The sequence below is a fragment of the Rhinoraja longicauda genome, chromosome 4 (assembly GCF_053455715.1).
Source record: "Rhinoraja longicauda isolate Sanriku21f chromosome 4, sRhiLon1.1, whole genome shotgun sequence".
Classification (NCBI taxonomy): Eukaryota; Metazoa; Chordata; class Chondrichthyes; order Rajiformes; family Arhynchobatidae; genus Rhinoraja; species Rhinoraja longicauda.
The window spans coordinates 57127830-57272008 of NC_135956.1; the positions used below are offsets into that span (position 1 = coordinate 57127830).

The window sequence follows — 144179 nt, forward strand, 5'->3', positions numbered from 1 at the left end:
CACTTCCCAAAAACATGCAGGTTGTTGGGTAAATTGGCCACTCTGATGTGCCCTAGTTGGTTGGTGGGGGGTGGTAGAAACTTGTGGGAGCTGATGGGAATGTGGGGAGAATTAAATGGGTTCGGTGTAGGATTACTGCAGATTCTAGTGCAAAAGAAATGTTGTACGATCAGATATTATTTCGAACAGATCCCATCGTAGTAATTGAAGAACATTATTTGGATATTATTGTAAAGCACTGATCAATATTTATCCCTCAACACTTGCCTGAAGATAGAATCTGTTTTATTGCGGTTTGTGAGAACTCGCTGTGCACAAATTGGCCATCATGTTTCTTCCATTATAACAGTGTCTGCATTTCAAAAGGCATTCCTTAGCCATAAATAATTTTGAAAGAAATAGAAAAGATAGACTTGTATTTACATGGCATCTTTCTGCTGTTTGGATATTCCAAAGTGCTCTGCAGCCAATCAACAACTTTTGAATGTAGTCAGTGATGGAAAATTTTGCATTTCTGTCCATTGACACTCAGTGATGAATTGGGTAAGATATCGCTCGAGTCTCTCCTTGTTTTTGAAGTGATATTGTGAAATATTGTCCTTCATCTGAGAGAGCAGACGGGTTTTGATTCATTATCTCAACTGAGATGGCAGCACCAGTACTGTTCCCCTATCTTAGTATAATCTAAATCCTAGTTTTTTGTTCACAATTCTTTGGAGTCAGGCTTTAATCTAAAAGCCCTTGTGACATTCTAAGGCCATTCAAGAATCAATAAGTTGTCCTGTTTAATTTTAGATAATTACAAATGTTTTACCTATACAAGGCCCACTTTCAAATAGAAATGACTACTTTAGACTTTAGGGATACAGCATGTAAACAGGCCCTCCGGCCTACCAAGGCCACATCGACCAGCGATCATCCCGTGCACTAACACTATCCTACACACTAACGACAATTTGTTTACAACTTACCAAAGCCAATTAACCTACAAACCTGTACAACTTTGGAGTGTGGGAGAAATCCGGAGCACATGGAGAAAACCCATGCGGTCGCAGGGAGAACGTCCAAGCTCCAACCAGACAGCAGCTGTAGTCAGGATCAAGCCCAGATCTCTGTCACTGTAATGCAGCAACTCTACCACTTGTTCTATCAATTGTGCTACTTTTCAATTTTTATAAGCTACCTGAACATTATTTTTTTGAGATTTATCTTCACATTATTAACAAACATAATTAGCATTAAAATCCTTTGGACTTTTTCCGGTTGGCTGCCAGTGGCTAGTGGTGTTCTGCAAAGGTTGGTGCTGGGGCCGTTACTCTTCACATTGTATATCAATGATTTGGATGAGGGAATTGATGGCTTTGTAGCCAAGTTTGCAGACGATTCGAAGATAGGTGAAGGAGCAGATAGTGTAGAGAAAGCAGTGACTCAGAAGACATAGAAAAATAGATGCAGTAGGCCATTCAGCCCTTCAGGCCAGCACTGCCATTCAATATGATCATGGCTGATCATCTAAAATCAGTACCCCGTTCCTGCTTTTTCCCCCAATCCCTTGATTCATTTAGCCCTAAGAGCTAAATCTAACTTCTTGATGGACATGAACAGATTTTGGGAGTGGGCAGATAAGTGGCAGATGGAATACAGCTAAGCAAAGTGGAGTCATGAATTTTGGGAGTAGGAATAAAGGCGTAGACTATTTTCTAAATGGGGAGAGAATTCAGAAATCGGAGGTGCAAAGGAACTTGGGAGTGCTGGTGCAGGATTCCCAGAAAGTTTATTTGCAAGTTAAATTGGAAGTAAGGAAGACGAATGCATTTACTTCAAGAGCACTAGAATACAAAAACAGTGATGTTATGCTCAGGCTTTATAAGGCACTGGTCAGACTGCATCTGGAGTATTGTGAGCAGGTTTGGGTCCCATATCTGAGAAAGACTGCTGGTGTTGGAGAAGTTGCAAAGGAGGTTTATGGGAATGATCCCAGGGATAACTGGGTTAACATATGATGAGCATTTGATGGCACTGAACCTGTATTCGTTAGTGTTTAGAAGGATGTGGGGGGACCTCATTGAAACTTACCGAATAGTGAAAGGCCTTGATAGAGTGGATGTGGAGAGGATGTTTCCATTAGTGGGAGAGTCTAAGACTACAGGCCAGAGCCTCCGAATAAAAGGGCATACCTTTAGGAATTAGATGAGAAGTAATTTCTTGAGTCAGAGGGTGGTGAATCAGCGGAATTCATTGTCATAGAAGGTTGTGGAGATAAAGTCAATGGATATTTTTAAGGTGGAGATTGATAAGTTTGTAGTGAGTCCAAAACGAGCGTTATTATCCAAAGGTCTTTATTCATAGCAAAAACCGTAACAAGCTGCGCACTTACTTTGGACACCACTACTTAACTGCTTACATAATCTAATCTAATCTTTTGAGTTTGGCGCCAGACACAACTGTACCTCGCGCTCCCGCATCCCGTGACTTGTTAGCCCAACCGAGGGTTCGAGACCCCCCCCGCTAATCCGTATGTCCCTACATGACCCCCCCCCAGAACCCTCAAAACCATACCTCACGGGTGCCTGGACCTCCCTCCCGGAACGCGTACGGAGGGGGGAAACCGATACCGCCAATGTGACGGGAGGCGGGGAGGCCGCCGGAGGCGATGGAGGGGCCACGGAAGCGGAGGGCGTAGGCGACGGAGAGCGCTTGATCGGGAACGGGGGCCCGGGCCCAACCATAGGCGGCGGGGGGGCTGAGAGGTGGCAAACAAGGCACCGCTGGCGGCACCAGGGGGGCGGCCATTGGCCGGCCCCTGCGCGGCGGCTGGGCCACCGACACAGGGAGGTCCTGGTCCAAATGGGCCGGCTTGAGCCGGGATACTGAAACGAGCTCCTGGCGATTACCCACCTGTAAGGTAAAAGTGACAGCCTCTCTCTTAAGTACCTGAAACGGGCCCTGATAAACCGGCTGAAAAGGGGGGCGGTGGGAATCTTTCCGCAGGAACACGAAATCACAGTCCCGCAAGTCCGATGGGACGTGGACCGCCGTGCTTCCGTGCCAAGAGGTCGGGACTGGAGCCAGAGAACCCACCCGTGCCCGGAGGGAACCCAACACCGACGTAACGGGCGGCGGCAAGGCGGGGGCGGAAGGGAGGATGTCACCTGGTACCCGCAGGGGTGAACCGTAGACGAGCTCGGCCGAGGACGTGCCTAGCTCGGCCTTTGGGGCCGTACGAATGCCGAGGAGGACCCAAGGCAGCTGGTCAGCCCAATCGTGGCCGGTCAGTCGGGCACAGAGGGACGCCTTCAGCTGCCGATGGAAGCGCTCAACCATCCCGTTGGATTGGGGATGGTAGGCGGTGGTCTGCTGTAAGCGAGACCCATACAACTGCCAGCGCGGCCCAGAGGGAGGAGGTGAACTGGGCTCCCCGATCTGTGGTGATGATAGCCGGTACGCCGAAACGGGCCACCCAATGCAACGCCAGGGCCCGTGAACAGGACGCCGCCGAGGTGTCCGACAATAGGAGCGCCTCCGGCCAACGTGTAAACCGATCCACCACCATCAGGAGATGAGTATAACCCCTGGAATAAGGCAATGGACCCACCAAATCCACGTGGATGTGGAAAAAACGGACTGGAGGAACCTCGAATCTCTGGTATGGGGGCTGGACATGGCGATGAACTTTGGAGGTTTGGCACGGAATACAGGCCCGTGCCCAGGCCGCCACCTGCTTCTGCAGGCCGTGCCAGACAAACCAGGCGGCCACCATGGCCGAAGTCGCCCTGATGGACGGATGTGCCAGGCCGTGAATGGCCTCAAAAACCTTACGCCGCAGGGCGGCAGGCACCACCGGGCGAGGGCTTGAAAGGGAAACGTCACACCACAACTTGGTACCTGTGAGGCCATACGTCACCTGCTCCAAACGCAGTCCCGAGGCTGTGGAGGCGTACACCTCGGCCGTTTTTTCCAGGCGCTGAGCCTCCGCTAGCTCCTGGAAATCCACCTGTCCGCCTACCACGGCAACGGAGGGAATGGCCGGCCGGGACAGGGCATCAGCAACCGTATTAAGCCTACCCGCAATATGACGGACATCGGTGATAAACTCTGAAATTAGGGTGAGGTGCCGCTGCTGGCGAGCTGACCACGGATCAGAAACCTTAGCAAAAGCGAATGTCAGAGGTTTGTGATCCGTGTAGGCCACGAAAGAACGGCCTTCCAAAAAAATAGCGGAAGTGGCGGACTGCTAAATAGAGGGCCAGGAGCTCCCTATCAAACGCACTATATTTGAGCTCGGCTCGCGAGAGCTGCCGGCTGAAAAACGCCAGGGGCTATTGACCTTCGACCTGCTGCACCAAAACCCCACCCACCGCCACGTCTGAGGCGTGCGCCGTGGGGGCGGAGGAGCGCGGGTGCACCAGCATGGTGGCGTTGGCGAGGGCCTGTTTGACCGCGACAAAAGCCGTCTCTGCAGATGCGGACCATACCAACTCGGCGGGGTTACCCGCGAGGCATAGAAAAAGGGGGCGCATGACCCGAGCTGCTGCAGGCACGAACCGGTGATAAAAGTTCACCATGCCCACAAATTCCTGCAATCCCTTGATGGTAGTAGGACGTGGAAAAGAGCGGACCGCCTCCACCATAGCTGGCAAAGGGGTGGCTCCGGCCGATGTAACCCGGTGACCCAAAAAATCTACCACCGACAGGCCGAATTGGCATTTGTCCGGGTACAGAATCAGGCCGTGGTCCTGCAGCCTCTGGAATATAGTGCGGAGGTGGACTAAGTGCTCCTGGACCGAACGGATGGCAATCAAAATGTCATCGAGGTAAATGAACACGAACGGCAAACCTCGACCCACACGGTCCATGAGACGCTGAAATGCCTGAGCTGCGTTTTTAAGGCCGAAAGGCATGCGCAACCACTCAAACAACCCGAACGGAGTAATGGTAGCCGTCTTTGGGATGTCCAGCGAATGGACCGGGATCTGATGATATCCCCGCACCAGATCGATCTTCGAAAAAATTGTAGCCCCCTCTAGGCTAGCTGAGAAGTCCTGTATGTGCGGAATCGGGTAGCGGTCCGGCCGTGTTGCCGCGTTAAGTCGTCGGAAATCCCCACATGGTCTCCACCCCCCAGATGCCTTGGAAACCATATGCAAGGGGGAGGCCCACGGACTACTTGAAGGCCGCACAATTCCCAGCCTCTCCAAGTTCAAGAACTCCTCTCGAGCCATGGCCAGCTTTTCGGGTGGGAGACGCCGTGCCCGGGCAAAAACCGGCGGCCCCTCGGTCGGAATGAAATGCACCACCCCACGCTTCTCGGAAGGTGCATCGAACCGCTGAACAAGGAGCTCCGGGAAATCCGCTAGGACCGCATCGAACTGACCGGGGGCCGTGATGGCCTGGATCGCTGAACTGGGTGGGGCGGCGCTTGGAGGGGCCGCAGGCCCCGTACTTCGGGGCCGTTCGTCGGCCGAGGGCTGCAGGCCGCTACCGTGGACGTCTACTACCAACGAAAACGCCCATAGGAAGTCCGCACCCAAAATGGCCTGGCCCACATCCGCCACGATGAAATTCCAACGGTAGGTCCTAGATCCAAAGGACAGGGACATAGTCCTCTTACCGTAAGTGCGGATGGCGCTACCGTTCACTGCAATAAGGGGCGGCCCCTTCCCCCCCGCTTGAACTTCACAGCCGTAGGGGGGTACAATACTCACCACCGCTCCCGTATCCAGCGCTCTCCGTCGCCTACGCCCTCCGCTTCCGTGGCCCCTCCATCGCCTCCGATATTGACTGACCCTCGCAGCCACCTCCGCCTGCAGACAGCTCACCAGGTGGTGGTACTTCTCCTGTTCGCTCTCCACCTTTTTTATATGGAACTGCGACTCCGCCTGTACAAACCACAGGTGCGGCTGATGGGCCCAGAACGGCGGTAGGTGAACCTCGCCCGCGCTCGCTCCCACTTGCGACATTCTGCGTGTTCTTACTTTCGGGTCACCAATGTAGTGAGTCCAAAACGAGCGTTATTATCCAAAGGTCTTTATTCATAGCAAAAACCGTAACAAGCTGCGCACTTACTTTGGACACCACTACTTAACTGCTTACATAATCTAATCTAATCTTTTGAGTTTGGCGCCAGACACAACTGTACCTCGCGCTCCCGCATCCCGTGACTCATTAGCCCAACCGAGGGTTCGAGACCCCCCCGCTAATCCGTATGTCCCTACATGTTCTTGATTAGTAAGGGTGTCAAGGTTATGGAGAGAAGGCAGAAGAATTGGGTTGAGACAGAAAGATAGATCAGTCATGATTGAATACCGGGACAGACTTGAGTCCCAGTATAATTACTCAGACACACTGAGAATGTGGCATGGTCTGAATAAGATAACTGGCTGTAAAGCACGGTCAGGCAACATCATTGGTGATCGTCTGACCCTACCCGATGAACTGAATGCTTTTTATGCTTGCTTTGTGTAGAAGGCCAACAAGGCGGTGACACCTGCCCCTTCAGACTCCAATGTGCCTCTCCCCAGGGTAATTGTAGCAGAGGTTAGATCAGCCTTCTTGAGGGTAAACCCATGAAAAGCAACTGGACCAGACGGAATTCCTGGCGGTGTCCTTAGTAGCGGCGCGGACCAATTAGCAGAAGTATTTGTGGTTATACTTACTCTCTCTACTCCGTTCTGAAGTACCCACCTGCTTCAGGAAGACCACCATCATCCCAGTGCCGAAGAAAAGCAAGGCGTCATGCCTAAATGCCTACCGTCCAGTGGCCTTGACATCCACCATCATTAAATGTTTTGAGAAGCTAGTTATGAAACGCATTAAATCCAGTCTACCCAGCGGCCTTGACCCACTGCAGTTCGCCTACTGCCACAACAGGTCCACGGACGATGCCATCGCCCTAGCCCTACACTCATCCCTGAAACACCTGGAGAAGAGAGATACCTACGTCCTATTCATAGACTACAGTTCTGCCTTTAATACTATTATACCATCCAAGCTTATCACCAAACTCGCAGGACTTTGGGTCAGCACTCATCTCTGTAACTGGATCCTCGACTTCCTGACCAACAGACCCCAATCAGTGAGGATTTGAGACAAATCATCCTCCATGATAATCCTCAACACGGGGGCTCTGCAAGGATGCGTTCATAGCCCCATTCTTTACTCCTTGTACACCCATGACTGTGCAGCTATGTACAAATCTAATTCAATTTTCGGATTTGCAGATGACACCGCCATTGTGGGCCGGGTATCAAATAATGATGAGACGGAGTACAGGAAGGAGACTGAGACCCTTGTGTCCTGGTGTCGAAACAACAACCTTTCTCTCAATGTCAGCAAGACAAAGGAGATAGTGATCGACTTCAGGAAGCAAAGCAGTACACATACCCCAGTTTGCATTGATGGTGCCAAAGTAGAGATGGTCGAAAACTTCAAATTCCTCTGATTCAATATCACCAACAACTTCTCTTGGACCACCCATATTGAAGCAATGACGAAGAAGGCACACCAACGCTTCCACTTCTTTAGAAAGCTTAGGAAGTTTGGCTTACCCCTATAATTCTCACCAACTTCTACAGGTGCACCATAGAAAGCATTTTATCAGGATGCATCACAGCTTGGTTTGGGAACAGCTCCATTCAGGACCGTAAAAAGTTACAGTGAATTGTGGACGCAGCCCAGGCCATCACACAAACTAACCTCCCTTCTATCGATTCCATTTATACCTCACGCTGTCTCGGCAAGGCCAGCAGCATAATCAAGGACGTCTCACCCTGGCCACTCCCTCTTCTCCTCTTCCATCAAGCAAAAGGTATAGAAGTGTGAAAACACACACCACCAGATCCAGGGACAGTTTCTTCTTCCCAGCTTATATCAGGCAACTGAATCATCCTACCACAACCAGAGAGCAATGCTGAACTACTATCTACCTCTGATGTCCCTCAGACTATCCTTCACCGGACTTTGCTGGCTTTACCTTGCACCAAACGTTATTCCCTTATCATGTATCTATACACTGTAAATGATTGAATGTAATCACGTATTGTCTTTCTGCTGACTGGGTAGCATGCAAAAGCTTTTCACTGTACGTCAGTACACGTGACAATAAACTGAACTGAACTGAATTCTGCTCCGACAACTTATGATCTTATGAAAAGCCCCCATTTCTATGTCCTCATAACCCAAACCATAAATATTTTGATCCAACTGATCTTTTTTTTGCACTGTCTTCAGCAAAACAGCCCAAAATAGCCAAGATTTTGATGATGGACTGTAAATCCAGGTGATGGGCATTGGAAGAGGCTGTGATGTGATTAGATTGGTTAGATATGGCAGCCTCACTAACAGTCCGTTTTGTCCTTTTCTTTTGTTGTTTTTAGTTTGTTTTAATGTTTCTTTAGTTTTGTATTATATAGGGGGTGAGGGAAACTTTTAAAAATCTCTTACCTCGACGGAGATTCGACTTTCCGTGTCGTATCTCCGTGCGCGCTGCGGCCTAACATCGAGGAGCAGGTGGCCTCTTGCTGAGGATCAACTTTGGGAGCTCCAACTGCGGGAGCGTGTGGACTTAACATCGTGAGTTGGTGGTCCTTGTTGGGGATTGACCTCAGGAGCTCCAACCGCGGGAGCCTGCGGACTTAACATTGTGGAGCTCGTGGTCCCTTGGTTAGGGACCAACTTCGGGAGGTTCAAGCCACAGGAGCTTCGACCGCCTCGATCGCAGGAGCTTCGACCGCCCCGATCGCAGGAGCTTCGATCGCCGGCTGTGGGAGCTTCGATCGCCCTGACTGCGGATGGTTCGATTGTCCCGTCCGTGGGAGAAAAGAAGAACATAAGACTTTATTGCCTTCCATCACAGTGCGCTGTGGTAGATGTTTATGTTAATTTTTATGTAGCTGTGTGTCTTGCAGCTTTTTTGGTTTGACTATGGCAAATCAAATTCCATGTATGTTCTTACATAGTTGGCTAATAAATTCTTTGTATCTTGTATATCCTGCTCCAGGTGCGGACCCATTGGTGTATCACTATTTTTCACAGAATTGGTGGAATACAAATATGAAAATAAGCCAGTATAATGTAACATAGACACATAGAAAATTGGCGCAGGAGTAGGCCATTCGGCCCTTCGATTCAATATGATCATGGCTGATCATTTCACTTCTCTGCACTCCTTATTTGACACTCTGATGTCTCCTTTTCACCTCTAGCCTTTGTCACTTACACCACCAATCTGCCAATCTTTACTCTCAACTGTAACCACCTATCACTAGTCCCCATCTCTCCTTTCCAGCTTTCTCCCCTCCTCTCCCCATTTACAATCAGTCTAAAGAAGGGTCCTGCTCCCTCGACAGATGTTGTTTTAATCTGTGAATCTGCATTCACTCTACCCAGGTCTTTCACTATTCAGTAAGTTTCAATGAGGTCCCCCTTCATCCTTAACTCCAGCGAGTACAGGCCCAATGCCTTCAAACACTCATCATATTTTAACTCAATCATTCCTGGGTTCATTCTCGTAAACCTCCGCTGGATCCTCTACAATGTCAGCATGCCTTCTAAAGCCTCAGCATTACATGCCTGTTTTTGCATTGTAGCCCTCTCAAAAATAAATGCTAGCATTGCATTTGCCTTCCATACGACTGATTCAACTTGCGAATTAACCTTTTGGGAATCTTGCACCAGCACTCCCAAGTCCCTTTGCATCTCTGTTTTCTGAATTCTCCTCATTTAGAAAATAGTCTACACCCTTTTTATTCCGACATCCAAAATGCATGACTCCACACTTTGCTACACTGTATTCCATCTGCCACTTCTCAGCCTACTCTCACAACCTGTCCAAGTCCTTCTGCAGAGTCTCTGCTTTCTCCACACTACCTGCCCCTCCACCTATCTTCGTATCATCTGCAAACTTGGCCACAAAGTTTTTAATTCACTCATCCAAATTATTTTTATACACTGTGAAGAGTAGCGGCCCCAGCATCGATCCCTGCTGAACACCGCTGGTCACCTGCAACCAACCAGAAAAAGCTCCCTTTATTGCTGCTCTTTGCTTTCTGCCATCCAGCCTGCTTTCCATGTTAGTCTCTTCCCTGTGATACCATGGGCTCTCATCTTCTTTAACAGCCTCACTTGCGACACCTTATCAAAGACTAGGGATACTGGAGTGCGGAGAATGAAAAGGGAGGGTGGGAACCACTGTGTTGGTGAGTGGAAGGGACTGCAGTAACGGGGGCACCTGTCACTGGGAGGTAGCATGGAAACTCCAGGCCGACCCCTGCAACACCGACCCAGTGACACCAACAGGACATCTTCATGGCCAAGTTAAGACTCTAACATTTTTAACAGCTTTGAACATGACAGGCAAACCACAGCAGCACAATGGGTCACTTGGTAGAGCTGTTGCCTCATAGCGTCAGAGATCCGGGTCCGATCCTGAACACAGGCGCTTGTCTGTGTGTGGAGTTTGCACAATCTCCCTGTGATTGCATGGGTTTCCTCTGGGTACTCCGATTTCCTCCTTCCATGTGGGAGGAAGACGTGTGGGTTTGTAAGTTATTTGGCTTCTGTAAAAGTGCCCCGAATGTGAAAGGAGAGGATGAGAAAGTTGAATAACACGGAACTAGTGTGAACAAGCGATCGAGGGTCAGCGTGGTCTCGGTGGGCTAAAGGTCCAGTTTCCATGCTGCATCTCGAAGGAGAAACAAAGTGCTGGTTTACAAATAAAAACTTAATATCTCTAGAACTAAGACTAAGAAGGCACCGGAAAAATGGCGACTCTTGCGTAATCTATTCTTACATGTATTTGAGTATGATTGTACTTGTATAGTAAGATTTTTACTGAGCTGTATGCAAAAGAGAAATTTACCGTGCCTAGGTACATGTGACAATAAAGTACCATTGAACCTGTGTCTTTGTCAGATGCTGAACCATCGTGACTTCTGAAGGAACAATAGACAATAGATAATAGTCAATAGACAATAGGTGCAGGAGGAGGCCATTTGGCCCATCGAGCCAGAACCGCCATTCACTGTGATCATGGCTGATCATCCACAATCAGTACCCCGTTCCTGCCTTCTCCCCATATCCCTTGACTCCGCTATCATTAAGACGTCTATCTAACTCTCTTGAAAGCATCCTGGGAATTGGCCTCCACTGCCTTCTGAGGCAGAGAGTTCCACAGCTTCACAATTCTCTGAGTGAAAAAGTTTTTCCTCATCTCCATTCTAAATGGCCTACCCCTTCTTCTTAAACTGTGGCCCCTGGTTTGGGGCTCCCCCAACATCGGGAACATGTTTCCTGCCGCTTGCGTGTCCAATCCCTTAATAATCTTATATGTTTCGATAAGATTCCCTCTCATCCTTCTAAATTCCAGAGTATACCAGCCCAGTTGCTCCAGGCTTTCAACATACGACAGTTCCCCCCATTCCGGAAATTAACCTCTTGAACCTATGCTGCACACCCTCAATAGTAAGAATGTCCTTCCTCAAATTTGGAGACCTAAACTGCACATAATACTCCAGGTGTGGTCTCACTAGGGCCCTGTACAACTGCAGAAGGACCTCTTTACTCCTATACTCAACTCCTCTTGTTATAAAGGCCAACATTCCATTAGCTTTCTTCACTGCCTGCTGTACCTGCATGCTTACTTTCAGTGACTGATGAACTAGGACACCCTGATCTCGTTGTACTTCCCCTTTTCCTAATTTAACACCGTTCAGATAATAATCTGCCTTCCTGTTCTTACCACCAAACTGGATAACCTCACATTTATCCACATTAAACTGCATCTGCCATGCATCTGCCTACTCACACAACCTGTCCAAGTCACCCTGCATCCTCATAGCATCCTCCTCACACTGCCACTCAGCTTTGTGTCATCTGCAAATCTGCTAATGTTACTTTTAATCCCTTCATCTAAGTCATTAATTCCACTACCAGTGAAAGAAAAACAAACCCCAACCTCTCTTCATAAACCATTCCCTCATCCCAAGAATGAATTTAGTGTACATTTTCTGCCTCCAATGCAAGCATATCCTTCCTTAAACATAGGGACCAAAATTGAATGCAAGACTCCAGATGTAATTTTACCCAGTAAAGTTGCATTAACAAATATTGGATAATATTTCATATTAATTATATAAATTAATTGTTCTACCTGCATGCAAAACTTTTGTGAGGTTTCATTCTTTAGGGCCTCAGATCCCTTCGTAATGCAACATTTGTGGTCTCACTCATGTAAATAATTTGAACTTATATTGCACATTGTCCGCTGGATACCAGACAGGAATGAGGATATTTTTTTCTTTTCTACTTCTCTCGGAGTAATGGGGCAACGATGGGGCAATGACGCCTTTGACATCACCTGGTAAGGAAGCACCTAGGATGTCCTTATGCCAGCTAGTCTGCATTATAATCTTACCGAAAACCACCCAAGAGGGCTACTGGGTATTCCACAGATTTCATATTTTAGGAGTTCACGCACTTCATCATTTTGGTGACAACCTACGGTGCTCTTGGATTGAGCAGACCTCTCACGTTGGATGTCCGACATCAAGTTGTGAGAGGAAATCTAGTCAGGAAGCCCTCGTCCCACCTCGTGCTTCAGTTTGCATTGCCCTGGAGCGAGTTGTGGCCAGGAACAATTCTCCACTCTCCCCTCTCCTCCCTCCTTTCTTTCTTTCTTTCCTCCTTCCTTTCTTTCCTCCTTCCCTCCCTCCCTCCTTCCCTCCCTCTTCTCCTCTCTCCTTGGTTTTAAACAGTGACAAGAAATAGACCCCAGGGCGAGGGCGAGGGCTATAGGTGATAGGGAAGCTTGTGCCGTGCGTTGTAAAACGTACAAGTGTTCTTTGCTGGGGCGCAAGAGGAAGTCCCCGTGTGGGAGGTGAGGAAGCCTAGGTATTTGATGAAGCCGTGGTATTTGCAACGGTGAATTACAACGTCCCAGAAATCTCCGCTCCCGACACCGCCCTTGGAGCCGTGCTGGATAAGCGTGCGCTGCACTCACTGAGTAGCTGTTGTCCGTCCCGTGTGCGGCTGGACGGAGAGATGCACCTCACCATTGGGGCCACCGAGAAAGGCTGCGACTCTTTGGGGGCGCGCTATGTGGTAAAGGACGCCTTCTATTGCCCGGAACGACACACGGGACACTTATTGCTTCACTTACTCTGTTAAAATATGTTTGTTTCCCCCCCGATTTGTGTCAGGTGTACGGTGTTCATCTGGAGGGGTTTCCTTTCTGCAAAGTGAGGTACAGCCAACTGCACAGATGGAATGAAAAGGTATGTACAGAGGGGGGTTGTTGGGGGGTCGCGGTGGGGCAGTGGGTGGGAGTTTGTTATACATGCTCACAAACCAAAGCACATGGGAGATATGGGTTAGGCGTGGTATAGTGGAGAAATTGTATTGAAAGAGGTTTAAATTTGTTCTTGAAAACTTTAATGTTTCCAGCTGATGATTTTTATCGTCTGTGACCTAACTGCAGCTGACCCGAAAGGCTAAAGGTGGCTTATTTTGTTTGGCAGCTTCAAATCTTAAGGAAAGCTGTGTAACAAAAACCACTACAAAAATACTGCAGCAGCCCCGATTTTCTTCTCTTGTCCATTCACTCCCCGTGGCGTGGTGTCAGAAAACAGTAGTTCTGAATTCTTGACCTGTTTCTTTCTTCTCCAGTGCAGCTTGACCGGCTGAGTATTTCCAGCACGTTTTAAGTTTTTGCATCTATTTATCTCCATAGTTATGAAACTGGAAAATGCAAACTTTGCCTTTTGGCAAGTTGGAGAGGTTGCTTTGTTGCACTTTATTTATTTTCATTGGACAGTAGCTCAAATTAACAATTATAAATTTGTTGACAGAGATTTTCCAGTAGTTGTTCTATCTGGAGCACTAAATATTATTTTAATTAAACTTTAATAATATACTTTAGGAATCTAAGTGTATTCTGTTTTTGCAGAGTTCTGAATTATAGATTAGTATGCTTGATGACCGTAATGGACTTGGTGGGCTGAAAGACTTGTCCCCATGCTGTGTGCCTGTTTTATGCTCAATTGGAGCTGTGTTAAATAAAAGAAACTGAGTGAGGTGAGGGATATCCAAACCGCAACCCAAATGATCTTCTAACATCCAAATGCAAAGGTAGATTTGGGAGAAGGTCAAATAAAGTTAGGCATTCATCCTGACCCTAAAGGGACCCAATTATGTCTGAAGAAGGGTCTTGACCCGAAACATCACCCACTCCTTCTCTCCGGAGATGCCGCCTGTCCCGCTGAGTTACTCCAGCATTTTGTGTCTATCTTGGACCCAATTATGTATCGGGTTCAAGTTGGCTATCCAATAAATTAGTTCTTCGGTTTGGATTGGGTTTAGATTAGCCCTTATTGGAATTGAGTAGGATTTAATTCCATAGGAAAGCATATCCCTGGGTTGTTATCCAACATTTAGGCTAAATATTAATCTCAGCTTGGTTGCTTGCATTCATATGCTGAATCAGACAATTATGGATTCAGTTCTATTGTGAAAATGCCCTACAGTGGCAGGTGCAGTATTTGGATGTGTTGCATTGTTGCCGATGCTGCCCCCTAAAATGGAAGTAGAACGATGTAGTGGAAGAGATGCAGGGAACTTCTCTGCTATACCCATCAATATTTATGCCCTATGAAAATTTAGAATCATAGATAGAATGACATAGTAAAGAACCCTGTGTAGGAAAATAACTGCAGATGCTGGTACAAATCGAAGGTATCACAAAATACCGGAGTAACTCAGCAGGTCAGGCAGCATCTCTGGAGAGAAGGAATGGGTGACGTTTCGGGTCGAGACCCTTCTTCAGACTGAAGAAGTCACCCATTCCTTCTCTCCAGAGATGCTGCCTGACCTGTTGAGTTACTCCAGCATTTTGTGATGCCTAGTAAAGAGGAACCTTGTTACTTGACATTGAATCTGCACATTTTAAGACGTATCTATCCTTTTCTGCTACCCTTTTCCCAAAGTCTTCCAGTTTTTTTTCAGCCTTTGTCTAATTCCCAATTGAAAGCCTGCTGAGTTCATCCAGCAGTTTGCTTTTTGTTTACTTTTAAAAAAAATACTGCTTCTACAATGCTTTCAGCCTCTGTATTCCAAATTAAAATGTATTGCATTGTTATAAAAAAGTTCTCCACATCTGGACATGTTTGCTGATTACGTTCTCTGAAGTTATGTTCTCTGGCTTCTGACCACTGGAAAGCACTTCACTTTATTTGTTCTCAAAATAAATATTGACAGTCCTATTAGATCTCTCATGAATCTTGTTTGCTTTAATTATCGATGAAGTGCTTTGGGTGTCTGTATTGAATGGTTAAAATGCAGGTTACATTTAAAACATTCTCTATGCATGAATAACTAATGATGAATAGCATTGACAACCGAACTGTTAAACACCCGTTCATATTTCACCCATTAATAATAAAGGGTGTTTACCTCAGCAGAGTTTCGGTCAGCGATTGCTCAATCTGTATTTGATGTGTGTAATTTGAAGGACGATTTGGTGATGATCACAGAATTTATAATTTCTGTAGGGCCAATATAGTTATAGGTTCCATGACTCTAAAGGGCTTGATTTATCATGGCATTTTCATGGAATACGTTTAATATTTTACTGTGGAAATAAGAACTTGGTTACAGTACAATGTTGTATAATCTTGCAATGATACAATCTTTTGTAATTGCAGTCTTCTGTATTGTTCTTGTATTGTTCTGAAATTGAAATTTCCAGTGCAAACAAATTGTAAGTACCCCAGTAAATCAAGAGTTGTAAAATATGAAATCGGGTCCTGTAGGCCAATTTGTTCATGCCAACCAAGCTAGTCCCATTTGTCTGTACTTGCCACGATTGGAGGGTAGCTAATGTTATCCCACTTGTTAAGAAAGGAGGGAGAGAGAAAACGGGAAATTATAGACCAATTAGTCTGACATCAGCGGTGGGGAAGATGCTGGAGTCAATTATAAAAGAGGTAATTGCGGAGCATTTGGATAGCAGTAACAGGATCGTTCCGAGTCAGCATTGATTTACGAAGGGGAAATCATGCTTGACTAATTGACATGGGAGAGCCGGTGGATGTGGTGTACCTGGACTTTCAGAAAGCCTTCGACAAGGTCCCACATAGGAGATTAGTGGGCAAAATTAGAGCACATGGTATTGGGGGTAGGGCACTGACATGGATAGAAAATTGGTTGACAGACAGAAAGCAAAGAGTGGGGATAAATGGGTCCTTTTAGAATGGCAGGCAGTGACTAGTGGGGTACCGCAAGGCTCGGTGCTGGGACCACAGCTATTTACAATATATATTAATGACTTGGATGAAGGGATTAACCATTAGCAAATTTGCAGATGATACAAAGCTGGGTGGTAGTGTGAACTGTGAGGAAGATGCTATGAGGTTGCAGGGTTACTTGGACAGGTTGTGTGAGTGGGCGGATGCATGGCAGATGCAGTTTAATGATGCAGATAAGTGTGAGGTTATCCACTTTGGTGGTAAGAATGGGAAGGCAGATTATTATCTGAATGGTGTCAAGTGCAACGAGATCTGGGTGTCCTAGTGTATCAGTCACTGAAAGGAAGCATGCAGGTACAGCAGGCAGTGAAGAAAGCTAATGGAATGGTGGCCTTCATAACAAGAGGAGTTGAGTATAGGAGCAAAGAGGTCCTTCTGCAGTTGTACAGGGCACTAGTGAGACTGCACCTGGAGTACTGTGTGCAGTTTTGGTCTCCAAATTTGAGGAAGGATATTCTTGCTATTGAGGGCGTGCAGCGTAGGTTTACTAGGTTAATTCCCGGAATGACGTGACTGTCGTATGTTGAAAGACTGGAGCGACTAGGCTTGTATACACTGGAATTTAGAAGGATGAGAGGAGATCTTATCGAAACACGAGCACGACGACGCCCAGTAACAATGAAAATCTTGATTGCAGCAGCATCCTGGGTACATAGATTGGAATTTAGAAGGATGAGAGGGGATCTTATTGAAAGGTATAAGATTATTAAGGGGTTGGACACGTTAGAGGCAGGAAACATGTTCCCAATGTTGGGGGAGTCCAGAACAAGGGGCCACAGTTTTAGAATAAGGGGTAGGCCATTTAGAACGGAGATGAGGAAAAACTTTTTCAGTCAGAGTTGTAAATCTGTGGAATTCTCTGCCTCAGAAGGCAGTGGAGGCCAATTCTTTGAATGCATTCAAGAGAGAGCTAGATAGAGCTCTTAAGGATAGCGGAGTCAGGGGGTATGGGGAGAAGGCAGGAACGGGGTACTGATTGAGAATGATCAGCCATGATCACATTGAATGGTGGTGCTGGCTCAAATGGCCTCCTCCTGCACCTATTGTCTACATGTACCTGTTTCAATGTATATTGTATCTGCCTTTATCTCTTCCCGTCAGCTCGTTCCATACACCCGTCACCCTCTGTGGAAAAACCTGCCTCTTTAAATATTTTCTAAATCTTTTCCCATTCACTTTGAACCAATACCCTTGGGTTTTTGACTCTGTTTTTTTTTTAAAACCCGACAATCTATCTTTTCTATGCCTTTCATGATTTTATAAACTCTGAGGTAACCTCTCGGCATCCTTTGGTCCAAGGAAAACAATCCCAGCCTATTCAGTCTCTTCACATAACTAAGCAAGCAAGGGTCCTGGCAACATCCTTGTTAATATTTTTCTTCATCCGCCCTAGATTCAACTACAGTTTTATTTCAATAGTTGCCCGTTAATTTTTGAATGTGAGCATTCACATTTCACTAACTAAATGTATGTGTGTTCAACTGTGTGACAATAAAATGCTTGCATTTTACAGTAAACTAACTCAAAGAGCTTGGAATGTTGTGGGCATGTTTGCTACAACTAATTGCCAAATAATCATCACTTTTTTAAAAAGAGATCAACTACTTATTTCAGGGTCAGGAAATTGTCCCATTGCAGCGACCATTCTGAAATCATGTCATTCATTGTCATATGTGCAAATATGGTGAGGTACAGGCACAATGTAAATCTTACTTACAGCAGCATCTCAGGCACATAGATAACACATGAAAATATAATATATACAAATTACACAAATTCTACAAGATAGTGAAAAAAACGACTGCAAAAAACAAGACATTTGTGCAAAACACATTTAGAAAATAATTCCACAGTAGTGCAAGAACTGGTCCATGGTGTTCTGTTACTTAAATAGGATTAGGGTTGTGCAGATTGTTTCAAGATCCTGATGATTTTTGGAAAGTAGCTGTTCCTGAGTCTGGTGGTGTGAGACTTCAGACTCTGGTGCCTCCTACCCAACGGCAGCAGTAAGGAGAGACCTTGGCCTGGATGGTGGGGATCCTTTATGATAAATCAATGGTTCTTTATTATCAGTCTGTCAGTCTGACGAAGGGTCTCCACTCGCAACGTCACCCATTCCTTCTCTCCAGAGATGCTGCCTGTCCCGCTAAGTTACTCCAGTATTTTGTGTCTATGTTCTTTATTATCACATGTGTTGTGTTCGATAAATCATCGGATTCAGACAACAGAGTTTGATTCACTAGGTATTTTATTACACTACTAAATAAGGCACATTCACTCGCGTATCCCCATACACACTCACAAACCCCGAGTGCACAGTTTGTAATCACCTGGCACTATTCGTGACACGGTCCAAGGCTGGGGCTCTGTACTTGAAAGGGCGCCCGACACCAGTCTTTATGGCATTTCATCAGAGCAGACCGTGCCACTGCTCCCGCCCGAGCCAATCATAAACCCCCCCCTTGTCTGCAACGTTTCTGCACTACTAGAGGCAGGGGGTGCGGATGATCTACCCAACTGTTGCTGTTGTGTTTTACTCACTAAAACTATGCTTTCCCATAGAATTGTATGAGAAGCTATGCTCCCAGGCATCATTCTGTACCAAGTTACAGTGAAATTCTTTTTTTGCATGCAGATCAGTAAGATTATTGCCAATCCCCGATATTACTATCCCCGATTATGTATTAAAATGCATAGAAACGGCCACTGAGTTGATAATGCCTTCTTGAAGGAGTTCCTCATGCAGATGCTTTCGATGGTGGGGAGGATCGTGCCGTGGTGGACAGGGCTAAGTCCACCTCTCTCTGCAGCCTCTTGCATTCCTGTGCTTTGAAATTGCCATACCACTCCACAATGAACCATGCCAGGATACTTTCCACAGTGCATCTGTAGAAGTTTGTTAGCAGGTTCGGTGACATGCCAAATCTCTTTAAACATAAGAAAGTAGAGTGCTGTGGATTCTCGTGTTCCTGATGCAGTTTCCGATTGCATGTTTACTGATGCTTTCTGTTCTTCAAGAAGAAGAGTTGGGAAAATGCAATTTAAATGAAACAATTTATTGAATTCAATGTTTCTCAAGCAGAAAAACGAACGCTAAAGTACCAATCATCCTGCAAAGTTGAATAGATGAAATTTTGTTTTCAAATTCTGCCAAGATCTATCTATCTATTTTTGTGACTTTCTCCAGCTGTATACTTTTCAATTTGGGTCCCTTGCAAAACCCATATTATTTGTTGCACCTTTGGCAGCTGCCTTAATCGTCAAGGCTCAAAACTATGGTATTCTCACCTCAACTTTTCGAAGTTCCCTTTTTTGGGCACTCCTTTTAATACAGCCTGTATAACTGAGCATTTGTTTAATGGGTGTGATGACTCATGTGAGCCTCATTCTGAAGTTTTGTTTAATAGCAAAAGAGCCTTGGGACCCTTTGTTGCAAAAAAGGCACAATATAAATGGAATTTGTTGTCGCAGTGGAACAGTGAAGATTGATTTGATGCAGGCAGGGGAAAGTGTGTTACATTTATTTTTCCTTTTAAGCTATTTTGAGCTATTTCAGTGTCCATGCTGGATTTTCTGTGCTTCACCTGTGTGGCAATGTATTATTTGAAGGAAGAAAATTACACCTTAAAATAATGCAAATGTTAGCAAATTAGTCTTGCTGAGGTACTGAAGTAGATAACAGCAGAAAATGCTGGAAATGCTGAACAGGTCCAGTGGCATCTAACATTTTCTGTTTTTATCTCGAGTTTCTGACATCTGCAGATTTTTGATTTTTCTGAAAGAGGTGAAGAATGTGGCAGCGCAAATATTGATTGGCTTGATTGATTATGGGCAGTATTTTACTGAAAGGCTTATTTTTGAACAATGGTTTGTTTAAAGAGACATGAAGACATACTTGTGTGTTTCATCTGAGCCTCAGAAATGAATAATATTCCAATTCATTTCCACTTCCTTTAGGTATATCTGAGGTTTATTTTTAATTCATCTGATGACTGCATTTAGCTGGTACACGGGAATTAACCTTGTTAACCTGCGCTGCACTCCCTCAATAGCAAGAATGTCTTTCCTCAAATTAGGAGACCAAAACAGTACACAATACTCCAGGTGTGGCCTCACCAGGGCCTTGCAAAACTGCAGAAGGACATCTTTGCTCCAATACTCAATTCCTGTCGTTATGAAGGCCAACATGCCATTAGCTTTCTTCACTGCCTGTTGAACCTGCATGCTTACTTTCAGTGACTGATGTACAAGGATACCCAGGTCTCGTTGTACTCCCCTTTTCCTAACCTGACACCATTCAGATAATAATCTGCCTTCCCGTTCTTGCCACCAAAATGGATAACCTCACATTTATCCACATTATACCTCATCTGTCATGCATCTGCCCACTCACCCAACCTGTCCAAATCACCCTGCATCCTCATAGCATCCTCTTCACAGTTCACACTGCCACCCAGCTTTATGTCATCTGCAAATTTGCTAATGTTACTTTCAATTCCATCATCTAAATCATTAATGTATATTGTAAATAACTGCGGTCCCAGCACCGAACCTTGCGGCACCCCACTAGTCACTGCATGCCATCCTGAAAGGGACCCTTTAATCCCTACTCTTTGTTTCCTGTCTGCTAACCAATTTTCTATCCATGTCAATACTCTACCCCCAATACCGTGTGCTCTAATTTTGCCCACTAATCTCCTGTGTAGGACCTTATCAAAGGCTTTCTGAAGGTCCAGGTACACCACATCCACTGGCTCTCCCTTGTCCATTTTACTTGTTACATCCTCAAAATATTCCAGTAGATTTGTTAAGCATGATTTCCCCTTCGTAAATCCTTGCTTACTTGGATGTAGGTATTTTTTTAAATCCGGATTCTTTCTGGATTGCAGAGGATGCCACATCAGGAGCACTAAATGCAACAGAGGAGGTTGGAGGAAGTGCATGTGAATCTTTGCCTCACCTGGAAGGACTGTTTGGGTCCCTGGCGAGTGATGTGGGAGAAGGTGTAATAACAAAAGTTGCATCTCCTTCCATTGCAGGGGAAAGTGCCAGATGTCAGAAAGGGATGAATGGGGAGGGAATCACGGACATAGTGTTTCCTGCAGAAGGTGGAAAGAGACGGGGAGTGGAAGATTGCAGGTTGTGGAATGGACACCGCATCGCATGATGGAGATGCAGACTAGTAGTGTGAAAGATAAGGAATAGGAAACTTCACTCTGTTTTGTTTGGAATGAGGGGTGGCTGTGAGCAGATGTTTAGGAAATGGAGGAAACGCGAGAGAAAGCTCCTTCAACCACAATAGATGGAGACATAAATCTGGAAAAGGGTTGAGAAGTGTCAGAAATAGTCCGTGAATTTGAGTGTGGGCTCGAAGATAGTCAGAAGGTGATAGAATGAATGTGTTCCCAATGGGAGTTATCATTGTAAAAATGTTGGAAGGTTTGCAAGATGTCCTGGACATAGGTGGGTAGTGATTGGTTGATAGGAGACAGGACAGAGTCAAAGGATGAAGAGGTGGGTTCAGTGGGGAAGAGGAGGCAGAAACAATAAGTCTCTCAGGACAGTCCAGTTTGTGGATCTTGGGTAAGAGATAGATGTGGGAAGTGCAGGATTGGGGCACTTAATTTTATTGTGAAATATAAGTATTACTAGCTCCAATTTATTTCCACATTAAGAGTTGAACCAAATCAGGCCCACCAATTCTCTGTGGGCCATCAAACACCCAATTTTACATTAGTTCTACTTTAACCTGCTTTATTAGTTGCATTAAGCAAAGTGCTGGAGGAATTAAACAGTTCAGGCAGCATTTGTAAAGGAAAGTAGGCAGCCAATGGTTTGGGTTGGGACCTTTAATCAATCTGATGAAAGGTCATGACCCAAAACCTCGTCTGTCCAAATGCCTCCACAGATGCTGCTCGAACCGGTGAGTTCCTCCAGCACTATGGATTTTTGCTCAAGATTTCAGCATCTGCAGTCTCTAGTTTCCATCTCTCTGTTTTATTGGTATGTAGGGGAGTGATAGAACTTGGGGAATTTTGTGAATGCAGAGAGAATAAAACATGTGATTAATGTAGGATTACTTTAAATAGGTGGTTTGTGATGTAGAGAGGAACTGCAGATGCTGGTTTAAACCGAAGATAGACACAAAATGCTGGAGTAACTCAGCGGGTCAGGCATCATCTCTGGAGAGAAGGAATGGGTGACGTTTTGGGTCAAGACCCTTCTTCGGACTAGTTAGGGGAAAGGGAAATGAGAGATAGAAACATAGAAACATAGAAAATAGGTGCAGGAGTAGGCCATTCGGCCCTTTGAGCCTGCACCGCCATTCAATATGATCATGGCTGATCATCCAACACAGTATCCCGTACCTGCCTTCTCTCCATACCCCCTGATCCCTTTAGCCACAAGGGCCACATCTAACTCCCTCTTAAATATAGCCAATGAACTGGCCTCAACTACCTTCTGTGGCAGAGAATTCCACAGATTCACCACTCTGTGTGAAAAAAAACTTTCTCATCTCGGTCCTAAAAGACTTCCCCCTTATCCTTAAACTGTGACCCCTTGTTCTGGACTTCCCCAACATCGGGAACAATCTTCCTGCATCTAACCTGTCCAACCCCTTAAGAATTTTGTAAGTTTCTATGAGATCCCCCCTCAATCTTCTAAATTCCAGCGAGTACAAACCGAGTCTATCCAGTCTTTCTTCATATGAAAGTCCTGCCATCCCAGGAATCAATCTGGTGAACCTTCTCTGTACTTCCTCTATGGCAAGAATGTCTTTCCTCGGATTAGGAGACCAAAACTGTACGCAATACTCCAGGTGTGGTCTCACCAATGCCCTGTACAACTGCAGCAGAACCTCCCTGCTCCTATTCTCAAATCCCCTCGCTATGAATGCCAACATACCATTCGCTTTCTTCACTGCCTGCTACACCTGCATGCCTACTTTCAATGACTGGTGTACCATGACACCCAGGTCTTGTTGCATCTCCCCTTCTCCTAATCGGCCACCATTCAGGTAATAGTCTGCTTTCCTGTTCTTGCCACCAAAGTGGATAACCTCACATTTATCCACATTATACTGCATCTGCCATGCCTTTGCCCACTCACCTAACCTATCCAAGTCACGTTGCAGCCTCCTAGCATCCTCCTCACAGCTAACACTGCCCCCCAGCTTCGTGTCATCCGCAAACTTGGAGATGTTGCATTCAATTCCCTCGTCCAAATCATTAATATATATTGTAAATAGCTGGGGTCCCAGCACTGAGCCTTGCGGTACCCCACTAGTCACTGCCTGCCATTCTGAAAAGAACCCGTTTATTCCTACTCTTTGCTTCCTGTCTGCCAGCCAGTTCTCTATCCACATCAATACTGAACCCACAATACCGTGTGCTTTAAGTTTGCATACTAATCTCTTATGTGGGACCTTGTCGAAAGCCTTCTGGAAGTCCAGATATAACACATCCACTGGTTCTCCCTTATCCATTCTACTAGTTACATCCTCGAAAAATTCTATAAGATTCGTCAGACATGATTTACCTTTCATAAATCCATGCTGACTTTGTCCAATGATTTCACCACTTTCCAAATGTGCTGCTATCCCATCTTTAATAACTGACTCTAGCATTTCCTCCACTACCGATGTTAGACTAACTGGTCTGTAATTCCCCGTTTTCTCTCTACCTCCCTTTTTGAAAAGTGGGGTTACATTAGCTACCCTCCAATCCTCAGGAACTACTCCAGAATCCAAAGAGTTTTGAAAAATTATCACTAATGCATCCACTATTTCTGGGGCTACCTCCTTAAGCACTCTGGGATGCAGCCTATCTGGCCCTGGGGATTTATCGGCCTTTAATCCATTCAATTTACCTAACACCACTTCCCGACTAACCTGGATTTCACTCAGTTCCTCCCTCTCATTTGACCCCCGGTCCCCTGCTATTTCCGGCAGATTATTTATGTCTTCCTTAGTGAAGACAGAACCAAAGTAGTTATTCAATTGGTCTGCCATGTCCTTGTTCCCCATGATCAATTCACCTGTTTCTGACTGCAAGGGACCTACATTTATTTTAACTAATCTTTTTCTCTTCACATATCTATAAAAGCTTTTGCAGTCAGTTTTTATGTTCCCTGCCAGTTTTCTTTCATAATCTATTTTCCCTTTCCTAATTAAGCCCTTTGTCCTCCTCTGCTGGACTCTGAATTTCTCCCAGTCCTCTGGTAGGCTGCTTTTTCTTGCTAATTTGTACGCTTCATCTTTTGTTTTGATACTATCCCTAATCTCCCTTGTTAGCCACGGATGCACTACCTTCCCTGATTTATTCTTTTGCCAAACTGGGATGAACAATTGTATTATTTTGCCAAACTGGGATGAACAATTGACATAGAGAGAAATAGAACAAATGAATGAAAAATATGCAAAAAAGTAACAATAATAAAGGAAACAGGCCACTGTTATTTTCGCTGAACACCTTCATTCAGTCGCTTCGACCCACCTGATCTCCCAGTTGCCAAAGACTTTAATTTCCCTTCCCATTCCCGCACTGACCTTTCTGTCCTAGGCCTCCTCCATTGTTAGAATAAGGTTAATTGCAAATTGGAGGAACAACATCTCATATTTTGCTTGGGCAACTTGCAACCCAGTAGTATGACTGAAATGACCCAGTAGAAATTTGATTTCTCTAACTTCAAGTAACTCCTGCACTCCCTCTCTCTCCATCCCTCCCCCACCCATGTCATACCAGGTTCCCGTTCTCACTTAGCAAACAGCTATCAATGGCCTGTTTCCTTTATCGTCATTAATTTTTTGCATATCTTTCATTCATTGTTCTTTATCTCTCTACGTAATTGTCTATATCTCTCATTTCCTTCTCCCCAGACTAGTCTGGGTTTGGATGCGAAACGTCACCCATTCCTTCTCTCTATAGATTCTGCCTGTCCCGCTGAGTTACTCCAGCATTTTGTGTCTATCTTCGGGCCTTTTTGCCATATATCTTTGTGACATTGAGAAACAAACCTAAATAATCTATAAATAACTGAGGAATAAGAACAGTATTGTCCAACGTGACAGGAAGATCTTTACCTCTCCCTGCCATCCCTCCTTAATATAATGCCCAAGAATTTATAATATGCATCTGCAGATTCGGTTAATAACTGAGTGTAGCTCTATCAACAGTACAGTACTGGGAGTGTAAACCTAGATTCTGTGCTCAAGGCTTCGGAATGGGACATGAAGCCACAGACTTCTGATTCAGGTGAATGGATGGAATTGAACAGAGGCTATGTTACCAAAGAGTCGTGCCTTCCTGTTTTAACTAGAACCTTCCGTTGAGAAAAACAAGTTCTGTTCTGCCAGTCCAGACAGGATTAACCTGTATATGTTGTTGATGTTGAAGTCACTGCCATGTAAAAAAAGAGGTGTCTTTGTTCAGTGGGTCTTATCCAGTTTGTGTCCACACTTGGGCAGTTAAAGCCAAGATAGCCAGCTGATTCTGATGCATATTGATTTTTCCACAGATGCTGCCTGACCCGTTGAGTGTTTCCAGGATTTTCTGCACTTTTTGTTAAATTTTATATTAGATTTTGGAGTAGTCCTTTCCATATTATATTTACTTATAGCACCAAATGGGGCCATTTGTCTGAGGTTAATATTCCATTCAAGCTCTTTCCCACATCCCTGCATCAAATTCCAATAACATGGTGGGCCAGATCACCTGCCCATGTCCTAGTGCTGCCGTCAAAATTATTCGTATTTCTTTGGGTGAGACCTGAAAGCTAGAACTAGAATTGACTTGGGCCGACCATGGCATCTTCTGTGCTCTCAGTGCTGCGGGCTGCTCTTGTTACACCAGTGGACTCTCTGTGGAGTCAAAAGTGGCAGAGCAGGTGTTTCAGTTGAGAAACTGCCTGTTGACCTAGTTAGACCTGTCACAAGTACAGTGGTTCCATTTAAATGAATGGGCAGAAATGACTGCCAGGTGAACAGTAAGTGAGACTTCTTTTTTGGTTTCATTGTTAGCTTAAATGTATTTGATTAAACGATACAGCATGGAGGCAGGCCCTTTGCCCCAGCGAGTCCACGTTAACCATCGATCACTTGTTCACACCAGTTCTATGTTATCTCAGTTTTGCATCCACTCCCAACGCATTGGTGGCAATTTATGGAGACCATGTTTTGGGGATGTGGGATGTGGGAGGAACCTGGAGGAAATACACATGGTCATGGGGAGAATGTGCAAACTCTGCACAGACAGCACCCAACGTCAGGATGAACCTGGGTCTCTGGTGCTGAGGCAGCAGCTCTACCAGCTCATAAGATCATAAGTGATAGGAGTGGAATTAGGCCATTCGGCCCATCAAGTCTACTCTGCCATACAATCATGGCTGGTCTACCTCTCCCTCTTAACCCCATTCTCCTGCCATCTCACCATTACCTCTGACACCCATACCAATCAAGAATCTATCTATCTATGCCTTAAGAATATTCACTGACTTGGCCTCCACAGCCTTCTGTGGCAAAGAATTCCACAGATTCACCACCCACCCTCTGACTGAAGAGCTGTGTCACTGTTGTCTAATTTTTTTTTTTATCCTTAATTTAGTTTTCTTGTAGTCCCTGAATGTTTCTGAATATGTGGGTGTGAAAAGCATTCAAACATTCAACATCAGATGATGAGCCTATGGATAGGGTATTACTGTCTGCCAGTACAGCAGGATGTTTATGCATGGGAGGCTCTTCGCTGTACTACATTGTTTAGGGCCATGGTCATGTATTCAGAGCCATCAGAAAGGCTGTCTCCATGACCTCTGCAGGAAGAAGCAGTTGGTCTAAAAGTGAATGACTGGTGACCTCGCCTAGGTGGATGTTTCCCCCCTCCTAGATTACTGAGCCCCGGGAGTACACTGTCGGCTTGTGTGTTGTGTACTGAGACACTGTGCACTATAAAAAGACTACTATTCCATAGTAGGTGCACTGATTGGCTTGATGTTTAACAAAACAGAAAGCCATGGAAAGCATTCAGTGGGTTAGGAAGCATTTATGGAAAGAGAAACGGTTATTTCAGATTGAAATTTCAGATTTGTCAAGAGGCCTAATATCTCCATAGACTGTGTGAGCTGGGATAGTTTTGATTGCTTGATGGGATTGGTGAAGAATTTGCCCCACTTTGTTTTCTCTTCATTGGCATTGCTTTTTTTCCAAGCCACCTCTTGACCGCTTTCTTTGGGGGGGGGGGGGGGGGGTTAGGTGAGAATACCAATGGGTATCTAAGTGTGATGCTCTGGATGTCATATGAGAGTGGCTAGTTTGATGGATTGGCTGAGGTTTCCCTGTTTATAAGAGGACCTTGCATGATGTTTACAAGCCAGAGTGCTCCAACCTTTAATTTGTACTTAGTCACTGAGTCCTACAGTGCGAAACAAAGCCTTTGGCCACTGAGTCCACATCAGCCATCAACCACCCATTAATACGAATCCTGCATTCATCCTATTTTTTATTCTCCCCACATTCTCATTAATTCCCCACAGATTCTACTATTCGCCTATGTGCTAGATTGTCCAATTAATCTACCAATCTGTATGTCTTTGGGATGTGAGAGGAAACCAGAGCACTTGGAAAAAATTATTGTTGGATATGAGATGTATGACTGGAATGGCTATTGTCTGAAATTGAGCCCTGAAGTGTTATGAGTATGACTGAAGAATGTGAGATTTTTGTGCTGGGCTGATTGAACACAGAACACGCAGTGAAAGAACAGGCCCTTCGACCTGCAATGTTTTTTGAACATAAACTAATCTCCACTGCCCATGTGATATATATCCCTGTCCAACTGTTGCATTACATGTGACTTTTAACATTAATCTGACGGATGGCTGTGTTGACTGCTGACAATGCCAAAACATGCACTTGAATATGTGTAAGTGAATGATGCACTGTGGAGGGTAAATTAATTTCACTTTCTTGTCGTTGACTCATTGGAAAGTGGGCATCTATGAATGCTTACAGGACTAGCTGGACCCTGTGGTCAAAGAGATTTCCTAGGCTTGTGCTTGGGTGAATTATAGACAATAGACAATAGGTGCAGGAGGAGGCCATTCGGCCCATCGAGCCAGCACCACCATTCAATGTGATCATGGCTGATCATACTCAATCAGTACCCCGTTCCTGCCTTCTCCCCATACCCCCTGACTCCGCAATCCTTAAGAGCTCTATCCATCTCTCTCTTGAATGCATTCTGAGAATTGGCCTCCACTGCCTTCTGAGGCAGAGAATTCCACAGATTCACAACTCTCTGACTGAAAAAGTTTTTCCTCATCTCAGTTCTAAATGGCCTACCCCTTATTCTTAAACTGTGGCCCCTTGTTCTGGACTCCCCCAACATTGGGAACATGTTTCCTGCCTCTAACGTGTCCAACCCCTTAATAATCTTATACGTTTCGATAAGATCTCCTCTCATCCTTCTAAATTCCAGTGTATACAAGGAATATCGCCTCCACTCGCTCTGCATAAAATTCACAAGATCCAGGTATTGCCAGCCTGTGGTCCCTGGATTCATATTCAGACGAGATTACTATGGGAACACGGTTACTGGAGATATGTCACATTAAACTTGCTTTGTACCACCATAACTTGGAATAAGGCAGCACCTTTAGGAAGTGGAAAATATGTGGTGAGGGCAGGGGAGGAAGACTTTAATCAGTATAATATTTTGAGATTTTCAATGGTTTGCTTAGGTGGGGCTGTATATCTTTATAGCAATTACATTTTCAGTTTGGTTCTGAGGGGAGAAAAGGAGAGATCTTATATGGTGGAGATAAAGAAGGGAATTGGTGTTGGTGTTGGGGAAAATGTCATGAGGTCATAAGTGATAAGAGCAGAATTAGGCCATTCGGCCTATTAAGTCTACTCCGCCATTCAATCATCGCTGATCTCCAGTATCTTTCCATCTGAACCCCATTCTCCTGCCTTCCCATAATCCCTGACACCCGTACTATTCAAGAATCTATCTCTGCCTTAAAAATATCCATCGATGGCCTCCACAGCCTTCTTTGGCAAAGAATTCCACAGATTCACCACCCTCTGACTAAAGAAATTCCTCCTCATCTCCTTCCTAAAGGAACACCCTTTAATTCTGAGGCTATGTCCTCTAGTCCTAGCCTCTTCCACTAGTGGAAACAACCTCTCCACATCCACTCTATCTGAGCCTTTCACTATTCGGTAAGTTTATTGTTGTTGTATACAGCAGGAGGTTGTTATAGACAAACAGGGACCCATCTTTTACTTCCACCTGTCTGAGGAAGATCATGAAATTGTCACAATTGGGCATTCTTGAGATCTGTGGTAGGAGAGTTATTTTAATGTCAACAGCCACTCCGTCTATTTGATGGCAAATGTCAGGTCAAAGATGATTGGATAAAGGGTTCAAAGTATATTGAAACCTTTCAAGTGCTGACAAGCCAGTCATTGAAACCTTATCCTTTACAATCTCTGATAATAAGTGAATCATTGACTAGTTTTGAATGCCTACAGTATGCACTCCCTCATGGATGTTGCTCTAAATATGTGCAATAAAAAAACTCAGGAGGTTGGGTAATGTATGTTGAGAGAGAGAGAGAAAAACACCTAATGTTTTGATCATTGACCTTCCAACTGTTTAGTTGGAGGCAAGATGAGCTGGTCAGGTTTAGTATCTGTATGACACAAAGTGCTAGAGTAACTGAGGGCCAGGCAGCATCTCTGGAGAACTGAAGGACTCTTCTTCAAACTGAAGGGACCTGACCCGAAACATCACCTATTCAGGCTCTTCAGAGCTGCTACCTGACCTACTGAGTTACTCCAGAACTTTGGGTCTTTTTATGTAAGATAGCATCTGCAGTTCCTTGATTCTATTCTGTAATTGTGTGGTTAACCAAACTGGGTCCCTAATGGGGTACATTTGCTCTTTGTCATGTTGCTGGAGATTTACATAACTCATTGGTTATAGAAGCAAAAATGCTTCTCCGAATGCCTTGGATTTTTTCCTACCATATTAAAAATGATTTTGACGTCAGCTGCTGCTGTTGATGTCGACGCCTGTCTCGGTATGATGTTGGAGGCTCTCTGGAAATGAGCACACACACTACTGCTGCACTGAACGAGAGGTGCACTGTCCAAAGTGACATTTGTCAGCTAAAACATTAAACTTAAGCTGTACCCTCCTCCTTGGGAGGAAGTAAAATATCCCATGGTACTGTTCTGAAGAGTAGAGATGTTTCCTCCAGTAATATTTATTTTCCAGCCTTTATATATTCTATGTAAAAGATGATCAGTTTGTGGGACCATTTAATGCTTTGAATTAAATGGACTGTATACATCCTGCATTTGATCATTAAATTATTTCTTGACATTTTGAAGTATGCTTTATTATTTGTTGTTTTTTTTTAACACAGTACTTGAAAATGTATGTATCTTAGTAAATACTGTATTTTTTTTGTTTTTTTTCTCTTTCCAGATAAGAAGATATTTTGGGAGCAAACGTGTTCCAACTTTTCCACCTAAGAGTTATCTTGCACAAACTGAGTCCATGGCTGAAGAAAGAAGACTTCAATTACAGTCATATCTTCAAAAAGGTAGCTCCATGAGTCTGAGGTCGGGGAGAAATCCTTAAACATAGACTGGAGTGACTCAAACAATATAATGCATGCTGAGAAGAGAAATCTGGAGATCAGAATGGGACTCCCCTCCCACTCTGAACATAGACAAGCACTCATTATGTGCATGCAGATGTGTTGGTGCACACACATGCATACTCTTTTTACTTATTCACTATGCTACATATGAAAAGAATCATATGCAAGATGAGGACACAAAAAATATTGCAGGTGCTGGAATCTGGAGCAAAACCCAAACTGCTGGAGAATTCAGCAGGTTAAGCAGCATCACTAGAATTTAAAAAAGGACAGTCAATGTTTCGACAGGATTGCTGGAAGTCCAGTACAGTGGAAGGGTCTCAACCTGAAGTGTTGATTGTCCTTTTTTACTCCAAAGAATGCTACCTGACATGCTGAGTTTCTCCGACAGTTTGTCACCTGCAAAGTGACTGGTTTGGAAGTCATGCAACCATTTCCCAAGAATAATTTTTAGTCGAAGTTTAATAAAAGTAAGAACTAAGATATGTTTTCTTTAAGAAAGTCAATGGACATGAAACTGGTCCGTAAATTGAGCTAATTTTTGATATTATGATTGTGAATATTATCTTGCTGGCAACAGGATTCAAGCATAGTTCATTTCAAAGGGACTCCTTGGTTCTGCTGGTTGTGGGAATTTCTGTTCAGTTTAGAGATACATCATGGAAACAGGCCATTCGACCCACCGAGCCCACACCGATCAGCGATGCACCAGTTCTATCCTACACACTAGGAATAATTTACAGAAGCAATTAACCTACAAACCTACATTTCTTAGGAATGTGGGAAGAAACTGGAGCGCCTGGAGCCAACCCTGCTGTTCCTGAAACATCCATACAGGGGCGCCAGTGTGACTCTGCCTACTGCATGTTTTGCCTCCTTCAATGTCTGTGTGCTCACTAAGCTTTCAGCACCAAAGCCGTTTCCATAAGCAGGTCTGCATCTCCTGTGAACTGGAACTTGTGTAGTTTATGTGGCTAAGAATGTCACAGTTAAATAGTACATCTTGTTTTCATTTACACATAGCGAAGAGGTGAACTATTCCACCATAATTATTCTTTCTCTGTGTGAAAGCATTACAGTGACTGACCACACACTGCAAGTTTATTGATCTTAAATGTATGTAAAGCAAAAGCCACTGACAAAGCTGTTTGGTAACTAGCTATCAAAGGGGCATTTCAGAGCTGAAGCATTTTCAGAAATTTTAAATTATCCGAGCTCAGTCATGTAGTGAAGTGCATGGAAACAAATGCTTTGGCCCACCAAACCCATGCTGACCATCCAGCTCCCAATGACACTAATCCCTATGCCTCTCAACCTTCATCCAACCACACACATACAGGGGTAATCCACAGTGGCAAATCAACCCACCAAATCAACCATCTCTGTGATGTGGATGGAAACCCGAGCACCCAGGTTGGATTTCCCTCACTGTTGCGGCACGAAACACAGCAATTGAATGAGAATTAAGAGCTTGCTAGGCCTCGTGCAGCCCGAGGGATCTTTGGATGCAGAGATGCCAAATCAGAGTGGGATACTTGAAATTGCAGTGAATGAAACATAATTTCTAGTGTCTGTTACCAACAACACCTGCACATCTAGTTTTGCAGACCTATTTCAGCTTGATGGCTGGCTTATTAGAATAATGACTAAAGATATAACCTTGCATTCTCTGACATTTGCTGGATTGAAATTGACATATATAATCCTCGATTTTTAGCTTCACCTACCCATTGTTAAAATGACAATGGCGGGTAACAACGTGCATGTTTGGAGGCTGCATCTGTCATTTTTTAATGTTAAACCACCATGATCAATGTGTTTGTCGTGGGCGTGTGAGCTTGGCAGATGTCTTCACTGACAATACCTGTGTGCAATACACATAACAATGGGACGACACACGAGAAATGACAGGAAGACCCCATTAATAATAATGATCCCGACAGTGTGAAACTGCTGAACAAGACGCGCTGCTCCATAAACATGAGCCTCCTCTCTCTACTGGTGCTTCATATGTGCCCCACCGCAAATGTAATATAACTTGTAAGTTCCATCTAAACGCACAATACTGGAAAAACCTTTTAATTGGGCACCATAAATAGATGCTGAATTTAAAGTATCTATGAAGATACATGAAACAGCAGATGCTGGAATCTTGAACAAAAAAATTAAGTGCTGGAGGAACCCAGTGGGTCAGGCTGCATCTGTGGAAGGAATGGGCATATGTCGTTTTGGATTGGGACCCTTCTTCAGACCAATTGGAGTAGGGGGAGAGAAGTGGGGCAGGAAAAAGCCAGGCAAGGGATAGCTGTATACAGGTGAGAGGGTGGGAGTGACTGGCAGATGGGTGGAGTAATTGACAAAGGTTATAGATGTATAGGAGACAAAAGGGTGTCAGATAAAGGAAAGAAGGAGGGGTGAAATGTAAAATAAGTAGGGATGTAGGTGGAAGAAGGGGGAGAGAAAAGAGGGGGGGGGGAATAAAAGGAAGCTGTGAGATTCTGGGATGGGAGATGAGCGTTCGAAATAGTGGAAAGGACCAAGGTAATTCAGGAGGTGAGATAAATGTGTACGCACCAGAGTGGGGAAGGGGTATGGGTAAGGAGGGGGAAGAGGTTGTTATTTGAAATTGGAGAATTTGATGTTCATGCCATTGGGTTGTAAGCTACCCAAGCGGAGTATGAGATGCTGTTCTTCCAGCTCGAATGTGGCCTCGCTTTGGCAATGGAGGAGGCCAAGGCTTCCTGACTGCCTAAGATGCCATGCACTATCATGACATGCCCAAATGAAGTGTCCCAAATCAAAACATTGTCTATACATTCCCTTCACAGATGCTGTCTGACCCACTGAGTTCCTCTGGCACTTTGTTTTTGATATCATTCATCTGGATGAGGGAGATTTCCCCAGACTAGATTTAAAGTAAACAACATAAGGATATTAATGTTAAAATACTAACTGAAAACACTTATCAATACAATGGATTAGACAGTATGTGTGTGGAAAAAAATAGTCAAGCTTTCAAGTCAATGATCTATCATCCAAATATTTATATCAATATTTTCTTCAAGAAACTGAGTAGATTGTATCATTTTCCAAAGGAATGCAGTTCATTAATTTTCAGCAAATTCTTCATTGCAACCTCTTTGTCCCTTATCTGAGATGCAAAACTATTGAATAATTTACAACTTTATTTTATAATTGTGATTATGCAGAAACAAGACCAACTGCTAAATATTCATATTCTTGACTTTGCAGTTGGGGAGGATCCTGTTATAAGTGTCAGTGAAATATTCACCACTTTATTAAAAAAAGCGCAACAGGTAGGAACAATTTTTGAATGATGCAAGTTCACAGTAAATGTATGCAAAGTAATGAATGAATGCATGTTTATTGGCCAAGTATGCATATACAAGGAATGTGCCTTGGTGCTCCGCTCACAAATGACAACACAAACATACAGTTAACAATTAAGAATAAAGCATAACCGCATCAAAACAATAAGGATACAACATTATGTGGGTACCCTAAACATGTAGGTGAAAATAAACCAGAGCAAAAAGACTACAGACTGATTATTGAGTAGAACTATCACTCGTGGAAAAAAGCTGCTTTTATGTCTAGCTGTGGCTACTTTGACAGTCCGGACTCGCCTTCCAGAGGGAAGTGCTTCGAAGAGTTTGTGGCCAGTGAGAGGGGTCAGAGATGATCTTGCCCGCTCGCTTCCTGGCCCTTGCAGTGTACATTTCGTCAATGGGGGGAAGGTTGCAGCCACCAACCTTCTCAGCTGTGCGAACGATCTGTTGCAGCCTCCGGATGTCGTGCTTGGTGGCTGAGCTAAACCAGACCATGATAGAGAAGGTGAGGATGGACTCAATGATAGCAGGATAGAATTGGACCATCATTGCCTGTGGCAGATTGTGTTTCTTCAGTTGCCGCAGGAAGTACATCCTCTGTTGGGCCTTAGTGAAGTAATTCACTAAGTGTATGCATACCAAAATAATTCTTCCCATATCCATGATGTTGCAAAAGGCATTCAAATTTAAAAAAAAAAGAAATGTAAATGCTGGAAAACTCTAATGAAAATTGAAAATATAGGAAACACTCAGCGAGTCAAGTCAAGAGTATTTTATTGTTACATGTCCCAAAACACAGAATAGGGTGGCACGGTGGCGCAGTGGTAGAGTTGCTGCTTTGCAGTGCCAGAGACCCGGGTTTGATCCTAACTATGGGTGCTGTCTGTACGGTGTTTGTATGTTCTCCCTGTGTCCTGTGTGGGTTTTCTCTGGGAGTCCCGGTTTCCTCCCACACTCCAAAGACGTACAGGTTTGTAGGCTAATTGGCTAGGTAAAATTGTAAATTGTAACTAGTCTGTGTAGGATAGTGTTAGTGTGCAGGGATTGCTGGTTGGCACGGACTCAGTGGGCCAAAGGCTCTGTTTCCGCGCTGTATCAAAAATAAATAAACAAACAATAATAGTGCAAAGTCAAAAATAATGCCCCCCAGTCTATGTCGTTTGGAGCTTATTTGGAGGTTGTAGTGTTTTAATAGCCAAGAAGAAGCTGCTCCTGAACCTGGATGTTACAGGTTTTAGGCTCTTATACCACCATCTCGATGGCAGGAGTGAAATGAGAGTGTAGCCAGGGTGGTGTGAGTCTCTGATGATGACTTATTTTTTAAGGCAGTGACTCTTATAAATCCCTTCAATGGTATGGAGGTCAGTACCCATGATGGACTAAGTAGTGTTCACCACTTTTTGCAATCTTCTTCGTACCTAGGCTTTCAAGTTGCTGACAAAAGCCATAATGCAACCAGTCAATATGCTCTCTACTGTACACCTGTAGGTGTTGAAGCGAGTATTTGTTGATATGCTGAATCTCCTCAATCTTCCCAGGAAGTAGAAGTGTTGATCGGCTTCCTTTATGATTGTATCAATGTGCCGGGTCCAGCACAGATCTTCAGAGATGTGCACGCCCAGAAATTTTAAGCTTTCGACTCTCCACCACCATCCTGTCGATAAAGACAGGTTTAGGGATCATCATCCTTCCTCTTCCAAAGTCCATTATTGGTTCCTTGGTCTTACTGATGTTGAGAGCAAGTTTGTTGTTCTGGCACCATTTGATCAGTTGATTGATCTCTTTCCTATACTCTGACTCATCATCCTCTGTAATTCGTCCAACAACAGTGGTGTGGTTGGCGAACTTGAAGATGGAATTGGAACTATGTCTGGCTACACAATCGTTGGTATAGAGTGAATTGAGCAGGGGGCTGAGCATGCAGCCTTGAGGTGCACCGGTGCTGATGGTTATTGAGGAGGATGTTTGCTGCCAGTGAAGAGGAAGTGTTACATATTTGATTAATTTTTGGATGCATTTTCCATGTAAAATGGATGGAGGGGTCTGTAATGAGAGATCAGTATTAGTCGGACGTATTTGGACCATTGCAATCCCTGTTAATGCCAGGAATCACTGGGACTCTGGTGGGTAGCACTGTAGAATATAAGGATAATGGGTTGTTCCAAGAGGAGGAAGTGGGAGGAAAGTGAATTGAGCAGGATAACGTGAGTAGATGAGTGTATAAAAGAGAGATATGGATTCATTTTCCTTGGGAGGGAAGAGCTAATGGGGGCCCTCGGAGATATGCAAAATTAGGAGGAGTCATAGACAGGTTAGATGGTAGAAAAGTTTTCTGTATTAGACACGTAAAATTGGAGGGCATAATTTAGGGTAAGAGAATTAGAAAGGAGTGCAGGAAGGTTTCTTAGAGGGCTGTTGGAATCTGGAACTTTCTGATGAATGGGTGTTGAGGCAGGTACCTTCATAATATGGAAGTATGTGGATGAGCTCTTGAATCACCAAGGAACAGAAGGCTATGCTTTAGGGCTAAATTGAGGAGTAATTACGTTAGATTAGATTTGCATACAGCAAAATAAGTAGTCAACGCACTGATTTGATGCAAGAAATGAGTGTGGAAATTTGGAAGAAACCATTTTCTCTTTGGAGGAATCGAGAACAAAGTAGTCATAATATTAAAATAAGGCCTTGGGTGCTGTCAAGAAGTACTAGGTCACACAAAAGATGGTATGGACATAGGAGTCCTGCTCTCCATGTTTCCCCCCCCACTTCCTGTCCTCAACACCACTTGCAAGCTGAAAGTTTTGGAACTGAGAATGATGGATTTTTCTAGGTATGCATATTACTGGTTCCAGGACTGTTATGGTTGTAGGACTGTTAATAAGCGTTGGACTAGCTGTGATCAGTTTGCATGGGTTTGAACATACATGTCAGCTCTTTGAGCTGTTTAAATAGAGTAATCATGATGAGTATTCTCTTTGAGGGTGGCACACTACCTCAGAGGGCTGAGGGTGGCACACTCTACCTCAGAGGGCTGTGGGGGCTCAATCATGAAGTATTTAAAGTGGGGTAGATAGATTTTTGATAGGTATGTAAATTGAGATTATGGGGAGCAGGCACAGAAGAGGAGTTGAGGCTGGAGGAAAATCACCATGACATTATTGAATAGTTGATCAGACTCGAGGAGCCAAATGGCCTATGGCTGCTCTATTTTCTTGTGTTCTTATCAGGTGGAATACAAGAAATATTGTTCGTAAGACAACTTGTAGCATTTTGGAGTATTGGATTCAATACAATTACAATGAAGTTGTGTTTCATTAAAGGTGGTTGAAATATGTTTTACTGGGTTGTTTTTTTTGGCCCTTTAGTCTAGAGTGGGATGGGTTATTTGGATGGGGGAAAGCGGTTGGCTGTTATTCTGGTGTGTAAAGAGCTTTGACTCCACATACTATAACTTTTTCTCAGGAAACTTTGCGTTGTAATGTAAAATTATCTGAAGAAAGCAGTCCAGTACTTAAGTACACTTCCAGTTGTTATATTGTTGAGATATAATTTAGTTAGAGATACAGTAAGGAAACAGGGCCTTTGGCCGACCGAGTCCGCACCGACCAGCAATCCCCACACATCAACACTATCCTACACACACTAGGGACAATTTACATTTATACCAAGCCAATTAACATACAAACCTGTACGTCTTTGGAGTGTGGGAGGAAACCAAAGATCTCCGAGAAAACCCACACAAGTCACGGGTTGAACATACAAACTCATTCCAGACAAGCACCCGTAGTCAGGATAGAACCCGGGTCACTGGCGCTGTAAGGCAGCAACTCTACCGCAATTCCACCGTGCTGCCTTGGTTGCTTAGAAGAAATATGAAAGCCTGTCTCTGCACCTTTGAGACCAGAACACCACTGAGCTTTTTGCAATTTTCATTGCAGGAAACATTTAAAATGCATCCTCGAGTTATCGTCTTGGAGATTCTTCTTGCAGACAGAAATAAGCTTCTAATTGACACCCATACATACGACTCAGCAGAGAGGATGCTTATGGTAAATATTATTCTTAATAAATCTGGGGATGGGAAAATGTATGTTGTACAGCTTGAAAGGGCAGGGAAGTGACTGAAATAATCTCATAGCTTCTCAGCAGCAAGCAATCCCACAAATTCCTTGTCTGTAGTGATATTGCTGCAGTCATATAAAAGGCATCAAGCAGAGAACTTTTGCTCTCCCTACGGATTAAAAAAAAATTCCATTGCAATATTTCAGAGGAGCAAAGTTCTCACTGTTGTCTTGGCCAAAATTTATTGCTTAATCAACATTACTGACAAGGATTATCTGGTTATTATTTGTGGGGTCTTGCTGGATGGAAATTGATAATCTTGTTTCTACTATTACAACAGTGACTGCATTTCCAAACGACTTAATTAACGAGAGCACAGTGGAAAATCCCTAGGGAATGGAGGATGCTATCGAAACATGTCTCTTTACTTGTAGTTCGTCATCATACCATATGATACATGTTCTCCAGCAACTCAGTGGGTGATCTTCTTGCTTTTGTTTCATTTATTACAGAGAATAATGATTTCATTATGCAATTGAAAGGCTCTCAGCATAAAAGCAGATGCCAGTGCCATCTAATTTTCTACAAACTAAACTGAGTTATTTTGGAGGCTGAGAATAATTGCTGGACCAGATTTGTGTACTTGATTTGCATGTTAAACATTGGGACTTGTTTTTAACTAAAAAAGGAAATTTTATGGAATGAAAATTCCCAGCTGGGTGTCATCAATGTGCTCTTCAGACAAAACAGTTGTGCTGGTTTGAAACTTTGTCATGAGCGTTGTGGAACTTTCACTTATATTGCCACTTAGTCTAAACTGCAAAGATTGTTGACAGGCAGGCATAATAATCTGCACATGCTGGAATCTGTAGCAAGAAGGGAGAGCTACTGGAGGAAGGCAGCAGGTCAGGCAGCATCTGTGGAGGGAAGTGAACTAGTGGACCTTTTGGGTTGAGACCCTTCACATTGACTGAAAGTAGGGACTGGGAGTATTTAGTATAATGAGGAGGGAGAGATGGGGCAAGAGCTAACAAGCAATAGGTGGAGAGAGGTGAGGAGGGTTTAGGGTTGCCAACTTCCTCACTCCCAAATACAGAACAAGGTGATGTCACCGCCCCATGTGACCTCACCCAGCCAGTGGCCACTGCTCCCGCTCCACCATTGGCGGCCTCCCGAGCCGGGAGGCAGGTTGATACGCGACCTCCGTTAGGCGACGCCTGGGCCTATACTGTCCGGAGATAGACACAAAATGCTGGGGTAACTCAGCGGCTCAGGCAGCATCTCGGGAGAGAAGGAATGGGTGACGTTTTGGGTCTCGACCCAAAACGTCACCCATCTTCTGCTGGACCTCCATGAGGCAGGCGGCGAGGACTTCACCATGGATGACGAGGGGGACGAAAGAATCCACAAACTGAAGGAGAAGGCGAAGAAGAGGAAGGGTCGAGGATTTGGCTCCGAGGAAGGTGCTCGATCCAGGCTGCGAGAAGATTGTAATTCCTTGAAGCAAGACGGCGACGAGCCAGGCCCTTAACGTTGGGTGGAGGGGTGGATCCTGTTGGAGACCGGGGTCCACGAGGAAGCCACCGAGGAGGACATCCACGGTAAGTTTGCCGAGTACGGTGAGATCAAGAACCTGCACCTCAACCTGGACCGGCGCACCGGCTACCTCAAGGGCTATGCTCTGGTGGAGTACGAGACCGACAAGGAGGGGCAGGCGGCAATGAAGGGTTTGAGCAGGTCGGAGCTGACCGCGCAGCCCATCAGCGTGGACTGGGGCTTCGTCAGGGGGCCCCCTAGGAGCAAGAGGTGGAGTGGCCGCAGGGGAAGACAGAGCCCGGAGCAGAAGCGTCACTGAGCCGGGCCGGAGTGCGGAGCGACCGGTGGGATGGAGCGGCCCGCACCGCGCCGGGGACACAGATACGCCCGCAGATCGCCGTGCCCAAACTGAGCCGTGCGTTACAGGGGCCGTTTAATCTCAGTCGGGACTGTCGTGGATCTGGGGAGAGGGTGGGGAGGGAAGGGTAAGGTTGGCTTGTGCAAAACAACACTTAGAAATAGAGCATTTTAGTTTTTTTTAAAATCTTCAGTGTGAAGAAGGGTCTTGACCCGAAACGTCGCCCATTCCTTCTCTCCCAAGATGCTGCCCGTCCCGCTGAGTTACTCCAGCATTTTGTCTCTACCATCGATTTCAACCAGCATCTGCAGTTTTTTTCCTTAAGTGTCCGGGCCCCCCCCGCCCCCCCCCCCCCCCCCCCCCCGGCCTAATACGGGACAAACCAATTAAGCCCAAAATACGGGATGTCTCGGTTAATCCAGGGCAGTTGGCAACCCTGGAGGGGTTGATTAGCAGATAGTGGCTGAGGGAGGTAATGATGGGAAAAGCAAGAGGCTCGCACAACAAAGGCTGCAGGTGAAGAGTGAAACTGAATGGGGGGTGGTGGCAGATGGCAATAACAGTGAGGGGAGATGGGAATGGCTTACCCCATTCCTCCCTCTGTTGTTGCCATCTGCCACCGCCCCTCATTCAGTTCCCTCCTTCACCTTGCTCTCTTATCAGATTCCAGAATCTGCAGCCTTTGTTCTTGACTCATTACCTCCACCTGACCTTCCACGACCTGATTGACGACTTCAATGACCTCCGATCTCTTCCACCGGCGCCCCCAATGACCGCCGCATCGACCTCGTCGATCGCTGCCGGGTTCACTCGTGACGCCTCAGAGTCCCAGAGTCCGGCCGCAGGGATCCGCTGCCCGGCTTCTTCAGTGCCTGCTGGGAGGTGTCTGCCGCTCGCGGCCTCCTGGGAGGCGGTTGGGTGGTCTGGGAGGCTGTGTGCTCCTTTCACCTGTCAATCTGCGCTTCTTTGTGCCCCTTGATGCATCAGTGCCACTTCAACTGCTGCTCCTCAGCTTTGAGTGGTCACGTATCAGGAGCTCCCACACGTCAGGGATTCCCAAGGGTCATTGGGGATATTCACCTGGTGATCTGTGGAGGATGCTCCCAAAGAGCAGTTAACATTGGAAAATTGTGGGAAGGGATAGACTTGTGGACTTTGGTGCAGGTTTGAACACTTTGCTTCATAAACAGTGATGGCTTGAATGTACGTTGGAAGCACGCACGATTTACTTACCCTAATGCCCATGCTATTTGAATTGTTAATAAGGAGGGGGAATGGAACTAATGGGCTGAATGGCCGCTTGCTGTGTCTAAGGAACTAACTAATAGCTAAGGAATCTTCTCTTGCAAAGTCAAATTGAGAATCTTAATTCTATTAGTTCTTTAAACGGCTTTTATTTCTGCACCAAATGTTCTACAGTAACAGTGATTATATTTTTTCTCCCAAAGATTGCAGCTGAGAAAATTGAATTGTCAAGGCAATTTTTGGAATACATTGCCTTGTATCTTGTTTGTGAAGATACTAACGGAGGATACACTGGTGAGTTCAAAATTTGTTTCACTTCATAAGGTAGTCAGGATGCAGTCTTCATGAGAGAAGCATCAACGTAGGAGGTGAAAGGACATTTACAATATGTCCAAGATTCCCTGCAGGAAATTCTGCCTGGTCTGTTTCGCTCTCCCCCCCCCCCCCCCCCCCCCCTACCACTCTCCCCGTGAAGAGTAACTTTTAATTGCAACAGACCACTCAATTAATGCAATCAATGTTTCTTGGCTTTCTGACATCAATTTCTGATGCATTGATGCCTATTGCAGTCATTACACCACACCAGACTTTCAAGAGTATTTTTGCATTTCTCAATTTGATCTTTTAAAAGCAGGAACTGAAACGGCAATATCTGGATTATTCAATTTACTGGCAATTCATCCGATTTCTCCACATTTGTCTTGATTGTCTTGCAAATTATTTCCGAGTTTCACAATGTCCATCAATTTTTATCATATTGATTCAAGAACTGATCAAAGTCTGGCCTAGGGTTGCATAACCTATTCTAATGCAGAACTACCAAAACCTCTCCCATTGAGCTACTTCCTCTGAATATGCTGGCTCATGCACATTGCACATACATTTGCCGGAATCCCTGTCTTTCACCCCTATTTTCAAACTTCTGAATACTGCATTTATGTTTAGCACTTTCCTTGGCTCAGTGCAATGACTCACACTTCTGAGATGGAAGTAAATTCCAGAGCTAGAGACTTAACCACACAACTGAGGATAACTGTGAAATGAGAGATGAGGCAGAGCTTTCAGCCAAGGCACTAAACAGTTATTCAATGGTACTTTATTGTCACGTGTTTCGAAGTACAGTGAAATTCTTTTTTTTCATGCAGCTCAGTGGCAATCCTAGTATACATTAGGCACAATCATAGAAACATAGAAAATAGGTGCAGGAGGAGGCCATTAGGCACTTCGAGCCAGCAACACCAATCATTGTGATCATGGCTGATCATCCACAATCAGTAACTTGTGCCTGCCTTCTCCCCATATCCCTTGATTCCATCACACTAAGTTCAAGAGTACTTAGTATCGTGAACTAAGGTACTGAGTTCAGTATCTTAATTCAAGATGCATCACACTCTGTCTATACCCGAGTCATCACTTTTAAGGTGTCATCTTGTACCGTTCAAGTTTGAGATTTTAAAAATGTTAAGAGTCTTAACTCAGCTGCTGGCAGCAGCTCTGGGTTGGAGTTGCAGGTGTTGGCCTGGCCATGAGATTTGTTGACTACCTCCACCGCTGCTCTGCCGCTGCAGACCACATCCGTTTCCAGCGCTCAGCCACCGGGAGCGGTGCCCAATCTACTTGAGCCCCAGGCTGCTTCAGGGCCTCCAGCGGCCCACTCCGCCTCCTCAACACCGGCCCATGAATGTGCCGTCCTTTGACTCCGACTGCCATCAGTCAGCCTCTGTGCCCCGGAGTGTCTCCCGCAGCCAATTCAGGAAGCCTCTGAGGGCACTGGAGGTAAGCCCCAAGCCCAATCACTGGCATCAATCTTTTCGTCCATGTGCTGCTGCTGCCATCTTGAAGGGTTCACCTAAACCTAATGGCCATCCTAGGTGTATGCAAGCAATTCCATCATTTACTGGGAGATCATGGTCGAGCTGCTGCCACATACTCCAGAAGCCCAGGTTCAATCCTGACCTCCCAAGGTGTCTCTGTAGTTTGTTCGCTCTCCCTGTGACTGCATGAGTTTAACACAGATGCTTCAGTTTCCTCACACATACAAAAATATGCCAATAGGCAGGTTAATTTGATACTGGTTGAATCTAGGAAGAATTAATGGGAACGTAGAGAAAATAAGTATTGGTATTGATTTATTATTGTCATGCACACTGATACAGTAAAACAAATTCTTTTTCTGCGTGCTATCCAGGCAAATCTTGCCATACTCGAGTACATCAGTTAGTGCGAAAGAGAAAATAAATAAAATACAGTATATAGTATTACAGCTACAAAGAGAGTGCAGGTAAAGGCTCGAGTGTAAGGCCGCAGCAGAGTAGATCGGAAGATTGGGCAGTTTATCCTTGGCGTATGAAAGATCTGCTCAAGAGTCTGATAACAGCGAGGATGAGGCTTGAATCAGGTGGTATGTGGGCGAGGATTGGGTTGGGGAAAACGGATGTTTGATAGAGGGCGTGAACTAGCTAGGCGAAAGGACATGTTTCCATGTTGAATTCTATGTGACTGCCTCAGCAGGTTTCCCTGTCAGGCATTTTATGCAATCCTGAGAGATATCATGAACAATACCCACAAGTGGAACTTTCTTATCTCCAAAAGACAACAGCTTAGAACTTCTGATATGTGTTGCAGTTTTCTTTCAGAACTACACATCTACACATATCAAAATATTTTTATATTATTTCCCCAAAGAGTGTATTTTCCTTAAAAGATGACCAGTCACCTCCAGTTGCAAATCTCTACGATGTATTGATGTAGTTTCCATGTGTTTAAAAAATAAATGGTGCAATTCTCCAAGCAACTACATTTGGACTGTTACTGGAAAAATAGAGCTTGCTTTATCAAGAAGTATAACCGGTGGGGTACCCACTCGTACAAGTAAGTCCCTCTTCTAGACAGCTTCTGGCATTGATTTTCCTGCATACATTTCAAACTGGTCCCCTGTTTTGACCCCTATCCCCATTTCCATCCACACCCCCAAACTCTCCAATATCCAGATCAAGACCCCAATATCTCCCATCACCCCTAAAAAAAAAGTACCAATCTCCTAAACATTCAAAATTATTGCTAATAAGAAAATCATTTTTTTAATTATCAAAAATTAAATAAGAACTTGTGAACAATTAGAAATTCAACAAATATGGCTAATAGTTATTGTCCTTCAGCCATTACTCTTTACTGACATAAATGGTGTTAATGCTCCTGTGCCTATGATAATCCAGTGCAGATCAAGTAAACAGGTTTTTTCCTGTGTGTAGACTCATTGGGAATCTAATGTTAGAGTGCAGTTTGCAAAACCCCTGCAATAAGTTTCAGACAAGCTTGGGATGTCCATGTTCATGCAGAAATTCTCAACAGTTCCATTTGAATGAATGAATAAGTTTATTGGTCAAGTATGCATATACAAGGAATGTGCCTTGGTGTTCCGCTCACAAATGACAACACAAACATACAGTTAACAATTAAGGAATAAAGCATAACCACATCAAAACAATAAGGATACAACATTACGGTCCAAACATGTGGGTGAAAATAAACCAGGGCAAAAAAGAGACTACAGACTTTGGTTATTGAGTAGAACTATCACTCGTGGGAAAAAAAGCTGTTTTTATGTCTGGCTGTGGCTGCTTTGACAGTCCGGAGTCGCCTTCCAGAGGGAAGTGTTTCGAAGAGTTTGTGGTCAGGGTGAGAGGGATCAGAGATGATCTTCCCCGCTCGCTTCATGGCCCTTGCAGTGTACAGTTCGTCAATGGGGGGAAGGTTGCAGCCAACAACCTTCTCAGCTGTGCGAACGATCCGTTGCAGCCTCCGGATGTCGTGCTTGCTGGCTGAGCCAAACCAGACCATGATGGCGAAGGTGAGGACGGACTCAATGATAACAGTATAGAATTGGACCATCATTGCCTGTGGCAGATTGTGTTTCTTCAGTTGCCACAGGAAGTACGTCCTCTTTTATTTATTTGTGTTATCACACAACTGTTTGCCAATAGCGAGCAAATTTTAGTGTCGAGTCGTTGGCCTCTGCAAGATCCTTTACGGTGCATGTGTCATGCAGCATGTTCGATTTGCTCCTCCACATGCCTGTCCGCAGTCTGTTGACTGCAGCCATAGCAGGAGCGTTCTCGTCGCGGTCCCTGTCAGGTTCTACAAGTATCTGCAAATCCTGCTACCATACCACACACTGTATCCATTGCTACCAACAGTTCCATTTATACATCAGTTTGGTATGTTATCTTTCAATGTCCTGCATTCTCAGCAGATGATCCCGTGTTCAGTGGTGTTCTGAAGAATGAGAGCTTCCTTGAAGGATGCAGGATCTGAGAGGGCTTGGCTGAGCATGTGCTGAGGATGCATCCTCCAGTTGTTTCTACAACTGTGGAGCATGGTTTTGAGATAAGAGATGGACATGCATTATGGAAACGGGCTCCACGTCCCACTGAGTCCTTGTTGACCATCAATCGCTGTTCACACTAAATCTATGTCATCCCTCTTTCGCATCCAGTCCCTCCCACTTGGGGCAATTTTACAGAGGCTAAATAACCTACAAACCTGCATGTCTTTGTGTGAGGAAACTGGAGCACCTAGAGAAACCCCACACAGTCAAAGGATGGACGTGCAAACTCAACACAGATAACACTCAAAGTTAGGATCAAACCCGGTTCTCTGGCATTGTGAGGCAGGAACTTTACCAGCGCAGAGATCAGACACCTATGACTGAGATTAATAAACTTTCTTGTTCAGAGGGTTCTAAATTGTCAGACTTTTCTACCACAGAAAAATACAGAAGCTAATTAATTTAGTGTGTGCAAGTACTGAGATTCGGTAGCTTTTATGATGCTAATGCAATTGAGGGATTTGAGAGGAAAAGTGTGCTTGAGGTGAAGGACTAGTCATAGTCCTATTGAATGCAGAGCAGATTCAAAGTGTTGTAGCATACTTCTATTCTGTTCTTGCACTTCTGCACAAAACACTCCTAAATTCTAGATAAGCACTTGTACTGTCATCACACTTAATCGTAGATGAGACAGGTCATGCAAAAAGTGTAAGTTAATTACTTTGTCAAGTACTATATCCATTATTAGCATGAGATCTTATCAACAATGGATATTGGCTTTTTGCAAGTTTAGCCTTTTAGCAAAATTCATGTTTGAAATGACTATAAAATTGTACATTTAAATGATTGCGGATCCTGTCAGCAATGTACATTACTGTGTTGAATTGGGGAGTAAATATTCTTTAACAGCAATGCCCCATCTGTAACCAGAGAATCTAATTAACTTGACTTAAGCTGCCAGTTTGTGACCAGAAAAGTCAAGCAACAGTTCAGGCGGAAAGGGAAACAGTTACAATGAACTGTCTTTGACCTGAAATTTTAACTCTGTTTCTTTCTCCAGAAGCTGTCTGATCTGCCTATAGTGCTACCACCACCATTTAAAAAAAAATGTTGATACCAAGAATCTGCAGTTTATTTTATCTTTACTTAGTAACCCAGTGAAGAATTCAAATTTCAAACTTATCCACTCAGTGACCCAAATGTGCATCCATACAAAAGATCACTTTAAATCTCCAGTGATAACTTGGATAACATTAAAATCCACCTTTACCCCAGTCTCAACTCTACTACCATGTTTAATCCATTTAAAATTCTGAAGCATAGAATATTTCTGTAGAGCTTGTTGTGCATTTCTAGTCATCTGTCATGCTACCTCTCCACTATTCCTTTATTGACCTCCATTAAAACTAATTAAATGTAATTATATAAATACACATGATTTGAAAAAAATATTGACATGACTATTCTTACTTTGATATAATTTCCTCTTCTTGGACTAGTGCTGAAAAAGCTGAATGTGTTCGAGTTGCCATATGTGAGTCTATGGAGTATGCAAAATGAAAACTGCAGAATAATGATCAGAAAAAGGTAGGTAAAAAATGTGCTGATAGCAATTTCTAAAAATAATTGTTTCTTTTCAATATTTTCTATTCCTATGCTTCCGAGCCATATCGTTTATCTTCAGTGTATGTTCAGTATCATACTTGCTTTTCTGAAGTTATTAGAATTCTGATATTTTCTGCATTAAGACCATTAGACGTAGAAGCAGAATTAGGCTATTCAGCCCATTGAGTCTATTCTGCCATTCACAATCATGGCTGATCTATTTTTGCTCCTCAACTTAATTCTCGTGTCTTCTCCTTGGAACATTTGATACCCTTACTAATCAAGAACCTATCACTTTATCAATGCAATCTTCAAAAATACCCAATATCTTGGCACCCACGGCTATTTGTAGCAATGAATTCCACAGATTCGTCACCCTCTGGCTAAAGAAATTCCTCTGCATCTCCTTTCTCAAGGCACATCCTTTTATTCTGAGGCTATGCCCTCTGGTCCTCGACTCTCCCACTAGCAGAAACATCCTCTCCACATCCTCTCTATCCAGGCCTTTCACTATTCGGTAAATTTTAATGCGGTCCCCCCTCATGCTTTAAATAGCTAATCAATTGTATTAATTTTTCTGTTTATCTCATCACATCATAAACATTGTCCTGTGTTCTTATTTATTAACCACAAAATTGCTGAACATTCTGATTACAGTATCGGTGTAGCTCAATGTACAGCAAAACATTACTCAAAATGGTACACAAACAATGTACAGCATTCTTCTTCCTGCTGCCATCGAGCAGGAGGTGCTGAAGCCTGAAGTCCCGCAGCATCAGGTTCAGGAACAGCTACTTTCCTATAATCAGGTTATTTAAATGATCTGTAACCCTAATCCTACCTTGACATCAGAACATTACAACCACCTCTTGCACTACCATGAACTTTTTCAGTTTTTCTAATTGTATTTTACACTAATGTCTTGCTTAATTTTCATTGTCTTAGAGAATGTATGTGTAATTTATGCATAATATGTTTTTGTGTGTTGTCTGTGTTTGTGTCTGTGATGCTGCTGCCAGCATGATTTTCATTGTATCTGCACCTCACAGTACTTGTGCATATGCCAATAAACTTGAATTGACTTCAAATCCATTTATCCAACACCTCAGGACTTTGATAGTGATGGACAGGCAGGCTCCATTCTATTGCATGTGAGTTTAATGCCAACTATTATTTAAAAAGACTTGTTGGATATGCTAACTTGGAAGAACATGGATATCATTGAAATGCACATCTTATTTTCAAAAACTATTATAAAATTTTATTGGATTTCTATTTCGACCTAATAGCTCTAATCAATATTTTTTCCCGAAAAAATCCTATTTCCTGCATCAAAAATGTTTTGTGGTTAATTCTATCACCCCTAGAGGGCAATGTATGTCATTGGTGGAACCATTTTAGAGTAGTGTTGATCATATTAAAAATAAAAACTTCTATCAATTTTGTCTGGGTACAGAACATTTTGAAATGAAATTAGGTTAAGTGATGCATACTTGCATTATTAAAGATAGACTTGGCTCCATGTAACACCATGCCTCACATCCAAATAAATTTACTACAATGAAGTGTGGTCACTGTTACAAACTGGCTCAACCAACATATGCACAGCGTGGTCTCTCAACAGGAATGTGATTATGGACTAGCTAATGACTAAGAAGTAAATATTGATCAAGGCATATTACATATTGAGAGAACCAGCCATTACAATAATGGAACCTGAGAGGACAGACATGATCTTGGTTTCCTGTCTCGCCTGTAAGGTCTTTTAGATGCAAAGAGACCAGTGTATGAACAAATCCATTTGGCTTGGTTTGAATCAAGTTCTGATTCAACTTTGTATGAGGAATTATATTTCTTGATATCATTTTCAGGAATTTGTGCTATTTTCGTGTACGCTCTCAGATATTCTTCTGACATTTCCCTGAACTGGCACCAGCTCATTTGTGTCTGAGTGACCAGCACTGCGCAAGGGAGTTCAATGGTTTCCAAGAAGTCAACTGTTTGCACCTTCCTCTAGCTCTAAATACTGGGTTTACTTGTGAAAATCATCGAGTGTGTCAGGGCGGAGTTCCTTCGCCATAATTCTGTTCCAGACCTGCTCATCACAATTTCAGTCATGATTACTCTGCTATTCCTATTTGAAATGGTACAACCATTGATTTCTACAGGAAACTGGTGGCCATTGTCTGGAATGGCTTAATGTAAACCATAGGACACCAGTTTGACCATGAATCCCAGCTCTATTGAAACTGCAGCTTCAGAGCAGTTAGGGGTGTTTGGCAAGATGGCCTTTTGTAGAGCCAGGCTAAAAATGTTACCACTCTCCTGAATGTGGCTGGCAGTGACATTGATCTCCATCTGCTACAGTCATTGTCCTCTACACATGGTGGCCTTAGGTTTTTTTGTTTCCCAATTGTTCCATCATTAACACTGGAATAGAAGGGAGAAGCCTAGAAATTCATTCAAAAGGGGGAAGTCTGTTAGATATGGTTAGGGAAGCCATGGCGTGTTTCATCGCTGGTGTAACATTTTATTATGCTTGAGGTCATGAGGAGAGGGAATGGTATTGTATGTTTAAAAACACAAAGGTCTTTCCTCTGCTTGTCCTAGTGTCCTGGGGATGTTTGGAATGTTAAATTTCAGGGATGTGTGGAAACTGGGATTTCATGGGTTGCCACAGACTGGGGTTGTGGAGTTGCTGGGATGGATTTAGATCAAGTTCATGATGAGGGGGTGGGAGATCATTGTTGCTGAAGAGAGATCTGCAGGAAAGAGTACATTTTAACTCAAAGGGTATCCGCCTGTGTCCCGTTCCAAATTCCAGTCCCCGCGTCAAAAGTTGTCAAGGCAGGCCACCGATTCCCATACAAATGGACCTTTTAGTGAAAGATGCATGCATTCCATGGTGTATTAATATGTGACTGGGTTTCCCAGAAGTACATTCCATGATGTAAATATCATTGTAGAAACAAAGAATTGCAGATGCTGGTTAATACACAAAAGGGGACAATAGACAATAGGTGCAGGAGGAGGCCATTCGGCCCTTCGAGCTAGCACCACCATTCAATGTGATTATGGCTGATCATTCTCAATCAGTACCCCGTTCCTGCCTTCTCCCCATACCCCCTGACTCCGCTATCCTTAATTCAGAGAATTGGCCTCCACTGTCTTCTGAGGCAGAGAATTACACAGATTCACAACTCTCTGACTGAAAAAGTTTGCTGGAGTAACTCAGCAGGTCAGGAGACCATGGACAGGTGACATTTTGGGTCGCAACCATAAAAGGTCACCTGTCCATGTTCTCCATAGATATTGACGTACCTGCTGAGTTACCCCAGCACTTTGTCCTTTTTAGACATCAACTCTCAGTGACACCCGGACATGTACATTGAAGTGTTGTGCACACAGAAGACAAGAAGTAAAATTGTGAACTGCATTCAGAGCACGATCTGTTTACCAATAAAATTTTATTTCATAACAAGACATAGGAGCAATTCGCAGTTGAAGTTTGTCAGGAATTTTGGGCCTCCACCAAATATCATTCCATGTTTTCACAGAGTTATTTATCAGCTTCTCCTCCCCCTCAGTAATAATTTCCCTGTGTCAGTAATATTTGCCAGCCTCAAGGAAAAGTCTCTCAATTATTGTTTGAATGAACAAGGTGTTTTGACAGAGTTGATAAGGAAATCCTTCTGGAGGTCCCAGTGATCAACCCCTTTTCAGTGCCCTAAATTGTTTATCTGTGATTACAGATCTACCAATGTGGGTCACACTTGATTGCCCTGAAACTCGATGGTTTGCTTGGCCAATAAGGATGGACAATAAATGTTGACCTTGCCAACAAAATTGACGCACAAACATTTTTTGAAAAGTCAAGTGAATTTAAACCATAAAGCTGCCGAATTGTCATTAAAGATCCACTCAATTCTCTATTACCTTTCGGGGAAGGAACTCTGCCATCTTTAACCTGTCTTTATTACAAGTAGCTCCAGATAAAGAAATATGGATGTTGTTTAATTCCCTTTTAAATAGTAAGCCAATGAATTCAGGGGAAATCAGGGTTGGGTAGATCATGCTGGCCTTTCCAGCAGAATCCACATTTTTGAATGAATAATCTGCGGGGGGGGGGGGGAGAAACAAATCTGCTGATTGCATCATGTAACAGTACAATTTATCAGTCTTGTATTAGTTCCGGAAGATAGATACAAAAAGTTGTAGTAACTCAGAGGGACAGGCAGCATCTCTGGAGAGAAGGAATGGGTGACGTTTCGGCTCGAGACCCTTCTTCAGATTAATTTCCTGCTGGTCAGCAAATTACAGTCTTTATGTCGACCCTACTACGAATCTTTCACAAATTTGTCTGTTCCTCAGCCTTTAGAGAGAACTATCGGTAAAAAGTTGCACCAGTGGACAAAGTGAACCCGATGAGAAGGAAATAGAATTTATTCTGTGGCTAGTCCAAGAAGAAGTGGAACCAGATACTTCCCTTTTCCCTTGGGGCTGCAAAGCAAGAAGGTTACCAATGTGGCTGACCACTCTGGTATGCTACTCCTGGTTCTAAATGAGGGTCAGAATTATCTCAGTATCTGCCAGTGATACCCTTTAGCATGATCTACTGAAGGGTCCAGATCCTCAGGGGGAGGAGAGGTGGGGTGAAAATTAGGCTTCCACGTTGCTCAGCCTCCCAGCTCCTTTGGATTTGGAAAAACTACCATCACTGGCCAACCCAGCAATTTACATGAGGGCACCTTCAAAAGCACAGCTCCCTGCAAGGGTGCTGAAAAGTTGCGTCACTTCCATGGGCCTGCAATGGGTCACAATATTTCACATCATTGGATTTGCGAGGTCAGTTCAATCTTTTGTATGTGATGTCAGACCCACCAGTGTGGGTTATACGTAATTGCTCAGCCAAGCAGCGGATTCAGGGACAATTAAGGATGGACAATAAATGATACCCTTGCCAACGATATTGACGCACAATTTTTTTTTAAAAAGTCAACTGACTGCATCAAAGTGTGTCACTGCTTTTCATGCTTGTACTAATTAGCAGTGCATTTCACTGCACAAGATCTGGTGAGAGCAAGGTCATTGGAAATGACGTCTTTAGCGGAACTACAGATTAGCATATGCATTGGGTGCCTGGGAAATGCTCAGAGGATTACATCAAAGGTTGGCTGGTAATGAAAGTGTGAATACTGTAATTAGTCATTCTGCCAAATAAAGTGGTCAGGGAAAGAGCTGTGGACAACTACACAGGTTCCATTGTTTTCAGGTGTGTTGACGGAAATTTTAGGTGGTTGAGGATGTTACCTTTTACATTGCAAAGCAGTGCATGAAACCAATGAATAGAGGGGAGGGTCGCACAGCCACTTTTTGGAGTGAATGAGGAAAACATGGTAAATTCCACCAGTAATCAGAGTTGTTAATTAGTTGTCAATATGTTACATTAAAGTATAAGAAAATAACTGCAGATGCTGGTACAAATCGATTTATTCACAAAATGCTGTAGTAACTCAGCAGGTCAGGCAGCATCTCAGGAGAGAAGGAATGGGTGACGTTTCTGGTCGAGACCCTTCTTCAGACTTCTTCGAGACATTAAAGTGTCAGTTTTTAAATATATTAAACTTAATGCATTATCACATAAACTGCGAAAAGAAACTTGCTTTTTAAAAATTGAAATTTAAAATTAATTGAGCAAAGTGCAGAGTGCTGGATTAACGCAGCAGGTCAGCAAGCATTCGGGGAAGGAATGGACAGGCAAAGGCTCGGGTCTCTTCTCTATTAAAAATAAATGCTCTATCTGCCTCCTTGATGTCAAACGGAACAAACATGCAAGGCACAGTGACCACCATGGAATGAGGATAGGTGATGGTGGTGATGAGGAGGGAACACCACACCAGGTTTAGAGCAGGTTGAGCCTCCTGGACGTGGAGTTCGGATAATGTCTGCACTACTGCTGAACTACTTATCCTTTTAGGCTCTGATTCTCATTCTCCTAGGCTCTGATTCTTCTATCAAGCGATCTTCTGGGCAGCAGGATCATCTGTGGGGGAGGGGGAGGAGTGGGGAATGAGAAAGGGAGATGTACAAAGGGTGGGTGAGATGTATTGAAGGTCCTGCCTTTCCTTTGCATTAAGTTTGCTGTTGACATTTGTGCCCTTTGAAGGCCGGGTCTCAACTTGATTCCATTCTCCAAGCTCAGGGCAGCACTGGGCAATTGTGCTGGGTCCAGGATCTCTCTGCGTTTGTCGCTCTGCCCAGTCTGTTGCTGATTCATGTCTTTTCCTTTCTTGCCGGCCACAGTAGGTGAGGAGATGGGATGGGCAGGTCCGGCCCCAGCCTTTCAAACTTCCTCACTTCAATCCCTTTCCAGCACCTTATCAAAAAGAACTAGTTTAGCTTATTACTGTCGTGTGTCCTGAGGTACAGTGAAAAGTTTTTGTTTGTGTGCTATCCAGTCAAAGAAAATGCTATAGATGAATACAATTAATCCATCCACATTGCACAGAAAAAAAGGTACAACATTTAGTGCAAAGATATAACCTTGACCATTTGTCATGCTAATCTTATCAGTGAGTTATTTGATAATGGGCGCAAGTGGTGGGGAAAAGCAAATTACGGGTGCACGATAGGTGTAGTTTGGAGCATCATGGAACAGGAGAAATTTGCAGAAAGAGATAGGGGCAAAGTTAAGGGCAGATTTGAGCATGATTCTAAATGGCACATTAGGAATTATTAAGGCAAATCATTTTTCAACATCATATCATATAGATATTCTATAAACATTGAATGATCCAATGTTTCGGGTTGAGACTCTTCAGAATGGATGTGTTGCAGATAAGGAAGGATGGCTTTGACAACAGGTGATCCAGGCAGGTTTGGAGACGTGACATTGCAATGGTGGACGTGGCCAGCATTTGTGTTGGAGAGGACAAGTAGCTTGGAGCGGAATGGAGGAGGAAGTTATTTTCTCTGTCTTCACTGGATATGGCCAAGGTTAGTTCAACAGAATTCAGAGTGAAAGTTCTCGGGAATTGTTCTAACGTTTTAAAATGTTTTTAAAAAATTGACCTTCAGTTTTTAGTACAGAAACTCCAGCTAAACAAATAATAGGCCGCAGTGTGTGAGAACAGAATCATGACCGGAGGCAATGTTTGCACTATGGGGGTGGGAGGTTGAGGAAAAAACTGATGGTGTGATCGGATTGGATGCATGGAATCTGTTGAGCATTAAGACCAAATTTACAGGAAATCCTTGAGCAATGAGGATTGATGCGATTTCATTTCAAAGGACAAATGGTAAACTGGTGAAATTTAAAAGTGGATATGGAGCAAAGACCTGGAGTTCAGAGTTCAAACATTATTCCCATTATGTATCTGTACACTGTGGATGGCTCGATTGTAATCATGTATTGTCATTCCGCTGACTGGTTCGCACGCAACTAAAGCTTTTCACTGTACCTCAGTACCCGTGACAATAAACTAAACTCAAATATGCAGGACAATTCGATAGAACAACAAGGTCCATGGATTTATTGTAAAGGCACAGTGAGTAAAAGGAAGTAATTAATGGCTGCACTTCCTTCTTACACAAAAAAACTGCGAATGGAACTCAGCGTTGTCTGTGGGAGAAAAAAAAGTGTTTTGGTCAAGATTCCAGCATCTGCAATCTCTTGTGTCTCAAAAAGCAAAACTTTGACTTTAAATAGGAACTTTGAAGGAAGAAATGGTTGTGCCAGAAGTACAGTTTCATATGCTTCATAGTTATAGATATCCATCCAAAGGTCCCTCCATTTCCTTCTCGGATCTCGGTTTGTGAGTTGGCTTAAGAACCTTCTGTCTGGGTTGGCTTCTTACCATGGAATAGTTGCATAATTCTAGGAATCCTGTCAACACTGCAACTACATCTCGTCATTCTCCAATCTGAAACATCTGTATGCGCCGGGGAAACTTGAGTAATGTTGCTTCCTGTCTGCTCCCTTGTGTAAAGCTGTAAACTGAGTAGTAAGTGGCCACTTTCTGATCAAAGTTATTGTAATACACTTAAGATATTGGAAGGATGTAACCTATTGGTATTTCTTCTATTGTTCCAAGTACGACTTCTGTAATTTAATGTAGTGTAGAGTTGGGGTATGGGCTAGTGTCTGGGTAAGGGGAAATGGGGTTGGGAGGCAACCTCCACAGTCCTCTAAACGCTTGTTGCAGCCAGCTTTCTAATTTAATGAGTCATATAACTTTATAAATGCTTGCATACAGAAAATATAGTTATGGGCTCGTCAGTCATCAAATAAAAGGGAAACTAGACATTTAAAGACTTTGGTAACTTCTTTGTACTTTACAGTTAAAAACCTGCGCCTTTATGAGTTTATGCTTTTAAATTTAATCATTTTAAAAACTACTTGCATGGGAAAAGCCTTTTGGTTTCTTTTTCTCTCTAAGAATTACAAGGGAATTCATCCAAGAGCTTCAGGATGGCAAACACAGTGGTGCAGCTGGTAGCCCTGCTATCTCTGCTATCTCACAGCACCAGACACCCAGGTTCAATCCTGACCTCGGGAGCTGTCTGTGCGGAGTTTGCATACTCTCCCTGTGATCACCTGGGTTTCCTCCGGGTGCTCTAGTTTTCACCCACAGCCCAAAGACGTGTTGTTAATTGACCTCTGTAAAATTAACAGAGGTCAATTAACAACCCCTATTGCTTTGGGGGTGGATGAAAAAGTAGGGAAACATAGAACTAGTGTGAATGGGTGATCAATGGTTGGTTTAGACTTTGTGGGTTGAAGGGGCTGTTTCCATGCTGTACCTCCAAATGAAATCAAATCTGCAGTGACGTTCCAGCAGGATACATAGAGACATGACATAGCCTGAGTGCAGCCATATATGCTGTTCCTCAGGCACTTCCATTGATCTCCCACTGGAAAAGCTCTGCCAAAATCCCAACAGACTGTATTTCTATTGGTCAGCAATATCATTTGTGAATCGTCACACAAAGTTATATTTGGGTCCAAGTTGTTCTTCTGCCAGTCAGAGCCTGGAGAGGGACATGGAATTGTAGATAATCTGCAGGGAATATGACTCTAAAATAAGTTATCTTTTTAAAAAGTGTACAGGAGTGTCTTAAGTCAGCCGAACCATACTTCCGCGAGTTATGTGATAATGTAGTATCTGAAGCATAGAAAATGCATATGTTTTTTCACTGTTTATAGAATGGGGCCCTAAAGTTTGGACAAGATTTTTTTTTGTAGTTCTGCCTTGTTACATTCTGAATCATATATCCAAGCTCTGTAAACAGTGGCTCATTTATGAGAAAGATAAAAAGGGTTTAAGCTCTTTATGTGGCAGCAGAACTTCTATGACATTGCTTGGGAAAATGTAGGACATGAGCATCATTGACCCATGTCTCTTGTATTATTAAACTAATTTCTGAGTAATCTTCTGAACAGCATGTGTTTAGTTTCTGGTCTCGCCATCTTCTTGTCTTAAATTAAAAAATTGGATAGCTTTTGCTGGTCTGCACTAATATGACTCATGCTAAGTAACTCCAGAATATCAAGATATTTACTAAAGATTGCCAGGGAAGTTTATTTGTATTTTTTGTTCAAGTTTAGTTCAGTGTAGGGAAAAGGCACATCATGTTAGTGTCGGAAAATAACTGCAGATGCTGGTATGAATCGAAGGTATTTAGTCACAAAATGCTGGAGTAACTCAGCAGGTCAGGCAGCATCTCAGGAGAGAAGGAATGGGTGTGACTAGTTTCAAACTACATTAAAAGTATTTAAAGTTTTTTTTTCATGCTTTGCCTAAATGCACGCACAGGCAAATTCAATTTGTCAACGCATTTGCTTGTGAATTGCCTGCAAAAGAATGAATGTTCTATCTGGGTTTGGAATTTCACTGCTGGCATATGTTCTGAAGCAGTCTGAGTGTCTCAAGCATATCAGCGCCGTAAACTGGGGGGGGGGGGAGTTAAAGAGAGTTGTGTAACCATAAATACTGTAACTTATTTTTTAGGGATTTAGTACATTGTTGTTCCCTTTGTGTCTTTCTAGTGGAAAATCAATGCTGATTGAACTGAGCAAACTCCTCATTTCCAGCTGGCTTTTGTATTATACAAATCATTTAGGGATTTTCTTCAGAAAGAATTGCTGTATCAACACCCATGCACCTTTTTGGATGTGACTCTATTGCTTGGCTTTTACCATGCAGTTTCCTTACTGTCTGCACATTTTGTTTTCATAACAGCTGCTTGGCAATAATGCATGTTATCTGTTTCTATTCACTTCATGTTGGCTTTGGTTATAAGCCAGTGTTCATTTATTTTATGTGTAAGAAGGAACTGCAGATGCTGGTTTAAACTGAAGATAGACACAAAAAGCTGGAGTAACTCAGCGGGACAGGCAGCATCACTGGAGAGAAGGAATGTGTGAAGTTTCGGGTCGAGACCCTTCTTCAGACTGGGTAGGGATAAGGGAAACGAGAGATATAGACGGTGATGTGGAGAGATAAAGAACAATGAATGAAAGATATGCAACGATGATAAAGGAAACATTGTTGGTTTGTCGGGTGAAAAAGAGAAGCAAGTGCGACTTGGGTGGGGGAGGGATAGAGAGAAAGGGAATGCTGGGACTACCTGAAGTGAAAGAAATCAATATTCATATCACTGGGCTGTAAACTGCTCAAGCGAAAGATGAGATGTGGTTCCTCCAATTTGCATTTAGCATCACTGAAAATGGAGGGGTCTTAGGACAGAAAGTGTCCAGCAATCAGGAGATCAGGTAGGTTCAGGCGGGCTGAGCGAAGGTGTTCCACGAAACGATTGCCCAGTCTGCGTTTGGTCTTTCTCTCAATCCCTCCCCCACCCAAGTCGCACTAGCTTCTCATTTTCACCCTACAAACAGCTAACCATGGCCTGCTTCCTTTATCATCGTTACGTTTTTGCATATCTTTCATTCATGGTTCTTTATCTCTCCACCTCACCATCTATATCTCTCGTTTCCCTTATCCCTAACCAGTCCGAAGAAGGGTCTCGACCTGAAACGTCACCCATTCCTTCTCTCCAGAGATGCTGCCTGTCCCGCTGAGTTACTCTTACTCCAGCTTTTTGTGTCTATCTTCATTTATTTTATGCCTGGAATTTTATTATTTTCAAGTTAGTTCCAAATCTGTTTTAATGGACATCTTTTATCAGCCAAAGCTGGCAAGCCTATTGTTCATGATTTAGCCTTATGGTTGTGAATTGAGGAAGCTAGTCCCTGATGATTTTTTGTCATCAATTATTAAAGTAGATGTAAGTTACCACTAACTCTCCAGTCAGCTCTTGTTTCTCTGTTCAGTCTGCCTGAGACTAACCCTGATTAGATTGATGTTTGCTGCAGCGGCAGATGCTTATTCTGTTTTGGGGAAGAATATTTGAATACATTTTTAAGTATTGTCATGACCCAGTAAAACCACAATCTCACCTGTACTTCACCAAGCAATGGGTACATATTGTACACAGTCAGGGATACAGACAAAATGTGTAGGAAGGAAATGCAGATGCTGGTTTAAACCGAAGATAGGCACTAATCCTGGAGTAACGCAGGGCGAAATGTAGCATATGGAGAGAAGGAATGGGTGACACTTCGGGTCAGACCCTTACTCAGATGTCCGAAGTAGGGTCTCGACCCGAAACATCACCCATTCCTTTTCTCCAGAGATGCTGCCTGTCCCGCTGAGTTACTCCAGCATTTTGTATCTATCTTCAGGGATATCAGAGCCACGTTAACATATCTGAGGAATACTGCATTGTTTGAAGTGCTGTGTGAGATGTTAAATTTACTCAATTTTTAAAAAAAATTACAGATGCAGGAAATGTGAAACAGAAAAAACTGGAAAATCTCTACTGGTCAGGCAGCTTCTGTGGAAGCAGAAATAGTCAATGTTTAGCTTCTGCAACCCTTTGTTCGAACTGGGAGAGCAAATGCTGATAAAGGATTACACGCTCGTATCTTGACTGTTTCTCTTTCCGCAGGTGTAGATTGCCTTTCAGAATTCTTCCAGCATCAAACCAGTGCAGAACTTGCACAGTTAATGGTAGAGTCCTGGAGGGTGTTGAAGAATAGGTAGATCTAGGAAGACGGGTATATGGTTCTCTGAAAGTAGCAATTCAGGTGGGCAGAGTGATGAAGATGATGTTTTGCTTTTGGGGGACTTGCAGGCCTTTGCAGGGATTTGTGGGCTTGAGTTGTGAGGAGAGAGTAATTGCTTGCTCTACTTGCATGTTAACTTTCAATGATTCATATGCAACGGCAACGAGATCCTTCTGAACACTAGCATCCTTCAATCGCTTACCATTTAAACATTGTGAAGGAATTTTCACTTTTTCATCTCCGCTGCCACCTTGCTCAAACCTTAGGTTGCAGATCATTGGAACTCAGAAATTTATTGGCTATTATTCCCCAAAATGTTTCCAATATTAGTTTTTTTAATCAATGTTAATTTGTTTCACTTTCTTATTCATTTGAGGCTTGTATTTGTTTAAATCTCCAATATAACCAGAGGTTTTCTGTCACAACTTCCATAAAGTTGGACACAAAATAATCTTTGCCATTTTCTTATTTGCCTATATAATTTCTCCTGTCTTGGCCTGTAATGTATCTAATTTAATTTTTGACAACCCTTTTCTCCTTGCATATTCATATCAGCTTTTAGCAAAAAAACATAACACATTGTAATTATTTTTATATTCAACTTTCCCTTATTAATACGCCTTCTTTGAGAATTTTTGAAAATTTCCTAATTCTCATGCTAACTTTTTTGCAATATGATAATCTTTTTCTTTGAACTACTATTATCTTTAACTTATCTTCAGAGCCAGGGCTGGGGCACTTTTATTATTTTTGATCTTTGTGCTGTCAAGAGTAATATTTCTTTATAACTAGCTGTTCAATTACTTTCATAGCTTTTAATCTAGTTTTTGAATCTTCCACAGCAAAGTCATGCCTTGTGTTTTAGTAATTTTCTTAACCAGAAATTTGAACCAGATCGTTTTCAGTATTCGTGTAAATTCCTATTATACTAGAATCACTCTGCCCTAAAGGCCCCTTAACTCCTAGACGATTAATTAACCCATTCTCATTACAATATACTGGATCTATATTAGTCTCTTCCCCTGTTGGTTCTTGATATGCTGCTCAACACTTGATGAATTCATGTTCTTACTGTTAATTTGGTTTAAAAGTATATAAAGTCCTTATTATCATTGTATTCCCCTTGAAGCATGCACCTCTAATTTCCTGATTTATAGTATGCCCGCATTAACATTAGTTTAGAGGTTTATATGCAGCTCCCACCAATATTTTCTTCTCTACCCGAAGTGTACCGATAATAGATTAGTTTATTGTTATTTATGCCAGGGTGCAATGAAATTTCTGTTCATCTGGCACTCACAGAATACAGTACACAAAATGTAAAGACACAGGAATAAATACGACAAGAGTTCAAAACAGCAGAATGGTGAAAGATTGTTGAGCAAAAGCCGAGTAAAGCAAAATTATTCAGGCTTGAAGGATGAATGGGTCACTGCAATGTCCTTTCATGGGTTTGTCTGTACTTCCTGACAGGTCACTCAAAGAACAATTAATTATCTTCAGAGGTGAGACGATCTTATGCTGACAAGCTGGCAAAATGGTGAAATGGTGAAAATGCTGAGTCAAATCTGCTTTTCCCTGTGTCTTTGAAAATTGCTGGGCAAAGCAGAGAAGAGCTGAACCAGAATTTGTTCCAGTTTCAATCTGCACTCTTTGCTGAGATGGCAGGTTACATTTTGAAGGGAAACATTATTAAACCAGACTGGTTAAAGCTAGACCAGCAATGTATTGAGTTGGTGCCTCAATGCGCGCGAGTTAACAAATCTTAGCTGAGCGACTGGTTTTTAGAAACCTGACTGTCCATCACGCAGCAATCCTCAAAGCAACTGCATGGATTTTTATCATTTGCATTGAAGTCTAAGTTGCTAATTATTCTGCCAGTATGCACTTTCAAATTAGCACACCATTTGTCTCGCCAATTGTTTCAGTGTCTAATACAGGCAGCTTCAGAAGATGTCATTGTGATCTCTTCCTCTTTCTTTCCAAGTGTACATCTCCACCAAGACCTGCTGGATCTCCTGGTTGCTAACAATTTTTACTCCCCTCACATTCTCATGTTGACCTTTCTGTCCTAGTCTCGTTCATTGTCAGAGTATGGCCACATACAGACTGGAGGAATAGCACCTACTATTCTGCCTTTGGTAGTTTATGGCCCAACGGTATGAACAATGAATTCTCCAGTTTTAAGTAACAATTTGCATTGAAGTCTAAGTTGCTAATTATTCTGCCTGTATGCACTTTCAAATTAGCACACCATTTGTGTGCCCACTCTCTCTCTTCCCTGTGTCCTCGGCCCAGTGTGCACTCACCTCTCTTTCTACCTCCCACCCCCCTCCCACTGTCCCTTCCACCTACATCCCTTCCTCTAGATTCACATTTTACTCCTTACCTGACACTCTTTTGGCTCCCTTTTCATCTGCAGCCTTTGCTCATCCATTTACCAATCAAGCCCTCCTCACCTGTATCCACCTATCACTCACCAGGCTTTTTCCCGCTCCCACTCATTTTACAGCTTTCCTTCCCCTACTGCAATTAGTCTGAAGGATATTAATTCTGCTAACAGTGGAGTCTTTATTTCTTTCCAGTCCACCATCTGTCTACTGGCAAGTTTCTGAAACCTAGCCATGTTGTTAATAATCTTGCTGTAATGTTTGACCCAGCCTGATCACTTGACCACGTATTGCCTTCAGTAAAGCTCTCTATTTCCATCTATGTAACTTCACTAAATTCAATTCCTGCCTTGGTTCATCTGTTGCTTGGTTCACCTTGATTCATCTGTTGCTTCAGTCCTTATCAAGACTTGACTATTCCAACTCGCTCTTGGTGGGTCTGTTTCTATGTACTATCCATTATCCATTAACTAGTAATTGGAGGGACCCTCTTTCCACCCAGAGACATCCACAAACTAACATGGTACTCTCCAAATGGAAGGGATAAGAACCAGATAGACCACCTGATGATAAACGGCACATGGAGACGCTCATTACTTGATGTTGAGGTTAAACGGAGAGCTGATGTTGGTAGCGACCATCACCTGGTCCTGGCTGTTCTCAAAGTTAAACTGAGGAAAACTGGGAGCAAAAAGACAGGCAGGCAACACTTTGTCATTGAGAAACTACATGACCCAAAAGTGAAAAGTTCTTTCGTGCTACAATTAAGGAACAGGTTTCAGGCACTAGTAGATATGGATTATCTCACAGAGCCAAATGCAAATAATATTAATACTGTGTGGGACAAACCAAAATAGCTTAATGGAAAACCAGTGAAGCCTGCCTGGGGTTCAAGCAGAAGATAAAGAAGGAATGGATAACTGAAGACACATGGCAAACCATTAAAAAGAGGAGAAAATTAAAGAAGCAAATAAATGAAACCAAATCCAAACGGCTGCAAGAAAGATACAAGCTGCAATCTCAAGAAGCAACAAAGCAGCTCAGAGGAAAGCTAGAGCTGACAAACGGGCGTACGTACCTGGAAGATCTAGCCAAGCAAGCAGAAGATGCAAATAAGAAAGGAGAGCAATCGAAGGTCTACAAGATAACCAAAATAATCTGTGGCAAACATCGTCGAACCACTAAGACACTAATTGTAGACAAAAAGGGCCGACTCCTAGCAACAGAAACAGAACAAGAAGCCCGCTGGGTGGAACACTTTAATGAAGTATTGAATAGAACACCGCCCATAATAGAGGCTAACACCCAACAAGCAGAGGATGACCTAGATATTAGCACTGAATCACCAACTAAGGAGGAAATTGTTATAGCCATTAAGTCCCTTAAAAGTGGAAAAGCCCCTGGCCAAGGTAACCTCAAGGCAGAACTGTTTAAGGCGGGCCCAGAACTTGCAGCCGAAGTATTTGTACCACTTTTCACAGCTATTTGGGAAAGAAAGGAGATACCTGATGACTGGTCAGGAGTCATCATTAGGATACCAAAGAAAGGCAACAAGAGAGTGTAACGATTGGAGAGGGATCACTCTTCTATCAATTCCAAACAAGATTCTGGCAAAGATTATAATACAACGTACCTCAGAAGCAGTAGACAAACAGCTCAGGAAAGAGCAGGCAGGATTTCGTGGTGGGAGGGGATGCATTGACCAGATATTTGCCCTGCGAAACATTATAGAACAGTGCCCAGAGTTGCAGAGAAAGATATACATCAACTTTGTTGATTTCGAGAAAGCATTTGACAGCATCCACCGGGACAGTCTCTGGGGCATATTACGAATGTATGGGATCCCACAGCACATAGTCGAAGTAATTAAGAGCTTCTACGCCAACTTCTCTTGCAGAGTAGGGAATAGTAACCACACATTCCAGGTGTTCCAAGACAGGAGTTCAACAAGGGTGTGTGATGTCAGGGCTACTCTTCAATATTGCTATTGACTGGGTGATGCGTCAGACAACCGAAGATCAAGCAAGAGGCATACGATGGACCCTCTTCTCAACATTTAAAGATCTTGATTTTGCTGATGACATCGCTCTGGTCTTCCACACTCAAACACATGCAGGAAAAAAACATCCCGTCTTAGTGACTTTGCACAACAAATTGGCTTGAAATAAACCAGAAAAAATCTGGAAAAAATGACACTAAACTTCCAAAACCCCTTACCAATCCAAGTGAATGGAAACGACCTTCCCATAACTGAGGAGTTTATTTATCTTAGTAGTAAAGTCAGATACGATGGTGGAGCACAAAATGACATTAAGAACCGGCTAAACAAGGCTCGGAATGTTTTCAGAATGCTAAACAATGTATGGAGGTCCCAGCAATACAGCACCAAGACCAAGCTGAAGATATACGGGAGCTGTGTCCTCTCCACCCTCTTATATGGCTCGGAATGCTGGAGAATGAACAGTGAGTGACATCAACCAGCTGTCAGTCTTCCATACTAAGAACCTGAGAAGAATCCTTAGAATATTTTGGCCAAGCACCATATCCAACCAAGATCTCCTTGCTCAATGCCAGCAAGAGAGTATGGATACCATCATCATGAGAAAGCGCTGGAACTGGATTGGCCATATACTGAGAAGAGAACCAGACAGCATCCCAAGAATAGCCCTGCACTGGACACCAGAAGGGAAAAGGAAAAGAGGGAGACCCAAAACCACATGGCGTCAAAATGTAGAGGAGGAAATGAAAACTATGGAGTTGACCTGGGGTAGTGTCCATAAACTAGCCCAGAACAGACAGGAGTGGAGGACCTTTGTTGTTGCCCTATGAGGAGGCATAATGGGCAGTAAGTAAATGAGTATCCATTAACTCTTCTGCCTATGTCCAAGCAGCATAAAGTCCAATTCAATTACCCATATTTTGCTTCTTAATCTTATTAATTAAGCAACTTTTGGTTTAAACAAATATTTGGAACACTCTGCAGGTCAGGAGTATCTGTGGAAAGTAAAAGAGTCTGTATTTCGAGTCAAAGACGTTTTCTGTTTTGTTCCAAATTTCCAACATTTGTAATTTTTTAATTTTCATTTTGCTTTTAAACCTTCCTTCCTTTCCAAATTCCACCATTAATATGCTGTTCTATTTCTGTAATCTTCTCCAGCCCAACACCCCTTGGATACTTGTATTCCTGTTCATTCTGCCACAATGAACTGGTCAAATTCACTTGCTCTAACATTGGTGATATTAAACTGCTAAGGCCTCGAATTCTGGAAATCCCTCCATACATCTCAGCCTCTTTAACCAAGCTGGCACGGCCAGCTATTATGATCTTCAAGTTGCTCTTGGGAAGGTAATGGTGAGCCAACTACTTGAACCACAGCAGCCTTCTGGTGAGAGCACTCCACTAGTGCTGTTGGACACACAGTTCCAGGATTGAAACATGCAGTGATACAAGAACTGTGATATACCTTCAGGCCAATAAGTGTGTGGCTTGGAGGGCAACCTACATGTGATGGCTTTCCCCTAGTCCTGTTGCCCTCGTTCTCCTTGGAATAGTGATCATGGGTTTGGGAGGTTCCATCGGTAGTTTAAGTGAATGTCTCCAGTTCATTTTGTAGGGGGTGTGCACTGCAGTTAGAGTGCTGTTAGTGGAGAGAGTGAATTATTAGGTTGTTGCCCTAGTCCTCCTTGGAATAGTGATCATGGGTTTGAGAAGTACCATCGGTAGTTTAAGTGAATAACTCCAGTTCACTTTGCAGAGGGTATGTACTGCAGTTAGAGTGCTGTTGGTGGAGAGAGTGAATGATTGGGTCATTGGATATGGTGCCATTTATTCCTGCTCTGTCCTTGATATTTTTCGATGAGCTTTTTGATGGAGCTACACTCATCCAGGTAAATGAAAAGTATTCTTCCGCACTCCTGACTTCTGCCATGTAGATGGTGGGAAGACTTGAATGTATCAGGAGGCGGATTACTTGCCGCAGGATTTTCAGCCTCTAAACTGCTCTTGCAGCGGCAGTACTTGTGCGGTTGGTTCAGTTGAGGTCCTGTTCAAGGATGAACAGGATATTGATCACAAGGAATGTGGTGGTTGCAAGGCCATTGAATATCAAGGCTAGATGGTTAGACTGTCTTGTTGGAAATGATCGTTGTCTAGTATTTTTATAGTGCCAATCCTACTTGCCACTTGTCAGCCCGTGCCAGAGTGGTGATGCTTGCTGCATGCTGGCATGTCCTGCTTCATTTGCTGAGGGGCTGCAAACAGAACTGCACATTGTGTAATCATCAGCAAACTGTTGATCCTACAATGGGGGAAAGTCCCTGATGAACAGGTATTTGGTTCCAGGACATTGCCGTGAGAAATTCCGATGATGTTTGGGATGATTAACTTCAACAGCCCAATATTTAATGTGACATATTATTCTAACCATTGAAATATTTCCTCTTGAAGCACATTAGCTTTAGTTTAATCAGGCTCCCTGATGTCAAGGGCATTCACTTCAAGTTATACTGGAATGTGAATGCTTAAGATTTTTTACACTTGCGTGCTGGGCCTCTCCATCATTGAGATGGTGAGGTTCTTGGGAGCATTCCATGTTGATGATGGTGAGGAGGACAGTGATGCTCCATAGGATGGTGGTGCTCTGTTGATGAGATAGGAAGAGAAATGGCAGATGGAATTTAATCCTGATAAGTATGAGATGCTCACTTTGGGAGAACTAATAAAGTTAGGATAAACAACAAATGGTGAGGCACCAGGGAGTGTTGCGAACAGAGGGAGCTTGATGTACTAGTCTAAGGATCCCTGAAGGTGGCAGCACAGGTAGAAAAGCTGGTAAAGATATAATTTGGAGTACTTGCCTTCATTATCCAAGGCATAAAAGGTAAGAGCACCTTTACTAAACTTTGTGTATGCCACAGATAATTATCTTATCACTATTCCATTGAAAGGAAATGATTGTACTGGAGAGGGCACACAGCATATTCACTATGCTGATGACACAAGAAACTTTTGATGCTGCAATCTTGAGCAAAACACAAAGTGCTGGAGGAACTCAGCAGGTCAGCAGCATCTGTGGAGGGGATGGACGGATGATGTTTTGGGTCAGGACCCTTCAGACTGGTGGAGTAGGGGGGAGAAAGCTGGATCATTTAAAGACCAGTGCTTAGAGAAAGATACCATTTCCATTGTTATTGCAATGAATCTGGGTGGATCCTGGTGATTATTACAACAACAAAATGTTATCCTACTCCATTCCTGTGCTTATAAGAGTTTCAAGGTAAGCCCTTCATATGCCTTAAATTGATATAAACACAGAAGTTAATCTGATTCATCTGATAGTTGTCCAATTCTATTTCTTTAGCTTTATTATAAAGTTTGGTTTATGAAAAAAATTAAATCATTTTGGAATATCTTTTTTGATATTTAAAGAGGGCCTGCGTCAAAATTAAATTGAATTAACATACTGAGTAAACTCTGCATTATGAGAGATCCACGCACTTGGAATTGAAGGCTAACAATTCCTAACGATGTCTTATCAATTGTTTATTTTAATTTGAAGCTCCGTGATTCACTAACAACACAAAAATGGAAGTTAAAGCGTAAACTGCAAAGGAGAAGCGATGCTAATTGGTTATTAAGGAAGTAAAATGAAGAAATGAAAAAGAGGATTTATAAGTATTGATCTGAATTTTTGCAGCAGAACAGCATTTTTTAAAAACATTTTTAACAATGGATTCAGTGTTACTGTCATGTTAAGTTACAGGAATAATTCCAAAGTACCATTTCCCTTTTTGCTGATAATGTTAACTTTCAGCACAACAATTCAACCAAAGAAAACAATCAATACCAAGCAACTTGAATTCAGGTGCACTGTTGTATAGAGCTGACTTATTTTACCTGGTTTGCATAAAAACCTAGCAAGAAGGATTTATATACATTTTTGAATTGAATTTTTAAGTTAAATTGATGGGTTGGATGTCCATTTACTTTGTGGTTCCAAGAAATATGGGTGAGGCTGTACCTGGCTTCCACCTCTGAGTCAGAGTCTCAGCCTGGACTGGCAAACTCTACTACATCCGCAGAACCATGAAGAGTCAGATATTTAAAAGCAGTTTAAAAGTATTGAAGGAAGAGTGATTTACCTGCGCTCCCACCAAATTAATGGATCTTTGGTATAGCTCACATGACATAAAAAATGTTGGAAATACTCAGCCAAATGAGCCACATCTGGAGCAACAGAAACAGTACATGTTTCGGTTTGAAGACCCGTTGTCAGAACTGGGAAGGAGAGAAATCAAGCTGCTCAAATGGCTGGGACCATGGGGGAAAGGGGAATGCTCTGACAAGTAAAACTGGGGTGACCATGGGGGTAGATTGTAATTAGGTTATCTAGTAAATGAGAGCGATCAGAGAGTACGAATATCGGCAAGGGACGTAAGATTTGTAAAATGCAAGGCAGGAAGGCATGACCAGCAGGTTAGATGGGCATGTCCCCCACTTCCAGAGGGGGGAGAAAATCAAACCAGCTGAATCAATAGCACAGATCGATGACTGACATGAACAAAGCAATCATGTCACCTGAAGTAATATTCAATATCGAGAACGGAAGGCTGCAACATGCACTTAGAGCTCTTTTGAGCTTTTTCTGTTACGCCCCCATCATCTTGTTTTTTTCACTGGGCAATGTCCCAAATTAGTTGCCATGCTAGAGTGAAAGACCCTGGTCAGAGCCAAGGCTAGAGCATGCACTTCAGAACCATTACTCGGCAAAAAATATTTTGCAGATGAAAATATGTAAGTGGGAGGGGGGGGGGTCGATCACATTATATTGTGACAACGTGCAATTTTGACCAAATGATTCCTACAAATGCTATTGGGTTTAAGATACAATCTCTGACTCATGAAATGAGTGTATTTAGATTTGTGACAGCATTAATGTGCATCAGTTTAAATCACAAATCTGTTCTCATGCTGCACATTCCTATGCTTCTGTGATTCAACTTTGGTTCAATCAATCTGCATTCTAAAGATTTGTTTTTACCTTGCTCAGGACATGAAGGGACTCAAACACAGATAGCTAATAGGCAGTGTGTGAGGCAGGAGGCAGAAAAGGGAGTCACTCAGACCCAATATGTAGGAGAGAAAGAAGTGAAAAGAAATAAACTGAGAATAAGAAATGATGGGTCCCTTAAATGTGTATATTTTAATGCTAGGAGCATTGTAAAAAAGGTGGATGAGCTTAGAGCCTGGATTGACATCTGGAAGTATGATGTTGTGGCGATCAGTGAAACATGGTTGCAGGAGGGTTGCGATTGGCAATTAAATATTCCAGGATTTCATTGTTTCAGATGTGATAAAATCGGAGGGGCAAGAGGTGGGGGTGTTGCATTGCTTGTCAGGGAGGATATCACAGCAGTGCGTTGGCAGGACAGACTAGAAGGCTCGATTAGGGAGGCTGTTTGGGTGGAACTCAGAAATGAGAAAGGCTTAGCAACACTTATAGGGGTGTATTATAGACCGCCAAATAGGGAACGAGAATTGGAAGAGCAAATATGTAAGGAGTCAAGTCAAAGTCAAAGTCAACTTTATTGTCAATTTCCAGTTAGTTTACACAGACAGAAAATCGAAATACCGTTTCCCACAATCCCGAGGAATAAAGTGCATTAAATTAAGTTAAAATTAAAAAGGCACAGCAAACAACAATCAATATAAAATATAGTCACTTCAATGAGAAAAAGATGAAGATGAATATATTACAATAAAAAATAATGGCGCTATGCTCTGATAAAGCCACGCGTCAACTAGCTCCGAAGAAAATCCGATCTTAAAGGGGAAAGAACGGGACGGGTCCACTGAAATTTGCCGATAACTTTCAACGAAGGGTGAGTGAAGTCATTAGACCGTGACTCCTACCGTTTATATGTCGATAAGTCGCACTCCCCCATTAAAAACTGCTGCAAAACGAGCTGGCAAGGCCAGGCTGCCGGAAGAGGATTCAGGTCAGATGGAAGCATCAGCCTCAGCCTCAATTCCAGTGCCGACCCAAGAAGAAATTCCCAAACAGTCCCGAAAGCCACAGCCTAAAAAAATTGGATTGGAGGAATTTCGAACCATAGTTGGTGAGGAGCTTTCAAGTATGAAGGATGATTTTCAGGAAATGAAAGATGAATTAATATCGTTGAAAGGATTGAAGGGAGAAATATCAACTATCATCAGTGAGAAGTTATCATCAGTGAAGAAAGAAATATGTGATAGTATGAACGAACATATGGTGGAAGTAAACTCTAAACTACAAAAGCTGGATTCCGACTTTACCAGTAAGTTGGAGCATATTACTACTACGGTACATCAACATGACGAGGCTATACGCGAGTTGGAAGTTCTAGCTGAGACAAGCGCTGAAACAACAAAAAGGGTATTAACGGAGACTCAACGCCTATCTGATCTACTAGCGAAAGTAACCGAGAAATGCATTGACTTAGAGGGTCGCTCTAAACGTCAGAACCTAAGGATTGTTGGAATTAAAGAAGGCCAAGAGAAAGATAAAAACCTCTGTGATTTCACTGCTGAACTCCTACGGGATGTTTTGAAACTGGACACAAAACCTTTGCTGGATTGAGCCCACAGAGCACTGAGAGCTCGGCCAGCTGCTGGCGCTCCCCCAAGGCATCTGATATTAAAGGTACACTACTCTCACGTCTTAGAAGATATTCTGTCGAGAATCGCTATCAACAGAAACTTATCATTCCAAGGCGACAATATCCGTATTTTTAGAGATTATCCTGCTGAGGTGGTTAAGAAAAGAGCACTTTTTAATGAGACAAGATCAATTCTGAGGAAGATCCCATCGCTCAGATTCGGAATGTTGTACCCGGCCAAACTGCGAGTCACCTACAAGCAGACAGAAACTTTTTATACTGATCATAATAAAGCATTCGAATTCGCCCGAGAGATTGAAAACTCACTGAAGGGATGAATACCACTCCACGGCTGTAATCACTGGCAGAGAACTGATTGGGCTATAAGGCGTTATAATTTAAAGTTCCAAGACCAGTGAATAAGCTATATGACTATTAATCTTTATTAACTACTATTAATAAAAAATATTATTAATCACTACCAATAAGAAGTTCAAGTAACACTTGACTCATGTAAATTTTACTTTTAACATTTAACTAATACACCCTAGGGGGGAAAACTGGCCTATTTTGGATTAAATTTCTTTGGGCCTGTCCTGTTTATTTCCCCTTGCTTCTAAAAATATATATATATTTAAAACCAGGGGAAAAAAATAAATAAATAAAATAACTGTTAAAAAACGGAGCTAGTATTAATTTTTTTTTACATCTCACGGAAGTCCTTAGATTTTTTGCCACCTTAGGTTGGCTAACACTAACTGCACTAATTGTAGTTGTAGTTTTAGTTGTCTCTTCTTTTTTCCTGCACTCTTTTAACTTTTTATATATTGATTTTTTTTCTAGATTTAACTTTTATTATGTCATTTTTCAGAAATTATATACTTTTGGGAGATATTTCCGGGAGGCACTCTACGCTGTACAAAAGATCATCCACCCCTCATTCAAGAAAAATGTTGTAGTCCGGGTGCCAGACCATTTGCTTTATTATAGACCATTTATCGGTTAAGATGCAAGATTCTATTAGGAAAACAGGGGTTAAAGGTATTACATTTTGTAGTTGGAATGTCAAGGGTGTTAATGAACCAATTAAAAGAGGTAAAGTACTTTCACATTTAAAATCTATTGATGCAGACATAATGTTCCTTCAGGAAACTCATCTAAAAAATGTAGCACATAATAGACTGAAAGGCAAATGGATTGATAAAGTATTTCACTCATCGTTTCCCTTTAAATCAAGAGGTGTTGCTATTTTAATTCGTAAGGGTATACCATTTATAAATACTTCCTCTATAGTCGACACTGAAGGTAGATATGTTATATTAGTGGGAGAACTATATTCTACAAAATTGATATTGGTGAATGTCTACGCACCAAATTTTGATAATCCGTTATTTTTAAAAAATATATTTAATACCATTCCAGAATTTGGACAATATAACTTGATAATTGGAGGAGATTTAAATTGTACATTAGATCCTTATTTGGATAGATCTTCAACTCAAAGGAAAACAAAATCCAAGTCGTGTGAATTATTAAACTCTTATATAAATAATGCAAATATAAAAGATGTTTGGAGGATTGATAATCCTTCAGGCCGAGAGTATTCATTTTATTCACCTGTGCATAAAACTTATTCAAGAATTGATTATTTCTTGGTGGACTCCAAACTTATTCCTTATACGTATAATTCAAAATATCATAATATTATTATATCCGATCATGCCCCTTTAACATTTAGGGTAAAACTCCAAGGAGTAACGGGGAAACAGACTAATTGGAGATTTAATCCGCAAATCTTAAATGAAAAAGCATGTTATGACTATCTTAAATCGCAATTTTAGATTTTTTTTAACGCAAATGACCTTCCTGAAACACCTGCGTCCCTGCTTTGGGAAACATTTAAAGCGTTTGTGAGAGGATGTATTATTGCTTTTCAAGCGTCTCAAAACAAGAAGAACCGAGCTGAACAGAATGACCTGGAAAGTCAGATAAGACAGTTAGACATAACAAATGCCATCGCTCCCTCTATTGAAATACATAATAAAATTGCAGTGCTCAAATATAAGTTAAATTATATCCTTTCAGCTCATATTTTAAGGCTTTTTCAATATACTAAACAAAAACATTTTGAATTTGGAGATAAACCACAGAAATTGCTAGCACGTCAACTCCGTAAATTAGAAGATGATTCTACAATTCATAAAATTAGATCAGAAAATGGAGATTTGCTTAAACTACCTAAGGATATTAATCAGAGATTTTTGCAATTTTATCAGTCATTATATTCATCAAAAATAACAGATAATTCTGCACAGATGCAAAAGTTTTTGCAGGAATGTAACCTTCCTGGTTTGAATGTGAGTGATAGAAATTTACTGGGCGCAGAAATAACTATGAAAGACGTTGAAGAGACTATTAAATCCATGAAAAATGGGAAGACTCCTGGCCCTGATGGCTTAAATAATGAATTTTATAAAAAATTCAGTGGTTTGATCTCTCCACGTTTGCAAACTGTATATAGTCACGCCTTTAAACAACAGAGATTGCCACAAACTCGGACTGAATCAACAATAATCCTCATTCCTAAAAAAGATAAGGATTCTGAAGACCCTGGTTCGTATAGGGCGATAGCTCTTTTAAATACTGATCAGAAGATATTAGCGAAAATCTTAGCTCAGAGATTAAGTCTAGTTATAGACAAATTGATACACCCCGATCAATCAGGCTTTATAGCCAAACGATATTCATTTTTCAACTTGAGACGCTTGTTTAATATAATTTATTCAAATAGACTATTAAATGAAGATTTAGCAATCATCTCGCTAGATGCTGAAAAAGCATTTGATCAAGTAGAATGGCCCTATCTTTTCTCAGTGATGGAAAAATTTCAACTAGGTGAAAATTTTTGTGCATGGGTGAAACTTTTATATACATCCCCAACAGCTAGAATATTAACTAATCAAATGCTGTCATCTAAATTTCATTTAGCTAGGGGTTGTAGACAAGGATGTCCACTATCACCACTTTTATTTGCCCTTATTATAGAACCACTTGCTGAGAGTATTAGATCAAATTCAGATATTTATGGCTACAACACTAAACATACAACCAATAAAATTTCTTTATATGCGGATGATGTATTAATATATATTACAAAGCCAGAAATTAGCATTCCGAATTTATTAAATCTCATAACTCAATTTGGTTCATTTTCAGGTTATAGAATTAACTGGTATATAAGTGAAATTATGCCAATAATGGAGCATAATCCGGCCATACTTCAACAATTTCCTTTTAAAATTGCCTATGAAAAGTTTAAATATCTTGGAATTTACGTGACTAGGAAATATACTTCTTTATTTAAATCAAATTTTCCTCCTTTACTTGCTAAATTACACAGAAATATCCAATTTTGGAAAACACTTCCTATATCATTAGTTGGTCGTAGTAATGCTATAAAGATGATCTTTCTTCCACAGCTACTATACTTATTTCAAGCAATTCCGATCTACCTTCCAAAAAAGTTTTTTTTTTAAAATTGATTCAATTGTTACTAATTTTATTTGGGACTACAAGACTCATAGAATAAATAAAAGACACTTATGTAAGTCTAAAATTAATGGAGGAATTGCTTTACCTAACTTTTTATTTTATTATTGGGCGGTTAATATTAAAAATATAACCTGCTGGTTGGATGATTCTGATCAACAACCGGATTGGTTAAAGATGGAGAAAGAGGATTGTTTACCATTCGATATTGGTGCGATCCTCTTAGCTCCAATAAATTTAAATAAAAAAACATATGGAGGTAATCCCATTATACATAGTGTTATCCGTACCTGGAAACAATTAAAGCTTACGTTAAAATTGAGTAAATTATCTGTTTTCCTTCCTATTGCGAATAATCCTTCTTTTAAACCGTCTGTCTTAGATAGAGGCTTTGCTCAATGGAAAAGTTATGGAATCAAAAGGGTGGGAGATCTTTATCATAAGGGAACTTTTCGTTCGTTTCAGGAGTTACAGCAGAAGTACGGATTACATGTTAATAATTATTTTAGATATTTACAACTTAGAGATTATGTAAAATCACACATGCAAGAATATAAGTTTAGAGGTCCAGGAACACTTGATGTATGCCTGAATCGACATTATAACTCAAATAAATTAATATCTTTTATTTACAATATTCTCCTTGACATTGACATTCCGTCATCAGAATCTTATAGACGAGCATGGGAGGACGAATTGAATCAATTTATAATGCAAGATATATGGGATGAAAGTTTACAACATATACATCAATGTTCATTGAATACTAGACATTCCTTAATACAATTTAAAATAATACATAGATTACATTATTCGAAGACGAAATTAAATAGGATTTTTCCTAGTATCTCTCCTATGTGTGATAAATGTCAATTTCAAGAAGCTAATTTAACTCATATTTTCGTAACTTGTATAAAAATGCAAAACTTCTGGTTGGAGATTTTTAAAATAGTTTCTAAAGTTATTAATAAAAAATTAGATTTGGACCCAAAATTAATTATATTAGGATTATCAGAACATACTACAAATTTTACAGTAAGTCAGGTACATTTTCTTGATTACAGTCTAATAACTGCGAAAAAACTAATACTTAAATTTTGGAAAAAACCAATAACCCCCACAATTAAAATGTGGACTATGGAAATGACAGAGACCCTGCATTTGGAAAAAATAAGGTTTGCCTTAATCGACAAACCTGAGTTATTTTTAAAAATATGGTCTCCATTTATTGAATTTTTAGAAAAGTAAATGGGTTTGGCACAGGACTAAAATAAAAAAAAATAAAAAAATTTAAATAAAAAGTTGAAACTTGAGTTGGGGGTTGGATGTACAGCTGTGGTTTTTGTCTCCCGGATCTACTCCCGTTAATTTTTATTGTTAGATCCTTTTTTTTTTTTTTTTAACCCTCCTACTCTCTCTTCCCAAGTTTATAGTTTTATATTTTTATTTTTACTTTCTCTCTTCAAAAATTTAAAAATTGAAGCTATGTAAGAACTTTGTAACAAATGTGTTTTTTTTAAATTTCGATTTGTACATATGCTTTTTAAAAAATAAAAATAAAAAAAATAAAAAAAATAATGAACAGTAGTGCAAAGCTTGTCCATAGCAGCGTTTAAATTTTTTTTTTTTTTTTTTAAAGTGTCTGGTGCTGGATGTGCGTGTGTGTGGGGTGTTAAAGTCCAGGTCCAATGGGGGCAGGGGAGAGAGGAAGGAGGGAGGGGAGAGAGTTCAGCATCCTGACAGCCTGGTGGAAAAAACTGTTCTTTAGTCGGGTGGTGCTCGACCTCAGGCTACGAAACCTTCTCCCTGAAGGCAGGAGGGTGAAGAGGCTGTTGGAGGGGTGGGAGGGGTCACCCACAATGCTCAATGCTTTGCGGGTGAGGCGGGTGGTGTAAAGGACCAGGAGTGTTGGGAGTGAGGCACCAGTGATCCTCTCAGCAGTGTTCACTATGCGCTGCAGGGTCTTACGGCTGGAGGCTGTGCAGCTTCCGAACCACACAGTGATGCAGCTGCTGAGGATGCTCTCAATGGCGCCTCGGTAAAAAGTGTACATGATGGGTGTGGGGGCTCCCGCTCTCTTCAGTTTGCGGAGGAAGTAGAGGCGCTGCTGGGCTTTCTTGGCGATGGACGTGGTGTTGTTGCTCCAGGAGAGATCCTCGGTGATGTTCACCCCCAGGAATTTGGTGCTGCTCATCTGCTCCACAGCAGCACCATTGATGGTCAGTGGGTGGGGGTGTTGGGTGTGCGTTCTCCTGAAGTCGACAACAATCTCCTTTGTTTTCTCCACATTCAGGAAGAGATTGTTGTCTGTGCACCACGCGGCCAGCTGGTTCACCTCCTTCCTGTAGTGGGTCTCGTCGTTGTTGCTGATGAGACCCACCACGGTTGTGTCGTCCGCAAACTTGACTAAGTGGTTGGAGCTGTGGGTGGATGTGCAGTCGTGGGTCAGCAAGGTGAAGAGCAGGGGGCTTAGCACACATCCTTGTGGGGCCCCCGTACTCAGCGTGATGGTGTCCGATGTGTTGCTGCCGACCCGTACAGACTGGGGTCTGGCAGTGAGGAAGTCCAGCAGCCAGTTGCAGAGAAGGGGGCTGAAGCCCAGATTTGTTAGTTTACAAACCAGCTGCTGGGGGATGATGGTGTTGAATGCTGAGCTAAAGTCTATGAACAGCATCCTAACATATGAGTTTTTAGTGTCCAAGTGGGTGAGGGCTGGGTGTAGAGCAGAGGAGATGGCATCCTCAGTGGACCGCTTAGCTCGATATGCAAACTGAAAAGGGTCCAGGGAGGGGGGGAGGTTGGATCAGATCTGATAGCAGATGTTAGTAGTAAGCACAGAGTAGTGATTGTGGGTGATTTCAATTTTCCGTACATAGACTGGGAATCACATTCTGTTAAAGGGCTGGATGGTTTGGAGTTTGTAAAATGTGTGCAGGATAGTTTTTTGCAGCAATACGTAGAGGTACCTACCAGAGAAGGGGCAGTGTTGGACCTCCTGTTAGGAAATGAGACGGGTCAGGTGACGGAGGTATGTGTTGAGGAGCACTTTGGGTCTAGTGATCACAATGCCTTTAGTTTCAATATAATTATGGAGAAGGTCAAATCTGGACCAAGGGTTGAGATTTTGGATTGGAGAAAGGCTAATTTTGAGGAGATGAGAAAGGATTTAAAAGGAGTGAAATGGGACATTTTGTTTTATGAAAAGGATATAATAGAGAAATGAAGGATATTTAAAGGTGAAATTTTGAGAGTACAGAGTCTTTATGTCCCTGTTCGGTGGAAAGGAAAGAATAATAATTTGAAAGAGCCGTGGTTTTCCAGGGAAATTGGACACTTGGTTCGGAAAAAGAGGGAGGTATACAATAAATATTAGCGGCAAGGAGTAAATGAGGTTCTTGAGGAATATAAAGAATGTAAAAGGAATCTTAAGAAGGAAATTAGAAAAGCGAAAAAAAGATATGAGGTTGCTTTGGCAAGTAATGTAAAAGTAAACCCCAAGGGGTTCTACAGATATGTCAATAGCAAAAGGATAGCGAGGGATAAAATTGGTCCATTAGAGAGTCAGAGTGGACAGCTATGTGCTGAGCCGGAAGAAATGGGGGAGATATTAAACAATTTCTTTTCTTCGGTATTCACCGAGGAGAAGGATATTGAATTATGTGAGGTAAGCGAAACAAGTAGAGTAGTGATGGAAATTATGAGGATCAAAGAAGAGGAGGTACGGACACTTTTGAAAAATATAAAAGTGGATAAGTCTCCAGGTCCTGATAGGATATTCCCTAGGACATTGAGGGAAGTTAGTGCAGAAATAGCAGGGGCTATGACGGAAATATTTCAAACGTCATTAGAAACGGGGATGGTGCCGGAAGATTGGCGCATTGCGCATGTTGTGCCTTTGTTTAAAAAAGGTTCTAAAAGTAAACCTAGCAATTATAGACCTGTTAGTTTGACGTCTGTGGTGGGGAAATTAATGGAAAAGATACTTAGGGACTATATATAATCACATGGATAAACAAGGCCTGATTAGAAACAGTCAACATGGATTTGTGCCTGGAAGGTCATGTTTGACTAATCTTCTTGAATTTTTTGAAGAGGTTACCCGGGAAATTGATAAGGGCAAGGCTGTGGATGTTGTCTATAAGGACTTCAGTAAGGCATTTGACAAGGTTCCACATGGAAGGTTGATTAAGAAGGTTAAATCGTTGGGTATTAATAGTGAGGTTGCAAGATGGATTCAACAATGGCTGAATGGGAGATACCAGAGGGTAATGGTTGACAACTGTATGTCAGGTTGGAGGCCAGTGTCTAGTGGAGTACCCCAAGGATCTGTGTTGGGTCCACTGTTGTTTGTCATTTACATTAATGATCTGGATGATGGTGTGGCAAATTGGATTGGTAAGTATGCAGATGATACTAAGATAGTTGGTGTAGTTAATAATGAAGTAGATTTTCAAAGTCTACAGAGAGACTTGGGCCTTTTGGAAGGGTGGGCTGAAAGATGGAAGATGGAGTTTAATGCTGATAAGTGTGAGGTGCTGCATTTTGGTAGGACAAATCAAAATAGGACGTACAGGGTAAATGGTAGGGAATTGAGGAATGCAGTGGAACAGAGGGATCTGGGAATAACTGTGCATTGTTCCCTGAAGGTGGAATCTCATGTGGATAGGGTGGTGAAGAAGGCGTTTGGTATGCTTGCCTTTATAAATCAGAGCATCGAATATAGAAGTTGGGATGTAATGTTGAAATTGTACAGGGCATTGGTGAGGCCGAATCTGGAGTATGGTGTGCAGTTCTGGTCACCAAATTATAGGAAGGAGAGGGTACAGAGGAGATTTACTAGAATGTTGCCTGGGTTTCAGCATTTAAGCTACAGAGAGAGGTTGAACAGGTTGGGTCTTTATTCTTTGGAGCGTAGAAGGTTGAGGGGGGACTTGATAGAGGTTTTTAAATTTTTAAGAGGGACGGACAGAGTTGACGTGGGTAGGCTTTTCCCTTTGAGAGTGGGGAAGATTCCAACAAGGGGACATAACTTCAGAATTAAGGGACAAAAGTTTAGGGGTAACATGAGGGGTAACTTCTTTACTCAGAGGGTGGTGGCTGTGTGGAATGGGCTTCCGGTGGAAGTGGTGGAGGCAGGCTCGATTTTATTATTTAAGAGTAAATTGGATAGGTATATGGATGGGAGGGGATTGGAGGGTTATGGTCTGAGAGCAGGTAGATGAGACTAGGTCAGAGAAAGTGGTCGGCGTGGACTGGTAGGGCCGAACGGGCCTGTTTCCGTGCTGTAATTGTTATATGGTTATATGATTATATGAAGGGATATGGATCCAAGTTGGGTGATTAGTCAGCAGCCATTTCACTAAATTACAGAACATGTCGCTGGGTTAAATGACTTACTGCTGTTCCATTGACTTTGTCCTCAAAAGAATCCTTGGTCATCCTTAGATGTAATGTGTAGCCCAATTCCTCTTCCAGTGTTTGAAAGTAATTTGGGTGTCTCTCAACTTTAAGGTATAGTTCTTAATTTTTTCCTTCATAGGAAAATTTCTCTTTGGCCCAGAAACAGTGTTACAAAACAAAACTACCAAAGGTTGCTAGGAAGGTATGAAAACTGTTTGGACAATGCAGTCGCACTTTCCAAATGAGGTGCAAGGTAAACTGAAGAACGAGGGAGGTGCCCTACACTTCAACGCCAATCTGTGGTTGTTAACCTAACACTTAAATAAAATGAATTCTTTAATATGTGGTGTGAAGATTTTAAAGTGAAGCAAAGTCCAAAAGAATCTAAGTAGAAAATAAAATCATATGATGGAAATCTGAAGAGGAGAAATATAGAAACAAGCAGGACTTGGATTTAATGTGCACTGTTTTCAAGCTGCAGCCAAACTATGCTGGATTGCACTATCATATTTGGGAGCAACATTTTCCAAATGGAACTTTGGAATTACAGATACAAAAGTATTTGTTTCAGTGAACGAGCCAAGTTTCTATTGTGTATTGAGGTTTTGGCTTGCAGTTGAACTGGTCCTTCTAATTCAATTGCTGAGATGTATTTCCTTTCTTTGCAGTTACTTAGATCCCATGAAAGACAGAATGTTATTGGGAATTACTGCTGGAGTCCTCCTGTTGTACAGCCAGGTAAGGGGGGGAAAAAAATCTGTAACATAACAGCGATGTTATAAATACTCTAGCTGCAAACGGAACCTGCCGTGTGAAGGCCAATGGAACATAATAAGGATATGAGCTCTATTGAACAAAAGGACAGTTCACTCATCAAGTGTGTTTCCTACATATATTTGGCACTAAATGTATCCTTATGGAGTTTGTGCTTTTACTATTCTGCCCCAGATGACGAGTTTAAATAACACGATGTAAAGATAAAATCAATTTTCTTTCTGCCTCTAAATGTCAAATCTTACAAGTTTGACTTTTGGAGACAGGAAAAACAGGCTTTACCAGAGGTAGAAATTGAATATTATTTGTTGCAAAGTTGAAGGTGTCAATTTTTTTCAAGAAAATAACAAACTTCAGATAGATTTTGTGGATTTTGCCAAGACAGGAATACAAAGCAGGAAAAAGCATTTTACATAGAAACATAGAAAATAGATGCAGGAGTAGGCCATTTGGCCCTTTGAGCCAGCACTGCCCGTCATTGTGATCATGGTTAATCATCCACAATCAGTAACCCGTGCCTGCCTTCTCCCCATAAACCTTGACTCCACTAGCCCTTGGAGCTCTATCTAACTCTCTTTTAAATTCATCCAGTGAATTGGCCTCCACTGCGATCTGTGGCAGAGAATTCCACAAATTCACAACTCTCAGGGTGAAAAGGTTTTTTCTCACCTCAGTTTTAAATGGCGTCCCCTTTATTCTTAGACTGCGGTCCCTGGTTCTGGACTCCCCTAACATTGGGAACATGTTTCCTGCATCTAGCTTGTCCAGTCCTTTTATAATTTTATACGTCTCTATAAGATCCCCTCTCACCCTTCTAAACTCCAGTGAATACAAGCCCAGTCTTTCCAATCTTTCCTCATACGACAGTCCCGCCATCCCGGGGATTAACCTCGTGAGCCTACACTGCACTGCCTCAATAGCAAGGATGTCCTTCCTCAAATTAAGAGACTAAAACTGCTCACAATACTCCAGATGTGGTCTCATCGTGTGGATAAAATGTCTGATCATATGGAACTTTACATTCACATAATTTTCTCTCCTGCAAAACAACTTGGACTGTAATTGTCAGATGAATCTCATTCTGTGTGTGTATGGAAAGGTAACGAATTTTTCAGTTCTTTTATCATTGTGTTTTCTGTCAGCCAATAAATTCTGTTGCCCACGCTATATAAACTTTGCTTTGGTACATTGACATTCCAGCATTAGAGCTTCTCCTGCAGCAGCATCTCCTTTGGCAAAAGGATGTATTGGCACTGTCACTTTCCTTTATGATTGTGGACCTGGTACTTTGCAATGGAAAGTGATGATCCAAATTGTAAGGTATTTCCAGCCTACTATCACATGGAATGCATATTTCCGCTTGTTTCTGCTGGTTTCATATGTATAATTCACTTGGAAAAGGACAGGCCTGCAAAAGTTTGTGCAATTTTAAGCACAATTATGTTCCTTGTAATTCAAATTCATTTCCTGTTTTGCACAAATCTTAAAAAAACATTCAGGACAGCAATTGGCTCTGTTTGTTGAATGATATGAAAGGATGTTTTTCCTGCCAAAACAACTGTTACACACAGACATGGAGTGCTAATAAGCAGTGATTTTATTCATTGGGATGAAAAGTTATTGCAAATCAAGGTCTCAAAGTCAGTTAATTGTCACATGTACCAATTAAGGTACTGTGAAATTGAGTTACCATACAGCCATACTAAGTAAAAGCAACAAGACACACAGCCATATAAAAGTTAACATAAACATCCACCACAGTGGATTCCACATTCCGCACAGTGATGGAAGACAATAAAGTTCAAACTTCTTCCTCTTGTTCTCCTGCATTCGGGACAGTCAAACCATCCGCAGCCGGGTGAACAAAGTCCCCGTCGGGGTGATCGAAACTCCTGCGTTGGGCCGGTTGAAACGATCTCCACGGCATGGAGTCGGCCTCTTTGGGCGGCACGGTGGCGCAGCGGTAGAGTAGCTGCCTTACAGCGAATGCAGCACCGGAGATTCAGGTTCAATCCTGACTACGGGCGCCGTCTGTACGGAGTTTGTACGTTCTCCCCGTGACCTGCGTGGGTTTTCTCCGAGATCTTCGGTTTCCTCCCACACTCCAAAGACGTACAGGTACGTAGGTTAATTGACTGGGTAAATGAGTAGGACAGTGTTAATGTGCAGGGATCGCTGGGCGGCGCGGACCCAGTGGGCCGAAGGGCCTGTTTCCGCGCTGTATCTCAAAAAAAAAAAGCTTCTTACCAGAGACCGCGGGGTTCACGATGTTAAAGTCCACAGGCCCCGTGGCTTGGAGCACCCATCAGTCTCCAGGAAGGGCCGCAAACTGCACGATGTTAGGCCGCAGTGGGGACAGAGATACGATACTTAAAAATCGCATCTCCGTCGAGGTAAGAAATTGAAAAAAAGTTTCCCCCACCCCCCCCACATAAAACAAACCAAGGAACATTAAAACATACTTTTAAACACGTACTAAAAATAACAAAAAGAAGAAAGGACAGACAGACTGTTGGCGAGACTGTTGGTATATATATTGTGCTTGACATTGATATGGTTAAACATCATCGAGTCCATGCTGACGACTTAGCATCACTTTACATTAATCCTACCTAAATCCTTTTTTTTTTCTTCTCTTCCCATTAACTCTACTCAATTTCTACCAGTATATAAAATTATGAGAAGCATAAATAGAGTAGACAGTCAGAATCTTTTATTCCCAGAGTAGAAATGTCAAGATTGGAGAGCATAGCTTTAAGGGCCAAGAGGGGAAGTTTAAAGGATATCTGCCAGGCATATCAGAGGGCGATGGGTGCCTGGAATGCCCCGCCAGCTGCAGCAGATATAATAGTAGTAATTAAGAGATCTTGGATAGGCACATGGATATGGAGAGATATGGATATGGATATGGTGCTGGCAGAGCAGATTAGTTTAACTTGGTATTCTGTTTCGGCACAGACTTATGGACTGAAGGGCTCGAACTTATCCTATTCTGCGTTCACTCGCCCACACACAAGGGGCAATTTACAGAGCCGAACTAACTTACTAACCCATACACCTTTTGAATGTGGGAAAAATATGGAGCTCCCAGAGGAAACCCACACTGGCCGTGAGAACTTGCAAAGTCCACAGACAGCATTGGACGTCAGGATTGAATCTGGGCTGCTGGAGTAGGAAAAAACAGATCTAGTAACATTGTATCTGTGCTGGTTTCCGATCATTTCAAATCTTTTAGAACATTGCTTCTGGTTCTTTCTAATCTTTTGGAACATTGAAGGTAAACTTGAACCAAAGACTTGTCCTATCCCGGCATTCCTCCTTCTCCCTGCTCCCATCGGGCAGAAAATGCAGAAGCTTGAAAGCGCGCACCACCAGACTCCGGAAAAGCTTCTTGTAATCAGGCTTCTGAACGGTGCTACCTTAAGCTAGAGTGCTGTCCTATTCACCTCGCCACCATTACAGATAATGGACTTTACCTATGGAACTGGTGTGCGACAATTCTGAGAACTATATTCTGCACTCTATCTTTCCCTTTGCTCTACCTATTGTACTTGAGTTTGGTTTGATTTGTTTGTATGTATGCATTTATATGATCATAAAGGCCCAGCTTCGATGGACAGGCCATGTGATCCTGATGGATGAATCCCGCATGCCTGGTCTACTCCTGTACACAGTTCAGTCTCTGGGGTCAAAGGAACCCAGGGTGCCCAAAGAAACGGTTCAAAGGCTGTATCAAGGACCACCTCCAGCACGCAGGCCTAGCCACAAAAGAACTGATAACCCGTGCCAGTGACAGGACTGGCTGGCGTACAACCTCTAGGAAGGCGGTCAGTAGTTTTCTAAGATAATCGCTGAAACCAACTTGTTAGTGTCAGAGACAGGAGGAAGACTTCAGCCCTAAATCCCCCCCCCCAGCCACCTTCATGTGCCCCCACTCTCCCGCATGTGTGGCTCACGCATTGGAATTGTGAGCCACACTCGATCCCACTAGACATGAGAATGCACAGCTACGCTATCGTCATCTACGACGGGCCACCACCATATATAGCATTATCCGATCCGATTGAATAGCATGCAAAACAATGCTTTTCATTGAAACCTTGGTACACGTGACAATAATGTACCTAATCTTATCTTATAATATTCCCAATATAATAACATTGCCTTTCCAGTAGAGTGCAAGATCGGGATGTTTGATGGCAAACTGAAACTATTGCCTGTGTCTTTTGGGCACCTTGGTGCACCATAATGATCTACTCCATCACATCTGCCCCCCCCGCAGTGATCCCTCAGCTGTTTGTTTCTATGTTAATTGTATTTGTAAAGCGCTTTGTGCATGTGTTAAGGCGCTATATAAAATAAATATATTATTATTATTATTATTATCATCAGAAGCCACATCTGGAGCATCGCATCAACCCCCCCATCTCTCCCCCCCCGAATGCAATAGTCAAGGTTGGAAGAGGTGCTATGAAAGAAGGGGAAGGTATTGCATTTCCCGTGTTGTGGGGGAAATTGCCTGGGAAGGGAGTGGATCGGGTGGGAATGGAAGAGTAAACCAAGGAGACATGGAGAGAGGGCTCTCTAAGGAAAGCGGAAAGGAGTGGAGACAGGAAGATGACTTATGGTGGGATCATGTTGAATGTGATGGAAATGTTGAAAGATGTATTGGATGCGGAGGCTGGTAGGGTGAAAAGTAAGGATCAGGAGAACTCTGAACTTGTTTCACCAGAGAGGAGGGGGAGTGAGTGTTGAACTCGGAGTTACTAGATAATCAGATTATGATGCTTTTTGGTAACATGTTGCTCTTAGTATCAATTGTACAAGATGTTTACAGCATGTCCTTCCTGGAATGATTACAGAAAAGTAAACAGCTGTAATTTTATTGTTTCCTCACTTATTCTCACCACTCCCTTTACATTGCTTCCGTTATCAGGCTAAATATGAACTGGAGAGAGACTGGGTTAAACCTACTCCGAACCAATACCGAAAATTGAAAGCTTTCCAGGAGGCTGGAAAGAAAAGAGAGGTACAATCAATTAGTCAGAATTTGATGGAAAAAATCAGCCATGAACTGTTAGTTGCTCTTAATATGTGTACTGTTGAGTAACCTGTGATGAAGCTGAGAGATCCTGTGAGTTTTGGATCAGAAGTATTTTTTTTAAAGATATGTTTTACTTTTCTGTTTTTAAATGTTATGGTTCTCTCTTTATTTTCTAATTTGATGCTATATATCACTGTTTATATCACTGAAATCCAATATATTTAGTTTATTGATTAAGGGGACATTGTTAGTTCCATAGCTCACCACGATCCCAGGTTCCTTGTTTCTTGCACTGCTCCATTAGCAACTTACACTTTCTGGATCATGAGGGCAAAAGGGCATTGGCACTGAAGGGTGTAGGAAGAGCTGTACATATTGGGATGTGTCACTGGACGCAGCAAGTTGCATTATTTTCCTGTTATCAAAAATCAAAATGGATGCAATGCCTAGTGGAAAGATTTACATAGATGCCCTCTTTGATCAAATTACTGCCCTACTGTCATATGTGTATTGGTGATAAAATTTGCTCAACAATACCGCTAAGAAGCTCTTGGGATCTTTATGATAACGTTGCTATTTAAGTATTCTGCTGCAAAGAACAATCTTTATATTAGTCTATGTCCTGTGACTTCTTCACACCTTTGTATATGGCTTTGCACAAACCTGTAAATCTGCCATCAATTTGAGTAAAATCTAAATATTCCCATGAGATTTGTGGTTAAAAGAACAAAACATCAACATCTTTGATTAAAATCTACTTCCATCTTGCACAATAACATGGTTTAATTCAGGATTTAATTTTTAAATTATGTGAGGCATAGATAGGATAGACGGTCAGAACCTTTTTATAAGGGTGACAATGTCAAAGACCAGGGGGCATAGCATTAAGAAGAGGGGGCAAAGTTTAAAGGAGATGTGCAGGGCAAGTTTTTTTTACACAGAAAATGGTGGGTGCCTGGAATGTGCTGCCAGGGGTGGTGGCGGGAGGCAGATGTGATAGGGCATTTGAGACGTATTTAGATAGGCACATGGAAATGAAGTAAATGGAAAGATATGGATCTCATGCAGGCGGAGGAGATTAATTTAGCATCATGTTCGTCACGGACATTGTGGGCTTTGGTGTTCTATATATGTTCTGTGCATTTTTGGTTTAACACCCATCATCTGGCAGTGGCAGCTGCTGGGCTGGTGAGAACCTGAAAGAGAAGTTCACTTTTGATCATTTTCCCGTTTATTTTTAAATTGTTCTTCCTCAGTTCCTTGAACTTATGGAGGAAGTGAAGTTTTATGGCTACTTGCAGTTTGAGGCCTGCATCTGTGATTACCCAGAGCCTAACTGTCCTGCTTCTGTTCGTGTGGGCAATAATGAAATTAACTGCTGCATTCAGTTACCAAGTAACCACATCAAAGAGGCCAGTTTCAAGGTTAACAGAATAAGATGTTGGAGAATCAGTGTGCAGGCAAGTAATATTACTTAAAATGATGACAGTATGACCTAATATTCCCGCATGTCTACCAAATGGCGATTCCTGATGATTTAGTTTGTTTAAAATATTTTTTTGAAAGGATTGTTACATTTCTGAGAAGAATCCTGTGTATCATTAGTAAAACCTTTGAGAAAATATTTTTTTAATCTTTTATTTACCGTTATGAAACAGCTGCATCCTATAAAGAACAACTGCTTTTTTTGGCTTTTCGAGAACATGTTAAAATAAACACCCAAGTTAGCAAAGGTGTTACTATCAGCCATGGCTGAGATTTATTTAAATCTGTTGTCAACAAAATGTGAGACAGATGTATGTCTGAGGTTTATTTGACTTAAATTTCATGGGCAATTGGTTGTTTATTAAAGCATTTTTTTAAAAACAATCTACCTATTTATCCCTTCTGGGGCTTGTAATGGATTTTAACTATAAAAAATATTTGAAGATGGTATTAAAATGATTATTTGAGCAGAAAGAGGGGAATTTGAGCATGAACTGATTCCACAGAGTGGGAAGGAACCTTGCGACAAGGATTGGTAATTTATTGTGAGAAAAGCACTTGTCAAATCCTATTAAAGAAGATGTCTGAGACGTGGGGTGAAAATCTTCCTAAGTGGGATTTGACATGAGCTTTTCTGTAGGACTAAACATTTATTAGACAGGGTAACCGAATCAATTATTTTAAATTTTATTTGACATACTGAAATTTCTTCATTATAAATTTTGTATGTATAGTTATAAACAGATTCTAAATTCCTGAGTGAGATAAGGTAAAGGCTGGTTTCAATCTGGAACTTTGTGGCCTGTCATCTTCCTCACTTAAATATCATCATCAGACAAGGCCAACACAGTCCAGTACAGAAGAACATTCTGGGAGCAAGCCATCCAGGATCTTAAAGTACCTACCTGATGGAACCAGGACAAAGTTATGGAAGCGTGCTTCACAACCAAAGCAGCATGCTATAGATGGACCCAGCATTCTTCAGATCAACAGACCTGATCACAACCATAATTTTCTGCCACATTGAGTCATACAACGCCCTCCATGATGTTTGGAACAAAGACCCATCATTTATTTATTTGCCTCTGTACTCCACAATTTGAGATTTGTAATAGAAAAAAATCACATGTGGCTAAAATGCACATTGTCAGATTTTAATAAATGCCATTTTTATACATTTTGGTTTCACCATGTAGAAATTACAGCAGTGTTTATACATAGTCGTCCCATTTCAGGGCACCATAATGTTTGGGACACATGGCTTCACGTGTTTGTAATTGCTCAGGTGCGTTTAATTGCCTCCTCAATGCAAGTATTAAGAGAGCTCTCAGCACCTAGTCTTTCCTCCAGTCTTTCCATCACCTTTGGAAACTTTTATTGCTGTTTATCAACATGAGGACCAAAGTTGTGCCAATGAAAGTCAACGAAGCCATTATGGGACTGAGAGACACAAATAAAACTGTTAGAGACATCAGCCAAATCTTAGGCTTACCAAAATCAACTGTTTGGAACATCATTAAGAAGAAAGAGAGCACTCGTGAGCTTACTAATCGCAAAGGGACTGGCAGGCCAAGGAAGACCTCTACAGCTGATGACAGAAGAATTCTTTCTATAATAAAGAAAAATCCCCAAACACCTGTCCGACAGATCAGAAACACTCTTCAGGAGTCGGGTATGGATTTGTCAATAACCACAGTCTGCAGAAGACTTCATGAACCGAAATACAGAGGCTACACTGCAAGATGCAAACCACTGGAAAGCCACAAAAATAGGATGGCCAGGTTACAGTTTGCCAAGAAGTACTCAAAAGAGCAACCACAGTTCTGGAAAAAGGTCTTGTGGACAGATGAAATGAAGATTAACTTGTATCAGAGTGATGGCAAGAGCAAAGTATGTAGGGGAGAAGGAACTGCCCAAGATCCAAAGCATACCACCTCACCTGTGAAACACGGTGGTGGGAGTGTTATGGCCTGGGCATGTATGGCTGCTGAAGGTATTGGCTCATTTATCGTCGTTGATGATATAACTGCTCGTGGTAGTAGCATAATGAATTCTGAAGTGTATAGACACATCCTACCTGCTCAAGTTCAAACAAATGCCTCAAAACATTGGCCGGCGGTTCATTCGACAGCAAGACAATGAACCCAAACATACAGCTAAAGCAACAAAAGAGTTTTTAAAAGCTAAAAAATGGTAAATTCTTGAGTGGCCAAGTCAATCACCCGATCTGAACCCAATTGAGCATGTCTTTTATATGCTGAAGAGAAAACTGAAGGGGATTAGCCCCAAAACAAGCATAAGCTAAAGATGGCTGCAATACAGGCCTGGCAGTGCTTCACCAGAGAAGACACCCAGCAACTGTGTCCATGAATCTCAGATTTCAAGCAGTCATTGCATGCAAAGGATATGCAACAAAATACTAAACATGACTACTTTTATTTACATGACATTGCAGTGTGCCTAACATTATGGTGCCTTGAAATGGGGACGACGACTATGTATTAATACTGCTGTAATTTCTACATGGTGCAACCAAAATGTATAAAAATGGACTTTATTAAAATCTGACAATGTGCACTTTAACCACATGTGATATTTTTCTATTACAAATCTCAAATTGTGGAGTACAGAGGCAAATAAATAAATGATGGGTCTGTCCCAAACATTATGGAGGGCACTGTAGTTGGGGAAGTAAACCATCTGAAAAGTGGAGGTTCCGCAAACATTCTCATCATGAGCCCATTGTGTTGCCAACATGCAGACAGGTGCTGGAGTGTGCCCACCTACATGTGAATACATGCCCTGCAGCAGGGCCAGTTTTACAGTTGTCTTGCACCTTCTCTTTTCTGGACCAAGATCATGCTCTGTCAAGTGGCTCATGTACAATTGTTAACAGAGTCGCACGCTAGTAAATTCTCCTCCTGAATATGAAGTTGGGGATCTGGAATGGCAGATCCTTCATGGACAGCCCCAACAACAATAGACTTGATGTTGCTTCACTATCATGGCTCAGGAAAACTGGTGCTTTGGCACTGACATTGCTGTTTGAGGGAAACACAATGGGCAGGAGAGTGTCACCTCAAGAAACAAGATGGTGGCTGCATCTTCTGGAAGGGTAAACCATAAGTGGACTGCCATCTTCCCAGGGTGAGCATTGCCATCAAGAATTAACTTGTCTTTTTGTCTTGACAACTCTTCCCCTTTGGGCTAAGTGAATGTCTCACAACCCTCTGGTGCACTCTAACTTGGAGCAATGCACTCTGATTATCAGTGCTTACGCTGGAAATTATATATGTGACCAAAAAAGCCTCTTACTTTGTCCTAGCCCAAGATGTTGAGTGATCCTTCTGAATAACCCCAATGCCAAGGTTACATAAAAACTGACAAGTTCTCTGGCAAGGCGTGAAGACCAATTGCACTCTATTGTCTGTGATGTACCAATGCCTAACACCAGACTTCTGCAAAATACATCTATTCCAAGCTCTGTTATGGTATGAGTTCTCAGGGAAAAGATTCAAGGATTTCATAACTGCTTCTTGAGGAAATGTAACAACATTAGGAAACCTCTGCTGTATGACCAGAGGAATTACTGTAGCATTCAGATAATCTGAGTCAAACAGAAGTCCAACGTGAATGGCAAGAGGAATACATCACATCACGAACTATCCACCCATTTGCCCTGTCATGTCTCTCCTGCCCTACCTATGGCTTGTTCTGCAGGCATCGCCTCTGAAAAGATAGAGAAGAAAATTATCTGCAACCACAGGAGTCAGCCTGAGGCGGAAATTCCATCTGCTACGGCTACTTGGGTAACTTTTCTAAGCAATGATCCTGTACTACTTCCAGGTTAATGTTTGCTGCCCACAAAGTGGTCTCCACTCCCTCTGGACTCAACACAGACTTCCGTGAAGACTTTACAGAATATCCCTTTGCAATTTGATCCTGTGTTTCCAGTAGCTGCTGCTTTTCATTCTCAACCACCCTCTGACCTTTCCAGGAATATTTCAATGAAGTTCAATTGAACATGTGTTTCCATGGTAATTAATGCAGGATTTGGGGCAGTCTAGTAATTCAGGAAAAATTTAGCTCGGCTGGCATTTAAAATAATTTTATTTTGGTCTAATTTTAACTCTAGGCAAATCATTTCTAAACTTTAGCATTCTTTTACAGATACCACAACAAGAAGAAGTGGAACTGAAACTGAATTTTGAATATCAGGATAGCCAAGATTTATGGCAATGGGTCACGATTTACACACACCAGGTTGGCGCAGATTTAAAGAAGCATTGAGAATGGGAATCCAGAGCAACAGAATAATAGCTTTATCCTTCTAAAGGGCATTTGTTCCCAGCTGTTTGAATCATTATGAATAGTCCAGAACCTGTTGAAACAATTTGTGTGCACGTTATTTGAAGCTCGTGGATAGAGGAAATGAAAGTCTGTCTTCTTACTGTCGAGTAGTTAATGAGAAGACCCTTTTACTCTAGATTTTTTCCGTTTAATACCATATTTTTGAAGGAACACAATAACTGCTGGGAAAGTAGGAACTTTGATTTCTCACCATATCATGAGTTTGCTTACAAGGCACAGGATTCTATTTCTATGGAGTATTCCAGGTACTCTAAATCAATGTTGGCATCTGCCTGAAATATGTTGGTGTTTTGGCAGTTGTTGACAGGAGGTCCAGTTGGTGGAGCGAAAAAATACAGGTGGGGGAGGCCATTCAGCTCCACTGATTTTGACCTCTTCAATTTTGGTTCTTCATTTTAGTGGCTGTTTCTAATATTTAGTGAATATGAGAACTGTTTTGCTCTTTGATAGTTTTTTCTTGTTCACTCCCCCTCCCTATAAAGGGGGAAGGAGCAAGGAAAAGCCATCAAGAAAGAAGCTATTTCTCACTGAGTAAAATCAACAACCAATAAATATTGATGAAAGAATGGCCATTAATTAAACTATAAATTAAGGAAAGTTTTTTTTTCTTCTTAATCCCTATATTAAGTATATCAGTATATTAAAATTGAGAATTTTGGTAATCTTTCAATCACGTACTGAGTGCTGTTCATTTTATCAACCACTACCTTGCTATTTTGATCATTTAAGAAGTGAATCATTTACATTGCTTCCTCTAGTTTATTTGTAGGGTCATTTTACAAACAAATTCACTAGGTAGCTGTATTTTCTTTATAAATGCCTTAATGTTTCTTTATTCCCTAGGTGTAGTGAATTTTCCATTCTTGGGTATTCCCTGTCCATTAGATTATCTCTTCCATCCTAGTTGGAGCATGTCAAAGTGTTTGAGCAAAAACCTCAGCCATTTGTTATAGAAACATAGAAATATAGAAAATAGGTGCAGGAGTAGGCCATTCGGCCCTTCGAGCCTGCACCGCCATTCAATATGATCATGGCTGATCATCCAGCTCAGTAACCCGTACCTGCCTTCTCTCCATACCCCCTGATCCCTTTAACAAAAAGGGCCACATCTAACTCCCTCTTAAATATAGCCAATGAACTGGCCTCAACTACCTTCTGTGGCAGAGAATTCCACAGACTCACCACTCTCTGTGTGAAGAAATGTTTTCTCATCTTGGTCCTAAAAGACTTCCCCCTTATCCTTAAGCTGTGACCCCTGGTTCTGGACTCCCCCAACATCGGGAACAATCTTCCCACATCTAGAATCTATAATATGCTTTAAGAAAGATGGATTTTTAAGGTGGAACCAGCAATCTTTGGTCACTTGCCCTTTATTTTAGGGAGACACTCTTATCAAAAGGCTCAGCATGAACTAAAAATACTGGTAAGAGGGTGGAATGTTGTTCGATTCATAATTCATAAGACCTTTATGTAGCTATGTGGAATTCAGTGGCTGTAAATGTTATGGGCAGTTTATTGTCCCTTTTTGTCTCTGTCTCAGATCGGAATTAATTAGTAGAACGGCCTAGTTTTCTGGATGGGTCTTTGGGGTGCTTTTACAATTATATCCATTTAATCCAAACATTTAATCTCTTGGTATGAACCATCAAAATGTTATTTCTGAAGTGTCTGTATTATTTCATGCTTTGCTAATTGTTGAACGTTTTGCAGGCCTTTCTACTGGGCAGTTGCCTAAAGGAAATCTCAACAGATAAACCAAAGTTAGCTGGGAACCATGCAGAAATGGTAAGTGTTGAAATATTTAGCTACACCCTGCAGAGAAAATAATCACATTGACAGTGCCTGGTGTTTATATGTGAAAATCTGCCGTGAATCCAGAAGAAATCTGCAGCAGTTTCAGGAGAATGGGGTACACCACAAGTTGCATGTTCTGCTTTTTATTTCACACAATCAGCAATATTGAAAATTTGCTGAGCTGCACATAATTGCATATTCCACTGCAAAAAGCTTCCTGGTCCCCGCACGAGCTTTCTGGTTCCCGCACGAGCTTTCTGGTTCCCGCACGAGCTTCCTGGTTCCCGCACGAGCTTCCTGGTTCCCGCAAGAACTACCTGGTCCCTGCACGAGCTTCCTGGTACTCCCAAAAGCTTCCTGGTACTCAATATTGTAAATACAGTTTAATGGAATGATAATTAATTAAATGCCAATCAAGCTGTGGGTTTACAATGTTCAGTCTTGTTCCTGTGTGCAGTGAAGGTTTACGATTCTTAAATAAATTCTCAAATTCTAATTTTGTTATTACATTTCTCTATCCTTTATTCTCTTTTCCACTTGTTCCCCCACCACTACCTTTTGTCTTGCCCTCCTCACAGCATCTAGTCTTTTTTCCCCCATATCTTTCTGCAGCTAGTTTTATTTTTACTCGTCTATTGTTCCTGGTTACTCGCTATTCCTGTTTCTTTCTCAATTATGTAACGGAATAGGCAATTTATCCCGGATGCCTAGTTTTCCTGATCATGCTCTTGTTTTTTTATGCTGGAGAATCATTGTTGTCAGGTCTGGTTCTGTTGAGTATGTCCTCAACCCTTGAGTCCCACTCCAGAGTGTCGAGCGCAAAATTCTAAATGGATTCCAGAGCACACCAAGGTGGTGCTGATTCTAGGATTAGCTGTTAAACTAGGGCCCCTTCCAAGGCAACGTTTCAGAGAAGAACAGTGAAGCTATCCCTGATGTTGGGCCAATAATTATTCCTCAATAGCACTGATTCACATTAGCTGGTCATGATCATATTGGCAAGTTATACTGTGATGGAAATTTCTATATTATATTGTCATTGTTGTATTTGTCAGAGCTTGCTGTGCACTATCTGCCTGCTGTTTTCACTTTGCTATAATAACGGCCATTAGAAAAGCTTTGCGGACGGAGCACCCTGTGTTCCATCTGCAGGAGTATCCCTACGCTTTCAGTTGTCTGCCAGTTTAAGTCATCATTGCACCCCCACTTCGATCTTTCTGTCTGTTGCTTCCTAACGTGTTGCAACAAGGCCCAAGACAAGCTTGAGGGAGAGCATCTCATCTGCATTTGGGCACATTGGAGTTTGGAGGATTTGACAAAGAATTCTCAAGCTTTAGGTAACTAGATCACTCTTCCTGTATGTATGGGGACTGGCCATTTTTGCCTGCCATCATTTAAGCACAGTTTTTCCTTGTTTCTTGATTTATATTGTATAGTTTGGATGTTGGCCGTGTTCCGGAGCCATACCACCAGCAATAATTTACGTAAAGATGCTTAATCTGATTTTAATTACTCCTTAACAGCAACATTACGACATCCATTCTCACCTAACAGAAAGTCACTTGGCTTCACCTTTTCCCCCTCCTTAACTTCCATGCTGACTGGACTAATTTGATTCTCTTTCTCAGTTCCCAGAAAAGGAATTGGGCCTGAGAATTGCTCATATTTCCATAGATGTAAATTGCCTGACCTACTGAGTGTTACCAGCATTTTATATTTATCTTTTAGATTTACAGCATCTGCAGATCTTTTTTTATTTTCCTGTCGTTGTCATGGAGTTGTGTAAAGCGCAGAATGAGGCCTTTCGGCCCAACTAGTCCATGCCAACCAAGGTATCTTCCTGAATTAGTCCCGTTTGTCTGCATTAGGCCCATATCCCTCTAAATCTTTCTAATCCATGTACCTGTCCACATCCACTCTACCCACATCCACTCTAAATGAAAAAAATGAATACTTGGAATATACTCTTGGTTGTGAAGTATTGATGAGAGTTCCATAATAGAAATTTAAGTCATCTCTAATGAAAACCAGCACCTAGATATTTAGTATAAGACAATAAGAATCAGAAATGTACAATGCATGACCAATTATTGTCAATTTTCAATTGGTGAGCCAAAGAGACTCCATGACAAATCAAGCCCTGGATGATTGCAAATATGACAGACTTGGTAATGCAACACTTGCCCCTAAAATATATGCAGTAAAGTGTTTTAGCAGGAGATAATTGAAGTCACCAACCAACCATGTTCATTGTATGGCAATTAGGATCTTGGGATAAATAGCAGAATGCAGAATATTATGTTAGTGTAAGAGCATTACAACTACAAAGAGCAGATTTTTTTTAATGCAAGGGTTGCAAGGAGGTGGGTTAGGAGATTGGGACTCCTCTGGGAAGAACACACAGAAAATTACAATACTCTGGTGCCATCATAGAGTGAGGATTTAAAACAACTAATAATTCTAGAAATCAAGTTATCTTTGCATTCTAGGATGATCCTGGAATAGTGTTAGCAAATATCCAAGATAGTGTTAAACTGGAGGTTGTGGCGGCTCCCAAGGGTCAGGCCATACCACTACCGACCCCTCGGCACGGGAATGGACCAGTCCAGGAGGGCGGTTCGGTACTACAGATATAAGGACAAGGTTTTGGGCGCGAAGCCATTCCGGCAGCCTCGACCCGTCTAATAAACCATAACGCCCCCAAAATACCTGGCTCCTTGCCTTTATTTCGGGCCTCTACCGACGCGCCACATTGGTGACCCCGACGTGATGCCCCGCAGCTGGAACTGGGCCTCCGCTTGGTAAAACCAAACGCGAGCCCGGGTGGTCCAGAAAGTCGGGAGCTTGATGCCTACCGCGTCGACAGCTGCGGCCTGGTCGGCCTGCGAGCTGGACGGACGGTCGGCTTTTGATCTTGTGTCCATCATAATGTGAATGGACCGTCGAGGTCACCAATGTGGCGCGTCGGTAACATTTTCAACTTCACCTTGAGTCACGAGTAGGGCTTGGAATAACCTACCAGGGAGAAAGTAATAGTTTTAAGTGTGGCAATTTAAGCTCAACATTAACTACAGAAATGTTTTTTGTGAACAAATAGCTTAGATTAGTCAAAAAAGTGCACATAATAAAATATGAAGATTATTCGTGGGAGAGTCTAGAACCAGAGGGCATAGGCTCAGCATAAAAGAACGTGACTTTAGAAAGGAGATGAGAAAGCATTTATTTTGCGACGGGCAGTGGCAGAGGTCACTTTTCACCCCATCAGCCATTGCATACAGCACATAATTTTTCAACATTTTTCCCACCTCCAACTGGATCCCACCACTAGCACATCTACCCATCTCCGTTTTCTGCAGAGACCGTTTCCTCCAACTCCCTGGTTAACTCATCCCTTCGCACCCAAACCACTCCCCGGTGCTTCCCCCTGCAACCACAGGAGATGCAACACCTGTCCCTATACCTCCTCTCTCGACTCTATCCAAGGACCCCGACAGTCCTTTCAGATGAGGCAGAGGTTCACTTGTACCTCCTCCAACCTCATGTACTGTAACCACTGTTCCAGGTGTTGACTCCTACATATCGGCGATTGTTTCACTGAACACCTCCGTTCAGTCTGCCTAAACCTGCCTGATCTCCTGGTTGCTAAACACTCCCTCTCCCATTCCCATGCTGACCTTTCTGACCTGGGCCTTCGCTTGGGCAGTTTACAAGTTAGTTCTTCTAGTTCTTCTGTCCTCCTGATTAAATATCACTAATTGTATGCTGCATTGTTACCTTTCCCACAATGAACCAGTCTACATTTCCCTATCAGCATCTGCTTTGATCTGTCGTTTTTCATACCTTACCCTTCCATATCTTTAGACTCCCTTTCCCCAGACTCTGTCTGAAGAAGGGTCTCTACCCATTTCTTCTGCTAGTGACGGCACCTGTCCCACTGAGTTACGTACTCCAACATTTTGTGTCTACCTTTGGCTTAAATTAGCAACTGCAGTTCCTTCCTACACACTGTTTCACGTTCCGCCTCCATTCCCAACACACCAGGGGCAATTATAAGAGGTCAATTAACCTACAAATCCACATGTCTTTGGGATGCGGAAGGAAACCGGAGCACCCAGATGAAACCCATGCTGTCACAAACAGAACATGGAAACCCCACGCAGATAACACCCATGGTCTGGATCAAACCTGGGTCTTTGGGGCTGTGAAGCAGCAATTCTACCAGATGTGCCACTGTACCCTCCATGTTAATGCTCAAAGACTGAGTACCCACAGTCCATGAAGGTGAAAAATTGCAATCTTCAGCACAACTTCTTATTTTAGCCCTACGTGGCTGCTTCTTATTAGACTGTCTCCGATTTGTAGATTATTCAGTCTGAGAAACAAGCTCTCAGTATCTACCTGTCAATTTCTGTCAGACTCTTGTCTACCGTAGAAAAGAAATGAAACTTGCATGCGTCATGTTTGCACCACAAATGCTGCTTTTCAGAAATTCATGAAGACCCATTAGAAACTGTAAACATCTAAGAGGAATTGGAGGTTTAGTTACTGGCATACACTCTTTTCACAACAGTAACAGATTGCAACACACTTCAAGCTTTTTTGTACCTTTCTGCCATGATCAACTACTATCAGTTTCTTTTTCATGTGAGTTTGGAATTGCTGTGAAACAATGCCATGCCAATGTTAATTAACCTTGTTCATTTTTTGAAACTTTGTGCCAACACATCTGATGATATAAATAATGTGTTAACTACAAAGGCTGTACTTGTTTTTGCATGGCTCGGCAGTTTGGTATCTTTGTCTTGATTTATTATTTTACCTGTTCTCGCTTAACATCTATGGATAGTGATATAATTGGTTGGTGGGCAAACAGAAGCATTAATTCATCCCTCCTGTATTGGTGTCATTTGAATGTCGGATCCCTGATCTTCAAAGGCAAATAGCTGTTAGCTGCTGTAAGATATCTGTTAACCCTCATATTTCACTTGGGTAACTAACAACGGAGCGGTATGAATATTGATTTCTCTAATTTCAAGTAACCCCTGTATTCCCTCTCTCTGCCCCTCCCCCACGCTAGTCGTCTTGCCAGTTCCATTGTCCGCATCCATGTATCCCTTCGTTATCACCTCTTCCACTGCCAACAATGGACCATTGTGGGTTCCACCTTTCTTTGGTCATCGGTGCCAGCTCCTGATTTGTTCTGAAGCTTTTCATACCTCTAGTTTCCCTTTCCCCTGAATCGCAGTCTGCAGAAGGGTTTCAACCTGAAACGTCACCTATACCTTTTCTCCGGAGATGCAGCCTAATTACTCTAGCATTTTACGTCTATCTTCAGTGTAAAGCAGCATCTGCCGGTCCATCCTACACAGGAGATAATTACTTTTGGCTGACTTTGCTTTGCTAATCACAGTTTGGTTTGTCAAACAATTCTTTCTATTCTTTCTAACTCCCTTAAGTAATTGAATATAAAATACTGAAGAAGCTGGAAGCCTGAAATAAAACCAGAAAATGCTGGAAATACTTGCTAGATCAGGGAGCATCTGTGAAGAGACTTAATGCTCAGACTTAATGATTTTGAGCTGAACATTACATCTTTTTTTCCTTGCAGCTGCAGCCTAACTTGTGTATTTCCAGCAATTTCTTCCATTACCTCATTGTTGTTTCTGTATACAAGTGTATAGTTGGCTTTTTCTGCCCATTGTTTTCAGCCTGTTAATAATTAGGCAGCACAATCAAAATAAAGACACAAATTTTCATTTAACTCCAATGAATGTAATGTTGAAGTCTAACCTGTACTTCTATTGGTAGAGTTTTGTTTTTCTAAAAACAGGTATCTTGATACTAGGAACATCTCCTCTAACATGAATTAGTATTGAAAAAGCCCGTGAGAATTGCAGCAACTGGCTCAGTACTATCTGATGGATTTTCCTATAAAAGATTTGTTATTGAGATGTTTAACATTGAAACTCCCAATGTAGTTCACTGCTCCAATACTCTTTATCCAAGCCTTTCAGGAAGATTATTCTATGGTTGATGTATTTCCCCTCCACAACCCTTACTGTATTAAATGCTGCCAAAGCTGAAACAATGCTTTCAATACTTTAAAAAAGGCACTCTCTATTTTGTACAATCTCAAACATTTACATACTGCTAACATGACAGGTCCTTTTATAGGCTTTTAAAATATGACCATAATAGTATAATATATTTTATAAACCTGTCATAAGCTGTTCCGGGATAGAATTTGTATCTTGAGTTAATCAAATCTCTATAATAACTTGTTTTGCCAAGATACATAAATTAATTTGTGAACTTATATTCCACAGCAGTTTGAGAGTGTGGCACCAGATTGTAAACCAAAATCCTGGAATGACCAGTCCACCCTGGTAAGTATATATTCAGAGTAAAAATTTAAGGAAAGGGTAAAGAAGTTGTGATTTTCTTCAGTTCCACGTTCTTCAAATCAGAGCTTTTCTCCCTCATTGGCTCAGGAATGAAAATGGATATATTCCTACCACTGTGACTTTTGCTGGTATTACCTTCAGGGTAATTGATGGGGAAGGGAGTGGAGTTAAATGATGTATTAGTTAACATTAAAGTTTGGATACACTATGTTAAAAGGAAGAGTTCCCACGTTGAAGGATTTTTGGATGTATAATATTGTTTTTGGAAGTGCTGTACAATCAAAGTGTCTCTATTCAAACTTGCTACCAAAATGAATCATTTCACTGTCTTTGCATTGAAATTCATCTTCTTTGCGCTTGCCCACTTCACCAGTGCATGTTCTAAAATCTGTTACATCATCCTTAATATTTACTATACTTTTGAATTGTGTGTCATCTGCAAACATTGAAATTATTCCCTCTAAACATATCTAGGTCACGAATTTGTATCAAAAAGAAAAATGGTCCACCTAGCCAAGGAGCATCTCTACACATTTTTCTCCAAATCTATAACCACCATTCATTAGTTCCTGTTCGTTAGACTTCTCATGTCCAAGTAGCCCCTGGCTGTACATCATATGGGCTTTAACTTTATGAACATGTCTATTATTTAAAAATGTGTTTTAAAACTCCATTTTAATCCTTTCCATTATTTTGTCAATAATTAGTTGATTGCTAGACAAACACCATTGAGCCAATCTATTGTGACTTTCATTTATTAGCAATATATTTTCTAAATGCAATTACTTTTGTCCCAGATTATTGACTATGAAAATTTCTTCACTATTAATGTGTGACTCATTGGCTTTGAATTCCCAGTTAATTTATAAACAGGGATATAACAATTGCTGTCCTTCACCGCTTTCATACCACCGCCATGTCTGTAGACAATTGGAAAATTGTGGCCACAAGCCTTCGTATTGTCCATCCTTTCTTCCCCTGGTAACTTAAAATGCAAAATATCCAGAGTAGGTGTTATGTCTGCCATGAGCCTTTCTTTTTACTGCTATTAAATATAACTAAACTACTTCACTCTTTTGTGTGTTGCATTGGCAGATTTTCCCTTTCATTGAAGACAGATGCAAAATAATCTTCTATCCTGAGATTCTGCTATATAAATCGCATTATGTATTGTCAAGAGAGGTTTATATTTTTCTGTTTCCATTTTGCGTTTTGTTTTTTAAAGCTAAAGCATTTTGCATTTGTCACCTGACTGCTGGCTTAGCCAAGACGTGTTTACTCTCCATTTTAAAAGTTAAAAATCCTAAAAGAGCATTACTTCTGTATTTTTGCTTGTTTCAGCAAATGGTTTTGTGTATGTAACCACTTCCCATTTCCACGTATTCTTAATTCAGCAATATGGTGACTTTAGATTTGTGCCCTGACTGTTAGGTATTGAACACATTTGGCATTCATGGTCATGTTTAACATGATATTCCACCGGTGGACTTAAACAGGGTGCATGTTTTCATTTAACTTCTGGCCTAAAAGTATAATCACCAACATGAGTTCAGTTCCACTGAATCTACTTTGTCTATTCTCTTAAACAAACATAACATCATATTTTGCATTTTTGGGCAGACCTTCTGCTGCCTGAAGTCACTGGTTGTCTGTTCTTGAACCAGACCATTTGTTATGAAACGCAATCTTTCTCAGCTCCAGACATGTCGGGGTTTATCAGTGCAGTTCCAGACGAGCTTTTTCCCGACAGAACTGTCTGTCTGTGCTGACAGAGCGAATGCGATGGCCAGTGTGGCTAACCCCCACCTTCAATGGTGGCAACATCTGACACAGACATTCAAAGCACTTGTGACCTGTATTTCTTTTTTAAATTAAATTAATTAAAGAAAAACATTCAAACATTAAAAAAAACACACTCTTGAATAAACTTAATTGCAGGTCCTCCCAAGGTCACAACAGTCATAGGAGTGGAATTAGGCCATTCGGTCCACCTAGTCTGCTCTATCATTCAATCATGTAACCATTCCGACGGGTGACCCAGACAGTCAAAAGTCAGAAATGCGACAGCCCAGCAATGTATTTAAATAAAAGCATAGGCCGACCAGGTTGTGTAACTCAACCATTTAGATGTTGCCCTGAACTAAGTTTTCACATGGCAGAAGATGACTGCGACCTGCAGCAGCTGGCACATCAGGGTTTCAGGGATTATGAGGAGAAGGCAGGAGAATGGGGTTGAGAGGGAAAGATAGATCAGCCATGATTGAATGGCAGAGTGGACTTGATGGGCCGAATGGCCCAATTCTGCTCCTAGAACATGAAATCCATTCAGTTAGTCTCCCACAGCCTTGCTCATATGAACTGTTTGTGCACTAGTCAAGCGATCATAACCTGGAGAGAATCTGTAACTTTCATTTTTTTAAAGTGCTAACTCCACCCAGTAGTTGATTTCACCCTTTTGTCTCAGTGGGACTGCTGTCATTGACTCAAGACCAACCTGGCACCACTTGCTGGATACATTTTCCAGCATGAAAAATGGAAAATCAGAAGAAGTTGGCAATGCACAATTTCCTGCACCAGCATATCCCAGGGTAGGCACTTGAAAGAATAGATTGACAATAATCTTATGATCAGGAATTGTTCATTTACATCTTACCTGTGGGCTATGGCCTGATAGAAAATCTACCTCAGTATATTGTTTGGTTTAATTTTTGACTGTATTCAACAATAAGGTTTAACTTTACAAATAGAGAATGGAGCATCTAATTTGCCATGAACTATACCTCCCTGTTTACTAAGGGGTATCCTATATATTTCATGTCTGAGGAATGTTGGTTAAGTTTGTTACACTAGAAGTTATAACCAACAGGTGCATATTATCACAGAATAAATATGTCAGGTGTATGCAGCTTGGATCAAGCAAGTATCTTGATTACAAGGGATATAGGGAACATTTAAGAGGAAAATTAGAAGGGCAAAAACGGGATGTGATTTCCTCGGTAGATAAGGCAATAAATATATTAAGAGCAAAAGGTTAACTAGGGAGAGAGTAGGTCTACTTTAGGATCAGCATGGTAATCGATATGTGGAGCCACAGGAGATAGGTGAGTCTTAATTTAGATTTGGAGATAGAGCGCAGAAACAGGCCCTTCGGCCCACCGGGTCCGCGCCGCCCAGCGATCCCCGCACACTAACACTATCCTACACCCACTAGGGACAATTTTTACATTTGCCCAGCCAATTAACCTACATACCATTCGCTGTAAGGCAGCAACTCTACCGCTGCGCCACCGTGCCGCCCGCAATGAATCCTTCTCGTCTGTATTCACTATCCAGAAGGTTATGGAAGCTCGTGAGTTCAGGGAAGAGAGCAGTGATATCCTGAAGTATTTCAACATTACCAAGGAGGAAGTTGGAGGTCTTGAAATGCAGAAAGGTGGGACCCTGGGAGAAGTGTTTGTTCTTCATTAGTCGGAGATGAGTACTGGGAGACTGAAGTTTAACTAATGTTATGCCTTTATTTAAGATGGGCTGTAAGCATAAATCATGGAACTACAAGTTGATGAACCTGACATAAGTGGTGGAAAGTTACTAGAAGGGATTCTGAAGGACAGGATTGATTTACATTTTGAATGGCAAGGTGTGATAAGGAATAGTCATCATGGCTTTGTTTATGTCTCAAAAATTTGACGGAGTGTTTTTGAGGATAAAACAAGAGGATTACTGAGACCAAAGTGATAGGTAATGTCCACATGGACTTTGACAAAGGTCACATGGTAGGCTAGTCCAGAAGATTATAAAGTGGGTTCTCTGCTGGGATAGCAAGTTTGTTACAAAATTGCTTTGATGGTAGAAGTCAGAAGCTGGTAGTGGAGGGTTGCTTTGCAGATTGGGGACCTGTGACCTAAGGCGTACCGCATGCAAGTGGGATTAGCGTAGTTGGGCACCTTGGTCGGCATGGATGAATTGGGTCAAAGGGTCTGTTTCTGTGCTAGTTACTATGAATCTATGAATGACCATGAAGTTATTTACTAAGTTTGCAGATGATAGGTCAACAAGTAGACTTTGCACATTTTGAATAAAACATTATTAAGTTATTGTTTTCACAATTTTGTAATGTGTTGAAGATTTTTCCACTTTGTAGAAGTTCACGGAACTGTTTTAGTGGAATGTACGTTTTATGTGTAACTATAAATGATTTGTGATAATTTGAATGCCAATAATTTTATTTAATTTTCCAGAGCAAACCTATCGGAGTGGTGCAACAAAAACAATGTAAGCAAGTGACAAGAAAGGATGAAACAAATGTCTTTGAATACATTGCTGACGATCAGTTATGATTATGGACGACATAAACACTTTATTTTGGTGCAGTAGTGAAAAGAGCTGTACTTTTGGTCGTCATCTTCTAATTTTGCAGGGGGAATAGATTGCACGTTGCCTACTCTCCTTATTAATAGGAGAGGGAGGTAGACACAAAATGCTGGAGTAACTCAGCGGGACAGGCAGAAGTCTGAAGAAGGGTCTCGACCCGAAACATCACCCATTCCTTCTCTCCAGAGATGCTGCCTGTCCCGCTGAGTTACTCCAGCTATTTGTGTCTACCTGCGATTTTAAACCAGCATCTGCAGTTCTTTTCTACACAAGATGTTAGGGAGGTTTTATTCCTCCCAAGGGGAACTGGTTACCCACGCCATATGCATTGGATTATGTAAACCGAAAAGGACTACTGTGGATATGCCTGGAAAATAACTAGCGCAGGTGGTTGAAGTTACAAAGGCAAGATTTTTGTTTCTTTTAAATGTGGATAAAGCAATTATAGCACAGTCTCTAATATTAATTGTGGAATTTCATTATTTGAAGTGGGGAAAAAGATGTTTAGTTTATTGCCACAGCTTATATTTTGGCATTTTCTATTTGGTTCATTGTTCTGGACTTTGAGAATATAATAAGTATCCTCAAGTCCAACTTCATGTCCAACTAGAAAGGAGTCGGATATGAGCGAGGAATAAATTTCCTTTCACAATCTTGGTGGAACTATTTCAATCCCCTTTGTTGGGGTGGGCCCTGTTGTGGGTCAGAAATTAGACACAACTGGTGATAGTACAAGTGGTAAATCGTTGGAGTTTCTGCACTTTAAAAGCTGGTTATACTTCTGGATTTGTTGGCTCTAACTCTATGGGATTACACTTTGCTGTTTCAACAAAAAATGTTACCACTATAGTATCACTGAGATGCATTATAAAACATGTAGATGAGAGTAAGCTAGTGCATGAAAGTTCTAACATTTTCAGTGGAGTTTGCCTGAAATGATTGTGATGATCTATACTAGATATTAAAGGAATCAGAAAACATTTGAGGGTATATTGCACTGCATATGAATTCCAGAGTGGAGAATCATAGCTGAAGTGAAGTATTTAGTCTCATACTAAGTGGTCAAGCACAGTTTTTGTTTAAACTATCATGATTCATAAAATGTCTGTTTAATTTTGAAGCTCTCACATTGTTCACTTTGGCAGATTTTTATCTTTTGTATTTAAAAGTTGTATGATGAAGACGTGCACAGTGTTACATGTTGAACCATAATAAACGGACTTGTTGAAAGAAACTTTGAATTTTTGCAGTTTACACTTGGTGTAAAAATCCATTGAAATTGTAAACTGATTTATTCCTGACTTCACCTATCTCTTTTTTTTCCAACTTGTTCTAATACTAACATATTTTAAATTGTTCCAAGTCTCCTTCAAACTTTCACCCAATTGCATCGTAGACTGCTTTTGCATGGACTGCTGTACAGACTGCTCAATTGCTGTTATCAGGCAACTGAATCATCCTACCACATCCAGAGAGCAGTCCTGAACTACTATCTACCTCTTTGGTGACCCTCGGACTATCCTTGTTCGGACTTTGCAGGCTTTACCTTACACTAAACGTTATTCCCTCTTCATGTTTCTATACACTGCAAATGGCTCGATTGTAATCATGTATTGGCTTTCTGCTGACTGGACAGCACGCAACAAAAAGCTTTTCATTGTACCTCAGTACACGTGACAATAAACTATACTGTACTGTAGACATGGTCCTAAAGAGCTTGCTCTATTCTTGTCTGTTTTCTCCTTTATGGACATGCCATTCTCTCAATTCAGTTAAAAATGCAAATGTACTCTTGGCTTGGGATTCTTGGAGGACGTGGGACGCTGGAGGTAGTAATTGTTATTGAACAGATCTGTGACCCACTTTCCCCTCTCCATTCGCATTTCCAAATTCCCCATTCTGCAAATGATTAAGCCATCAGGAAATATAAGAAAATAACTGCAGATGCTGGTACAAATCGAAGGTATTTATTCACAAAATGCTGGAGTAACTCAGCAGGTCAGGCAGCATCTCAGGAGAGAAGGAATGGGTGACGTTTTGGGTCGAGACCCTTCTTCAGACTGATGTCGGGGGGCGGGACAAAGGAAGGATATAGGTGGAGACAGGAAGATAGAGGGAGATCTGGGAAGGGGGAGGGGAAAAGAGGGACCGAGGAACTATCTAAAGTTGGAGAAGTCGATGTTCATACCACTGGGCTGCAAGCTGTCCAGGCGAAATATGAGGTGCTGTTCCTCCAATTTCCGGTGGGCCTCACCATGGCACTGGAGGAGGCCCATGACAGAAAGGTCAGACTGGGAATGGGAGGGGGAGTTGAAGTGCTCGGCCACCGGGAGATCAGTTTGGCCAACGCGGACCGAGCGCAGGTGTTGAGCGAAGCGATCGCCGAGCCTGCGTTTGGTTTCGCCGATGTAAATAAGTTGACATCTGGAGCAGCGGATGCAATAGATGAGGTTGGAGGAGGTGCAGGTGAACCTCTGTCTCACCTGGAAAGACTGTTTGGGTCCTTGGATGGAGTTGAGGGGGGAGGTAAAGGGACAGGTGTTGCATCTCGTGCAGTTGCAGGGGAAAGTGCCCGGGGATGGGGTGGTTTGGGTAGGAAGGGACGAGTGGACCAGGGAGTTACGGAAGCAAGCCATCAGGAAAGGCTTGCTTCCACAATGTCTGATCTTAGTTGTATGAGCATGGATCAGATATTATGTCTTTCCTCTCATGATCCAAATGACTCAGCAAAACCCTGAATCTCAACTACTTAATGATTGAGCGACAATTCATGGTATTAAATTTCCTAATGTTTGCCGACTTTGACATTGCTTCAAAGAAGCGAATGGTAGGGTAATTTTCCAATTCTATGTACTTAGGGTGGCACAGCGGTAGAGTTGCTGCCTTACAATGCAAGATACCCATATTCGATCATAGAAACCTAGAAATATAAGTGCAGGCGTAGGCCATTCGGCCCTTCGATCCAGCACCACCATTCAAGACGATCATGGTTGCTCATCTAAAATCAGTACCCCATTCCTGGTTTTCCCCCGTCTCCCTTGATTCCTTTAGCCCTAAGGGCTAAATCCAACTCTATTAAAAGCATCCAGTGAATTGGCCTCCACTGCTTTCTGTGGCAGAGAATTCCACAGATTCACAACTCTCTGGGTGAAATAGTTTTTCCTCATCTCAGTCCTGAATGGCCTACCCCTTATTCTTAAATTGTGACCCCCTGGTTCCCCCCAACACGGGGAACATTTTTCCTGCATTTAGCCTGTCCAATCCTCTAAGAGTTTTATAAGATCCCCTCTCATCTTTCTAAATTTCAGTGAATACAAGCCCAGTCGACCCTTTCTTTCATCATATGTCAGTCCTGACTGACTGATCCTGACTGCGAGTGTTTGTCTGTACGGAGTTTGTACGTTCTCCCTGTGACCTGCGAGGGTTTTCACCGGGATCTCTGGTTTCTTCCCATCCTCCAATGACATAGGTTAATTGGCTTGGTATAAATGTAAGTTGGCCCTAGTGTGTGTAGGATAGTGTTAATGTGTGTGGATTGCTGGTCGGCACGGACTCAGTGGGCCGAAGGGCCTGTTTCCGCGCTGTATCTCTAAACTAAACTAAATTTTATGTTGCAATCAATTTCTGAAATGAAATTCCTGGCAGTTCTAATTACATTTGCCCTCTATCAGATAATCAGAATAATCTACAAGAGAAAATAATTTGTGCCCAAATCCAGTGCACAAATTGTATAAAGTCACCTTTGGTGTCATAAGGTTTTTTTGGTCCACATTCTATTGCAGACTTCCCCTTTCTCCTCCTCTGCAACTTATTTCATGTGTGATTCCTAACTTCTAGTTCTGATGAAAGCTCACCATCCTGAAAAGTTAACTCTTCCTTTCACAGATGCTGTTCAATCTGCCGAAGATTTTTTGGGTTCTGTTTTAATTCAGGAACTGTCTCTGTGGATTTAAAGCTGGCAAAACAATAGACAATAGGTGCAGGAGTAGGCCATTCGGCCCTTCGAGCCAGCACCGCCATTCAATGTGATCATGGCTGATCATTCACAATCAGTACCCCGTTCCTGCCTTCTCCCCATACCCCCTGACTCCGCTATCCGTCTGTCTTTTGTGTTTTTTGTTGTTTTTGTCTGAATTGTAGTTTTAATATGATGTAGTGTTGTATGTTATGTTTTTGGGGGGGGGTGGGAGGGAACGGGAACTGTAAAATTCTCTCTCCAGAACGGAGACGCGACCTTTGTTCTGTGTCGTGTCTCCGTTCCCGTTGCGGCCTACCATCGGCCATGCACCTGGGACCACCTGGGGCTCTGGTTCGCAGAGCCCACGGCCCGGACTCGCCACCTGCGGCGCTGGCTGCCTGCGAATGCTGCGGGAACGGCTGCGACTCGTCTCCGGAGGCTCCGGCGCGGGCCGCGTGGACGGCGGAAGCCCGCAGGCCCCTGGATGGGGGCCGACATCGGGAGCTCCGGCAGCGGCAGAGGCAGCGTGTTCGCCCGCTCCGAATCGCGGGGCTTGGGTCGGCCCGCCATGGACCTTTCACCTTCCGGCGCGGCCTGAAATAGGCCGTGGACCTTTCACCGCCCAGCGGGGGCTTCAATATCGGGAACCCCGACCGCCCCGACGTGGCAACTCCAACAGCCTGACCGCGGGACAAGACGGCAGGGAAGAGAAAAAGACATTCTGGCCTTCCATCACAGTGAGGAGGGACTGGAGGAGACTCACTGTGATGGATGTTTCTTTTTGTTTGGTGTTAGTTGTGATTGTATGTGTTATTGCATTTTTATTGATTAATCTTATTGGTCTTATTGTTCAACTGCGGGTAATGTTTCATTTTACTACACATTTATGTGTATGTAACAAATAAACGACTATTGACTATTGACTAGCTCTCTCTTGAAAGCATCCAGAGAATTGGCCTCCACTGCCTTCTGAGGCAGAAAATTCCACAGATTTACAACTCTCTGAGTGAAAAAGTTTCTCCTCATCTCTGTTCTAAATGGCTCTACCCCTTATTCTTAAACTGTGGCCCCTGGTTCTGGACTCCCCCAACATTGGGAACATGTTTCCGGCCTCTAACGTGTCCAATCCATTAATAATCTTATATGTTTCAATATGATCCCCTCTCATCCTTCTAAATTCCAGCATATACAAGCCTAGTCACTCCAGTCTTTCAAAATACGACAGTCCCGCCATTCCCGGAATTAACCTAGTGAACCTATGCTGCACGCCCTCAATAGCAAGAATGTCCTTCCTCAAATTTGGAGACCAAAACTGCACACAGTACTCCAGGTGTGGACTCACTAGGGCCCTGTACAACTGCAGAAGGACCTCTTTGCTCCTATACTCAACCCCTCTTGTCATAAAGGCCAACGTGCTATTAGCTTTCTTCACTGCCTGCTGTACCTGCATGCTAACTTTAAGTGACTGATGAACAAGGACACCCAGATCTCTTTGTACTTCCCCATTTCCTAACTTGACACCATTCAGATAATAATCTGCTTTCCTGTTCTTACCACCAAAGTGGATAACCTCAAATTTATCCACATTAAACTGCATCAGCCATGCATCTGCCCCACTCACACAACCTGTCCAAGTCACCCTGCATCCTCATAGCATCCTCCTCACAGTTCACACTGCCACTGTCATCTGAAAATTTGCTAATGTTATTTTTAATCCCTTCATCTAAGTCATTAATGTATATTGTAAATAGCTGCGGTCCCAGCACCGAGCCTTGCGGTACTCCACTAGTCACTGCCTGCCATTCTGAAAGGGACCCGTTAATCCCTACTCTTTGTTTCCTGTCTGCCAACCAATTTTCTATTCATGCCAGCACCCTACCCCCAATACCATGTGCTCTAATCTTGCCCACTAATCTCCTATGTGGGACCTTATCAAAGGCTTTCTGAAAGTCCAGGTACACTACATCCACTGGCTCTCCCTTGTCCATTTTCCAGGTTACATCCTCAAAAGATTCCAGAAGATTAGTCAAGCATAATTTCCCCTTCATAAATCCATGCTGACTCAGAACGATCCTGTTACTGCTATCCAAATGTTCCGCAATTTCTTCTTTTATAATTGACTCCAGCATCTTCCCCAACACTGATGTCAGGCGAACTGGTCTGTAATTTCCCGTTTTCTCTCCCTCCTTTCTTAAAAAGTGGGATGTACAAGTACCATTGTTTGTGAAAGGAAAGCGAGACTAAAGAGTATGCTGGAGACTAGATAGGCAAACAGTACAACAAAAGGGAGGGACTGCGAAGGTGTTAATTGGGCACTTGGAATTGTGTTGGACAAATCTGTTGGATGTTTTAAGGACACGACTAAAATGGTGGATGTGGGGGGACCTTTGGAAATATATTGTGTTTTCAGGTGAAATTTTATGTGTCACACAAAAGGCTGTCTTACTAGATAATGGATCATTGATTTGGAGGTGTTGGTACGGATTCAGATTGACAGATTCTGTGGAATTCATTGCCACAGAAGGCTGTGGAGGCCAAGTCAATGAATATTTTTAAGACAGAGATAGAGAGATTCTTGATTAGTATAGGTATCAGGGCCCATGGGGAGAAGACAGGAGAATGTGGAAACGAGGGAGAGTTTTATCACCCATGATGAATGGCGGAGTAGACTTGATGGGCCGAATGGCTTAATTCTGCTCCGATCACTTATGAAACGAAAATGAATGCAGATTTTTTTTGGTGAATGGAAAGGTACCTGGAAGAATTTTGAGTTATTCAATTTGGTAGGGAGCAATATGTTCAAAGATTTGTAAGTGCTGGTGTTGAGTGGGATTGGGGTCCTTGCTTATAAAGTTACATTTAAATTCAGAAATTATATTGCAAGGCAAATTATGTATCAGTTTCTATCATAAAGCGGTTTATAAAGAGATTGAAACTGTGCAGGGTTTTAGTAATTAGGAACTAGATTACAATTTTGGTTTACTTCAGATGCAGCAAAGGTTCATTTCTTTTGGAGGGTAGGATTTAAAAAAAGTTGTTAGGCACCAATTGAGGCCATTCAGCCCATTGAAACTAGCTGGCTGCTATTAGAGAAGTCTTCTTAATCCCCTCTTCTAGCCCTGTAAATCATTCTCTCTTAAATGACACAAATGTGGGCGATATTGTAGATAGCGAAGATAGTTATCAAAAATTACAGCAAGATTTTGATCAAGTGGGCTGAGAAATGGTTAATGGAGTTTAATGCAGATAAGTGTGAGGTGTTGGATTTTGAGGTCAAACCAGGAGAGGGCCTTCACAGTAAATGGCAGGGTTTGGGGGAGTGTTGGGGAGCAGAGGGATGTAGGATGTACATGGTTCCTTGAAAATTTGCATCACAGGTAGATAGGGTGGTCAAGAAGACTTTTGGTACATTGGCCTTCATCCGTCAGGGAATTGCATAAATAAGTTGTGATGTTATGTTAGAGCTGTACAAGACATTGGTGAGGCCACATTTAGAGTAATGTTTTCAGTTTTGGTCACCCTGCTACAGGAAAGATGTTAAGGTGGAAAGAGTGCAGAGAAGATTTAGGTGGATGTTGCCAGGACTTGAGGGCCTTAGCTATCAGGAGTGTTTAGGCAGGCTGGAGCTTTATTCCTTAGAGGGCAGGAAGATGTGAGGTGATCTTATAGAGGTGTTATAAGATCATGAGGGGAATAGATAGGGTAGAGTCTTTTATCCAGAGTAGGTAATTAAGAACCAGAGGACCGAGGTTTAAGGCGAGAGGGCAAAGATATAATAGGAACCTGATGGGCAACTTTTTCACACAGAGGGTGGTGGGTATAATGAACGAGCTACCAGGGGAGGTAGTTGAGGCAGGTACAGAAACAAGATTTAAAAGACATTTGGACAGGTCCATGGAAAGAAAAGGTTTAATGGGATATGGGTCAAATGTGACAGTTGAGACTAGTGTAGATGGAGCATCTTGGTTGGCATTGGCAAGTTGGGCCCATTTCCATGCTGTATGACTCTGACTCTTTAAATGTCCATCCAATCTCCTTTGCAAGGCACTGATTGATTCCATTTTCACCACCTTAGTTGAATATTCCAAGCACCTACCATCCTTATGAAAAACTTTCAGCACTTTTTTTTCTATTTAAAAAAACTTTCCTCATCAATCTCCTTTAAAAACATTCCCCTATCTCCTTCAAGCTCTGCCCTCCAGTATTTGATATTTCCAACTTGGGGGAAAAGACTGATTATCTAAACTACGCCTCTCATAATTTTATCTACTTCTACCTATTCCTCTGTGTTTTTCTCCCTGTCCATTTGATTTTTGTACCCGAGAAGTGCATAATCTTAATTAAGATTTCCACCTGATTTGTGTGAGCATTGGGTGTTTGAGTTTAACAAAAATGCTTTGTCTAATTACAGCACTGTTTATTTGGCTTGACAAAGTGGTTGACAGATGAAACTCCACCCCTGTATTAATCCATTAATATCCTAGGTATCTAATCCCACCCAAAGTGTCTTTGTTTTTGTGCATTCTACCTGTCAAGTTTAACTGAATAATACTGTCAACCACCAATCCAGGACAAAAGAGTCAGGACAGTTGACCTGCATTTATTGAAGGCACACTCTGTTTGTGTAATGTTGTTGAAGAGGGACAGGCAGTGACAGCTATCCTAAAGAAATTTCAAGAGAGAGTTAGATTTGGCTCTTAGGACTAAAGGCATCAGGGGACAAAGCAGGAAAGGGGTACTGATTTTAGATGATCATCCATGATCATATTGAATGGTGGTGCTGGCTCGAAGGGCCGAATGGCCTACTCCTGCACCTATTTTTCTATGTTGCTAAAAAAGAGCATATTATGAGGTTATGGACAAGTGCCTGAACCCTCACCCCACGGAGGTTTGGAGTCACATGCACCCTTCCAATAGCTGGCAAATTTAAACACCAAATCTTTGATTCAAGGTTAGCTCATCAAACAACACCCAGGAATAATGAGTCTAGGCATGACATTCAGTTCCTTTCTCACGTTGTATCAGTTTCAACAAAAGTTAAAGCAGAAGTATTTTCTCATCAAAAGCAGGTAAAGAAACGAAAGCAGAAGACTGCAGATTCTGTACGTTTGAAACACGAATAGAAAATGATGGAAGCAAGTTATGTGGAGGGAGGAGCACAGTATATTATTAATCTTCAAAACTGGAACAGTGAGAAAACAAATGGGTTAATCTGCCGAGAGGCAGAGAGAATTTTGAAAGGATGCAGACAAAAGTTGTCATGGTGACACTTGCATGAAGTATTGGCAGGTAGTGAGCGAAAAGAAAGGAACAAGTGAAGGAATTGAAACCAAAATATTACGGGAAAAAAAGGCTTGCCTGAAATTGTTGAATTCAATATTCAGTTCCAAATTTGTTCAATGTAAAAACAGCATAAAGAAATTATTCATTTTGCTAGTTTGATAATGAAATTTTGCATGTGCATAGAAGGTAAATAAAGAGTGATCGTTCTGGTCATTGCAGGATAAACTGGCCAACATCAGTAGTGGGGAAAATGTTGTCTACCATTTTTCAAGAACCGAAGAGTTTTCATTGCAGCAGTAAAGAGTCAGGCCAGTTGACCTGCATACACTGAAGGCATATTATGTTTGTGTAATGTTGTTGAAGAGGGACAGGCAGTGACAGCTATCCCAAAAAAAAGAACATTTTGAGGTAATGGACACATGCCGGAACCCTCACCCCACAGAGGTATGGAGTCACGTGCGCCCTTCCAAAATCTGGCAAATTTAGGCACCGTTGGAGAATTCTAGATTTCTCATTTTAACATGACAGAAGAATAGACAATAGACAATAGGTGCAGGAATAGGCCATTCAGCCCTTCGAGCCAGCACCGCCATTCAATGCGATCCTGGCTGATCACTCTCAATCAGTACCCCGTTCCTGCCTTCTCCCCATACCCCCTCACTCCGCTATCCTTAAGAGCTCTATCCAGCTCTCTCTTGAAAGCATCCAACGAACTGGCCTCCACTGCCTTCTGAGGCAGAGAATTCCACACCTTCACCACTCTCTGACTGAAAAAGTTCTTCCTCATCTCCGTTCTAAATGGCCTACCCCTTATTCTTAAACTGTGGCCCCTTGTTCTGGACAAGCAGGCCATTTGCTCAAATAATCCATACTGGCTCACAGTAATTCTGTAAATTGCATTCCTGCCAAACTATTTACATAGAAAATATCTTTTAACTCCCTTCCAATTCTCCTGCCACACCCCACCGACCAGCCAATTGGGACATTGCAGGAAATCAGAGCACTGCAGAAAAAAGCCACAAGAATGATGTGCGAACTCCCTGCAGACAGCACTTAAGATCAGGAATGAACCCAGGTGACCAGAGCCATCAAGCAGCAGTGCCAACTGCTGGGCCGTCTGCTTCCTGAGTTTGATGAAGCAACCGAGAGGGACAAAGGCTAAATGGATTTCCAAATTGTTTTGATGAAGTAACATGTGCAGACTTAATCATGTGGCATTGAAGGATCGGTGACACATGCTGAAATAGCCTGAAGGATAAGAGGCACTATAAACTTTACTGTAGAAAGAAAAGCATTGTGTGGAATGGACATTTGCTTCACTACAGTAAAATTTATGATGAGGTGCTTCTAGGATGAGGATTGGGATAATATCTTTTTCTGTTTATTAATTTGGCCTTGGGGTAGAGAGTACAACACTGAAGTTTGTAGATGGTACCAATTTGGCAATGCAGTAAATAGCAAGAAGGATAATAGCAAACAGCAGGAGAATGTAGACTAGGTGGACACAAGCCAGGTGCAGTTAAAAGCAACCAAGGACTTCAGACAAGTCCTTCAGGAAGTACAACGTGGAGGCAGCAAAATCTAAATGGTATCTGAGGAGGGGCAGATGGACCTAGAACGTAAAACAGATTAGGCTGTTTGGCCTATGATACTTGCACCAACCACCCTACTGATTTAAATTAATTTCTATCTGCCTGTAGATGACCCATGCCTTGCCTGTTTCACGTGCCTGTCTAAATAGCTCTTAAACTTTGCTATTCCATCTGCTTCTACCTCGTGTTTTGGCAGCCAGGCACCTACCACTCTTGTGCGTAAATGCAAAAGTTGCCTTGCAATTCCTCATTGAACTTATCCCCCCTTACAAATCTATGGCCTCAAGCATCTGATATTTTCACTCTGGGGAAAAAGACTGACTGTCCTTATCTCAGCCTCTCATAATTTAATATATTTCTATCAGGTTACTCCTCAGCCTCTGATAGACCAGTAAAAATAATCCAAGTTTGAGCAACCCCTCCTTATAGCTAATACTCCCTGGTGAATCTCTTCTGCACCCTTGTTAAGTCTCCATATCCTTCATGTAATGGGTTGACCAGAACTGCAAGCAATGAACACCTGGAAGTGTATATTCACAAATCATTATAGGCAGTAGGGCAAACTGACCAGGCAGTTAGGAACCGTACAAGATATTTGATTTTGTAATACAACCTATTGACCTCAGTTAGATTTTGCATCAGTTTCTGGGAAACACTCATTGGGAAGTGAAGCAGAGGAAGTTCACTAGAGATGAGGAACTTCAGTTTACTAAAGGGGCAGGAGAAGCTGGGATTGGTTTTGGATCAGGGAGTTATTAAAGGAAAGTCTAATTGAGAGATTTTAACAGGACTAGTAAGGACAGACTGTTTCTCCTGCATAATTGATCATAATCCAGAAGCCATAGATTTAAAATAATTGGCAAAAGGACCAAAGGAGATATTAAGGCATATTTTTTTCCATGGAAATTGGCAATCTGGAACACAATCTATGAAGAGTGATAGAATTAAATTCCAAAAAGTCTTTCAAAAATACCTGAATGCATTGAAGATAAATAATTTACGGGGTTATAGGGAAAGGGCTGGCATGTGAAATTAAATCAGATTATCTTCAAAAGAGGCACCTGTGGGCTGTGTCAGCTTTGGGTCAGTTAGTACTCTTGCCTTTAGTCAGAAGGTTATGATTTCAGGAGATCTAAACACAATTTTTTTGGCTAAAGCTTCAAAGTAGCACATAAGGAATTCATTACTGTTGGAGGTGGGCCAGAAATAGCTTACACTGTTCTTTTGGTGTTAAAACAGTGTTTTAGGAGACCTTAATGATGTTTGTGACACTCAGACAGAGTACAAAAAGGTTCACAGAAAAAAGTTTTGAGTTCCTCCATGTTGCATCCCACTGAAAAGGACATTGTGGCATTCCTTTTTGATGCGTTGCAAGTTCCAGCATTTATCTGTGTGTAGCCCAGTAGAAGCAGGCCAGGTTTTACAGAGTCAGACCACAAACAAGCAACATTCTCTCAGCTGCAGTTAATGTTGCTACTAAATGTTGCAGTGGTATGAGAGACTACTCCCAGGGGTCAGGGGGATGTAGAATCTGGTCAAGAGCAGTGCCTATTATGAAGCATGATATTTGTACAAGGAGGTCACTAAATCAATTTATTCCTGGCACAAAGTTGCCAGATTTATCTCTGTCATGACATGACTGCAGTATGTGAATCTCTACAATTTGGGAAATGCAAGCTAATGGCCTCTCTCACGCTTGCAGCTTTGTATTTAATTCCAGATTCTAGCATCTGCAATTTCTTGTCTTTTGCATGGTTAAGATTTCTTCGACTTGTACTGCTAATATCCCTTAGGTTTGGGAATAATTTCTTTCCACTACAGTGGTTTACGCTCTGAGTTAACTAATGCCTCCCAGGTGATATTCACAGACTCCCTTTGCTCTCAGTCTCTATGTGCTCCCATCAGAGGTACTTTATTCTCTTCCAGATACTTCCTTGTCACTTTGAATGAACTTGCACCAGGTATTCCCATTAGACAGAGAGGACTTTTCAAAGAGACTTTGGAGATTCCTCAAAATATTTTTTCTTTCTCTTTTGAAAACCGTGTCAGTATAAACTGCCTGTTTCCGTGTCTGGTTTCAGACAAGTGGACGGTATGATCTGCCAATCCAAGTGATGAGAGCTTTGATTCTGGCGATATTGGCATATATAAGTAGTACATGAGACTGCAGATTATTAAAGATCTGCAATCTAGAGCACTGGTATAAAGATTGTTTTAAAGGAAAGGGCAGATTTACATTTTAAGCTTGGATTGTCACTTTTACGCACCCGCAAGTCACAGCGATATACAGCACAGAAACGGGCCCTTTAGCCCAACTTGTCCATACCGACTAAGTAGGCATACTGGGCTTGTCCCATTTGTCTGCATTTGGCCCATAAATTCTGCCGATCCATTTTTATCTGTCCTGAATTTTCCAAGAAATTCAAAAATCCTGCTACTCAGACACTATTGGGTCCCCTGCAGGGAAATCTGCACCCTGGACCTGGACATTGATTAGACCTTGTGAACATTTGGCAATTCTTCATTACAATCGAAAGCAATGGCTATGCGAGATAAGTTTGTTTCAAGTAATTTACACTTTTAATTAACTAACATGTAATTTATTGTTAATATTTTCTATATATCTGATGTTTAAGTATATTTAATTTGTAGACTTTTAAACTAAAATTTCCTTCTGAATGTTATTGATTAATGTCTATGTATTTATGGTTTAAATTTTAAAGTAATTTTTAATCTTTTTCACAGTGAGAGAATATTAGTGATTTAAAGACTTTTGCAATTTTTGCAGCCAGTGTGCCTGTAAAATAAAATTTGCTAAGTAGAGCTTAACCAACTGACAAAGCAATTCTATGGCCATAGTTTTATATTGTATAAATATAACCTAAAGGAATACTTTAAAACAAATTCTTGCATCCACCAAGGAATCATTTGAAGAATAGGGTGCAGATAAAATTAATTCATTTAACAAGGAAATATAACCTTCCTCTCGTTATCAGCACACTAAGATTCAGATATCTTTTCAGTTATCAGTGTCACCTGGCTTCACACAATATTACTTCAGGAAAGTAAATTATGATTAGTTGATATTAAGTAAATCCACATCTGACCTGCTGGGGTCATTTAAAGGCCAGCAGGTCAGAGTCCAGGACCAGCATGTTCCAGTAAGAATGAGGGATAAGGCTAGTAATCTACGAGAACCTTGGATGACTAAAGAGGTGGTTAATTTGGTTTAAAAAAAGGAAGCGTGATTAAGGTTTAGGCAAATTAAATATTTGAGAAATATAAAGCCTTTGGGAAATATAAAGCTAGTGAGAAAGACTCAATCAGGCAATTAAAAGGGCTGAAAGGGGTCATGAAATGTCACTGGCAAGTCGGATTAAAGAAAATCACAAGGCTTTTTATACTTGCATTACTTATATTAAAAGCAAGAGGGAGAAAGTAGGGCCATTCACCGTTAAAGGGGGGTATTTATGCTTTAGACTTTAGAAATACAGTGTGGAAACAGACCCTTCGGACCGAATCCACGTCCATCAGTGATCAGCCCCATACACCAGCACAATCCTACGCACTAGGGACATTCTACAATTGTTACTGAAGCCAATTAATCTACAAACCTGTACATCTTTGGAGTGTGTACAGACAGCACCCGTAGTCAGGATCAAACCCCTGTCTCTGACACTGCAAGGCAGCAACTCTACTGTTGCGCCATTGTGCCGCTTGGAGTCACAGGATGAAGGTGAGTTACTAAATGAGTACTTTACATCTTTATTCACCAAAGAGAAGGACATGGAGGACAGTGAGATTGGTGTGAGGAAGACTAATAAGTGAGGGCAGTTTGAGATTAAAAGGACGTGGTGTTGAGGATACCCAGGGCCTGATGGGGTCTATCATAGATTATTGAGGAAAGGGAGGAGACTGCAGGGGCCATTGACAAAGATCTTTGTATCTTCTCTGGCCATGGCCGAGGTCCTGGCAGATGGGAGAGTAGCCAATGTTATTCCGTTGTTTAAGAATGAAACTAGAGATAGTCCAGGAAATCATCGGCCAGTGAGACTCATGTCAGTGATGGGGAAAGTATTGCTGAGGACTCCTTGGCATAGGAGTTGTAAGTGAACCATATAGTTTTTTGAGGAGGTGATGAAGGTGATAGATGAGGGTAGGACAATGGATGTTGTCTGTGGATTTTAGTAAATCATTTGATAAACTCCCTCATGGTAGGCTGATCCAGAGATTAAGATGCATGGGATCCACAGTGACTTGGTCATTTGGATATAGAACTGGCTTACTCATAGAAGACTGGGGGTTATGGTGGAATGGTGTTATTCTGGCTGGAGGTGTGTAATCAATCAACCAATGGTACTTTATTGTTACATGTACTGAGGTAGGGTGAAATTCACTTTTTGCATATAGTTCAGTACAAGTATCACTATGCAGGATCGAACCTGTGTCTCTAGCGCTGTAAAAGCTGTAAGGCAGCAACTCTACCACTGCGCCACTGTGCTGCGTGATGGCATGCTTGTATTCATCGGTTAGTCATTGAGTGTAAGAATCAGTACGTCATCTTGCAGGTTTGTAGGACTTGAAGGGGAATCTCATTGGAACCTACCAAATAATGAAAGACCTAGAAGGTAGGATGATTTCAGTAATGGAAGAGGCTAGAACTAGAAAGCACAGCCCCAGTATAAAAGGGATGTACTTTTAGAATGAAGTTGAGGAGGGATTTCTTTAGCCAGAGGGTGGTAAATTCATTTCCACATGCGGCTGTGGAGGAGAAGACATTGGGTATTTTTAAAGCAGAGACTGATAAGTTCTTGATTAGTAAGGGTGTCCAGCTGTAGACGTTGCATATATGATTTTCAGTGACATTTCACAAGATTCTGCATGGTAGGCTGCTCTGGAAGGTTAGAAGGATACAGGTAGAGATAGCTGAATGGATAGGAAATTGACTTAATGGAAAGAAGCAGAGGATGATGGTGGAAGATTGCATTTTGGACTATGACTAATAGTGTGCTTCAGGGTTTGGTGTTGGGCCCATTGCTGTTTGTCATCTAAATCAATGATTTGAATGAGAACGTATATGGCATAATTAGCAAGTTTGCAGATGACACAAAAGTGGGTGGTATTGTAGAAAGTGAAGATGGTTGTCAAAAATTGCAGCAGGATCTTGATCAGTTGGGGAGATGGGCCGAGGAATGGTTGATGGAATTTAATACAGAAATGTGAGGTGTTGCATTTTGGGACGTCTAACAAGGGCAGGACCTTCACAGTAAATGGTAGGGCTCTGGGGAGTGTTGTAGAACAGAGGCTTCTAGGAGTGCAGGTACATACTTCATTGAAAGTGGCATCGCAGATAGATAGGGTAGTCAAAAAGGCTTTTGGCTCATTGGCCTTCATCAGTCAGAGAATTGAGTATAGAAGTTGGGAGGTCATGTTGAAGTTATATAAGATGGTGGTGAGGCTGCATTTAGAGAACAGTGTTCAGTTCTGAGCACCAGATTGTAGGAATGTTATTGTCTAGCTGGAAAGGGCACAGAGAAGATTTACGAGGATGTTGCCTGGACCCGAGGGCCTGAGTTATAGGGAGAGGTTGAGCATGAGTGTAGGAGGATGAAGAGTGATCTTATAGAGATGTACAATAAGGAATAGATTGGGTAGACACACAATCTCTTGCCCAGAGTTGGGGAATTGAGAACCAGAGGAGGGTAGGAGGGAAAGATTTTACAGGAACTTGAGGGGTAACTATTTCACACCGAGGGTGATAGACATATGGAATGGAGGATGTTGCTGTGGCAGGTACTATCACAAGTTCAAGAAACATTTAGACGTGTACATCGATACAACAGATTTAGAGGGACATGGGCCCAATTCAGGCAGGTGGGACTAGTGTAGATGGGACATGTTGGTCGGTTTGGGCAAGTTTGGCCAAAGGACGCTGTATGACTCTATGACTCTATAAAAGGAGAAGGAATAGTTTCCCAGAGATATTAAAGATCATATTTGGGCGTCTCTGTTTCTGAAAAGGCAATGCTAATAACTTGAACCACATGCAGCATTTTCATGGGTTTCATTTGTGTTTATTCCAAATCTTATCTGCTAGGCAGAAAATGAGAGGTTCAGATTCTGAGAATTTTTTTTTGATCTAACAAGCCGAGTACAAACCAGAAGACTGGGAGTGGTTATATTGACAGGCTTCTGTGGTTTCCAGCGCTACTGCAGAAAATTGCTTGTGGTTCATTTTTGCCCTGGCATCCTGGGCGATTCACGCATACTTTTAAAGAAAACATGATAAAACTGTCACACTTTGTAAAGGTAAAGACAAATTGCATCTTACCAGTACATGTTTTTGATTCAGCTGAAAATAGGTCATTACAGCTGGAATGAAATGTCTAAGATATTATCTTGCAAATTAAATAATTTATGATAAGAAAATGCGCAACTATTTGTTTCCATGGCAGCCACAACAGTGCAGGTTAAATAACACCACATTGCATGAGAAATCAGATGTATGGGCTCCAAATAGAAATTAGAGGATTTGGAGAATCAACTGTGAGACTGAACTCAAAGTAAAAACATGGACAATTCAAGTTCACTGTTGTTGGCCTGTGAATGACTTATGCCAATCATCCGTGCATCAGAAGTATGAAATAAAGCTACTACCTGTTAAATCTCTTTGTTGCAAATGCAACTTATTTTAGCAATTAAGATATTTTTTATCCTATACCATTGCTTTATATTAATTACTAGGGATGAAATTTATTATGTAAAGATTTCCGGTTGAGATTCATTTTGAGGGCTCTGTCCCATAGATATCAAAATTAAATGTGCACTGATGTCTTTTCATTGGATTTGTTCAGGAACCCTGACTGCCTAAAATGCCATTCAGTTTCACAACATGTCCAGATGAAGGGCCCTTTTCCAAAGCATCAACTGTCCATTTCTTGCTACAGATGCGGTCGGACCTGTTGAGCTTCCCCAACGGATGGTTTGATGTTTCACAATGTGCGTGGTCCTTATGTTACCCCTGTTAATCACTTGTGGGCGCGGATGGTTAGTGAATGCAGCCGAACAAGTAAAGGGTCTCAACCCGAAATGTCACCTATTCCTTCTCTCCAGAGATGCTGCCTGTCCCATTGAGTTACTCCAGCTTTTTGTGTCTATCTTTGGTTTAAACCAGCATCTGCAGTTCCTTCCTACACAAGTAATCTTTGAGTACGAACATGACCAGTGCCAGCATGCAGGATGGAAATGAGTCAAATAAATACCACCTGATATCCCAAGCAATAAAAGGTTAGAACTGTCATGTCACTTCAGCAACCGGGTCCAAATCCAGACCATTCTCCAGATCCAGACAAACTGGCTGACCATCTTCTCCATAAAAGTAACAACCCACTGTGGAATTAGTTTAAATAGGCAAAACACTACCAATCTGGCTGTAAATTCTCTCTTGCAGGTAACAAAGTGAGAAATGGGAAATGTCTCACGGGTATAGGAGAGTTCTTCTTATAAAGATGAGCCCAAAACATTTCACTGAGGAAGAACAGAGTGAGCTTTACTTTGCTATTAACCATGAACCAGATTTGTTATTACCTGTCACTAAGTTGATCCCAGGTCAATGATAAATGTTTAAAATGGACACATTTACTCTAAGTGAAGATAAGAGTAATCAACCAGGATTCAAATTTCCATTTCCTGGTCACTCTCCAGTAATCCACAATAAAAAGGACAGAATCTGAGTGAGGACAGAATAAGATTGGAAGGTTATTCGCCGACAATACTCACTGGAGACACAAGAGACTACAAATGCTGTAATCAAGCAAATAAAAAACAAAGTGCTGGAGGAACTCTGGGTCAGGCAGCTTCTGTGATGGGACAACATTTCTGGTTGAGACCCTTCTTCAGACTGAGGGGGGAGAAAGCTGGGAAACAGAGGGGTTGGGGAAAAGCCTGGAAAGTGATAGGTAGATGCAGGCGAGGGAGGTAGATGGGTGAAGATAGTGACAAAGGCTAGAGGTGAAAAGGAGACAAAAGGGCATCAGGTAAAGAAGGAAGAGGAGAGTGAAATGTAATGCTGGAGAGAGAGATATGAGTGGAAAAGAAACATGGGGAAAGGAAAAGAGGGGGGATAAGAGAGAAATGGAGGACTTGTAGGTAGGGAATGTTCATGCCGTTGTGTTGCAGATTAGCCAAGTGGAATATGAGGTGCTGTTCTTTCAGTTTCAGAGGAGCCTCTCTTTAGCATTGGAAGGGATCAAGGACAGAGAAGCTGGCATGGGAATGGGAAGGGGAGTAAAAATAGATTAATTTCCATGAGACAAATTACAAAGGCCACTTTCTGTCTGCTCCCTCCTTTCACCAATGTGAGCTCTGGTGCAGCCAGGAACCAAGCTAAAATAAACCACTTAGCTACCAGCCCGTAGCCTTAAAATATGGGAATGAGCCTGAAGGAAAGCAACAAGTAGATCAATAATGTGGAGGCTTGTTTTTTAATTTCAAATACAATCATGGAAACTTTTTGCTTCCTTGCAAAAGTCTCGTCTTACTTCTGATATCAAGGCCTTATATCATTGCACAGATTAGGCCTCTAAACGTCTCTGCACAAAGGAAAACAATAAGAAAAAGAATTCCTTTTTTGGTTGTGGAGTGGAGAGGAGTATGATTAGTAAGGTGCTACAGAGGTTGGTACTGGGGCCCCATCACAAGCTTTACCACTGATTTGAATCCAGGGATGAAGTGCAACATGTTCAAGTTTGCTGATGATTCAATGCTGAGTCCCAATGTGGTTACTGCGGAGAGGCTTCATGGCAATATAGAATTAATTTGTGAGGACATGGCAGATGGGATATAATGTTGGAACAATGTGTGATTATCTACCTTTGTAGAAATAAATAGAAAAGGGAGAAGAAACAAAGAACTGCAAATGCTGGTTTATACCAAAGATAGACACAAAATGGTGGAGTAACTCAGCAGGTCAGGCAGCATCTCTGGAGAAAAAGGATGGGTGACATTCTGAGTCCTGACCCGAGTCTGATGCACTCACCCATCTCCAGAAATTCTGCTTAACCATTTGAGTTACTCCAGCGTTTGGTGACTATCTTTAATAGAAAAGGAGATTTGTCTAAAAATGATGAAAGGCTAAAATGCCTTTTTTAGGCAAAAATCACAGGAAGTTAATTTGTGGGTTCAGGATACAATTGGGAATTGCCATTTATTACAAGAGGGTTCAAGTACAAGAGTAAAAATATTATACTCCAATTATTTTAGGCCTTCATGCGAGTGCATCAGAAATATTTTGCCTACAAGAAAAAGTGACAGAGGCATTGAGGTTTTACCAGACTCCAGGTATAGCGTGCATGTGTTACAAGGAGAATTGCACCAATAGTCTCTTGAGTATACAAAATTCTTACAGATCTTGACGAGGATGTTATTCCTTCTAACTGTGGTGTCTGCAGCTTCAAAATAAGGGACTGATCATCCAGGTCGGAGATAAGAAGAGACTTGCGTTAAGCACGGGTCAGCAGGTCAAGACATGGATAGGCAACGTTTCGGGTCGGGACCTGAAACATCGCCTATCCATGTCCCCCAGAGGTGCCGCCTAGTCCGCTGAGTTACTCCGGCACATTGTATTCTACACAACTCCAGCATCTGCAGTTCCTTGTGTCCATAAGAAGAAACTTTATCACAAGGAAGGTAAACCTTTAAAATTCATCATAAAGGAGCGAAGTGACGGTTGCAACACTGAATATGTTGTTGTAGATTGGAAGAGTTTAAGGTATCAAGGGACGATGCAAAGAAGTGGCATTGAGTTAAGAAGGGACCTGAGCCGAAACGTCACCCATCCTTTGGGTGATGCCGCCTGAACAGCAATTTGTGTCTATCTGAAGAAATCAGACTTGGAATAGTGAACTGGGCTCAAGGGGTCAAATGGCCTAGACTAGAAAGTGATAGAGTTGCATAGCACAGAAACAGGCCCTTTGGCCTAACTCATCCATGCCAATCAATTTGCATACCTGAGCTGGTCCCATTTGTCTGCATTTGGTCTACATGCCTCTAAACTATTTCTATCCATGTACATGTCTAAATGTGTTTTCGACTTCGTAATTGTATCCACCTCTACCACTTCCTCTGGCAGCTCATACAACATACACACCACACTGTGTGGAAAACTTATCACTCAAGCCCCTTTAAATTTCCCCTTGCTTTACATGTATGCCCTCTAGTTTTAGATTCTCCTGCATCTATTTCTATGTTCTTCAGCTTCACGTATGTCACCAAACCAACTGGCAAAGTCCCTCTCGCCAGCTATCAGTTTGCTAAATCCACTCTGCACTCACTTCAAGCTGTTGTCGTCCTTTCTAATCTGCGAAGCAGAGTTGGATACTTCCGTCAATGATTTTCAAAACTTAGCATGAAGTCTATTTATTGGACTTTGCACAGCTGTTCATAAAGCCAAGGACAACATATAATTTTTTTTAGGCAGCTGCTACAATTTATCTTGCTTTAAGGAAATTGTCTATGCAAATTCCTGGGGCTCTTTGTTCCGCCACCTCCCCTAAAAATGCGACATTTAATTTTTATTGTCTATCCTTATCCTTCCTTGCAAAATGCAACAGCAAGATTTGCTGAATTAAATTTAATCTGTTTTACAAAAATCAAAAAACTGCAGATGCAGGAAGTTTGAACAAAAACAAAATGCAGCTAACACTCAACATTTCAGGCAGCATCTGTGGAAGGAGAAACGGTTAATGTTTTTGGTCCAGAGCTTTTGACATAATTGGGGAAAAAGGGAAATACAAGTTAGTTTTCAGTAGGAGAGCAAGTGGGAAAGGGAAGTGTACAACAAAGGGAATGTCTGAGATCAGACATCCACATGATTTAATGGAGGCAGTCAACATCATATTAAGCTTCCATGGACTGTATCCGTTGTAAATTGTGAGGTTATGGAAACAAACAGAATTAAAAACTGAATTAACATGATGACAGGCAGAAATAGTGAAAGTGAAAACAAATGAATTACCAAATGCTGGAACATTTGCTACTTAATCTAAAAGGCTGCACTGTCTTTTGTCCTGGCCATTTCAGCAGTCTATCTCAAACTAAAAAATGGTACTAGCCATTTTACACTTGCCTGTCTTCGACGCCTGTAAACTAATTTCTTGTCTATTCAAACCCAGCTCATTAATAGATAACAAACAGATCAAAGATCCTAATGTAGGCACAAGGAAATGCAGATGCTGGGACCAAAGAGCTGAATAAACACAGCAGTCAGTTAGAATCTGTGGGGGGAATGGACAGATGATGTTTTGGGTTGGGATCCTTCTTCAAACTCACATGCTAATGCACCAGGGAATGCATGTGAATTATTTCCTCCAGTTTGAAAAAGAACAGTTCACCGCTACTCATTCTGCTTCCCCTTTCATTCTATGGTTTCAATGTAATACAGCATAGGCTGAGAATTCTAGTGAAGCCGGAAGATATCGATCCTGTAGTACAACTGGGCCTCAGGCATTGGTTGCAACAAACCAAATCTTCCTCATTCAGAACTTCTGAGCTGGTTTTGCAAACTCAGCCACAGGCCAGGGAGTCAAAGGGGGAGGGGGAGGGGGAGGGGGAGGGGGGGGGTGGTGTGTGTGTGTGTGTGTGTGTGTGTGTGTGTGTGTGTGTTATATATGTTATATATGTGATATATATGTGTGTTGGATGTGTGATTTTCTTGACTGAATGGGTATGATCAGGGGTTGCAGATCAAGGGACAGTTTCTCCAGGAGGAGAGGAGGTAGGTTTAAGTCAGTATTTCACAAATTTGAATGTATTGTGTTAGACCAGGTTGCGTCAAGAGCTCTCAACAATGGAGACCCAAAGGAATATTTCACCAGAAATGACATCATCCTGTGTTTCTGATGCTGAAATAAAGTCACAGTCACAAGATGGACCACTTTTTCAAGTCAGACAAACCTGGAAACTATCATCATCATTCCTCCCTTGAGGAAATAATCGAATCCCAGTAGAATAACGACGAAAACCCCTCAGCAATATGTAAGATGTAATTACATTTCTTGTGACAAGTTGAGAAATTTAATGATGAACAGAGGAAGGTGTTGATTGTGTCAATATTAAATCACTTTTTCCCTCCAAAGGTCTTGCATTCACTACCAATAATACTACCATTACCACTAATAATAAAGAATGATTCTTCATGAGGAATCATTTACAAACTCAACAGACGTTTGCTGTGAGCTTTCCTGCTCATGGAAAGGTCGCCCTTATAGATGCATAAGGGCTGTCTGCATTTTGAGAAGCCAGGAGAGCTGCCAAATCCCAATGTTCAAGAAACCTCCTGTTCATCCTCAATACCAGAGTTGATGAGCATTTCGTCATACATGCAGTGACTGGATGACTCCGAAGATCAGCTCTTCGATTTTGTGATGAAAAGCAGTTTGCTCGACATGGTGATAATTGCCTGACTCCAACTGTTATAAAGAGGTAAAAAAAAAGAAGGGCCAATTGGCTTCTCCTTACATGTGATAGTCTTAATTTCCATCTAGTGGCCCTCCCTTGGTCCTCTTTTGCAATTGTATAAGGTTATATGGTATAAGATTACTCTGACTCAGCATTAAAGATAATAATGAGTCACTAAACCATTTACATCATTCTTGATGATGGAAACAAATGGCTGGAGAAACATAACATTGTCACATCATACTAGGTTAGAAACATAGAAAATAGGTGCAGGAGGAAGCCATTTGGCCCTTCGAGGCAGCACCGCCATTCATTGTGATCATGGCTGATCATCCACAATCAGTAACCCGTGCCTGCTTTCTCCCCATATCCCATGATTCCGCTAGCCCCTAGAGCTCTATCTAACTCTCTTTTAAATTCATCCAGTGAATTGGCCTTCACTGCCTTCTGTGGCAGAGAATTCCACAAATTCACAACTCTTTGGGTGAAAATGTTCTTTCTCATCTCAGTTTTAAATGGTCTCCCCTTTATTCTTCGACTGTGGCTCCTGGTTCTGGACTCCCCCAACATTGGGAACATTTTTCCTGCATCTAGCTTGTCCGGTCCTTTTATAATTTTATACGTTTCTATAAGATCCCCTCTTATCCTTCTAAATTCCAGTGAATACAAGCCCAGTCTTTCGAATCTTTCCTCATATACAGTCCCGCCATCCCAGGGATTAACCTTGTGAACCTATGCTGTACTGCCTCATTAGCAAGGATGTCCTTCCTCAAATTAGGAGACCAAAACTGCACACAATACTCCAGATGTGGTCTCACCAGGGCCCTGTACAACTGCAGAAGGACCTCTTTACTCCTGTACTCAAATCCTCAGAAGACATATAAAGTCCACTCACCTTCTAGATTGTTTAGTCCTTTAATGATTTTATACGTCTCTGTAAGATTCCCTCATCCTTCTAAACTCCAGTGAATACAAACCTAGTCTTTCCAATCTTTCCTCATATGGCAGTCCCTCCATCCCAGGGACTAACTTTGTAAACCTACGCTGCACTGCCTCAATAGCAAGGACGTCCTTCCTCGAATTAGGAGACAAAAACTGCACACAATACTCCAGATGTGGTCTCACCAGGGCCCTATACATCTGCAGAGGACTTCTTTGCTCCTGTACTCAAATCCTCTCATTATGAAGGCCAACATGCCATTCGCTTTCTTCACTGCCTGCTGTACCTTCACGCTTACTTTCAGTGACTGGTGTACAAGGTCACCAAGGTCTCGTTGCACTTCCCCTCTTCCTAATCTGACACCATTGAGATAATAATCTTATTTTTACCGCCAAAGTGGATAACCTCACATTTATCCACATTATACTGCATCTGCCATGCATCTGTCCTCACTCGACCTGTCCAAGTCACCCTGCAACCTCCTAACATCCTCTTCGCAGTTCACACTGCCATCCAGCTTTGTGTCATCTGCAAACTTGCTAGTGTTACTTCTAATTCCATCATCCAAATCATTAATATATATTGCAAATAGTCCAAATCATTAATATCTATTGTAAATAGGCTCATGTCTGTGATTGTGGGAGCACTCTCCCTCTTCTGTCTCCCCCATGGTGGACAAAGTGCACATATGCCACGGAGGCCATATCTTTAAGGGCCAACACCACTTTCTAAAGGCTGTGCAATAATTTGTTGGGAAATATGTGAACTAGACAAAGTCCCACTGAGAATTGCACAGTTCATGTTTCAACAGTTGTCCCTCAGTGTAAACCAAAATGCTGGCACGAGCCAGATTTTAACTAACATTCTAATGTTTTTGTGGCAAACCCAATTGGGAACTGGCATTAAATGCAGCCAATAATCAACCCGTTTTTTGGTGAATTAGTTTACAACAGATCGACACAGTGGTGCAGCGGTAGAGTTGCTGACTCATAGCGCCAGAGACATGGGTTCGATCCTGATTTGTTTGGAGTTTGGAGTGTGTGTTTGGAGTTTGTACCTTCTCCCTGTGACTGCGTGGGTTTTCTCCAAGTGCTCCAATTTCTTCCCACACTCCAAAGAATTGCTGGTTTGTAGGTTAATTGGCCTTGAAAAAAAATATTGTACATTATCCCTGGTATATACGATAATGCTAGTGTACGGGATGATCGATGGTCGGCGTAGACTCGGTGGCCCAAAAGGCCTGTTTCGATGCTGTATATCTAAAACTGAAACTAGAAAAGGGGCAGCATGGTGGCGCAGCGGTAGAGTTGCTGCCTTACAGCACTCCGAGACACGTGTTCGATCCTGACTATGGGTGCTGTCTGTCCAGAGTTCATACGTTTTCATCGTGACCTGTGTGGATTTTCTCCAGGATCTCTGATTTCCCCCCACACTCCAAAAACGTTTTGCAGGTTAATTGGCTTGCTACAAATGTTAAAATTGTCCCAAGTGTGTGTAGGATAGTTTTAGTGTCTGAGGATCGCTGGTCGGTGTGGGCTCGATGGGCCGAAGGGCCTGTTTCCACACTGTGTTGCAGACTGCAGGAGCACGTGCTGAGGGACGCAGTGAAGCTTGGTGCAGCCAACACCAAGGCTCTATGAGGGAAGGCAACAGGGAATGGTACCTTCGCTGCTGGACATGGGGGACAGAATGTTTCCCCTCAAAATAAGGGAAGGGATTCCACGCCAGTGGGCCACATGAGTGGCAAGGGTGGGGGGTAAATTTGTGTAAACCGTATTGAACAGTATTGAATGTATGTATAGCCTCCGAGAATGTTGGATGGAGTTTTGTAAGGATTATGTTTTGTATATATTTTTCCACTAATTTTTTTGAAATTCAAAAAAATAAATAAACTAGACATATAGGTGAAGTAAATGGGGGGTGGGGGCAGTAAGTTAAGAGTGGAATTGTGAGATTGGCTAGGAAGAATAGCTGTTTTAATGAATATAGAATACAGAATGCCGCTGTACAGAGAGATCTAGGCATCCTTTTACATGAGACATAGTAATTTATACAGTTACAATAATTAGGAAGCCAAATGCTGAGCAGGGAACTGAGCACAAAAGAGGAATGTTTTGTTATAACTGTAAGAAAAGATGTGAGACTCCTACCTTGGGGATCCGCTGATCTTTCTGATCTAGGGAACTTTCTGATATTTTTAAAGGAGGAATTTACAGGCCTTGTACTCAATTTAAAGAACGTTTACAAGTTAATTCCTCAGATCAGACGGCTGTCTTATGAGGAACAGTGAGAGGTTTGGCCTACATTCAATGGAGTGCAGAAGAATGAGAATTGTTAGTGATGATGGTAAGCATACAATCATGTTCATGGGGAATCTATATCTAAGCAGCCTAATTTCAGAATAAGGGCTGCCCATTTAAGATTGAGATGGAAAGGTATATTTACATACAGAAGGTCTATAAATCTTTGCAATCCTCTATCCCTGAGCGTTATCGAGGCTGAGTCATAGACAATAGACAATAGGTGCAGGAGTAGGCCATTCAGCCCTTCGAGCCAGCACCGCCATTCAATGCGATCATGGCTGATCACTCTCAATCAGTACCCCGTTCCTGCCTTCTCCCCATACCCCCTCACTCCGCTATCCTTAAGAGCTCTATCCAGCTCTCTCTTGAAAGCATCCAATGAACTGGCCTCCACTGCCTTCTGAGGCAGAGAATTCCACACCTTCACCACTCTCTGACTGAAAAAGTTCTTCCTCATCTCCTTTCTAAATGGCCTACCCCTTATTCTTAAACTGTGGCCCCTTGTTCTGGACTCCCCCAACATTGGGAACATGTTTCCTGCCTCTAATGTGTCCAATCCCCTAATTATCTTATATGTTTCAATAAGATCCCCCCTCATCCTTCTAAATTCCAGTGTATACAAGCCCAATCGCTCCAGCCTTTCAACATACGACAGTCCCGCCATTCCGGGAATTAACCTAGTGAACCTACGCTGCACGCCCTCCATAGCAAGAATATCCTTCCTCAAATTTGGAGACCAAAACTGCACACAGTACTCCAGGTGCGGTCTCACCAGGGCCCGGTACAACTGTAGAAGGACCTCTTTGCTCCTATACTCAACTCCTCTTGTTACGAAGGCCAACATTCCATTGGCTTTCTTCACTGCCTGCTGTATCTGCATGCTTCCTTTCATTGACTGATGCACTAGGACACCCAGATCTCGTTGAACTCCCCCTCCTCCTAACTTGACACCATTCAGATAATAATCTGCCTTTCTATTCTTACTTCCAAAGTGAATAACCTCACACTTATCTACATTAAACTGCATCTGCCATGTATCCGCCCACTCACACAACCTGTCCAAGTCACCCTGCAGCCTTATTGCATCTTCCTCACAATTCACACTACCCCCCAGCTTAGTATCATCTGCAAATTTGCTAATGGTACTTTTAATCCCTTCGTCTAAGTCATTAATGTATATCGTAAATAACATATTCAAATATATGCAGATTTTTGGACAACAGGGATGTCAAAGGTTGTGGGGATTGGGCAGGAAAGAGCAAGATCAGATCAGCCACAATATTATTGAATGATGGAGTAAATGTGAAGGGTTCTAAATCTTTCTTCTGCTCCTTTTTCTTGTTCTTTTGTTGTTATGATGCATGATAAGTAGAGCTTTTAAAGCAGAAATAGATTCTTGATTAGAGTCATAGAGTGATACAGTGTGGAAATGAGCTCTTTGGCCCAAAGTGCCCATACTGGCCAACATGTCCCAGCTACACTAGTCCCACCTGCCTGCATTTGGTGCATATCCCACCAAACATATCCATGTGTCTGTCTAACTGCTTCTTTTAAATGTTGGGATAGTCCCTGCCTCAACTACCTCCTCTGGCAGCTTGTTCCATACATCCACCACTCTTTGTGTGAAAAAGTTACTCCTCAGATTCCTATTAAATCTTTTCCCCTTCACCTTAAACCTACGTCCTCTGGTCCTTGATTCACCTATTCTGGGCAAGAGAACTCTGTGCATCTACCCGATCTATTTCTCTCATGATCTTATATACTTCCATGAGATCATCCCTCATCCTCCTTTGCTCCAAGGAATAGAGTCCCAGCCTACTCAACCTCTGCCTATAGGTCAGACTCTCTAGTCCTGGCAACATCCTTGTAAATCTTCAATGTACCATCTCCAGCTTGAAGTACGGGTGTCAGGGGTTATGGGGAGAAGGCAGGAGAATGGGGTTAGGAGGGAGAGATAGATCAGCCATGATTGAATGGCGGAGTATACAAGATGGGCCGAATGGACTAATTCTGCCCCTATTACTTATGACCTTATGACTTGTGATAAAAATATTACCTTGCTGATATTTACTGATCATTTTACAACATTTTATTTGGGAAGTAAATAACTATGTTCTTTGTTCTGCAGAAGCTATTTTCCCAGTTAGGTACTTCATAAAATACATAACCTCTCAGAATATGGTAAACGTATGGTCCCTTCTCCACCCCAAAACCCTATTCTCATTTCAGAATTGTTTTTACATTGGGTTTTTATTCCATTTACTCCCTACAGAAGATTTGTGTGTTTTGATAAATCAACCAAGTTCTTCTTCCTGTCTGTCCTCTCCAGTAATTGAATGAGTAACTATTCATCATGATTGCATACTGTAAATTTGAAATAAAAGTACAAAAAGCCAAAGACATTCCGGGAAGCAGAAAGATAAACAGAGTTAACTCTTTCTCTTTCCACAGATGCTGAGTGATCTGTTGAGTGTTTCCAGTATTTTGCACAACAGTTTATCATTGATGAAGCCAGGGCTGAATCAATGAAATTTTGAATTTAGTTGTACGCGAGAACATTGCAAAATTAAAGGCAAACTCTCCAACATTTTGTAATATTTTCTTTGCTTAATCATGTAATTGTTTATAAGTAGGAGTACATTTTTCAGTGAAAGGTGTGATTGTGTCTTGATCGGTTATCTTGAATCTTAGACATAGAAAGAAGCTATTCATCCATTGGATCAATGATAACAAAAAGAACTCTTGTACCTAATCTCAAACCTTGTGTAAACCTGGTCAGCAGACATGTTAACTCACTGCTCCCAGGAAAAAGAGGGGAAGAAAATAACTGTCAGCACTTTAATCTCTTTCTAATGATTCCTGTTGGTTCGTCCTTGAGTCAGATGGGTGTTTTACGAGGACATGGTTAGGGTCAAATGTGATACCTCCACCGACGAATTCTCTTTAAGTAACTCCACCCATAACTACTTGGTGTCCTGACTGAAGCACAGTCTGCATTCATAAACATATCCAAGCATTTTTTGGCAGTGAGGAGAAGGGGATGGGTAACTAAAAAATACTCAATTACATAATCTCTGGATAGTACATGCCTTAAATTTACATCACACAAGAAAACACTGCATCCCTCTGGTAAAATTACCAGTAGACACAAGTAGTAACATTTCCATTCTAGAAGTTGACATCAATAAATCATCACTTTTTCTGATCTGCTTATAAATAAAATGTTGATAGAAACGGCATGACACCAGTAGTAACTTCTAAATGACAGGGATACTATTTCTATAATACTACATGTTACATTTATATACCTTATAATAGAATATGCTCAACATTGCAAACAAGGTTGATTAATAAATTTAGAATGCACTTTGAATCACAGCGTAAACAAGTGCTTACATATTGCTCAGGCCAGACAAAGGCCGATTGAATTAGATTTGAGTAAACAGAATATTGCCTAATAAAGATGAAATTCACATGTATCCAATGAGTTCAGCCTCTTTCCATTTCAACAACAAAGATTTTCAAAATGAATTCTCCTTACTCTTACACAAACGAGCAAACAAAACTGGGGCTGTAGTAGCAAAGACTTTCAAGTGATCAGCACCATTGCACAATGCTGAAAGTACAAAGGGGTGTTATAAACCTTTTTTATATTCCACCAGTTGCACACATTGTATCATAAAACAATTCGCATTTAACTATTTAGTTGATTATGTTGTTAAAATTGAAAAAGCTACAGAATGCAGTCTGAGGATATTGTGCAGCTGATTATCATCGTACCCTAGCAGGACTCGTGTGTTTGATGAGCGCCAACTCTCTTGCTACCCTGTGCACTATTGCTTCTATGTACTATCTATATAGGTTGGCAGATGTTCAGGCATACTGAAAGTAAAGTGCTTTCTTGTGAGTCAACAACGCTTAAAGGGCTGCCACCTCTAATTAAAGATGACCGGTATTTCATGGGTCTCATGTTATGCTGTTACTTCTTAATTATGGCAAAAAGCCATTCTGGTCCTCTTGTAGATGCAATTCTACTGCAGGTGGCTTTGTAAATGAACAGAAGACCACCTTGCATCAAGCTCTGGGTTCAAATGTCAAAGTTCAGGTTTATTGTATTTAACACATCATCCTTTGTCTCTGGCTCATATTAGAACTCAGAACAAAAATTGTGGCATATATTGGCATGGTGATTAAGTTACTAGACTATCATCATAACATGAAGGTTTGGGAATTTAAATTTAATGAAATAAACTTTGAAATATTTTGACAAGAAGCCATGCAACAGTTACTTGGGGTGCAAGTCCATAGGTCCTTGAAAATGGCAAAACAAGTAGAGGGGGATGGTAAAGAAGGTATCTGGCATATCTTTATTGGTTGGGATGCAGAGCATTAAAATCAAAAAGTCGTGTTGCAGTTGTATAAAACTTTAGTTAGGCCATATTTGGAGTCTTGTGTGCAGTCTTGGTCACCGCATCACAGGGAGGATGAGACCAAAGTGATGATCCACTGTGTGGACAGGAAATTGTGGGAGTACATGTAGGATTTCTAGAAGTAATGAATATATCTCTCCGTTCCTTAGACACTAATGAAAGTCCCTTTTAATATCACATTTTTACTTGTCACCCTGCTCCACCAGCAGATTCTCTTTTGAGCAACTTATTGTGTTCTATTTCATTTCGAGTTCCTATTAGTTTCTTGCATTTTACTGTCATTCTCCTAACCATAGACCACAACCACTGCTGCACATTGCATTCCATGGTCTCACTGAGATATTATCACTCATTTCCACTTTTTTTCTTCTGAACTAAAAGTTTTCTTATTGTGGTGTTTCCAGTCTTATTCCAAGGTCTTGTGCTTCCTCTTACTTTAAATAGAACATAGAATGGTACATCGCAAGAACAGGCCCTTCGACCCGCAATGTCTGTGTCGAACATGATGCCAAGACTAGCACTCATCAACCTGCACATAACTCATATCACTCCTTTCCCTGCATATCCATATGCCTATCCAAAAATATTTTAAATGCCACTAATGTATCTGCTTCAATCATTACCCCTGGGAGCTTGTTCCAGGCACTCACCACGCGCTATGTAAAAAACTTGTCCTGCACATACATCTCCTTTAAACTTTGCCACTCTTATCTTAGAGCTGTGCCCTCCAGTATTTGATTTTTCCATCCTAGGAAAAAGATTCTCACTGTCTACCTTATCTATCTATGCCTCCCATAATTTTATATACTTGTATCAGGTCTCCTCACAACCTCCGACTTTCCAGTGAAAACTATTCAAGTTGTCCAACCTCTCCCTACAACCCAAATTTGAGGAAGGATATTCTTGCTATTGAGGGCGTGCAGCGTAGGTTTACTAGGTTAATTCCCGGAATGGCGGGACTATCAAAGACTGGAGCGACTAGGCTTGTATACACTGGAATTTAGAAGGATAAGAGGAGATCTTATCGAAACGTATAAGATTATTAAGGGGTTGGACACGTTAGAGGCAGGAAACATGTTCCCAATGTTGGGGGAGTCCGGAACAAGGGGCCACAGTTTAAGAATAAGGGGTAGGCCATTTAGAACTGAGATGAGGAAAAACTTTTTCAGTCAGAGAGTTGTGAATCTGTGGAATTCTCTGCCTCAGAAGGCAGTGGAGGCCAATTCTCTGAATGCATTCAAGAGAGAGCTGGATAGAGCTCTTAAGGATAGCGGAGTCAGGGGGTATGGGGAGAAGGCAGGAACGGGGTACTGATTGGGAATGATCAGCCATGATCACATTGAATGGCGGTGCTGGCTCAAAGGGCCGAATGGCCTCCTCTCGCACCTATTGTCTATAAGTCTTATAAAGCTGCATCGTGAATTCCTGACTCTTATACTCAATGTCCCATCCTATGAAAGCGAGTTTACCACATGCTTTTGTTACCACAACATCTACCTGTGTTGCCACTTTCAGTGAATTATGAACTTGGATCCCAAGATCATATGCCCTGCTTTTTGTGTTCTCACAAATTCCAACTCTATAACAAGTTGTGTCTCTATATTCCTATTTCACCCTTACCCCATGTTCAGCTTTATTTCCTCCTTTATTAATTTCCAGAGAAAACTCTCTGGTGGATCATTTATAATCATGCACCCTGACTCCTGCTATCCAATTACGAAAATACATCTGCAGCTGTCAATGCATTAAATGATTTCTCAACTCAACATTTCATGTCCTCATGTCATGCAAACCCTTGTTTACTTCCACATCATTCTTCCGGATCTGGCCCATATTCACCTCTGCCCCCTCCTCCCCCACTAAAGACACGTATTTGAACTCCTAGATTTAATTCCAAAAGTCTTATAAATCTTTGTTTGAATGCCTCGAATCTAGTTTCCACCCTTTTCTGAGTAATTAGATAACTACATAGTTCAACATCTTATCTGAAATTTTGTTCTTCAGATAAAATTCTACTTCCTTAATGTTGTATTAAAGCATCAGCCTAGATTTTGTGTTCAAATTTCACTGTGAGACTTGACCACGTGCACTTTATTGCTCAGAGGTCAGATTGCTTCCATCGAGCATTATGAGTGGTTCATTTGTGCTCAGAGTATCTCATCCCAGTCCTTCTTTGTGAAAGTCTACCATATCAAGCACTTTTTTCAACTGCCCTGTCCTTATCTGGGAATAGTATACCAAAGGATTGGCAGTGAAAAGATAATTGAAGTATGATGTTACATCTAATCCAAACTATTTATGAGACAAAAGAGACCACTGTGAAATGACCAAAGTTAGTCACACCTCGGCCATTTTGTTCTTATACCTTCCTTGAATAGACTCAAAATACTGTGTGAAACATTGATACACTGATTTCAGGCTTCTTATGTAATTAAGGTCCATGTCTTTCCAGTCTTGGCCTTCGCTGTCAGGTTTTCAATCCCCCCCCCACTCACACACACACATACACAAACACATAATTAAAGCTTGCTTCATGGCCATATGGATTCCTGTTAGTAGTTAAATTACTAACAACTTTTGAAGTTACAAGAATGAATGGACCTATGATGTAAGGTGCTAAGGAGAAGGAAAGCCTGGTACCTGACAGTTCTTGATTAACCAGTTAAAATTCAGAAAAGGTTTGGCTAATGTGGCTGAAGGGGAACTTCCATGATGAGATGGCATGTGATTAGCTGTTGTGATATATGCCACTGGCAGTGAATGATAGATTAAACAGACAAAGACAATGAAGTGCGATAATATATTTTGACCTTAGGTAATTCCTTAGAGCGACACGTCTTTGATCATGGGTTGTGGCCACAGAATTTGGAAAGCTTTCACTTAACATATCAGTAGCGCCCAATAGTTATGAATTCTCACTCCAGGCAATATTTTATTATGCTTGTTATTTGCAATATTTTCCCATAGGCAGACTCAAAACACACATAGACCAAAATAAAAACAAACCTGTACGGGTGCCCAAGTACTGTGCCAATGTGCCAACATGCCACATTGAATGAATCCATGAATTTGCTACGTAGCTTCCATGCCAGTGTACTTGATAGTCCCAATTGCAAAACTTTTTAAATGTAACATGTGAAACAAATGTGTGCATCAGTAACAAAGTGTTTGTCAATAGTTCTGCAACATCACAGGCATGAAATGTTCCAACCAGTTGAAAAATTGTCTCAGTGCTTCACATAATGTCTCAGAGTAACAACATTGAAGTGAAAATTACATTTTCTGCCACTCATCATAAGACATTATGGAAGAAGATAATGCAGCAACATTTAATTCGTTCATGGATGTGGAAATTGCTGGTACGGTTTAGTATTCATCCTAAATGCCCTTTGAACTGAGCGGGTAGCTGGCAGTTAAGAGATGCCAATAAACTATACCAAGGATGGTAGACTTTCATTACATAAAGAATACAATATAGAATAGTTCCAGCTCAGGCATAGGCCCGTCAGCCCTCAATGTCTGTGCTGATCATGATGCCGAATTTAAACTAATCCCTTCTGCCAGCACACGGTCTATATTCCTCCATTCCCTGCCTGTTCATGCACCTGTCTAAATACTTCTGAAATGTTGCTATCCCCACCACCTTCCCGAGCAACATATTCCAAGCACCTACCTTTCTCTGTATATAAAACTTGTCTTCTAAACCTCCTTTAAAATGTCCCCTCTCATGTTAAATCTTGGCCTTCTAGTATTTGACATTCCTTTCAAAGGAAAATGTTTGTGACTATACCCTATCTATGCCTCACGTGATTTTTTATTTACTATCAGGTTGCCACCTCAGCCTCTGAGAAAATAACCCAAGTTCGCCCAGCCTCTCCTTTTTGCGCATATGTACACTCTTATCCAGACAACATCATGGTGTAATTTCACATGTGTTATTGTTGAGTAGGCTTCCATGCGGGGATTGCACATCCCCGACATCTAGCACTCGACAAAATCATCAGATCTGGAAGTCATTTGTGGCCCTCTCTTTCCATATATAACCCTAAAGTGGATTGATAGTTCATGCATATTTGAGTTTTCCCAATTCTCCAACTATGAGGAGGCAATATAGTTACATTATTTGTTCAGCAAGCAAAGAAACAAATTTAATTAGAACAGTTCAATAGAATGATTGTTATTTTTTCTCTCTCTCTGGGGAAGTCTCTGGGCTTTGCTTGGTAGCTTCCCAGTGAGACATGATTGTGGACACAAACAGAAACACACAAATAAAGTTAAATATATTATGTTTATGTTAGAACCTGACTGGAATCTTATGGGTAGTCTGGGATTTACATTCCTGAGAGTTGTCATCAGAGGATACTCTGGATGTTAACACAGAACCGCAAGAGTTCAACTGTACAAAGGAGCAAGTTAAAAAGTATACTGTACTGCTAAACGAACAATTAATGTTAAATCAATGGGCAAAGGACCTTTTATCTCGTCCTGATAGTTTTCTAAAATATGTTACAGTTATACATCGTCCAATGTAGGATCTGTGATTGATCAGATGTTTACCTATGAACATGGTTGTGCTCAGTGATGGTTTATAGACATTTTAAACCTTGCTGCTTTAATTTCTGAATTAGATTTATCACTGGTAATCAAAATGGTTAATATTTCAAGTATTGATGCCCTATATTTTCACTGCTTTTACTGCAAACAGATCAGGATGTATCAATAACTCTAAGGTTTTGCCTGTTGTTGTTAATTCAGTCAAGCAGCTTATCTTTTCGTGACCAGAGAAAGCAACCACATCAATGAGGGCACCAGTAACCAAAAACCCATATGCAAGGCAACTCACCGAAATCTCTTTATTGATCAGCCATGATCACATTGAATGGCGGTGCTGGATCGAACGGCTGAATGGCCTACTCCTGCACCTATTGTCTATTGTCTATTGACTAAAATTACATTTGCAAATCATAAAAAAAAGCAGTATAGATCAGAAAAACAAAACAATTGAAATGAAAATAGCAGAAGGATGAATTGAAGGGAGAAGACAAATGGGGTTAGCACCACTATGCCATCCAAATACAGCACAAAGCTTCAGAATATCCCCTGAATTCCATCAACTTCTACCGTTTATTCATTTAATCATGTCTCATGGTAAAAATTTTAATCCTGTACTGGCAAAATATGGTAGCCACCAATCCTTATCCAGTCATTAACAACAGCCAGTCTGCCATTAAGCTGCGATCGTGGAGGTAGTCAGTGCGGCGGTTGATGAGGGTTGATGACGGGCCACGTGGGAGCTGGAGGACGCACCGCCGGGAACAAAGTAGGACCCGGCGTGGGGGGACCGCCATGAGGGAGGGAGGGGGGTTGGGCAGAACAAGGGAGGACCCAGCACAGGATACTTTGTAACTTTGTCAGCGCCCTTTATGTGGCGACTATTACATACCTTGGGTGTGCAAGCAAAGAATTTCATTGTGACTTTCACATGTGACAATAAAGTATTCAATTCAATTCGATTCAATTCAGATCCAGACCCTAGCCAACTTCCAGTAGCTGATTGGTAAAGGTCGGAGAGGCCTGAGAATGGTTGCTGATACCTGCCGAGAAACTAATAGATTGATTGAATGGAACTATAATGCTGGCAAAAGATAAACAGGAAGAAAAGACAATAACGAGTGTAGGTAAATAAATCTTGCTTACTATGTATGTTCACATTCTATGTATGACATTAATACATGTCAATTAGAACCAATTCCCATGCAACTTTGACACGCAATTTTTGCACTAATTTGTCAAGTTACTCCTTGTGCAAGTGGCAAATTTACACCAACAATGTTTCCCTTTGTCTTATTTAAGTGCAGTGCTTTGCAATCTTCACTCAGTAAATTAGTAGGAGTAGTAATCTGGTGTAATGGTGATCAGGAATAAATTTGTTAAATCTTGATCTTTAAGAATTTCCAGCCACATCATAATCATATGCTGACATAATTGAATGCTACTATATTCCTATAGTGTGTGTGGAAATATTATATATCATTTCAAACTAAAGCAGAGCAGGCATCTTATTACCTAGCAGTCCTGCCCTAATCCTGAATAACAAATACCTTGACAATGGGGAATCTATTTTAATTTCATTATCTGCCATCATCGTTCACTTCAAAATAAATGACTGTGAAAATTGTGGGAAGTGCAAATGTCACAGTGAGATCAGGGTTGAAGTAAATTGCTGGCTAAGGAATATACCTTCTAGCTTATAAAGGCACTCTGAATACAACTGGGGATTTCAGTGTCACAACGTGTGGAAAAGTGCCAATTCTGATATTCTTATCCTTGGTGTGAAATAAGAAACATTAAAACCAAAGATAGACAGAAAATGCTGGAGTAACTCAGTGAGACAGGCAGTATCTCTGGATAGGAATGGGTGACGTTTTGGGTCAAGACCCTTCTTCAGATTGAATCAGGGGAGAGGGAGATACAGAGATACGGAAATGTAAGGTGTGAAAACGAGACAAAGGGAATGGAGATCAAGGAAACTGTAGAATAGGTCATTGTTAGCTAGGAGAAGGTAACAACAAAGCAAACAGAGTTAAAAATGTAAACGAGAACTGGTAAGGTGGAAGGAATGGAGAGAGAGGGAAGGCAAAGGTTACTTGAAGTTAGAGAAGTCAATATTCATAGCGCTGGGGTGTTATCTGCCCAAGCGAAAGCAACATCATTAAAACCAAACGTATTGTTGGAATAGAAATGGTGCAAAGAACCAAAAAAGCTAACAGATAAACCTGTGGCAGTCTACATATTCCATCTTACCTTTGTTCGTGACTGCATTAACAATTCTCTGTGAGTGGGCTGCCCAAGAGTGCTTCAGTGGACATGTATAGTACACCAAATCTTGCATCAAATTATTTTTTTATTTGTAATTCTGCAAGTGTTCTGCCTGTGGCTCTGTACCTGAACTTATTTTCTGCTAAAGTGCGACTCTCTTCACACAATTCTATCCTAACCAACCTCCCATACTTTAATTCTTTATAAGCTTAACCTCATCTGCAACTGTGTTGATTGTGTCTGTCAAGATTGGGTTTCGTTCGCAAATCATCTTTGTCCTTGATTGCCTACACTGGCTTCTGATGCCTTGTTTAAAATTCACATCTCTTTATTTACCCCTCCATATACCCCACAATGATTTACCCCTCCATATTTGTGTAAACGTCCACAACCTGCAATCGACCCTACCAATGCTTGGTCAGCCTAATGATGGCCTTTGGCAATCCATTCCACCAGAGCCTCATCACTATCACCTAGGATTGAAACTTAACTCAAAAAAATGACTGGGTTGAGGTGGTGTAAGAGGGTAATATTGCTCAAATAGTTGGAACAGGAACTGATTCAATCTGATGGAAGTGTGAGGATGAAACAAAGGTTGAGGGAGGAGGCAGCTGATCTGTGCATGGGAATCAGGTTGCAGGTATTTATTTTAGTCATCAGTTTGTTTTAAAGCGCAGAGGGTGGGGTTTCACGGACTTTGAGGTGAATGGCATTGGCAAGTAATGGAATCAAAGCAGATTCCCCTTTGTCAGGGTATTTGTTGTCCAGGGTCAAGACAGATCTGGTAGGAAATAAGTGGACAACTGAGATCTGGGCCTGCAAGGTAAGATGTGGTGTTATACTCCTTTGCACCAGGATCTGCTGGAGTGTTGCGTTCAGGCCCAAGGAGATTGATCTCTACCTGACTCCCATGATTGAAATGCTCCTCATTCTAACAGTGAAGACTCCTTGACCACTATTAGGACTACATCACCTACTCCCTTATAATGGACATCCACATTCATTGGCCGCTATTAGCTCCCTCCAACTTTCTGCTCACTTTTGATCACTATCTTCTCAAGTCTCATCTACTATCAGGATCATCATTGTACTCAGACACCATATCCACCCCCTTGATACAATAATCTCATCCTTAATGGCAACAGGATTTTTTTGCGGTTGTGGACCTCCATCCCCACCCACACACTCTACCCTTAATTTCCTCATTTCCTCATTTCCTCATTCCCTCATTCCCTCATTCCTTCCTAGATGTTCTCATAGGCTATAGTCTATAACTTCCTGCCCTCACAACTTCCAACATGACACTCAACTAACCTGTTAGTTAACTTCCTGTGAGCGTTAAGCCTGCCATATTTTAATTCTGCATGACATCCAGGGAATTTGTTTGACTCGATATCTAACTTTCAAAGAGGCAGAACTCACTTATCATTTAGGCCGTCTGAAGTCCCTTTGCTTTCCACACTCAACCTCTTTCTGTAAGAGAACTGAGACAGATTAAAATATAATAAAGTAAATATTTGATCATCAGAAATAACTTTCATTATCCTGGATGACTACATTGAGCAAAGATCTAACTGTGATCTAACAAGTTTTATTTCTTTATGAGTAACAGGGTGTCACACTGAGCTCCATATGTTAACAAGGCTTGCCAATCTACTTTGCATTTGATAATGAAAAATTATACTCCTGACATTTCCCTGATGTACCATTCTATGTCGAACAACCCACGTAGTTGTTTACCAATTGAGGTACAGAGAATGTTCAACTGAGAAAGCAGAGTGTGTGTGTTTTTAAAAAATAATTTCAGAGTTTCTGCCCTCATTCTTCTACTGAAAGCAGAACTTAGGTACATCATTGTCAAAACTCTGCTTAAACGGAATTCATCAGAGTTTAGTTCAATTCACCTGACTTGCTGGGTCTGAAAGTGCGACTTGGGAAATACAGAAGGAAATATTTACTAATAATTAATTTAATGAGGATCTTTGCCTTTGCTGATTTTTCCAAGGTGAATGCAGTCAATAATGTTTTCAAATTACAAATTCAACTTGGACAAAATTTAACAATGAACGTCTGCTGTGTAGAGAGACAGTTTGAATTGGATGAATATCCACATCCAAAACATTAATAAATGATTTTCAGAATTAAACTGAGACAAGTTTAGTTAACACTAAATTTGTAGTCTTGTCATCGAGTTATATAGATTTGAAGATATGGGCAATGGAGTAAAAGCTTTGAACTCAATGAACGTCTCCACATTTTTCCTCATGTTCTCCAACCTAGGCTTAGGGATCTAGGAGGTTGTAGAAATGGTCGGTGGTCAGAGGGCCATTTGGAGGCTGAAGGGAATCGTCAGGTGGGCTATAGAAACCAATTCAGGGCCTGATGGATGGGACAGAATAGTTGGTGGCTGTGTGAACTGGAATCTAGGGCATGAAAGGATAGAATCCCCAATGACGGCATCAGGGGATTTGGCCAAATGAACTTTAGGAAATTGGAGAATTGGATCCAGCAAGGTTTCAGAACATTGGAGTGTCAGGTCCATCAGGTCATCAGAGAATAAATGAAACCTTGAGTGATGCGGGTTAAGGCATAAGGACATTTGGC

At 42.0% G+C, this 144179-nt stretch overlaps 1 protein-coding gene and 1 pseudogene across 1 annotated transcript; both read left to right on the forward strand.

Annotated features, from left to right (window-relative positions):
- Positions 1–13038: 13038 nt before the first annotated feature.
- On the forward strand, positions 13039–103788 carry LOC144593162 (sorting nexin-31-like). The gene is made up of 14 exons (XM_078398644.1): positions 13039–13098; positions 13197–13271; positions 30788–30905; positions 34218–34282; positions 38254–38364; positions 41720–41810; positions 47343–47430; positions 80220–80289; positions 85262–85354; positions 86626–86829; positions 91025–91117; positions 92936–93010; positions 99346–99405; positions 103662–103788. Exons 1-14 carry the CDS (start codon positions 13039–13041, stop codon positions 103758–103760), a joined length of 1302 nt encoding a protein of 433 aa, XP_078254770.1. The 3' UTR covers positions 103761–103788.
- Positions 38393–40232, forward strand: LOC144592537 (RNA-binding protein 8A pseudogene; annotated as a pseudogene).
- Positions 103789–144179: the final 40391 nt, after the last annotated feature.

Bases quoted from the DNA above. Each gene is read 5' to 3' on its own strand.
- LOC144593162 (XM_078398644.1), top strand. From the start codon at position 13,039: ATGCACCTCACCATTGGGGCCACCGAGAAAGGCTGCGACTCTTTGGGG. The intron at 34,283-38,253 runs GTAGGAACAATT...TTTTCATTGCAG, and splicing joins TATTAAAAAAAGCGCAACAG to GAAACATTTAAAATGCATCC. The intron at 80,290-85,261 runs GTAAGGGGGGGA...TTCCGTTATCAG, and splicing joins TCCTCCTGTTGTACAGCCAG to GCTAAATATGAACTGGAGAG.